This window comes from Camarhynchus parvulus, chromosome 2 (assembly GCF_901933205.1).
Source record: "Camarhynchus parvulus chromosome 2, STF_HiC, whole genome shotgun sequence".
Classification (NCBI taxonomy): Eukaryota; Metazoa; Chordata; class Aves; order Passeriformes; family Thraupidae; genus Camarhynchus; species Camarhynchus parvulus.
In genome coordinates this window covers 59,638,988-59,783,166 of record NC_044572.1, presented here as the reverse complement: position 1 = coordinate 59,783,166, position 144,179 = coordinate 59,638,988, and the positions used below count along the sequence as shown (strand labels likewise).

The 144,179-nt window shown below is 40.1% G+C and overlaps 5 protein-coding genes across 5 annotated transcripts; 3 read left to right on the top strand and 2 right to left on the bottom strand.

The window, feature by feature from the left end:
- Window positions 1-13,919: 13,919 nt before the first annotated feature.
- NRSN1 (neurensin 1) lies at window positions 13,920-22,370 on the top strand. Its single transcript, XM_030971226.1, has 3 exons — window positions 13,920-14,193; window positions 19,567-19,764; window positions 20,773-22,370. The coding sequence occupies exons 2-3, from the start codon at window positions 19,576-19,578 to the stop codon at window positions 21,169-21,171; spliced, it is 588 nt and encodes a 195-aa protein (XP_030827086.1). The 5' UTR covers window positions 13,920-14,193; window positions 19,567-19,575; the 3' UTR covers window positions 21,172-22,370.
- Window positions 22,371-38,348: 15,978 nt separating this feature from the next.
- Window positions 38,349-89,242, bottom strand: DCDC2 (doublecortin domain containing 2). The gene is made up of 11 exons (XM_030943349.1): window positions 88,950-89,242; window positions 84,602-84,653; window positions 76,643-76,660; window positions 72,019-72,095; window positions 71,768-71,899; window positions 67,095-67,238; window positions 66,231-66,285; window positions 64,673-64,868; window positions 51,070-51,170; window positions 39,723-40,061; window positions 38,349-38,456 (listed from the first exon to the last, which is right to left on the bottom strand). The coding sequence occupies exons 1-11, from the start codon at window positions 89,240-89,242 to the stop codon at window positions 38,349-38,351; spliced, it is 1,515 nt and encodes a 504-aa protein (XP_030799209.1).
- A 7,738-nt stretch (window positions 89,243-96,980) lies between these two features.
- On the top strand, window positions 96,981-109,538 carry MRS2 (magnesium transporter MRS2). Its single transcript, XM_030963915.1, has 11 exons — window positions 96,981-97,185; window positions 97,398-97,471; window positions 98,977-99,013; window positions 99,607-99,719; window positions 100,134-100,307; window positions 100,953-101,083; window positions 101,775-101,891; window positions 104,545-104,697; window positions 105,806-105,923; window positions 106,689-106,802; window positions 107,775-109,538. Exons 1-11 carry the CDS (start codon window positions 96,981-96,983, stop codon window positions 107,883-107,885), a joined length of 1,347 nt encoding a protein of 448 aa, XP_030819775.1. The 3' UTR covers window positions 107,886-109,538.
- A 738-nt stretch (window positions 109,539-110,276) lies between these two features.
- Window positions 110,277-131,960, bottom strand: GPLD1 (glycosylphosphatidylinositol specific phospholipase D1). The gene is made up of 25 exons (XM_030943095.1): window positions 131,864-131,960; window positions 128,966-129,021; window positions 128,386-128,464; window positions 125,725-125,822; window positions 124,804-124,914; window positions 124,497-124,545; window positions 123,959-124,013; window positions 123,190-123,297; window positions 122,479-122,506; window positions 122,259-122,398; window positions 121,259-121,324; window positions 120,898-121,018; window positions 120,251-120,390; window positions 119,069-119,255; window positions 118,014-118,124; window positions 116,945-117,019; window positions 116,330-116,486; window positions 114,611-114,752; window positions 113,964-114,063; window positions 113,765-113,858; window positions 113,005-113,181; window positions 112,541-112,701; window positions 112,255-112,281; window positions 112,113-112,163; window positions 110,277-110,971 (listed from the first exon to the last, which is right to left on the bottom strand). The coding sequence occupies exons 1-25, from the start codon at window positions 131,958-131,960 to the stop codon at window positions 110,894-110,896; spliced, it is 2,508 nt and encodes an 835-aa protein (XP_030798955.1). The 3' UTR covers window positions 110,277-110,893.
- A 1,717-nt stretch (window positions 131,961-133,677) lies between these two features.
- ALDH5A1 (aldehyde dehydrogenase 5 family member A1) lies at window positions 133,678-143,027 on the top strand. Its single transcript, XM_030943710.1, has 9 exons — window positions 133,678-133,856; window positions 134,788-134,958; window positions 135,091-135,207; window positions 135,641-135,784; window positions 136,652-136,795; window positions 137,490-137,648; window positions 139,002-139,171; window positions 139,924-139,982; window positions 140,135-143,027. The coding sequence occupies exons 1-9, from the start codon at window positions 133,809-133,811 to the stop codon at window positions 140,338-140,340; spliced, it is 1,218 nt and encodes a 405-aa protein (XP_030799570.1). The 5' UTR covers window positions 133,678-133,808; the 3' UTR covers window positions 140,341-143,027.
- The last annotated feature ends 1,152 nt before the right edge of the window (window positions 143,028-144,179 follow it).

The window sequence follows — 144,179 nt, the reverse complement described above, 5'->3', positions numbered from 1 at the left end:
TGTTCTAAAACCTTGGAAGGCCTCATACTCAGATTTCTCAGGAGTATCTTAAGCATTTAAATCCCATTATCATGTATGAGCTTTCACAGATCAGCAGCTCAGCATGTAATTCAGGGGATTTTCAAGCATGCCTTCCTCCCAATAGCTCCTGTGTGAGTTAGTCATGAAAAATAAATGTAGGACAGGACTAATTATAGAATAAAACCTGACAAAGGGGGTCTATGTAAAAGATTTTCTTTTGAATAATAATTTTAAGAACAACTATATTTAACTGTATAGCTGAATTCAGTTTAAAAAATAGTCCCTATTACTCAAGACAAACTCTTGCTGTGCAGTTATGTGCTGTTCTCGGCAGTCTTAGCAGGCAGCTGATTTTCCCCATTTTTGTAACAGTCTTGAAATCTTATGTCCCGACTTCAGTCACTGCTTTAAACAGAGAACAATTCCTCCACATTTCTCTTGAAGGACATATTTAGGCTTTAGTTTTACTACTTCTGAATTTCCAGCACACTCACTCTGGATATTTCCAGGATAATCATAAGAATTCAGCAGTACCCCAATATTGCCAAGAGGAATATTATCTTGTGCATAACTCTACTGTGCAGATGCTTTGGAATGGCATCTTCCCAGTGAAAGAGCATCATACTGATTAGATAGGGCTTTGTCTGTGTTAGCTCTTTTCCAGGTCCTCTATTTCTATTTCCTGTTCAGTTTTATTCAACTTTAAAAATCAGGCCTCAAACACAGGCTTCACCTGTTCCCTGAAATGACACCCATCCTCTTATAATCTTTATGAGGTAGCTGCTAATGGTACCAGACCTGCATTGACTCACTCTTTGCCCACTCAAATATGAAAATATTCCAGTTTGAAGGAACTTGATTTGGCCTTTTGAAAAGCAGCCATTCTTGAAAAAGCACTGCTTAGAACAGAGCTATTCCATGGTAGATATTCCATTACAATCCCAAGGTGTGACTGCAGTCATACAAGTGCACTCAAGCCAGATACAACCCTGGTTATCCATCTCAGTTTCCCTGTTTTTGACAAGCCATCGTGTTCTTATCAAGGCTTACTGGCATCAGCTTCATGTCTTGGAGGTCCTAGTGACCATGGCTACACACTCCTCCTGATGTACAAACTCCATAATACTTAGCTCCCAGATTTTCCCACATATCTCCTGAACCATTGGAAATGGGAACTTCCACATTAGCCCAGGTGAGGTCTGTAGTCATGACTGAACAACACAAAACATAAGATGGGTACCAAGCCACAGGGTGAATATTCTTCTTATATATTCTTCTCTCACATCTAGGGGAGAAAAAAGTTAACACAACCCAGTATAGGTATTTTCAAAAGAAAACTACATTTCTTGCATATTATTTAAGATTAATAAATGGGTATGCCTGTACATGCATTAGCCAACATCAAAAATTCAAGTGCACAGAATCTAAGAGCAGACAGCAAAGACAGAGGAAAGCAATGAGAAACGCCCTGTTGTGACTTCACCACCTGAGGAAGGTGTTAATGCCTAACAAAAGACATTTCTGTGGTAAACTACTGAGCTCTTAAAATGCAATTATAACTTCACAGTGTCCTGGACCAGATAATTTACAATTTCAATACTTTCAGGACTCAGGCAGAATCTTGGTTTAATTAGGCAATTTATTTCTCAATTAGCAATGAATTTAACAAGCACAAGAGACAGAAGAAAATTCAAAAGTGTGGGTTTCTAAAAAGTGAGACAATTGAGGAGTACATAACATAGTAAGTTGTATTCAGGTCTATTAAGTCAGACCAGGATTCATTTGCAAGCATCTTAAGGAGGCAAAGGTCACCCCCTCTGTTTAACTGGTAAAGAAATCAAATATGCAAAGAGACAAACCATCCTCCTGCTTCACTTGGCCAACACTTCATCAAACAAAACAGTGTTGGAGCCTTTCAAGACTCCTTCCAATACACTCTAACCACAAGGGCTATATTCTCCAGCCACAGCTGATGGATAAGTTCCTCTAGGCTCAGGGCTCAGAGAAAGTCAAGTTCCTTCTGATTCAGACTGAAGATGTGGACATGAATATGGAAAATAGCAGAAGTGGGATGTCACTGAACAAAGGGCACTGGAGCATGAACTTGGAACTTCATTGCCATGCCCCCATAGCTATGTCTGTAAGAGTGATCCAGCAAGGGCACAGATATGAACACCTTCTCATGACACTACTTGTTGTCACACTGACCCCATTTTGAATCACCCAGAAAATATAAGGACATAGCCATTCACATGCAGCATGAATAGTGGGGAAAAATGGAGACAGACATCCATGCGGCCCTACAGACAAAAGCCAGGCCAAGCCAAGTTGCCCTCAAGACCACACAGTAAAGGACCTGGATCATTGTATTTACTGATAAACATGTTCCTGTGAATGAACAGGGTTGGAAGGGACATTATACTACCTTATAGAAGTGCTAGGAACTGCAGAGACAATTGCATCTGTTACTAAGAGATGACAAGTTCTATAAAAATTATAATGGTCTCCTTGGTCTAATAAAAACCTAACGTCCTTTTATTTTTGACATGGATGAGTCAGCAGATGGGAAAGGCAATTCCCAAATATAGTGCCTTGCACCAGAGGACACAGCAAGAAGAAAATTTGATCAAGGCTTTCTCCTTCAAAGAGATGACTTTGTTTGTGATGAGACATATCAGTTAAACAGCATTGCCCATCCCCAGCCCTTCCTTATGAGGTCCCTGGAGTGTTCCAACAGCGAGAGAAGCAGTATTTTGTTTGGTATGAGATGAGATAACTTCTACAAACATTCTGATGTGGTTAAGACTGCTTGGGGTACACAGCTGGAACAAGAACAAAGTGACCAAACAGGTAGCTGTCTGTATTGTCACACTCTACCTGTTTTTAGGGAAGTGTCTTACTAAAAGCATACTCTCAATCATTTCAAGCTTTCCCTAGCAAAGGCTTCCTGGGCAGGCATTCCAAACAGGATACTTAATGCAAACACACCACTCAACACCGACATCGTGTTCTGAAAATTTTGTTGAACTACAGGTCTTTTCTAACTTCCGGCAGTATTTTAGTTCTGTGAGATGTAACAATCCCATAGTAATCTAAGACAATCCCTGGCTGGCCATGTTTTTCTGAAGCAATACTCAAAGTCCAATCACCTTGAATCATAAGCCTCTCTGCAAGATGAAGGGTATTGCTATGCAATTCAAATTTCAGAGAATTTCTGGCTTTACGACCACAGGTCCCAGAAGATGAGATTCATCACAGTTCTACTAACTTCAAGCAGAGCTATATCAATTTACTCAAAAGAGGGGTATGATACAAATGAGTGCTTCTGGACTCCTCCTTGATGAAACAGACGTGAAAAAAAATTATGTTTTTAAGAGTTAGCCATGAAGATTTAGCCATGAAGAGTTAGCCATGAAGTATTAGGACATCATTGCATGGGTAACTTGTTGGGTATGCTTACACATTTCTCCTTAAAAGCACCAAGCTGAAAATACCTTCACTAACATTTGAGAGCAATTTTTGTGTAGTGAGTTATAGAATGTAGGCAGTTTCCTTTTTTGCAAGACGTCTACATGCCCAGGAAAAGGAATGCTCTTATGAATATAAAAATGTGATCACCAGACCCTGAAACGTGTCTTGCAGAACTGTTTTTTGAACATAAAAGTGAAACAAGTACACTCCAAATGATTTGAAGACTGCTGTGTCTCACTGGAATGCAGCAATAGGTTTGAATGGAAGTGTGGATTACCAAAACTGACTGCAACATTCAATGTCAGTGTTAAGCAGACTAAAATCAGATTTTAGGAACAGAATTTATTAAGCCTGTGTAATGCTGAACATAAATCATGCCATTTACTATAACTGTCACCTCAAATGACCTTGATAAACTTACCAGCCATTTTCCACTCCTAGTCATTGCCTGGACTAAGAAAATTAAAATCTTGAGTTATTTCCATGGATTTCAAAACGTTTTGAAACTTCAGCTTTGGACATTGTTTCTCATATCCGCAGAATAACATACACACATTTCTATAAAGCTGTACAGCTACTAACATGCAATGATATTTCACTACAGTATGCAATCAGGTACTTTAACAAATGGTAGATCAATTCAGGTCTCCAAATCTACGGGTATCAAACCACTTAGTCCTATTTCTATCACTGTCTCTATTAATTCCCAGCTCCATCTCAAAATATACCAGACACTGAGTATATTTGTATGCCAAATGATTTTACTACAAAAGGGTGGAATGTATTTCTGAAGGACATGTGCTAAGGTACCCAAAAATGTTGAAAAAATAAGATCTCATAGCTGCATCTTTTGCCAGCTTGTAATCCCAAGTCACTAAGTACATTATCTATGGCAATTTGATGAGTGAAGTATCTACTGTGATGTATGAACACATAGTTAGGAATAGATCTTCCTTCTCGGGAAGTACATTGATTCCCTCAGTGCCACCCACAGTTTGGGATGTTCTCAGATGCAAGAACAGTGGGTATGAGAACCCCTTCCCTCAAAGATGTGCCTCTAATAAATGAAGCAATCAAAACAGTCAGGCATCAATGTCAAGCACCTCAGATTCTTTTTTCCCCTCACTGCTTTAGAGCACAGCACCCAGTATCTCTTTCAAAACACCTTTAAGGCTTGTTAAGTAAGTATACAATCTAACAGGTAACATGTTCTGGGGACAGAAGACACCAGAAGAATATAAATATCTGGTCCAATTAAACAGAAACATAGCAAACTCCAACTTGGCTTAGCATTAACGGAACTCAGTAAAGGCGTTTCCTAATTTACCTCATGGTTACCAAGGTCAGGATCACAGAGAAACATGCAAAAATTTTAACAGAAGAATGCCCCCACTTACCAAAGCAGATACAAGTAAAAAAGAGCAAGTTCTTTGTTGACCTTCATATATCAATTTTTTCCTCATCAATAAGAGCACAGCATGAATATAATTAACATACAAGGGGAATAAGAGTCAAAACAAACAGGATCTCAAGAGAGGAAATCATAGCAGCAGCAGATGGAGGCAGCAGTAAACATTAAAGATGCTGGCAAGGCCCAGTTCTCTCTGGCATTTTTGAAAACTTTTTTTTTTGGAGTTGAGCATATGAACATAATGGTCAACTTACAATGAAGTAAAATTCTCTTGAGGGGGGACCATTGTCAAGTGAACAAACACAGTGCAGCAGTACTTTATAGCCAACTCACACAACCAGCAGATGAGCTTCCTTCCTTCCAGCATCCTCAGGGACTAAGCTTGCTCTTGTAAGTTATTTTCGTTTTGTTAGGCAACATGCAATTTAAGCCAAAGCTTGAGAAGTTAATACACACCAACGAACAGAAAGAGCTGCTACTAACAATCTCACACTAACTAGTTTGCAATCTACAGCCCTCCCTTTGACTTTACCATAAAAGAATTTGAGTTTCTCTTCCCTTTATAGGCCAGGCAAAACATGTGAGTGATCATAATTATAAAGCACTCCTGTAGCTGGGTTTAAATAGGATAATAGATTAAATACCTACTAACCAGAAGTCAAAGGGCTCAAGAGTATTCATCATGCATTCAGGAGCTCCTTGAGCCATGGTAACAGTACGTTTTAATTGGGTTTTCTGTTGAGACAATTCCTCTTTTGTGATTTATGAAGAAACAAACTAGTCTTATTTTGAAATGCTACTTCATTATGTAGCCTAAGATTATTTAAACAAACAAAAGAAAAAAAAAAACAACAAAAACCCAAAAATTAATCAAAAACACCTCCCCAACCACCAAAACCCTGCTGTGGTTAAGGGAAGGGTCTGAAGAAACTATCTAACATCTCTGCCAAGGGAAGTCTGGAATGCCTCCTCACTCCACTTATTCTCTGTGTAGCAATTCTAAATGCATTACAGTAAGGTCCCTCAGTACAACAGGTACTGGAGGCATTTGAAAGCGTCCCTGGCCTAAGGCTTGAAGCAGTCTGAGATTGAGGAGCGTTGCAATTCTATTCTTCCTCATAACTGAATTGGAATTGCATTTAGATGCCATTACTACAAAACTCAGGAAGGAAGTCCAATTTCTTGGCAAAACACTTTTATCATCCTCACCTACACAATTAAGGTTCAAAGCAAGGTTTTATTCCACACAGCCACCTAAGCTAAGGAAGCACTTTAGGTTGAGTCAGTGGTGAAATGTGAACTCTATTGACATTGTGGGGAATTTTGCCATTGACTCCAATGGAACTATACTGTTGCCCGAGAGGTAATAAGAGCTGTTACTGTCTCTTAAGATAACACTTAAAAGCATAAAAGTGTCTTCTTGTCTTCTGCATGATTCAGAAAATACAATAATAATACCATTTCAGACAGCTTCTGAATGAAGCCTGTTATTTCTTGTGGACTCGGGTATCTTCCAAAAAGACTGCCAATCTTGATTATGTAATTGGACAGAGAAGAATCTAGCAAACTCCTAGGCAAATTGCTAAAACAATTAGTTACAGTTAGAACCATGTTCCTCATTTCTAGCCTGCATTAGCACTGCATTAATTTTGAGCACCTTTATCACAATAAATTATTTTCTCTAAAATTACAGTTACTAACTACCAGAAATTGCCTCTACTACAACAGCCACAGTGTTGATTACAGCAATGAAAATGCTATAAATCAGCTGAAAAGTCTCCCCTGGAAAAGCCACAGTCTATTCAATGTAATTAAACAGGTTATGATCAAGACGCACCCTAACAACAGCAAAACTATTTAATCACTGGAATGAATAACCAGGAAAGTTATTAACCCCACTATAGCTGGAGAAAAAAGGGTTTGGGGGTTCCATTACAAAACACAAACATTTATTTTGGACTGGCACAAAATTAGAGGTTTTGTTTCATTTGAGACTAATAAATTTCTATTACCGTTTCTCTGTCTGACTTGGTCCATTTATTAAACAAAACCAAACCAAACTCTTTTTAATGGAAGAATCAAAGGATTAAGTTTCAAAATAGAAATATTTTGATATTTCAATTGTTATTTGAAATATTTGACTTAGAGAACTGCTTTAACAAAATGCTTTTTCCAAAATCTTTCTGCTCTCCTTCCATGTTTTCCTTTCTCCACTGAACCAAACAAAAAGATATTTCCTTTCTCCAACCTTCCAGAAACATTTTTTTCAGTGAATTTAAAATTTGTCAAAATAAAATTACATCCTCATTTATAGAACAGGCAAAAATCATTCCAAGAATTGGAAAACAGAAATATTGCCCTTGGTATGAGAGATGTTGAATAGCCAATTATAATGTATCTTTCAACCTTGAAATAAATAACCAAGGCAAAAAGAATTAGAGAACTTTCTTTGAATGCTGGGTATATTGATCTTGAATGGAAGATCCTATTTTTTTCACTTCTAGTTGTAGAGCATTCAAATTGCACTCAAAACCCCTAATAAGAAGGCATAGTTAGTCACCCAGTGAAACTTCCAGCCTTTGTCAGTACTCACCAAACCATGTCAGTGACATCATGATCATCTTACCATCAAGTAAAAAAAAATCAATGGGGATAATTCACTATAAAGTATGGATTGGTTTAAAAAAAAAAACTAAGAAAAATAAACAAACAATCTCCCAAACAAACAAACAAACCCAATAAAAACCATATTAATTTCCTCAGATTAAAAAAAGGCATTCAGATGTATTATTTAGATAACTACATCTCATTGATTTAAAAGGGCTTAGCTCTTCTAAATGAGATACCACTGCCTGAATAATTAGATCCCAATGCAGTTTTGAAGATTTGTCCCTTAATCTTCAATATTTTCAGCACAAAACACCAGAACGATCAGATGTCCTGAGCTATTAAACAAGGGAATAGAATGAAAAAGTGGCTTAATTCCCAGTTAAAAATTCATTCTTCAGAGAACCTAATATCATGTAGCACCAAGCAAGCAAACAGAAGAAAAGAGACAGTGAAACATATTTTGTTAGGTGTTACATGCTATTTCCTCATGAAGTCTGCACAAAACTGTTATGAGGTCAAAGATCCTGGACAGAAAAGGAGCTCTGCTGAACTACCTCTACCAACTGCAGAGCACCACACTCACAGTGAAACACGGTCACAGAAATCAAAAGGGTTTTAAAACTCTGCAGGCACAAGCAGAAGACTTGCTTCCACCAATCTGTCCTTGGTACATATTCACAAATGCAGCAATAAAAACATTGTCCCACACAGAAGTCTGAGAATGATGTCAAAAGGATGATATTGACACAGGAACCTTGCTGGTTTATACATCAAAGAGATTACACTTCTCACTCTCAGATGTGCATGAGAGTGGAACTTGTCTGCCTATGACTGTTGTCTGTTTACTTTTGAACATCATCAGTGAATTAAGGTGGACACTGTCACCACAGAACTTCGACTGTTTTTTAGTTCAGAAATAATACAGTTCTCTTGAATGGTCTCTTGATGGTACCTTGCAACCCCACCAATCCCATGCCCTCTAAAAGTGCATTGGGATCAAAGGCGGAATCAAATTTCTGTTGGACTGGCTACAACATTTTCCTTGTGTCTCTATTCAAACACCTTGGATAGATCTGAGATGCTTATTTTCTCATAAAATCTATAAATCACAGGAACAATCAGCGTATGCTCCCCTCCATAAATACACAGTTGGTTGCAAAAGCTGAGATGGCACTTATCCTTCTCACCGCTCTCTGGGAAGTAATTGTTTGGAGAGACTTTTATTGCTTAAATCTAGCAGTGTTTTCTGAAGAAGAAATATGGACTAAGAGACAGTCAGTGACAGCCTGGCAATTGATGCTCGGTGTAATGGCTAATTACATTACAAAAACACTGTGGCTGCACTGTTTCAGTGAACAAAAACAAAGAACTCCTTGAACCAGAGGATGCCTTTGCACAGAGGTCTTCACAGCACCCTCCAGACAACGTGGTTCCTGCCGGACAGCAGCCACTCTCAGACACTGCCAGTGCACATGGGCAACAGCACCAGTTCAGTGTTGTCCTTCCCATCTTTGCTCTTACAATCAAAATATGTCTTTTAAAACTGTGTTGGATTACACAATATTTGTGTACTATCTTCATTCTGCCCTGTTATTAAGATTTATATTACACATAATGGTGCAAAAGAGACCAACCCCAGAGTAGTTGCATTATAAACTTCAATGGCTCCTTTTTAAAAGCCAACCAGTTTATTAAAAGATGATAGGAAAAAATATAATGGCTTCTGGAACAGAAATCAGACAGACAAAATATTAAGACTCCAAGGCATTTTGAGAGCAGTTTTTAATGTCATCCTCATGACTCTCAGCATTCACAGCAGAGGTCAAGTTTTCAGTTCCTCCCATTTCCATGTGGGCACCAAAACACAGAAGAACTTGGTGCATATGAAGCAACTTCAGCAACCACACCTCTGGGAGCAGAATGCATAGGCATGTGAGAGTTCCCAAAAGACTTTTAGGTTCAAACATTTTTCACACTCACAGGCCCACAGGGATACAGAAGAGAGAGAAACTCATATGATGTGTCCTAACCCATTCAAACACAGTAACCCACAGAGGCAGCAGCCACAGCTCAACCTGCTGAGAAGCTCAGTCCCTGGCTGGCTGTGCCACTGGGAGCAGAGCACTCTGGAAAGTCTTCCCTTGGCAGGCGTGCTCTGCACTTGAACGTTACACCACACCTCCTCAGGAAGAAACTGAATTTCTTAGAATGACTGAACAGTTTCCCCTCCCCTGCCCATGACTTTGAATTCCTCTTCCCTTAAGAAACCAAATTCAAAAAATTAACCCAAGCTCCCAGGCACTGATCTTCATAAGCAGTGCATCTTAAAACAACATGGCTGCCTAGCAGTAGTAGTAGCTGCTGCTAAAATGAAAATACTCTCTGCTACACACATTTGCTGTCCAACACTTGACACTTCCAGTAAATGGTGGGTTTGATATTTTGCTGTTTCATTTGGGTCAAAATTAAGGCTTTTTGCCTCTAAACCACGTTGACACACTGCAATTGCGAAGCTTATTTGGAAAAAGCTAGGCCTAAGTGCATGAAAGTTTCTTACTGAACACTGGAAACACAAACATGATGAATGGAAGCAGTCTCTGAGTGAAGATGGGTCATTGAAATACTTCTAATTCCCACTGCCTGTTCCTCTCACTCAGCATCCCCTCACAGGCAAATGTGCACTGACTCATGTGAGGTCCCTGTCACATCTTCAATCACTTGTGAATGTGCATTTTGGATTACACAGCTCCTAAATATTTCTGGGGATTATGATATTCAGATTCACCAACGCCAACAGGAATGAAAAAGAGAACAAACAATTCCTAGCCCATATATTTTCAGTGTAAGATAGAAAAAAAAAGACACCTAGATTTATGATTTTGATTGTCAAGAAAGCATCTTCTGTATTTCTGGCTCAGGGGACAAGAACAAATCTATATCCAAAGATGGTGATGGCAGAATGTGACAAATTATGACAATTAATCATTTTTGCTAGCTAGAACACTTTGAACAAAGCACTGAGAAAGTAATGTCTGACAAACAAGTAGCCAGGCACTGATTTCTGGACAATAGCAAACCACCTCACATAAAACAGGAATGCAGCAGCTGGCAGCATGTCTTGGGTCTGAAAAAGCCACCTCTTTGATTCATAAACCATACTCTGCATCACAAGCTTTGAAAAATAAAATACTCTTTATAATATATCCTCCCAACTCTAGAACAGCACTACAGATTTGAACTGACCTTCACCTTTTTGCCCCATTCCTCCCCAGTATTTCTGGCCACTCAAGATCACCCTCTTAATGGCAGGACAGCTCCTTGAGGAGACTCCAAGCCAGAAGAAGGGCAGACAGGTATTAGTCATTAGTCCTGCTCCTTGTGGATCTGTGTCAACTGCAGGTTTTCCAGAAGTGGAAGCTTTATGGGCCTTGCTCTCCAGACGAAGGTGAGCCAGTCATTAGGAAGGTAAGGACAGGCAACTGCGTCAATAATGTCATTACAGCAGAACTATTCAGGCCACAACACATGAAGCAGAAGAACAGCTTTTGGAATCTTGCCATCACCATTAAGCAAATAGGAACAGACATCTGCAACTCAGTGAACTTGAGTCTCATATCAATTGCTGCATTTTGCTACAGGAGAAATGTATTTTACAGGAGCTGTAATTTCTCCAATTCAGCACAGGCTCTCAGAAGCTATCTAAACCGTGTTCATCAAACCAGCTGATAAAATCACTTCAACTTTCAGTAAAAGAGAAGCCTATAAATTCTATGGCAACCAACACCACCACCTACAGAAGTTCTTGACAGGATTTTTTCCTTGGCGTGCTCACTACTGTCCATTATAAACCTTTGAAACAGCAGATGGAAGATAAAGAAAGCACTAGACTTGGGTTTCCTTTCCACAGGGGGAAATAAACCATATATACAGCTTGAGGGAGAATATTGCACTTCCTCTCCATGTCCCTAGCAGCTGAAGCCCTCAGGATAAACATAGTCTAAATTTTTTGAAAGCTGGTAACTGAGGAAAGACCTGTATTTGGATATTCCTTCATATACCAGCACCTCAAACCCTGAGTCCCACCATGATCTACAGGTCCTGCTATTTTAAAACATCTTTGCATTGATGTTACCTGTTTCAAGGCTAAACAGGGCATTTACACCCTTCTGTTCAATGTTGCTCATAACCAAGCTCAGCTACACTTCAAGAACACCTCTGATTTCAGGCTGAGTTTAAAGTTTTCATAATGTGCTAAAAGTGCACTGAAATCAACCTATGATACCACCAATGGTGATCCCTTGGTAACCCCTTTAATGTTACTAATTTGGAGTTCACAGATCAACATTACTGCAAATGTTTCCATTGCCAAAACATTAATTTTTCTTGGTTAGCTGAGCATGTAACTTCTGTGTTAAAACTGGGCCAACACAGGTATTTCATGTTCTTTTTATTTGTTGCTTTTGTTAATAGGTAAGTCCGCAAAAGAAGCTTTGTAAACAGAGGAAGGACTCATCATGTATATTAATTGCTTTTTCTATAGAAGACATCCTTCCTGATCTGAGATAAAGCAGCATTCAGTTGTAACTGCGATACTACATGTAAATCTGGTGTTAGTTTAACAGGAAAATTAATCACAGAATCTCTTTTAAGACTGATAGCCCATCTGGCTTCTCATTTATCACCTCACTGTATTTTCCTGGTTTTTTTCACAAACAGTTGTCAGTTTATTACGTGCTAGCTGCTGTGGGCTGGGGTATGCTTATTATACTCACTGAACAGCACACTGCTGTGAAGTAGTTCTGCTAGGTCAGGGGAACACTTCTGGCATTACTCATTGCCTGAAACAAGAGAGGCGTAACAGTTTTTGGAAGGACAAGATGAAATGCGCTGAAACCAACATTTCTTCCTCCAAATCTAAACCCTAACTTGCTCTTTTTTTTAATAGCTATTTTTATGATTCCTAGTTCGCAGCTACCCAAACTCACTGTCGTCATGAAATGCTGGGCTTTTTCCAAAGAAGCTTCCAAAGAGGGCTATTAATGAAACCATTACTCTCACCTTGTTCTTTATATACTATAGTGATTAAGGCACCTTGGAAATACCTTGTTTTTCCTTTGGCTAATACTACCTGTTGCTTTAATGCACTTCTTCTGCATGCAACAACACTCTATTTCTGTGCATATTTTAGTGCACCATATGGATATGAGTGTTTAGAATTCCTGACCTTTGCGTTCTCATTATTTTTTCAGAGGAATTACATACTGCACTTCTGTGGGATTCGCTTTAGCATCTCCAGCTCTTGGTGCCTTGTCATGCTCTTTCCTCAGTAGCTTCCTTAGCCCCCAAACTTGCTTTCTTGCAATCTTTTCCCACTGAACAACCAACCTGTTGCTATCGGGGCAGATGCCAATGCCTAGCCCTCAGCCTCACTGTGTCTCCCTGAGGAGTCCCCCAGGGTCTCATTCTGAGCGATTCATTCCCCGACGTCGGAACTCAGGAAATTCCTCTGGCTGCCCTGGAGGGCTCAAGCCCCTGCCTGGGGGGCTCAGAGACCTTGGCACAGAGCCCAAGACCCCTGTGCCTTTGATTTAGCTCTTGGAAAAAAATAATTATCAACCTTATATGAAGAATTACAAGTCAAGAAAGTTTAAGTAGAATAATTGTTAGTTTGTCACGGGGTGAAAAATAGATTTTTGAGGTTTTTAGAATGGGGGCTCGAAATCCCAACATGGAAAAATTTGGGCGTGCCTTGTCCTTTTTCCTTCTTCTGCCTAGCCTCCATCTTCTGGGTGATGTTGGTACTTTTAGATTAGTTTAAAGTAGAAACTCACTGTCTAACATAAGTGATAGGTATTAGGAAGTTATTGTAAATAATGTACACGTAGTTTTTAGTATAAAAAGATAACACCACCCCAAAGATGGGCGCTGTGCCTCAACCCGACCTGCCAGACAAACCTCAGTGAGTCAGAGAAAGAATTTTCTACATAAGAAACAATAAACAAACTTGAGAACAAGAACAGAAGAGTTCTGACTCCTTCTTCGACTGCCGAGCTGGGAAAAGAGACATTCTAATGCATCTCAAAGTCATTCTGACCAGCAGAGATTCCAAGACTCCAACCACCAGATCTCAGCTCCTTGTCCTTCGCAGGACAATTTCTGTCACGTCTATCCCCTCGGCTGCACAGACAGCACAGCACGGGTTTTCTATGCGGACTGCAAGGACGAGGAGGTGTGGGGGGACCGATCAGAGGCCTCAGCGCCGACAACCACGGAGGGCACCGCCGTGACCTTGGCGTGCACCCGCGGGCCTGCCCGGCGCGGCCAGCGGGACCCCGAGCGCCCGGAGGTGGGGAGGGTCGGCAGCTGGGGAGGGTCGGCAGCTGGGGAGGGCCGGCAGCTGAGCAGGGCCGGCTCCCCCGGGCGGGGGCGGTGTGGCGAGGCGGGGGCGGCCTGGCGAGCCTGGCCCGGCGCAGCTTCGCGCCCGGCGGCGGCGGCGGCGGCGGCTCAGTGCGCAGGCACGGCGCGGGAGCGAGCGAGCGAGCGGCGCTCCGGGCCGTACATAATACGTGGTGTCTGGGGCTGGCGCGGTGCAGAGCGGAGATGGGGCCGGGCCGGGACAGCCGCAGCTAGCGCCGCCAGCGCGGGGGCTCGCCGGCCGAGGGCAGCGCCGGGAGGGACAGGTAACCGCGGGGCCGCCGCTCCGGCCCCTCGGAAAACTTGGGCTCGGCACTTCGGCGGGGGCTTCCGTGGCCGCCGGCGGGCTAACGGCGGGGGGACGGCGCGGAGCGTCCCGCGGAAGGCACCGGCCATCCCGGGCTTCGCCTCCCGGCTCGGGGGGACGCGGCTCTCCCCGGGCAGGCTGGTGCCGCCAGTGCCGGGGGTCAGGGAGGGCTTGGCCGGACAGGGATTTCCGCTGCCATCGGGGCACCGCTTGGCCGGGAGGGTCTCGGAGGCCGAGATCTCGTCCGCGTCCGGGCGCTGCGGAGTTCTTCCGCTCCGGCCGGGAAACGGGAGATGGAGAGAGAGCATCCCGCTCCGGCCCTTGGCGGCGGCCGAGCAGGCGGGGCCGCTCCCCCAGGAACACGGGAGAAGATGCTGCTCGCACCCCCCCGTGCAGGACCGGGGAGCAGAATGGGCTGCCCGAGGCAGCTGGGCATGCCGGCTATCCTCAGGGAAGCGGCAGCAGGTGCCCCTGGCAGCGCCGCAGCCCCGAGCCAGGGCAGGGCGCCGGGACGGGCGGAGCGCGGCTCGGCCCCGCCGCCGGCCCGGGAAGCGCCGGAGCTCACGAGGCATCAGAAAGGCCACCCCGGAGACTGCTGTCAAAGGCAGGCTGTACATGCCAGTGTTCCCCCTTGACAAAGAACGCTCTCTGTAGGTAAGGACTGGAAACGCGGCTCTTTAAACAGAAGGGTCAAAGTATCTAAATCTGAAGAACGGGGAGGGCGACTTCACCTGTGCCAACCATCATCGTTCGGTGGCAGTGTGGTGTCACAGAGCAATGACACATCCATATTTCCTTTTCTGCTGCTTTTTAAGTGACAATTCCTTACGTTTTAGTGTTTTTTTAAATGTGTTCGACCCTGGCACAATAAAGCAAAGTATTTGGAAAAATTTTTGGGTAATTTTTCGTGGAGCTTGCTCATTTTTTAATCTGTCTGTTCACCAATCCAATCACATCTCCCCAGATCAGCAGAGGATAGTAAAGCTCAAAGTAAACAGGACAGCTTTTGCCATGGAAACTAAAGTTGCTAGGGGATGGATTGCTACTACGCAGTGGTGTTCTCTGAAGCTGTGATCCTACATCCCACATTTTCCTGAGCACCTTGGGTTTAGGCACTGAAAAACTTAATGATTGAGCTGCTTCTTTCAGCCTGAATGTATGTTTTCAGATTGTGGATAACACAGATTTGGGCAACAGCGCCTCTCTTTTTTAGCAAAAGTTTCTCAACATTTCAGTGTTTAGTTTCTCAGCCCTGAAGGCAAGACATGCAAATACACATCAACACTCAAGAGATCATAGCTACTGCAGTATTTATTCATCCAGTGTAAGTTGGTGCTGTGACACACATTTCCTTCTTACTTGTGGAGAGCTGTTTTCTCTCTGACTGTTTGGTTCCTGTGCCCTATCTGTAGGTAGCAAGAACATCACATCTACATTGCAGCTGAGAAAAGAGACCATCTTAGCCCACATTACCAGGCTGCTTCTTATAGGGCTGGGGAGCTGCCTTTTCTCTTTAGGGGCAAGATATTTTTCAAAAGACAGATTATTTATAAGTGAAAGAGTCTGACCATGAAGACAATGCTCAGTAGAATTAAAATTATGCAGTGCTTGAAAATAATTAATGATTCCTACAGTCCTTTTTCTTTTTTTTCCCTTCCATTTTAAAAGGTCATACTATTTGATGGTATCACAACTCTTTCAAGCATAAGATCATTCTTTTGTTTTCTGTTTCACCTCCCAGCTCTTATTTATCATTTTGCTCAAATACTTGACCATAACCACCTATTAGCCTTTTACATTGTTAAAGAAAAAGAATCTAAGTGTCATGTAATCTGTGTGGTCCTTACAGGCAGTTTTTCATCAAGCTGTTAGAAACACTGCATCCTCCTTTTTCTCTCTTGACTAAACCTATAGACAGTGCAATGAGTGCAAGATCATGTTTATACAGTTCTCTGTCATGTCACATTTAGTTTTCTTAAATTTATCACAATAACTAAAGTTGCTGGTTCAGACTCAGCAAAGTGCTTCATCTCCCTTCTGAATGGTGCTGGTGGCAGCTGGAGTAATACAAGCAAGCTTTTGCAGGCCACATTTTCCAGTCATGTTAATTCTGGTTCTTCCCTGAGTTGACCTTATGGAGGCACTTAGACCTGGGGAAAATACCTCCCATTCTGCTCATTACATGGTGCTAAATTTGCTTACCTCAATGATTTAAGTTAGCCAGAAGTTAAGCATAATTTATTAAGAAGGTAGGGTTGATGTGATAATAAAGATCTAAGTAAGGACCCAAGAGAATGAGTTTCTGCAGCACTTTAGTGGACTTCTTTGTTCTATTTCTGATGTGTGAGATGGAATCTTTGCTTGACCAAAAGATGGGTTGGGCGGGGTTGGATTTAAAGTGTTCTTAACATTGAGGTATAGGCAGTGTGACCCTGCATGAGAGAGCTGGAGCAGCTGTGGTAAACTGCACTATTTTTTCCTCTTCTCCTTTCCCCTTGAGGTATGTTTATGAGGTGGGCAGAACCCAGGTTTATGAGAACTTCTCAGTGCTTGTGCTGTTAAAGATGGCAGCTAGCTCTTGGAAGAAATGGTGGCAGTGACTAAAGATGACTTCTTGTTCCCTTTGTTTGGGTAGGGAATAAAGAGTTTTCCTCAGGGAAACAAAAAGAGCCTCCAAAAGTAAAATAACTTGCAGCTTTTCCCCACAATAGTCCAGATTATATACTTATACATATCACAATTTTGTATTGTTTTTGTAGCTCAGAAAATGATAGTGTTCCAAACTTCATAGCATGATAAAAAGCATAACAAATTGTCCTGGTTTTGACTGGGATAGAGTTCACTTTTTTCTCAGTAGCTATTACAGTGCTGTGTTTGGGATTCAGTATGAGAACAGTGCTGATAACATACTGAAGTTTTGGTTGTTGCTTCATGCTTGCTCTAAATGAAGGACATTCTCAGTATCTCATGCTCTGCCAGTGAGGAGCTGCACACAAAGGTGGGAGGAAGAACAGCCAGGACAGCTGATGTGAGCTAGCCAAAGGGGTATTTCACACCATAGACCATCATGCGTAGTTACCAGGGAGTTACCAGGAAGCGGATGATGGCAGTTTGGGGACAAGGTTTGGCATTGGTCAAAGTGGTGAGCAGCTATATTGTGCATCATTTCTTTTTCTAGGGTTTTATCTCTCTTTTTTTTTTTAGTATTAATAGTATTGTATTTTACTTTGCATCAATTATTAAACTGTTCTTATCTCAGCCTACAAGCTTTGCTTTTGATTCTTCTTCCTATTCTACCATGGTGGAAGGGTAGATATGAGCATGTGGCTGCAAAGTGCTTAGCTGGGATTAAACCATGACACAAACAAATGTTTTTCATTATATTGACTGTAGTTTGAAACATCAGTGCTAGCTATGTACAACAGGACACAGGGTGGCCCCAGGGCCGGGCTCTCCCAGTTCACCTGGTGAGCAGCTGGTGCTGCCCAGTAGTTTCCTCTGTCTCGACGTCTTTCTCCACCATGCCTGTTTTTCCACCATTCCTTGGAAGGCCAGCACCTTCAGCACACTCTGATGGACACTGGTGCTGTACTATCAGCAGAGAGCAAGCCCATCCACAGACTTGGAGAGCACTTCTCTAATTTCCTAAAACTTGCAGGGAGTACAGGGGCAGTTAGGAGTTGAAAAAAGGGACTCCTGACAGTATCTGTGCTTGATGCTGCCCCTGTTGCTCTGTGAAGCTCTGTCACCAGCAGTGTTCCCTCTGGCCCTTGGCAGGTCTCCCAGCAGCACGTGGCTTGCCTTCTCCACTGGGTCATGACTTCTCTGAGAGCGTTGAATCCTCTGTCATAAAATCACTGGGTTGTATGAGAGATATTTGCAACTCTAAGATGTTGAGATCATGAAATGCCAAACTAAGTGCGTATTAGATATACAAAATAAATAAAACCCCAAGATAATGGTTCCTGTAAAGAAGAAAAAGCAAATCCCCCTCTATTCCTGAGCAAAGAACACAAACAGATTACCAGAGGCTGGAAGTTCAGTATTTATGCCAGCACTGATTTCTAGTAGAGCCAGCCAAAAGATTCAGTCAGACTGTTGTTATATACCCATCAATATTTGCTGGATTCCCCTGAATTTGAATGCTTGCATACTCAGGTATTTCATCCTTAGCAGGATCACTCATTCCCAAAGGCAAAGGTCTGTAGGGCTGCAAAACTGGGCGGTCCCAGCTGCCATGAGCATATAAAACCTCCCTCCCTCTAAATGAAATTGCTGCAGAAATCTGACATACTGCTTGAAGCTGATATAAATTGAGCCATGACTTTCAGGTGCAAGTTCTGATTAACGGTTCCCTTTGGACTAAAGCTTTTTGGACTTCTTTAAAGAGAATCCAATGAGCCTAAGTGACATTGAGCTATTGCTCAAGTTGTTTTTAGGGGCTAGTGTTATTTCAGTAAATTCAGTAGCATCACGCTTGCACAAGCAAGTTCAGGCCTTGGACTTGCATAGTTAAATATGGATTTTGTATGTTAGGAGAACTTACATAAAATAGAAAGATTAAGAAACTTTGTTGGTAGTTTTCATAGCAGGCAAAATTCTGATTTTATTAAAGTCAGCAGGAGCTTGGGCATCGACTTCTTCAAGAGAGCAATACTTGGCTGTAAGCTTAGTATTTCCATTTCAGTCTTACTGAGCAGATTGATGCTTTTAAGGCATTCCATTTTTAATTATTTTTAACTATTCCTATTTAAATACAATTTATATACTCTTTTAATCTAGCTAGGACTTATTTTACCTCTCGTTCTCATGGCTGTGAATGGTATACCAATGCTTAGTCCTGCACTTCAAGAGCTCAGAAAAACAACATTTTAATAATGGTTTTAAACAAGCCACTCTTATGCAGCAGTTTGGAAAGTTCATAGGGTGGCAAACTCCAGAGACTGACAGAGACAGTCTCTAGAGAGGCAACATGAGCCCTTGAGGGATGCTGGATTTTGTTACCTGGCATTTCCTGCTTTTTTCAGTCTCCATGGAAACACAGTAGCCCATTAGTGTGAAAGATGGGGAGTGAGCACCCCGTGTATGGGAGTGAGCGTTCCCTGCGGCACCTTTGGGCTGTGCTGTGCCAAGTCACTGAGCTCCCTGGGTTCAGTCAGGCTGAGTCACTGCATGCAGCTGTGCCCAGCTCATTTCTCGGTTTGGAAAAAAAATGAAGGAAAGCTCTCTCCTGGGCCCTTTTTTTTTCATCACATCTGGAGAGTTTGCAGCCATCTTTGGTCTTCCCACTACACTGATAATGATCTGCTTTGCATGGAACCTCTCGTTGCAGGTAGGAAGGATGAGCTCCTATGCTGACATCTGCGGGTCCAAGCACACGCAGGGCAGCACCGAGGGAGGGTACCAACGCTACGGAGTTCGGTCCTACCTGCACCAGTTTTATGAGGACTGCACAGCTTCAATTTGGGAGTATGAGGATGATTTTCAGATCCAGAGATCGCCGAGCAGGTGGAGCTCTGTATTCTGGAAGGTACTGCCTGTTGCTTTTTCCTGGAGAGACACTCCCATTTCAAGACTTTCCCTGTGTAACTACTCATATTAAATATTCATCCAGAATGGCCTTTTTTGTTGCTCAGTTTTGCCTGAGGTGGCCAAATAACTGTCTAAAAACAGAGCACTCTTACCAAATATGTCAGTTCTCTGGGATCTTTGGATCTTCTCTGTCCCACTGTCACTGAAACACCAAAGTCTTGCCTGGGAACCCCATATACATCTTGAAAGTGTAGTTTACCTCTGCTTTGCACCTATAGAAGTCCTTCTAGATTGTTGGGAACAGGACTGGTAGGTTAAGAGCAGAGTGTGGTGTAGGGATCAAGAAAACCAAAAGATCTCCATTAAGGTCAGGGAATTCAACAGAACTGGAGAAGTGCAGAGGTTGGGTGGGGCCTGTGAGAACATGCACACCCTACCCCACGATGATCCCTACCCCCAGGAACATTCTGGGTGAACCAAACTTTGTACTACACTTGAAATGTGCTGTAAACACTCTGTGATCTGTTCATATGGCAATAGCAACTTTCTTCTAATCCTTGAAAAGGAATTACATTAAGTAAAAGGAAGTGGTGGATATGACAGACTACCAGCAGTTGGTGCTAACCACCAGCTAAAGCTAAAGAAATAATCAGTTACATAGCACTGGAGTTAAACTCTGATCCTCCCTCTGATGGGGCCTTTCAACATGAAATGCTGTTTAAAGATAGTAATGCATATTCCATTGTTTCCAGAAATGTCAGTACTTAATTATATAAATATGAGTTGTAAAAAGAACATTTTTCCATATATTCTACTTCTACTAGGGGCTTATATATCCTGAAAGAAAAATACCCACTTTCTCCTAAGAAAGAGAGTATCTAACAGTATCTGCAAGACAGTGAAAGATAAATGCTTCCTGGGAGCACTTCCCAACTGAAAACTGGAAAGGGAAATGGAAAAACTGGAAATTAATTGGGGGTTTGTTTGTTTCTTGTTTGTTTTCCAGGTCGGACTCATCTCTGGGACGGCTTTTATGCTGATAGGTGTAGCTGTTCTTGTAGTGGGTTTTCTTGTGCCACCGAAAATAGAAGCCCTTGGGAAGGATGATTTTGTTGTTGTGGATACCCGTGCTGTTCAGTTCAATGGGTCCCTCGATATATGCAAGCTGGCAGGAGCAATCTTGTTCTGTGTTGGAGGGTCCACTGTGGCAGCGTGCCTGCTGATGTCTGCTTTTGCTAAAAGTTACTCCAAAGAAGAGAAGTACCTCCAGCAAAGATTTAAAGAGAGAATAGCTGATATAAAAGCCCATGCAAACCCAGTCACAAAAGCGCCAGCACCAGGAGAATCAAAGATACCTGTCACTTTGTCCAGAGTTCAAAATGTCCAGCCTTTATCTGAAACCTGACCCTTCCCCTGGGTTTTTTCTTCTCTTGTAGATGACTTTAAGTGGAATATATTAGCCCTTGTTGGCATCTGTGCTAGTCAAGTAAAACATTGAGTGCTCTGCTATATAAACATGCAGCTAATGGGGGAGCTGCTCTGGTAAAAATTTAAGATTGGGAAAAAGGAAATTATGTGATTAGACCTGTGACTAATATATTCAGTACATTTGAACCTTTTAATCTGTGTGGGTACAGTAAGTTCTTGCAACAATTATTAGGTGTTTAGCTTATCAGCTTGCATCCCTGGGAAACCTAAGGTGCACTTATTAAAGCTGTACCAGGAGCACTCTACATCCCACTATTTAAAGTTTAGATGAATTTGCTATTTTTTCAATTTCATTAATTTGTTTAATTTTTATGGGGTTTTGCCTTTAAAATACTGTTCAGTCTTACATTTTTCCACCTGGTTCTGCTGTCTGGGAAGCCAAGATCTGCCCTTGTAATTTGCACTTGTCATCCTGTCATATGCTACAGTCTGTATCAAAGTAATACTGCACAGGTAAAACATACGTGTCAGGGAGAGCCCTTAATTTGATCCTGGCACTTCCCAGCAATGTAACTTCCTGGGAAAGGCAAGTTATACTTGATCCTGAGTTACAACTAACCTGTGCTAAAGTGCCACTTCTGTCTTAGTCATTGCTGTGCTAGCAAAAACTACAAACAAAATAAAGTTAAGGAATTCCTGTGGGAGGAGGAACATGATACTTGTGTGTCTTTGCTTTGATATTGTTTCTTTCATTAGATTATTATGTTGAGGCTAATACAAAATGTTTTTGTTTTGTCTGGGTGAGAATGAATAAATGTGGTTTGACATGCCCAGGCCCTGTATTCTGTCAGTACATCAATGCCATGTTAGATGATCTGAACATAGTATCTAAAGACATTTTGAAATGCTGTTTATATTTTTATAGAGAATAGAAAAAGTTATGCTTAACCAGATGCATCTGTGTAAATGCTTACCTAAAGACTTGTCCTTTCATGGAAGACCCCTAATTATTTTCTCACCCGGGGCAATTATTTTACTGTCTTAATCTATGGATTTAAATTAAAGTGTATAAAGAAAGATGTGACATTTGTACTCTCTGACAATATGTGCCACCTTATAGTTCTGTCTATTTTTTGAATGGATTGAATAAAATTCTAGGCGTGAGCCACCCATGGATTTTGTGAAAAGCTTCTTTCTAGACAAAAAAATTTAAGAGCACTGCTTAGAGGAGAAATCAGCAGTTGAAACTCACTGGTCTCTTAATGCAGTCTGTTTTCATCTTAGAGTAGTGAGGAAGCCCCTCTGGTGCTGAATCAAAGAGATTCTGCCACAATAATGGCAGATACGTGATAAGAGCTGTGCTCTTTCCCTTGCTCATAAAACATTTTGTGGTCTGTGACACTCAGTTCAGGCTTACCACATCAATAAACCAGATGGTGTGTGTTTGGAAATTTCAGCTGAATCTGCAGTAATTATCATGGCCGACACTACCATGGGAAGTAAAATTTTCTTCTGCAAAGAAAGTTCCCATCTTGGCAACACAATTGCAGAGTTCAAGCATTAGCACTGAAAAGATGGACGGTCGAGAGCTCTTCACATGCACACATGGTCACAGAGAATGGAAGAAAGAAGGTGTAAAGTCATCTGGCAATTCACTGGCACCCATATATTAGAAATGCAAAAGCACATTGCACCCAGTACTTCAAAATAAGACTGTTATCTTAGGGGAGAAGTAGATGATGCAGTGCTAAAGAGGAAAACATTATAAGACTGGCAAAGCAAGCTGCATATTTATAAAGAAAGCCATCAAGCACAGGGGTGAGGGGTACTGATTACTCACAAGGCACATGGACAGGCTGTCACTGCTGCTGTTTGTATGGTATTCCAGGTAGAGAGGGTCCCCAGCGTTTCCTGTCCAAGTTGCAAGGACTGTTGTTTACTACCATTGACTTTCACTGCTGTCAGGCTATCAGTGTGTGGGCAGCAGAGTCAAGCTGTTCTGGCCTTTTCAACTGAGACTCTTTAATTGTGCATGGAGGAAATGTGACATTTTAAGTTTTACAGTGAAGTTCACAGAAGGAGATGAGAGTGAGGGCTCCTGTATCTGAGTCCCTTCTCTCCACTTGCATTTTGTTAACAGTGTACTGGAAGTTTGACTGAAAATCCAGCTGGAAAAGAAAGCAGAGGTTGAGGTAGTTCACCCAAACCAGCTATATGAGTGCACAGTTCTCTTTAAAAAAACACACTCCACCATACATGCAAGTGCCACAGAATTTTCATCCAGAGGACAAATGACCCAACGGGTAATTGATAGAGCGGATCCAAACATCAGGTGCTCAGTCACATTGCAGAGAACTGAACATGCTTTGACAGTACAAAAGCAGATGAGTCATGGCATGGCATTACCCAGGTGCTAGGAGAAAAGAAATGCCCTTGGATTTTATTGAAGCTTGCTGGGATAGGAAATGCACTTGGGATTTAACAGCAACAGCAAAGCTGATAATGCTGTCATGGCTAACGTTGCCACACACGTTTCATCTCATTAAACCCTTGTTTCGGTTGCTTGGAGCTTTTCTGGAACTGAGACCTCCAGAGGCTGCAATTCTTCACAGCAGAGAATCAGTGCCACACACAGCTTTTGTAGAAATATTGAGCAGAAATTGCTCTGTTACTCTTAAGAAACCACATACTGGAAAGATGAGCACACCTCAGGAACATTTTTAAGATCCATTTTCTTGTAATGTTTTATCACCTTCACCCTTTGGTGGAGGAACGGAAGCATTGGGAAAAGGCAGTGGAAATGTACTGTGTGCTGTTCTTATGGAAAATGCCTGTGATATGGCTCCAGATGGGGACCAGCAAGAGGCAGTCAGGCTCCCTGGGAAGTTTCTAGTGCGGTTGAGGGTAATCTGTCTCTGCATGTATCAATTTTCCTACCATGTAACTGCTTCACTTTTCCCATCCCCATTAAATTGCAGCACACACACAACTGTGGGACTGCCTGGGACTTCCCCTACAAGCACTGACTGCCATCAGCTTTCTAAGGACACATTAATGGTGATCCCAGTAAAAATGAAACGGCTTAAGCAGCCAAGCTCTTCTTTCGTCAACCCTGTGACCTCCCTGCTCCAGAGGCTACTTTCAGTTTCTTCATGATCACCTTATTTCTTGCCCCTCCTCTGGCCACATCTGGCTTGAAATTACAGTGCAATCCCTCCCAGCCCAACACCATTTTCTCTGCAACTGTAGTGAAAGAAATCACAATTTTCATCTGAGTGGTAATTACTGGCTTCATTTTGGATAATAGATGTTCTGAAGGTTAGCTCTGCTTCTCCAGCACACTGTACAGAAAAGGCTTCTGTTAGCATCTGTTCTGTCCTCCACTCTCCAGGATGTCTTGACCCCTTTATTTTCCTTTTTATCCTAGTGCATGGTGAATCACAGGCAAAAGAGAGATGGAAACATTCCTCCTCTTGAGCTGCCTGTAAGCAGATTTAATTCCCAGTTTCAGGTAGAGCCTCAGCCTGCCATTTCCAAGTATGAGACTTTTAATCATGCACAAGTACAAGCAAACAGCTCTTCATGAAAGCAGAAGCAGCAGAATGGGGAGGCTGCAGGGAGAGAGGTTGGGCAGAGTGGAGCAGCAGAACTTGCACACCAGGGAGGCCACTCACCCCTTGAGGACATGAAATGCAAAGGAGACAGCAAAAGACTACAAGTACCTTAGCTGGACGCACTTTCCCAGCAGCTTTCTAAAAGGGCTAAGAATGGAACAATTTTGGTAAAAGAAAGGAATTAGCACTTGGGATTATTCAGCAGTGACTGGTCATTACACAGCAGGCTGCCCTCTCAGCTCACTGCATGTCAGGGGTAGAGAGACAATAAAATACAAGCTGCATGAGCAGGCTGTAGAGGCACAGCCTCACCCCTTCCGTGTCCTACCCCTCACACAGCTGAAGGAAGCAACATCTCCACAGAGCATTACCCTGCACCAGTCATTTGGGGTTAATGCCCATGCACTCTTAGAGAAACAATGCTTGTGTTTTGCCAGTTCATCCCCATGGGACAGTTTGTCCCAGAGGAAAATAATTGTAAATGGGAAGACCCACCAAGTTTTCTCCTACTTCCAATACTGAGAGATGATATGTGATTCTTCTGGAGCCTTCTGGTCTCCGGGCAAGCAATCCATCCACCCCCTCATTTTTCTTCAGTTCTTATCTGGATGTGTGGCAGACCACACAGTGTGCATTTCCTGCATCAGTTCACTTGATGCACATTAAGCAGGCCAAAGCTCAGTTTTGCTGTCAGATAATTTACAGAGGTATTGGGATGAAAATAATCTCTGCATATTGACAGTAGGTGAGGCAAGACTTCTAACAGCCCTTCAGAGAAAAGAGCCAGCATCAAATGACCTCTTTTATTGCTTTTTTCTTAATTATTTAGAGCTGATTTTTGACGGCACTCATTTTTCTCCATAATTTTCCATTCATGGACTTCGGCAAGTATAGATGGGACATCAGTTTTAAACAATGCTAATAAGCCAGTCAATTTAACAATGTATGTTATGCTGCTCCAGCAATTTCAAAATACTTATGGCACTTATCACTTCAGGCCATTTCCTAGCTAAAGGCACCCTTCAGCCTGAGGCTAAAAGGATGTGTTGGTGTTGGTGTTGTTGTAGTCATCTGTCAATGAGTATCAGAAGAGACAGTCAGTGAATATTGAAAGCATAGAAAAACTTGCTGCAGGTCTAAAACCTGTGACCAGAAAAACATAAGTACAATGGCTAAAATCTTCGTGGAAGTAGACATTTTTAAAAAAAGTCAACTTTTGACAGCAATATTCTGTCCCCCAGGGCTAGAAAAGCATGAGAGCCCCGAGTGCAGGACAAGCATGAGGACCTTATTGTTGGACAAGTGCATTGTCTATAATGCGAGGACACATTTTTCCCTTTAGGATACTATGATAAGAAAAATTTCTTCAGGTAGCTTTTGCTCAGAATGGGTTCAGCTCTTGAATGACCCCTTGCAAAGGCACTTCTGAAACTGGAGCAAGTTTGTGCCCAGACAAAAATCCTCACTTCAAAGCCTGCTGAACAGAGCCACTATCTCCAAGAAGCACAAATTGGAGGGTGCCCCAGTATCCCTCACGTACAGGCTGACTGCGTTTCTGGCTCCCTGCTTTGTAAGGTCATAAATGAGTGGGTTCATTTGCACCTCCCCTTGCATATCAGAGGTGACTGAGAAAGCCCTGAGCAAGGCACAAATCAGAGCAGAAGCATTCACTAAGGACAGCCACAGAAGCCAGTGACAGCTTTTAACTCTGACCTGTAGCTGAGCTTTTAGAGCAGAGGCAGCTCCGGCGCTCTTCCATAAATCACCATAGCAGCCATGTGAACTCCCTTGTGCCCTGAGAGCCAAGGTCTAAGATTTCACCAGAGGGAGACTGTCGCAGCACGGCAGGGTGGTAGAAATGCTGCAACCTTCGTTGAGGCATCTCCTCCAGAAGCTGCTCAAAGAAAGGCCACGGGAACAGCCGTTTCAAGTCCATGCATATGCCACAAATAGCTCAGCAGAGGAAAGACAGGAAGGGTCTTTGCATTATATATTCCAGCAAGGGTTTAACTGCATTCACCACACCAAAGGGACCAGAGACAAAAGACCAGACCATGTGCTCTGCACGACCTAAGTGTGGGGTCAGTGACCAATGACCTGAGGGCACAGAGGTGGGTAAAGGGCAGCAACCTGTAGAGGGATGAGGGATGAACAATTGGGGTGGACAGTGTTACAGGTAGACAATGAGATGATTGGCTCTCACAATTACGGGACGACTATTGTGTGAGTATTAAGAAAAGCTTTAATGATGTATAGTTATGTTATTGTTATGTTATTGTAGTTTAGATTCCTCTGTTCTCCCCATAGTTCCCTTTTCCCTCCACTCTGTATTGCTGCCATCAGACAGCCTGGGTTGTCTAAGACAGGTAGAAAGAAGGCTGCACGTGTCCCTTACTGGGGACAGCTGGGAATGGAAAAGCTTGGTGCTTAGAGGGTGTGGCATGGCAACACCTGACCCCCAATCAAGAAAGCAGTCTCCATGGTTAAATGGCAAAGAAGAGCCGACTGACAGACATTGGGAGGGGCCAGGGCTGGCTGAGGCAACCCCCAGGGGTATAAAAGACTGAACATCCATCTTGAAGAGGAACCTGGTGAGGTGGTATCCATGAGGGTAGTTCCCAGTGCTGCAAATTTTTCTTTATGTAGTCCTTTTGTTGTATTTTTGTCAAGGTTTATTAAACCTTTCAAATTTTCAAAGTGAGTAGTTTTTTCTCACAGCAATGTCAGCTGGCCAATGGGGGAGGCAATCTAATGTAGATTGGCAGTAGTGCTGCAGAGCACCATGGGTTAACTTAGGTGGGGAAAACTCTATGATAGTCTTCCAAGGCAGGGCCCTGGGGATTTCCCTGAGGGAGAGAAGTCAGAGGATTGCACAGAGACATCACCATCTTATGCTAGGGGAGGAACAGAAAGAGCTTGGTCCCTTGCAGTGAACACCAGTTAAAGAGAGATGATTGCAGCACATGCAGCCAGCTTGTCTTTGGCTTAAAATCACAACAGAATGGGTGGCAAAGAGTTTGCTCTGACCTCCAGGTGATGATGTAACTGGAAAGTGATAAATTGAGTTTGTTGGTTTAAATGTGTCTTGTGTTTGACCACAGGTCTTACACGAGATGTAGACAGATCTTTACCCTGACACAGAGCATTGTCTGAGTCCTCTGCCCTTCCTCTGCCCCTCCAGCAGCAGTGGCTGCCCTCTGAGGAGTGCCTCAGCAAGCCTCTCAGAACTAAACTCCTTGCTCTTCAGGCACCACATGTGTTTAGCCAAAAATATGAAAATAAAACATTCTCCAGCTCACACAGAAGTTCACCTGCCTGAACCACTGGCATAAACCTTCAAGGCCCCAGCTCAAAAGCAACTCCAGACCTGACAGCAGATTGTTTTGTCTCTGCAGATGCATTCATGGCATCCGTGTTGAGATGGCTCTGGTCTTTAGTTGGCTGGTGTGTTGCCAAGTCTCCTCACACAGGCTGTGTGCGAGCAAGCCAGCAAGCAGGCATACACAGAGCAGGTCCCAAACCTCTCTCCAGGAGTAGTGCAGACCAGCCCATCAAGTCCTTATCTTTAAAACACCCAGCTGTGCATCACACAGATGTTGGTGTATGTGGTGTTACATTTAGTTAAATGGTATGCTCTGTCTCACCCCTCGAAAATGTACGGTTTATTCCAAGCCAGGGATCCTCCCCTGCGGTATCATGGATCTGTAATCCCATTGGCCCAAGCCTTATTCTGTGCCTGCTTTGAATCTCCCTGTTAAACTGTGCTAGGGAGAACAGAAGCTTTTCTCTTGGCCCCTTCTCTCCCTCGGCTCTCCCTCTGTCCCCCTCCCTCCTCCTTTCCCCTTCTCCCTCAGGAACCATGCTGCTCCCGAGGGTGGGACCCCCAATAAACCCTCATCTAATCAGCACCCTCAGAAGCCGTGTGGAGTCTCCGTGCCTGCCTGCTGCTACCAGGGAACACACAGCTTAGGGGGCCCCCCAGGGACCTCCTGGGGATCCCCCTCAAAGGGACTGGGGCAGTGTAGAAGAAACTCAAAGTGGACACCAAAGTATCTCCAGATCTGGTCTGTGGGGAGGCTGCTGGCCATGCTTCCTGTGCACATCAGGCCTGTACCGAGGCATGCTCACAGCAAAGTGCAGAGAACAGAGGTGTCAAGGACTGCAGCCTGCATCGCGTGGGGAAGGGAACTAATCCAGCGCTGGCTCACTGGCCCCCTGCTTGTATGCAGGGCTGAGCAGTTAAAAAAGCAAAGCTGCTGGGAGCACCACAGGAGCCCAATACCCACAGACATATGCTACTGACACTTGACCTCAACTTCTTTTGGTACAGGAGCCCTCATAAGGCAGTATTGGGTGTAACTTTTTCACCTGCTGGAAGCTTCCAGAGGAGTAGGCATTTGTCTGAGAGCAGTGGCAAACACCACGAGGTCAGTCAGCAAACCATGATCTGCATCCCACACGCACCAGCCAGGCCACTGCTGGGGCCTGCCCAGCCCCAGCAGCCACACTCAGGGGCCCTCGGCAGCACCAGGGCTCTCCCTGCTGTGGGACAGCAGTGGAACATCCAAGTGTAGAGAGGTGCTAGTGAGTGAAAAAAGTCTTAACACCAATATTAAATGTTATTATATATTAATATTAATCTTTAAGATTAACTGCCCACCCCGCCACCAAAACAAACAAAAAAAACAAACAAACAACCCACTCCTTTTATGCAAAAAACCCTCTGCTCTAGTTTCCCCACAGAAAATCCTACTTGGGAACGTTCTTCCAGGGAAAGGCTCTAGTCCCCATGAGCAAGCACGATGCTTCTACAACAGATGTGTGCCTCCCTTTGCACAAACTCAGGACCATCTGCAAGCATCAGATGTGCCTGAGGGTGAGGCCCCCAGCCAGAGGCACTCGAGAGGCTTAGCTACCTTATCTTCCTTGTCCTGGGATATACCACCTGCAGTCACGGGGTCAGGGTACTTTGAACTATGAACTCTTGGCTCATCTTGAGCTAGGCCTTGTGCTGCATGAAAAGGAGAAATAGTCTTTAACCGTGCCTCTTTCACTGCAGAAGGAGACTACTTTTAAATATTGGATGCAAATCCTAGTCCTTGTCTTACCAAAGTGTGAAAAATGCGTATTTTATGATTTGCTTTTCGCAAATATTAAAATGAATATTACATGTGTTATGTTAGAAAGCTATGATGTATTAATTTTCTTAAGTAGTGTGTTAAATATAGTTTTAGGTTATAACATAATGTTAAAATAGAAACTATGCTATGTAAGATACTTTTTCTAAAGAAAGGACTTCCACTGAGATAGCAGCCACAGGACACTGAAATTTTTCAGAGAAAGAGAATTTGTTGCTCCATTATCAGGAGAAACGATCTTCTTCCCGCCTCACTCAGGCAGGACAATGCCGTTAGGATTAAGAGGAAGAAGTTGACGATGACCAGACAGAATCCTGTGTTTTAATGGAATTTATGCATCATGTATGAGGTGTATGAATTATGCAACAGGCTATTGTTTTTAAGGGTTATTCCTCTGTTAACGTGTGTGCTTTTTGGAGCTTATTTTGCCCAGAAAGAGGTACCTGGACTGTCTGTAACTCTTTGTTTCTGTTGTCTCATATTGTCCTAATCCAAATTGTCCAAATTATTATTACTCTAATTATATTACTATTTTTATAACCATTTTATTACTATTAAACTTTTAAAATTTTCAAAACAAGTGATTGGCGTTTTTCACCAAGGTCATTTCTATTTGGTGCTAACTCTGTGGGGGTCAGTGGGAACAATAAGAGAATGACACAGGGTGTAAAGCTCAGGTTACTCTAAGGATGCCAGACTTGAATCAAGAATTTATAAGAGAGAATGTGGTACAGGCATTATTTTTAGTAGTATATTTTCTTACAACCAAACTGGAAGAAGCAAACGCAGCAGAGAAACAGAAGGATGAGGAGATTGTTTGTAGTGATGAAACCAAAACACATGGCAGCAGAGGAAGAAAGGGCAACATCTTTGTGAGGATACCAAGCTGAGTACCCAAAGTACAGTGGCAGTGTGAGTTGTTATCTCTGAAACCACCACTTCATCGCGGAGACAGGGGAGTGTGGTATTTTCTGGGTCCCCAGGGCAAAGGAGGAATTGATGAAATCTGACTCCATATTCTTAGAAGGCTAATTTATTATTTTATGTACTTATATTATATTAAAGAATGCTATACTAAAACTGTACTAAAGAATATAGAAAGGATACAGACAGAAGGCGTAACAAGATTTATAATGAAAAACTCATGACTTGCCAGGGCCTCAACACAGCTGGATGTGATTGGTCGTTAAGTTAAAACAATTCACATGAAACCAATCAAACAATGACCAGTTGGTAAGCAATCTCCAGACCACATTCCAAAGCAGCAAACACAGGAGAAGCAATCAGATAATTATTGTTTTCATTTCTCTTTGAGGCTTCTCAGCTTCCCAGGAGAAGAAATCCTGGTGAGGGGATTTTTCAGAAAATATGACAGTGACAGGGTAGTTTAAATCGCTCAAATCTCTAGTTAAATCAGAGTTAATCTAGTTAAATCCCAACGAATACAAGGAGAAAAGTCTATGTGTTACTGAAGTCTGAACACATTTTCTTCTCTCAAGTGTGGGAGAATTCACTCACCTATGTGTACACAAACCTGAAGTACCACCCACCCTCTAAGTATTCGGTAATAAAATAAGGATTTCCTCATATCTCAAGCGTTGATTTTGTTGAGCTCCTTGGTTCTACAACATTCAAGTGGTTCATCCACAAAACTACTTTAGCTGAAGGCTGGACTTCTTATTTTTCCCCCCCTGGGGTTGGCTGTTCACATCTTCTCAAGCAGGAGTCCCCAAAGACTCATACCACTTTACCTCTTCCCAGACACAGTTTCCAGCCACTGGGATACTCACAGTGTGGGAAAGTCCTGCTCAGCTAGAGAGGAAGGAGAAACTGGGAGTTAATTTCTTAATGATAAATATCTGTAAGAATAATCACATTTTAAAAAAATAATTTGCTTAAAAATAAATAGTATAATATTGGGGAGGAGGGGGGTGGTTTTAGCATTTGACAGAAATTCTCTTACCAGGTGTAGCATTTAAATTGGAATATGCATTTCTAGAAATGCTTTTTCATTTGACTGTGTTGAACAGCCTTGAAGAAGAAGGAAACATAAACAGTTTAATATTTAAAACCTTAAAATCTGAACGGGATTTTTTAGTTTCTGATAGAGATAGGATGAGAAAGAAGAAAACAAGAATAGCCCAAAACTAAGAATTGAAAGCAGTGCAGTGAGCTTTAAGAAATGTACTTTCCCTTAGATCCTTATAAAACCTTTTGGTTTAGTGTCTCAACACAGTATTCCACTATGGGGAAGAAGTCGTGTTACTCCAAATGGTGAGTACAAACTGCTCTTTTCTCCCAAGCCTCCCAAGGGGCCTTGATGGCCTGGAGAAAGGGGCTGGAACTGCCTGCAGCTAAACCAGGGCAAGAGCCAAGTACTGCACCCAGGTGTTCAAACTGGTTCTAACATAGAAGAGCCAAGAAAAAAAATGTCTCTGTGACTAAAATGGATTGAACCCAGAAAGGTTCAAAATATACCCCAAAACTTGATTAAAACCAAATGAAGTTAGATGTTGTGCCAACAAAGTTCATATATTTTATTTAATAGTAAAAGAGGCAAAGAGAAAGAAAAAGAAAGGAAGAGAAAAAGGGGGAGAGTGGGGATGACACAGGGAGAGAGTGACTTGGATTAGATAAAAACATATCACCCTCCCAAGGGTCCCAATGACATCTTGTTGCTCCCCTCCATCTGGTCTTTTTAGTGGTGAGGGTTCCCCACCTCCTGCTGCTGAAAGTATAGAATCCAATGGATTAATATACATTTGGGCCAGGTGGGAATGCCCATGTACCTGCCTTGCAGGCAGCCAGTTTGGCACTATCCCTTGCAACACAGTGGATCTGTAGCATCATGTTTCAGTGCTCCAGTGCAGGGTCTGGGGACTCCTTTGTGGGGGCTCATTTGACAGGCCACGACACCCCCTCTGCTGTCCTTCATGTGGATGTGGCTTTTCCTGGGGTGAAAGGGCCCCAGAGCTGAGGTCCTCTGCACAACAGAGGATGGGTGGGTGCTCATTGCCTCTGGCAGAGGCTCTTTTGCCACCCAAAACCTCTCCTTGCCCCCTCCTTTAGTGTAGGGGTCTGTTCGAGTCTGGCAGCTGATAGCCCTGGGGCTGTGTTCTCCACCTCGAGGGTGCTAAGCTTGATCCCTCTGTGAATGTATTCTTCTTTCCCCATCCTAGACCTGAGTCACCTTATCTCAGTCAATGAGCAGTGCAGGGCCTTAGTCAGGGTATGGTGGTTTTCTCTGCTGCTTTTATACACTTTTGCTACAATAGGCAAAAGTACTTCATGAAGATGTTTAAGCCATAAATTTAAACATTTCAGTCTCCAACACCAGGGAGGGACAAACCCTTGCAGCAATAGATGCTGGTGCACAGCCAGCTCTGAAGCAGCTGTGCAAACACCTGGGTCATAGAGGACCCCAGGAATAGCCCCAGTTTGAAGGTGTCAAAGTGCTCTTGGGGCAGAGGTGGCTGACAGAACCCTGGGCTGCAGTAGGCAAAGCTCTGGCAGCAGGTGGAGGGAGGTGACCTTTCCCCTCACCTGTGTCCAGCTCTGGGCTCCCTGTGCAAGACAGACACTGGCCACACTGGAGAGAAGTCCTGTGCCAGTGCCTTCCTCAGCTGCACGCCAGTGCTGATTGGAAGGTAGGTCTGTGGGAGCCAAGAGCCACCAGATCCAGTAGGAGGCACGGAGCAGTGCTGACAGGGAGGCCTGCACTCCATGATTTCCATACTCAGAGCCTGGCCAGGGAGCAGGCAGCCTGCCTGCAGGGAGGGGTGGGGGCACCTCCATGTCCTAGATCCTTGGTCTAGGCTGGTAGTGGGCCTGGCAGAGATGCAGAGGGCTGCCTTTCACCCTCCTCGGGCTGTGCCCCCAGAATGTGCGGCCAGCGGGGTGAGGGAGGGAGGAAAGGTTCTGCAGTGTCTCTGAAAGACTGGAGTGGGTGTGGAGCCACCAGGAACACCACCATATCCATGCTGACAGTGCTGGGAGGAAAAACCTGCCTTGCAGTGTAGCAATCTGAATCGTTGCTAGCATAGTCCAGCATAAGGAAGCAAAAAGGACCTTTGCATAATATCCACAGACGTTTAATTCAGCCATGTGGTGAGATGTTCAGGTCCCAGCCCCACACACATAGGGTCTGGCTTGCTCTCTGCAGGGGCCTTGGGGCTGACCCTGGTCTCAGGGCAGTACAAAGATGAGGGCAAATCAGGGAATAGGGAAGGTGTGGCTCAGGAGCATAGGAACAGACATAGGAACGGGGGAAGGAGCCAATGGGGTCTAATAGGGCTTTTTGAGGGAAGCTTCTTGTGTCTCCCTAGACCAGGGAATTTCCCCCCCCCCCAGGGTCTCCCCATTGCAGGGCAGAGGGTCCCAGCTCGACACACTCAAGCTGTGGATGCCAGATGGAGGCTCACCTGTGGCTTTCTAAGCACAGCCTGGTTCTTACAGGACAGTCCCAAGCAATGTCCTCTGACAGCCCCATCTGACAGTGCTGGGGGACTCCTCCACTCACCAGGTTAATACTAAAGACCTTTCAATGTTTTGGTGTCATGTGTTACACTCTAGACTTGTACTTTCTTTCTTGAATTTTCCAAATCCTGTCCACTTCCTTATGGCCCCCATAGCTTCCAGTAGCTCCCAGGCCAATATTTCCTTTTTACTTCAGTGTTTCAAGACTTCAGAGCTTGGTTCAGCAAAGCACTGAAGTGTACATACAACATAAGAAAATACATCACCCTTTTTATGAAGTTATTACTAGGTTTTGATATATATAAGATTATATAATCTTGTATAATTATAGAAAATTTCAGCTACAACCAATAATAATTTCCCATCACTAATGTTATAAGAAGATTAAACCATTAATATGCACATGAGTTGTGTGTGCAGTGTGTAAGCACACAGCAAATGCCTGCAGTTTCAGCACTCACACACATCTGTAAATTGATGGATACAAAGGTGCACACACAGAATAAACTACAGAGAGCAGGTGGCTCCACTGTCTATTGCCATGTCCACAGCACTTCTTTTAATCAAAACTTGGATTGAAGGCTGTCAACCATCCCGAACAAAACATCCTTGAGTATATCCCCATTCAATAATTTTGATTGCAACTACTTAGTAAACACACCTTTCCTGGAGATACTTCATTTGGTATTTACATTTATTATCTAACCATTGTTTTAACCTACATTTGGGGTAATCAATTAAAATAGCCCAGCAACAATCCTGTCCCTGTATTTTCAAGTGATCGGAATACTCACTCTTTTATTCTTCTGCACACAGGTTTATTTCACTGTACTTTAGATGAAACTGAGCAGGGATTATATTTTCCTTATTTTCACCCACTTTTTTTTACACAAACTAACTTTATTTTGGCTCTGACATGTCAAGGCACCACAGCATTAGTTAAAATTCAATGAAAACTGCAGTCCTATGGGATTTAAGCCTATGCTTTAATGCTTTGCTGAAATTAGGAATCTCTGCAGGGAGACACGTAGAAGTTTGGTAATCTTACCAGGAATTGCCAGTGAACAGATAAAACTCTTGTCATTTGCTGAGTATTGCCTGAACAGTGCACACATCCCAATAACCCAGGCCTAACCGGAGCTGTGACATTAAAAAACTCCCCGCGCAAGTTTAGCTGCACCAATAGTCTTACATTTGTAACTATGTATCAGCTACATTGTCAACATATTTTGTTTCACAGCTGCAATAGGAAAACTACCAAATCAGTTGTTTTTGGTTTTTTTTTAAAGTAAGTTTTAGTTATGGGAGAATCCTATCAGGTGCAAAATCACCAAATTTATAAAGTCAGTACCCCAAAGACAGATTTAACATCAAACAGGCCTTGATATGAGAGAAAACACAGGAATATCTGTACTAGTTCTCTTTAATAGCAAATTATTTTTAAAAATAAAAGCAAAACAAGAAAACAGTTCTTTAAAAAACTCTCAGAATTGTTGTACATAAGCTTAATACAACAACATTACAAAAACTTTACAAAATAATGTATATCTCAGGTGAAACTGAGATAAGCCATCACACACAGCAGATCATGACAGAGAAACTATTAGCAAGACCACCTGTATCTTTCTAGTTTAATTTCTACTAGAATTTTTTGTTAGGAATAAACTCATTTCCCTAAATAAAAGAACATGATACAAAATTCATGTTATCAGTGTTGCAAGGTGAATGATAAAATGGTCATATATCTATTTCCAAGCAGTCTGATTTGCTTTCCTGAAGAAATATATCCTGTCTTTTTTACAAGAGAACAGAGGGGGAAACATTTTCAAAGTTGAGTAACACTCACAGGAATTTCATGTTCCTATGAAGAAAAATGATAATATTACATTTCCCTAGAATTTAGTTTAATCCTTTAAATTTTTCGTATTTATATCTGTTAGTCTTTTATGCATGGAAAATACCGAACTTTTGGGGAAAGGAAAGAAATGACAGAAACTACTGGCACTCAGAAGCTATAAATAGAAACCAACAATAAAGGCACCTCTGTCATTTTACCTCACTATCACCCACAGTTATTTTATCCATTCTGTTTCAGGCTTCTGGTGGGGGGCAGGGGGGAAGAGTTGGTTGGTTTTTACATTTGCTTAACTATAAATGTCTTTTTAAATCCCAGAGAAATCAAATATATTTGAGCATAGGCGTAATTGCTATCACAAAAAAAAAAGAAGCATGCATACTTTGCTTAAGAGCTTGGCTAAATGAGGAGCTTATTTTGAACTGATCACAAATGCAATATTCCCTTCGATCTTTGTCAGACAGCTCAACAGAAGCTACAGGTTTCACAGACAGAAGGTTTCAGGGTTTCACAGACAATTCAGAGATGTGACAGGGCAAACTGTTCTAACCCTGTTCATACATTTTTTAACATGTCTTTTATACCTACATTGCCAAAGCACAGAAATATGCTGAAGGATCTCCACAAATTTCTATTACATTGGAAAAATATACTTAATAACTAGTAGAAGAAGGGAAGATGTTTGTTTGAGTTTCAGTTATGACAAGTGGCTCTTCACATTCCTTAAACAGTGCTTCAACTTCAATTTGTTCATAAATGTAATTCTTGTCTTAATGGCATGAAATCAACAAAAATGACATCAAGTTTCTTGTAGTAATAATTTACTAGCATTAATGATAAGGAAACCCACTATTTCTTTTGTATAATTAATAAAATTATGCTCAGGGCTGTATTTCCATGAACTACAAATTATTCCCATTACTAACAGAGAAATGATAAGAGCAATGGAATCAGTGTCATTAAGAGAATTAATACTGTGGATCAATGCCTTATTCACTAAAGCATATTAAGCCACAGCCTATCAGGAGACAGCTTGCTCAAAAGGACGATGGCGCACTTCCAACCATTAAGGCTATGCAAAGGGTTCATAAATGCAATAATTGTTCCTGACTTTTACAGAAAGCTGGGTGGGTTCATCCTGATGTCTCACATATTAAAATGGCTCCATCAACAGCAATGGTTTCATGGAAATTTCAGTTTCAGAAATTTCTGCATCCAAGCATGTGGCAAATTTTTTTAAATTTCATTAATAAATTAAGCTTATCTTTCACTGAATTACAAATCCATCCAAATTCAAAATTTTAAACTAATATACTATGTAGTCTTCCTTTGTTTTTTGTTCATGATGACAATAATTCACTATTAGTGAATCAGTGCAGGACAATCAACAAAATTTTCTGTTTTAAATGGAAACAAGCTGCAGTATTGCAAGCTGTCCACATGTATTCATAATGCTAAATAAGTGCTGTTTATGCATGCAAAACCTAATAATTCTAATTAATATACTGAAAATAGACTATTTAGTAACATTGAACTGGTCCCTCATTATAGTAAACCATTTTCTGTGAGCATATATCCATTAGGTGAGGAACATATTCTAGTTATATCCTTATGTTATACCTGGAAATTATACCTATCATGTGGAATTTTAGAGGAAAAACTATAGATATCCTAGTTAAAAGGTGAAAAATAGTTTCCTTTCATGAACAAATTGAAAAGAAGTTTTGACATTGAATCTGGGTGGGTCTCTTTTTATTTCCCTGGAACAGTGTAATTTTTGTGGTTGCTCTATTATTGCTATCTGATACCACAGAATAGTTCATTTATTTCTAATACTACTATAAAGTTCTCTTGTATTTTCACCCCTTAATCCTATCAGAAAATCTCACTCTGTAAAAATAATTCTATGTTCTTCTAGTAGATATAAATGCTTGTTTTTCATCAGTCCATAGAGCATCATCATCTCTCCACTCATTTCTCAACCCTCCTTCCTTAGCAATCACAAAAAATAACATGCTTTATATTTAAGGTGTTTTCCTTTTTCATTTTCTGCTCATGACATTTTTCTTCTTTATGCAACTGCTGCATAGTCATTGCTCTGGTCGTTCTTTTCACTTTCTTGTGGGCTGGTGATTGTCACCCTTGGACTTGTGGATGCTTTTTCAAGACCAGGATCAGCCTCAGGAAAAAGGACAGGCACTGTTACTGTCATCAGGTACCAAAGATTTCACTTCATTTCAATACAGCATTAAGCACCTCATATTAAAATTTCCACAAGGTATTCTTAATGTGAAAAACATGTTTTCCAAGAGTGACCATGTTAAAATTTTCATTTATTTTATACTTATATATCTTCCAAAGGAGAAAGCACTCACATTAGAGGTTCACCCCTACAGTTTTTTCTTCAAGCATCCAGTTACCCACATATGCATTTAAAGTGAATGCTCACTCACTTTCTCCCTTTCCATAAATAACTTCAGCTTATCTAAAACAAAAGTTTCAAATATATGAAGGACAGAATAAATTCAGAGCTCAAGAAAATGTCATGTTACTCAACTCTCTCAACTGAAAAATATTCTTGTGTGTCATACAGAAACAGAAGGAAGCCCAGTTGCAAAGTTCAAGAAACCACTCCCAGTGTCACAGGAAGCAGAGGAAGAAAGTCTTTTTCAGCAGCCTGTAGGCAGGGAATGTGCAGCAGTTTGCTCTGCTTCTGACACTCAGGAATCCCACTCTTCCCAGACCTGGATTCTCCCCATCAAACAAAACACTTTGTTTCCCACATTCTGTGAGCTGGTCAGTTCACCTGACAGTCAGGGGAGTTCTCCTTATTTATGTGGATTGCATCCCTCCATCTAAGCCAACAGCATGTTACCACGTATCCTAAATTAATAGGATATTTGCTATTAAACTGACTAAAGCCCCTTGCTTTGAAGGATGTTGTTCATATCCACTGTATTTTTCACTTTCTAAGAAAAAGAGATGAAACTTCCACAAAGCAATGGCAAAAGCTCTTTATGAAATGCAACTTTTGTGAAAGTCAATTCATCAAAATAATGAGGCACTGGTGTCATGAACACACGCTTCTGCTCTGTCCTAGAAAACAAAGTAGAGTAGAAATATATAATGATTCTGCTTTTCTGGAAACTGCAAGAATCTTTTTTCATTACTTTTTTTTTCAAAATTCAGCATACTAAGGAAAGTAGAAGATGCAGATTCATCAAATAGTGAGAAACATCTGCTCTCTCAGTCAGAGGGCATATAATGTAATTACTGATGTAACTGATCTGTACAGACGAAAAACAACTTTTCCACAAACCAAAGTTCTCATAAATGGTCTCAGGACTTTATCAGAAATTCACTACTTAGAGAGCAGATGAGAACCATAAGGCTGAGATGAATGAGGAACAATACCATAAGAAAGTTTGAAAGAATAAACACTCACCTGGTTCTGACTGCCAGAATCCTCTTTTATTTCTTCTTCAGGCTGAAGAACACCTTGGTAGTTCAAATGTTCCATTCCCTCACCATTTCCTTCATTGTTTTTGCCATTTAAATGGATAAGTTCCTTTTCCTCTGCTTGGTCAACATTCTCTGTTTCTCCTGCTTCATCTTCATAATTTTCATTTAATTTCTTTTCGTTTTTTTCCATGTCAATTCTTTCTTTAACAGTTTCCCCACTTTCTTCTCCATTCACTTCTGGATACTCTCCTTTATATGCCTCCTCTCCCCTGTCATCTTCCTCTTCTACATTTTCTTCTTCATCTACAGTTTCTGCTGGCCTCTGGTGAAAGGAAAAGCAGCAGCATTATGAGGCATTTTAAACCAGAATGCTCTGTGCAATTCTGAAACATGACAGACATCAAATTCACAATTACATCATTACTGAGGAGTAAGTATGCTAATTTGAGGTTTGTCTACATGGACAGAAAATTATGCTCCTCTACTTATACCCCATAATGCCATTTTATTCTTCATTTCCAAAATGTGTTGGTGAGATTTATTTTCACGGGTTAAACTCCATTAAATTTATTACATGGAGTTTAATCCATTTGACCACACTCAAAACAACTAGAATGAGCTAAATTTAATTTACACAGCAACAGCTTACTCTGTTCCATCTATTCCAGGTTCTCTGACTTTCTAGCATTTAGTACATACTTGTTAATAAAGTCCTGTCACAAGAAAATATCATGTATTACTAGCCTACAAACTGTTCCCCCAGAAGCATTTTACCTATGGACCAGGCCATGCCATGACTATCAGTCTTGTCTTCTTTGAATACACAGAAAAGTGGTTAGAGAGATGAGGTAGAGCTACCACTGGTCACTTCCAAGACATTACTCCCTTTCCAAAGATCCCTGTGTACAGTGCCTTGGTTAGGTTTTGCTGGACAATTGGCAGCAATTTTTTCCTACACAGAATTGGACCAGCAGCCAGAAGAAACAAGATCTTGCCTCACCTTGTAGAAGAGTTATCAGAAACTCACTATGGATAAAGCTGCTGGCAGCATCATCTCATGACAGCCTGGGAGATGGATGCACAAATTCTCTGGTCTTTGTCATTTGCCTTCCAGTTTCAGCTTTGAAGAGTCACCTGACTAGTCAGTCCACCAATGCTCCCACCTGCCAAAATTACTTACATACTTGAGCTGAGGTATGAATGAAAATAAAGTGAAAAAAATCCCACAGGAGTGACAAGATGTCTGCCTCCCACCCAGCCTCATCAGACTCTAAATCAAAAGCAAAACAAGCAATAGATTATATCTCCTAATCAAAACTGTTTGGAATTTTACTGTCTTCAGTAGCTCCTTTATGCAAGCAGCTATCTGCAACAGAGAAGTTGTCTTCTAAAAATTTCTTTTCCTCACTAATCATAACATTTCAAAAGAATTCTCTCATCACCTTCAATGTATTAATAAGAGCCAGTTCAGTAAGAGCAAGAATTTATGGATGCCTCTTGATGAAACATCTTGATTTTCCTTTGATATCTAAGTAGCAACATCAGACAACTTTATTATGCCAGTGTACAATGCCATATTGGCACAGTTGCAAAATGAACGAAGTTATTGTGCTGCATTAATTCACAGAATATGGAATTACCAGGAATACTACGTGGGTACACAAACAGGTAAATAGTGGCTCTGTACGTCATTTTTGAGGTACAGTCATTTCTATGTATTTTTTATTCAAGCCTTTCTGACTCACTTTCATCTAGTAACATCAAACTGGCCTTATTACCACTAAAATAAAACTTTAACAAGCCAAGTCTTTACAGAAACCTTCAAAGAAGGCACCATCCAAAGCAAACTTGATTCAACCTTCATAACTTGCAGCACATAAAAATGGCAAAGAATCTGTAGATCCATAAATTCTCAGAAGTTACCTGCTACTCTTAGACATGTTATCTACTAATTTTCTTTCATTCTGCTAAGGAAATTAGCAGCTCTGAATTCTGACCAGAAACAGGGGAGGGTGGGACAAATTACATGCACCAGGCACCACTAACTAAAAATGTGTTTGGTTTTACTTAATGACACCCGTTTGCCATGACATTACACACACTAAATGAAGAGAGGATGAGAAAAGTCAACACGTTCTTTTTCTGTTAACTGTTGTAGTCATCCAGGACATTACCATTCCAGCTTTTTGGTAGTGGGTACAAGCAGAAGTGAATGTATGCTCTTGCCTGCGTGGCTTTAGTATGGTGGCTTGTTCTGGACTGCAGAAGGAAGTGTGTAGGCTTCATGCCATGGTGTAAACGTATGCATCCCAATGCTTTAACTGGTTTCTCTGCTGTGGAAGCAGTCTTGGGCATGGAAGCACAATGGACATTTGAGGGACAGTGATTTCCTAAAGCGCTATGCTAGCTAGATTCATTTGACCTTATCTGTCTAAAATAGATGCGGATGCAAATTTTTGAAGAGTTAAATCTGAGCAACACAGAATATAAACACAGCATTTCTGTGCCCAGAAACTCACTGAAAGCTCACAGAGAATAGTACTGGCATGAAATAACATTCCAATTCCAACTAATTTAACTTGATCAATCAAGCTAAATTACAGGAAAAATAATAGTAGAAAACAAGATGAGTAGAACAACTCCCATCAGTGCAAGTATAATGTTTTCATAGTAACTGAAAATTTCAAGATAGCTGAGCATATTACTACAATGTCATTATTATTACAGACAAAAATAAAAAGCTGTGTTTTCAGCTAATAATTGGAAAGCAAAAGACATTCTTCATTTAATCTCCTTTCAAGCTACACTACATAAGAATGGACATTTCAAACAAGTTAAAAATCAACACTGATTCATTATTTTTCACAAGGTAATTGTGTAGTTATACAAGACTATTCATTACTTTTCACAGGGTAATCTGAAATGCAGTACAGTTCCCTCTGCATGCAGAGTCAAAGCTAGCCTTTCAAATGTGGATATGACCACTGACTGTGCATTTCAGACTGCACAGCAGATCTAAGACAGGACTGTAGGGAGGAAACTGAAGGCCAAAATCACCCACCAAATAGTACATTGCTCTTTATATTAAAAAAGTGTGACACTTTCTACTGAGATTTTATTGACCTACTCACTATGCATAAATTATCATTCTCTATTTTAAGTAAACTTTCTTCACTGAGAAAGAGGTATACTTAGAAAATTTTGGATTTTTCATATTTAGAGAAAGAGAATATTTATCTGCATATATACATGCAGGGGAGAAAACAGAAAGAGGGAGAAAACCAGAGGTCTTAATAGTGCAAAGCCTGTAAATGCTGTACATGCTTAACTTTACCTTCTTGAACAGTTTCAGTGATAGCAGTAATCCTGAAATACCGAACTAAAGCTTACATTAAAGTACTTGATGGGCCAGGGTGTAATTTAAAGTTCCCTGCAGTCATTGGGAACCTTTTCATTGAATTTGATGCAGTCCAGCCATACCTCCACCTATGACTGCACAAATTGCCTATTATATATGCACCAGAATTACCACAAACTGTGCTCCCTCAGTCAGAATAAACCAGGATGGGCATAGTGAAAGCAAAACAGGTGTGCTGAATGAGACCTACCTATCCTTGCAGAAATTATCAGACTCAAGTCAGCAACAACCTTGTATACTGATGAGGAAGCAGTGACATTTCCCATCTTAGTTTTTAGCTTTTCATCAGTTACCTTTTAAATAATCAAAATATTCTCAGTCAGAACTTCCTGTATGGAATGAATTAGATGGATAGCCAAGACAGATGTGGGACTGCTCTTCTTGTTTCTGAGAAGTCAAGAGTTCAGCCTTTGGCCATTGTGTTGGCTCACAGGAAGCTGTCCCTCACATCTGTGGTTCCTATAAAAGCTCAGGGCATCTCAAATCCAGAGAAACAGCTCTGGATATATCTCCAGGCCTGAGTGCCTCTAGCACTTCCATGTAACACAGTTATCATAAGGATATGGAGAGTTATAACAGAGAACAAAAGGCACATCAAAAATTTATGTTGGAAGCAACCAACCAGTTGTAGCCCAGTGTAACTGGACATGGATACTGTAATGAACTACAGAATAAATGTTCCTGCATTAGTTTAGTCCCATCTACACACCTCAAAAAACAACAGCAAAACTTGAACTTGGACTGGAGAAGAATTCCTATTCCGTAACGTTATTTTCACAATCAAGTGAGTTCTAGACCAGGAAGCTTCTCCAGTCACTGTGGTAGTTTATCCCCATTCCTCCTATAGCCAGAACTAATAATAAAAAGACTTGTAATTTTGCCTTTTGAATGGTTGAAAGAAAATAGGAAGTAACCTTCTTTTTTGCATTGCTGCCTTCATCTTTTAAGCAAAGGTGATGCTTTTGCAGTTTCATGCTTGAAAGCACATTACTTAAAACAACTAGTTTTGAAACCATACCTGTGTGAATGTGAGAAGAGTTCTTTTCTTGACATGGACTAGCAATAAAAAGATTCACTGACAAAAGACTTGTATATGTACATTGAAAAGTATATTCAACCAAAGGCATGCAGAAAAACTGAAGCAGTTCTCAGCTTCTTGCTGGAAATACAGACCCAGCTCACCTTCTGGAAACCTCCTGACTTAACTAACAGGTTGATGAGAAACAGAGCCAATTTCATTTTGCATTCAAGAACTGCTTGACAGTATTTTTAATCTCAGCAAAAACAGAGTGTTTAAAAAAGAAACATGTATTCTAATTACACTCATCATGCTATCATTCATTAAGAGGTACATTACCAAATGTCATCATCACTCAAAAGCAGCAAGTCAGGAAATCTTCAGACATTGAAGCATTTGGCTTCTTTTCCTTAGGGATGCTAATGCAAACCTCTCAGAAGGTTTGTACATGACTGATACTGAAAAGTGCAGTATGAAAAAATCATTTAAGGCAGAAATTATTTTGTACCATTAATATAAAACATAATTTTGCATTATTGAAGTAGTTTGGAAATGTTTACTTGGCTAATGGTCACAGCAGACAAACAATGAGGTAGAGAACAAAAATCTTAATGGTCATGAAGAGCAGCATGAATACATCTCACAAATGCAGCAACAGGAACACTTAACTTCGATTGCACCAAAGCTCTCCAGAACAGAGCTCCCCTGCTCCTACTCAGGAATGTTTTGTAGCAGCACTGCATAGATTCCAACAGCGAAACATTTTGTTCCTGAACCAGAAAGTGTTGCTAAGTGACAGCAGCCCTCTTCTCTTCCACATCATTTACAAAACCCAGGCTCTTGAAAACAAGCAAATGAATAGTTAAGGTTCAACTGTCTTACACTTCCCACATAGTTCCTACATTTGCACAAAATGCACTGTTCCTGAAGGCAAAAAGTCTTTATCCCCACAACATTTAAACTCCAACTTTTTCATGAGATGGGTGCCATTATTTTTTTTTAAAAACACATACAGCACCTGAATCCACAGAGTCTAATTTTTCATAACGTCACAGCATCCAGAAGTCCAGCTAGGATGAATGGAAACTAAAGAACTTGAGGTGTAGAAAAAAAACAGCTGTTCAAACTCCCTTCATTGGTTTCATTGTCTACTAACTGGAAGCATACTTCATTCCTTACTCATAATGCAGCCATGACAGAGAAGCCAGCATCTTTAAACACTGCTCTCTGGGGCCCCCAGCATAAGAGGGACATAGACCTCTCCTCCTATAAAGACAAGCTCAGAGGGTTGTGGGGGTTCAGTCTGGAGAAGAGAAGGCTGCAGACACACCTCACAGCACCTTCCAGGGCCTGAAGGGGGCCTTTGTGAAATCTGGAGAGGATCTTTTTACTAGGGCATGTAGTGACAGGACCAAGGGGAATGACTTCAAACTGACAGAGGCCAGGGTTGTATTGGCTATTAGGAAGAAGTTCTTTACTGTGAGGGTGGTGACAAACTGGAACAGGTTGCCCAGAGAAGCTGTGGATGCCCCATCCTTGGAAGTGTTCCAGACCAGGATAATGAGGCCCTGAGCAACCAGGTCTAGTGAAAGGTGTCCCTCCCTGTGGTAGAGGGGCTGAAATGAGATGATTTTTAAGGTCCTTTTCAACCCAAACCATTCAAAGATTTTTATGATCTTATAATAAAATTAGAAAAATATTTTCTAATATGTTACTAAGTCAAAAATACTTTTTTCCATCTCCTTCAGTGACACTTAAGTTTATTTTTCCCCACAATATTTTGCATGCAAATTTTTCAATAAAATTTGCCTAAACTTCACTTCCTATAATATAGTATGATCTGCTGAGCATACCTGCAGATAATAAGAAAACTGTTAAACATTTTTAAAAATGTCCTACTGAGACTGCAAAAATACAAATTAAAGGAAGTAAGTTATGCAATTTGAGAAACTGCCTGCTCTAGGATTGCTGAAATGTTTGAAAACAGGGTTACACAGAGGAAACTTTTTTTCAAAGTGGCATCAAAACTAGTTTTACAAGAGATTTACACTCCCAGGCTTCACTGAGAAGAAGTGAAGGCCCTTCAACTGTTGATCACACTGGCCTCTAAAGACAATGTCAGGCATTGCTACTACAACTTCATAAATCACAGTTACCCAATGCAGATGACGCCTTGAGAAGGCGCTCTTGTACTGCCCAAGGTGTATCCATCAAGGCCTTTTAATAAATACCTACTTTGTTCTTTAGCTCTGTCTAGCCTCTGTTCTAGGTCAGCCTTCTCAAGGCACCACAGAAACCAAGGAAAGATCTCCCTTCTCATTCCGAACTGCAAGGAACCAATCAGAGTAAGTTTCCCTATCTCACACACACAAACAATAACACCATTAAGTGTAAATCAGTGGAGCTGAAAGAAGAACATGCAGTGGAAAATATTATCTGCTGGCTTGTCAGCACTCAAAATTCATAAGGCTTAAATTACAGCTGCATCATTTGTAGTGAAATTTGAGCATAAGAAGTTCTGCATGTGTTCTTTCTAAATGCCATTTTGAAATCCTTACTGATGTAGTGCAAAATGTTTCCTCGTGAAAAGTTGTAGCCTTTTTAATCAAAGAATGTCTCTTCAAGCAGTCAGCCTGTTGTAATGTTGAATCAACATAAACTTTAACATTTTGCCTTTGGCCATGGGGAAGATAAACATTTTATTCTGCTCACTGAGGTGAATCTTGGGTCTCTAAAGCAAAATGTGTACTCCATAATGAAAACTGCAAATGAAAGGTGAAAATTTTCTGCTACTGATGATATACTCCAGCTTCAGCTCACCTAGGAGAGATACACAATCTCACATCGCATCCAAGCCCAGGAAATGGGAAATAATGAGTGGAGCACTGCATTAATCAGTGGACATGTCTCTAAAATTGGAAAGCAAATGGATAATGAAAGAACCAAGAATGTGAACATCTACAGAAAAACTCCAAAACAGTGCCTGTTACATAAATTTATCACCAAGTAATTTTTACAAATAAACACAGAAGGAGAGAACCAGATGGGGATGATGAATCTGGAGGGGGAAAATAAGCCAAAGAACAAACCAAAACCCAAATGGAGTTTTTCTACATCACATCTTAATAGCCAGTATCATATACCCCATGGCAAAGCAGGCTGGCACAACAACATGCTTGAATTGCTTATGGGGTCATGCACTGGATAACTTCAGGTCTCATAACTCTCCTGCTTACTCCACCTCCCAAGGGCTCAGCATGAGAGAAGAACAACCGTGCTTATGGAAATGGATAAGCTGTTTCACACTGCAAGTGCAAACTTGCAGTGTTATTTCAGTATTATCACTAGAAACTGCTGCTTTTGTATTTTAGAACTTACAGAGAATGAAAGAAAGAGTAGGTTTTTCTGAAAGCTTTAAAAGTTAGAAATTTTTCCCTCGAAGTTACTTTGAATATATTTGCATTATTACCAACAAATTCAAAGTAACACACTTAATTACTATCTCGAATAAGAAACTACTATTGTTTTGCTGCCTCCCTGTCAAGAACCACCTTGTTCCCTTGCTATTTGCACAACTGATTTCATAGTCTGTCATCAGTCCCCATGAATGTTGACACAGTGATGCAAACAACCAACTTGGAGTAAGCCTGCATGTCAAAAGAAGAAACTAATAATTTTGTATTTGGGAGCTGAAGTCTTGGTAAAGAATATAGAACAGAAAGGTCTGGTTTGGTTTAAGGCAAAATATTCATTTTTTCTTCCTTGATGTTCAATTACAACTGTCAGCTAGTCTGGAGTAAAGCAAACCCTGTTCTTTTAATGTGTTTTCAGCTGGCAGACAGCATTTTACAGAACAGGACATAAGTGAGAGTCTAGCCAGTATAACACTAGGTTTAGTTAATGGCTAATCTGGCATTTGTTCAACTGTGTATTTCAAACAGCAAGACAGAGAAGGTGCATAAAAAGAAAAAAAAATATTAAGCTCTATCTTCACCACCTCATTTATGTGGCTGATGGAAATGATAGCCTATCAGAAGTGTCAGCATTCTAGTGAAAGCTGCCATGTAAATATTTATGCATTATGCAAGATAGTCAAGCCCTGGCTGGCTGTCCTTTCCTATATTTCTAGCAATAACATACACTGCAGTGCAGATAAGAAAAAGCTAAAAAGCTTTACATGACAGAATTTAAAACAATTTTAAATGGTCATTAATATGAACCAGAGCATGCAAAATGCTAAATGCTTCTAAGGTTAGAGTGACCTTAGTTATCTGGGAATAAAAAGTACTCAGTGATACTCAGAAGGCTTGGCTTCTTGTGAGATTGCCAAGGAAACTATACATGAAGTTTTAACATTATATATAAAGCATGGCTTGTTTTGCAGTAAATTTGATGCTTTGCTTGGCTTTTATGGAAACATGAAAATCAGATTATTTGTAGTTTGCATGCCTGATTTTTTTAATATTTTTTCCCCATCGAATACAACTGCTTGCAGTTCCTTGTCCAGACAGCAAAATCTGTTGGTAGAAAAATATTTCCATCTGAACATGATGAATGGACCTTGGTACATGAGCTTAGAGGTATTCAGCAAGTTCCTAGCATTGCAAGCTTGCCAGCACATCTGATGCTCACTGGCAGCTATGTGAACAGTTCCACTGCCAAACAGCCAAGTGGTAGTAGAGAGTTTTTCCCCTCCCTAGGAATGGTCACCACCTGGAGGCAAAGGCAAACTGAGGAGACACACAGGGCTACTGACTGTGCTGTAGGATCTCTGTGGAGAAGTAAGACAGCTGTTTCCAGGGTTGGATTTCATAAGAATTGCAGTCAGCCTAAAAACTAAGGCCTGACAACCCAATTTACACAGCCAAATGTTCTACACTACCCAGAGGAATTCTTTACACACCTCCAGAGGCCAACAAACAGGCTAATAATTTCTGAATTTGATTATTAGACTGTCAAGACCAGAGTAGGATGTGCTTCAGGATGTCATAAGAAACAAAGATTAAGACAACAGCTGGCATGTTCTTCCCCAATGTCAGTGCTATCAATATAACACAACACATCCTAATTATCACTACACCTCACCAGGACAACCACAATTAACAGAGCTGATGAGCCCTATGGTATTCATCATATAAGACTCTGAGGTTGGGGCAGGTATATGCTGTGAGAAGACACATCTGTAGCATTCCTTCTATCAGGGACCAAGACAGTCTTGTTCTTGTTGCCTCTATCACCTGATTCTTGTGTTTTCAAGAACAATGCCTACAAAATAGCTACAAAATTCCCATTGAAGTGAATAAATAATGAGAATGATCCTTCTTAGCAACAGGAGCTTAAGATAAAATCTGTATTTTTTTAGATGGTATAGTGTCAATCTTCAAAGTGGCAAATAAGTTCATACAACATCTATTTCCCCTCAGGTATTGTGTTTAAAAGCAGAACACAAGCTAAAGGCATATATGTCTAGCATTCTTTTACACAATACAAATAAATTTTAAAAATATCAGCCAACTAAATAGTAAGCACTATTTAGTAAGCAATTAAATAGTGTCATAAGCTCTAGCCCGTAAACTTTTTCGTTTGTCACTGTGCTAACATGACAAACATTCTCCTAAATATCTCTCCAAAATATCTTCTCCTAAATATCTCTCTTCTGCTGAGAAGGACTCAAAGCTGGACAAATACTCTAGATGCAACCTCAGAGATGGTGAGTCAAGAAAGATAATCAGTGACTTTGATGTGCTGGCTGTGCTTTTACTAGCCCAGCCTGCACAGTCCACCTCATCCGCACAGGGAGCACCACCAACTCAACTTGCCAACCACAGGAGCTGCATGGCCTTTCTGCAGCTCCTTTCTAGCCCACCTGTCTCCAGACTGCACTGAGAGTTAACTGCACTACAGGTGCCCAACTTTGTACCTCTCTTTCTTGTGGAACTTCATGAGGCTCAAGTCACCCTTATTCCCTCAAGCTGCTGAGATTGCTCTGAAAGACAGCCCTGTATTCACCTGATAACGACAGCTGGGCCTGAATAAGGCTGTGTCCCATGCCATAATCTGTGTGACCCATGAACATATTATAATGTCTCAGATCCAGTATCAAACCATGAGGACCACCATCTGTAAAGAGGTGCCAGTTAAATCCCAACCAGCTGATCTTTTAAATCTCAGCAAACCAGCTGGTTTTTCACCTTCATTTTAGCCCACAAATCCAGTCTCCACCCTCATTAAGGATATTTTCCTCCCCATACTTACCACACTTCTTCCAATTTCTCCTACAAATACAGAAGTCTACACTGAAAGCAAGATAAAGGACAATAACTGCTGTTACTGTTAGTTCAATTTACCTAGTCCTTGTATTATTTCAGTCCACAGGACTTAAAATCAAAGTACAAAAAGGGAGATATAATATTATATTTAGTTATCAAGACCTATTTATTGCATATAAATCTTAGAATTAAAAAATTGGCCAACGAAGCACCATGTTGCTCCAACAGAACAAAGTGCTGTCAGCTTTAAAAAAATCAGACAAATCTGCACCTGTTGTAGTCCAGGATTGGAGGAATACTGCTCTACCAGTATAAAGAGACTGCAATTCAGGTGAACTTATTTGGTAGGATGTAACAGTAGGGAGTCCTGATTCTCTAAGGCTCTGTAAGAGCTCTCAGAGCAGCTCTGAAGCTGATGAAAAGGTAACTGACATTTGACATATTAACACAGAAAGGGAGATTTGCTCAAGCTGCCATAAAAGAAGCAGTATTATTGAGCTTACAGTCATCCCCACAGAATTACACTACACACTTGAAAGAAATTGAGGAAAGAAAAGAGAAACAACACACAATCTGTAATCTCTAAAAAAAAAAAAAAAACATTTATTTAAAGCTTGATCACTACCTGGTCCAGTGGAACTTCCACAAGAGTATCTTCATCTTCTTGCACTTCAACTGCCCCCCACATTTCAGACCCCTCTTCTCTGGCTTTGTAAATGTCTTCACCTATAATGGGAAAGACAGAGTGGAAGGAAATGAAGTCCAATAGTGACACAGTGTGGCTCAGCTACTGAACTGCATATTCAATTTTGCTTCTGAGAACAGCTTTCTGAGCTGACCCATCATTCCCCATACAGTTCTTTCAAGTCTTCAGTCTCCCATTGCTGTCAATTGGTTTTTCTTTCCCTTTAACAACAAATACTTACATACTACACCACTTGGGGAAGGTGGGAGAAAAGGCAAAGGGAAAGGGAACTGAACAAAGTCCTGGATCTGAAGTTCCTTTGTCCAGAGTGAATCTGAACTAGGTACATTACAACAACAACAACATAATACTTCTGTTTCTACAGCCAATTAGAGTATCCTTTAGTAATGAGCCTTATAACATACATCTATCAAAAATTTCAGTCTCTGAATCAAAAACAAACATGCTGAATCAGATTAGGGTTAAAAGATTAAGAGAAACGGTTGTATTAGCTCTGCTCCTCAACTCTGGGCACATGCATGTGGAGCTGTGGCTGAAACTCCACACCCGCATTAAAAAGCACGTACTCCTGGAAAACAAGGATTAACAGTTACATTTTGCAGAGATTTTACACCATTTAGTTTAAGTAATTTCTTTTCCCTGAGTATAAGAAGTAACTAGGGGTCTTTGAAGTTTCCAGCACAAGTCTTATGATATCAGCTAATTAGGAAAGTGAATATAGGTACATACAGAAAATGATTTCCAAGTGATGCACGATCCTCTGTATTTTCCCCTGAACTGAAAACAGCCCAGAAATTAAAGGCATTAGTTACTCCAAATCATCTCACTCCACTGATCTAGGAAAGACGAAGATGTGTCCATATCTAATATAATATGTAACTACAGTAAGAAAGTATTTCCATTGTTTCTGGCTGCCTTCTAGTTCTTCATGAAAGAATCTGAACTTGCTAATATCAACTGACAATGCAAACTGATCTGCATTGCTGCTGCTAAATGAGCAGTTTTAGTGTAGCACAGAGCCACTTAGGTGGAAAAGTAATTAATAAAACCCCAAGACCTAGAGAAATCCAGAGTCTATCCACATAAAAAGTCAGCACTGACTACTCCAGTAGTTTTCCAGTTACTTTTTCATCACTATGAGAGCCAAGGGAAGGGTTTGCCCTGGGAACAAGTTCTGAGGCACCATACTGCTGCAAATGGCTGACCGGAGGGGAGATGCCAGATGGCCTTGGACAGTAGCCTGACAGCCACTGCCCAGAGGACCAGAAATGAAGGCCATTCTCCCAGAAATGAAGAGGCAGAAATGGGGGTTTCTATGGCACATCACAATGAAATTCCAAAGTGGTACTGCTGGGTGCATCTTAGGAGAAAGATTTCCTGATGGACAGAGCAGCTTGACTATCCAGGCATCAGTCCTGCTGGAACCTCCCCACCTTACCAAAAGATCCATACTACTACTCATCCTCTGAAAGTATCCCTGTTGGAAATACCAGAGGGGTCCTAGCATCATTGCTTGGACTCTTATCCTAAAAAATTCACACATGGTTTTCAAGACCTCATTTTTGTACTTCACATGAAAATAATAATTTTCTTTTTTAGTTTCCTTTTTCTTGGGATTTACTAAATACAATGCATGGATGTTCCATTGAAACCAACAAAGGACATTCAATACTTGATAGCAGTATGATAAATCTTGGACAATCTACCTGTATATATCTCGTTACTAATCCCCTTTGACACAAGACTTGTTTGGGTTTTTTGACAAAATCAGCAATAAAAACGTGGAGTGACTGAGAATAACAAAAAAATGCATCTGAACAGATGCTACTTGTACTTTTTCAAAGAATCAATGCACTTCACATTTCCCATTTTTCTGAGCTCTCTAAGAGACAGAATGTTCTGTTTCTCTTACCTGGTATTATCATCGCTGCCTCTCATCACAGGCACTTGAGTTATAGATTTCCAACATATTCTGAGAGGGAAATGTGATATGTTCCCTAAAAGCCACCATGAAGACTCTCCTATTTCAAGGCTTTCCCTTAAGTATGTAAGAAAATAACCTTGCCCTAGATTTCTTGGCCCACTGAACTACAGAAGGTCAACTCAGTGTCTGAAAGAACTGTATTTAGTATTACTATCTTTCCATTTAGGCTCTGTAATAACACCTTTGCCTTCAAGGTCCCCAAGTCTTTCAACCAAAATGGGGACTGTCTGGCCTCTAGAGGTAAAAAGGATTTGGGTGCAGGGGCAATTTTCATCAGGTTTCTACTCCAGGGCAAAAGGAGTAAAAGGGAGAGGAACATGTGTTAGCCCTGGAGCCAAATCCACTCAAGAGTCTCATTTTTAAAGCACCTCTTCTTAGAAGAGCAGATCAGGCTCAGGGCTATGCTGAACAACTCACGGAGACAGACTTACACAGTATTTTGAAAAAACTTACTCATGGAACCAGGAGGGAGCAGGAGAAAGGAAAGAAGACTCTAAGTTTCAGTAAGGAATCATATTTCTCATTTAAAAGAGAGTGCCCAAAAAGGTAGCAACAGCAGGATTTCAATAAGCAAAATCAAAAATCTCCACGGAATTTCCTCCAAGCACTTCCTAGCAGGTGTTTGCTCAGAAAGCTGGTCAGAAGTGAAAATATGTTAGTTGAAAAGAACTCTGCACAACACTGCAGCATCTCTCGGGGATACTACTGTTCATTGTCTTGCACAGAAAGCATTCTCAAGAGAAAGAGCACTCCTGTTCTTCCACAGACTGAAAATATTATTTAAGTAAAATAGAACATTTACAACAAAAGGGAAATTAATTATTTACCTCTGCACAAACGTAAGAGAATGGAGGACAGATGTCCAAAATATGTGTACAGTCAGAGAAGGAATTAAAACACTTAGGTCTGAAATGTGCCAAAAGAGATGAAGAAAAAAATGACACTAACTGAAAAATGGAGAAGTTGTAATACTTGAACAAAAAATTCCAAAGGAAATGGCAAGGACTGCAATTAGTCTTACATTAGGACACACACTGTCGTCTTTTGTTACAAAAAGTGAAAAGAAATACAAAAATTGCAAAATAATTTCAATAAAATTAATTTGAATAAATGGAGCATTATGAAAATAGCTTAAAATGTTAACATTATTAGCATTGCTACTCTACAGACAGAAGTATTTACACCTTCTGCATGTAAAGTTACAAATATCTGGAGGATGGAAGCTGTGTGAAAGGCCAACACATTTCTTGTTTGTTTGATTCTGTGTCAAGATCTTGTCAACAGGAGTTTGCAGGCCACATTAATCACAATTATCGGTGCTCTGAGTTACTTCCAAGGAAATGTTTTCAGTTGGGTAACTTTGCCTCATATTTTATAGATAATGCTTTTTGGTTTAGGAAAAAAAAGTATGAAAAAATCTTATTGATGCAATATTTCACATCTCTGTGTCTGAATCATTAGTGAGTTTCTTTACATGTCTCTAAGGGAGAAAAAACAAGAAAGTATTTTAGAAAATGCCATAAATTACATGAAAAACCATTTTTGCAAGTCTTCATCCTGTATTGTTATGGGCTTCTATTGCAATCTCTGTTGAAGCAGAAATATGTGGTGTACCCTGCTGAAAAGAAAAATTCCAGCATTTCCATTAAATGGGACATTTATGACTACTCCAAACGGTTAATACAAAATTGTAAATTAAACATGCTTCCTCTTTTATGAGTCAGTTCTGATTTTCTTGTGCCTCAAAGTACCTGAAAACTGACCACAGACAGGGCCATGGAAACACTGGGGCAGAAGAGCTCTGAAAGGGGGTAAGAAAGGAAGGTGTGTCTCCCCACAGCATTGCTGGTAAGTATAAACAGAGGATTTATTTCAGTTAGGTTCTCGGTTCTCCATGCCACAGCACGTGCAGCTTCTGTCAAGAAGCCAAGCAAAATATTACTGGAAGTTTTGTGATCTTCTGTGAGGATATTTTTCTATGGTATCCAGACAAAAAGAAGACACTGGAGTTTTTTAAGTTTTTCCAGTCACTGTGTGATCATAGACTACCTTGAGCCAAAAATCAGCACTATTTTTTATACCCTAAACAGAGAGAGTCAGGTAACCAAAATATCTCCTGTTATTTCTGATTATCTTAAAGCAGGATCATGTTCAGCAATTTAGGTAAAAAGGGGTAAGAAGAATCTGCAGAAGGGCAAAGAACAGATCATTCAAAAGGAGCAGCCAGGTGGAGAGAGAATATGCACAGGCTGGAGGATAGAGACACTGAGGGGAGATGAAGGCACAGTGATGTTAGAAAAAATATGTGGAATGAGGAACTGTATAAGATTAAATAGAAAGATCAGGAAATACTAGTGAGAAGAAAGGAAGCAATGGGGTCCAATGCACTGGCTGGAAGGCAGAAAAATGGCTTTTAGGGAGTAGAAGAGTGGAAGCTTGAAAGAATGAATGGGGAAAAAAACCCAAGTCAGCAGGTATCCAAGCCAATTTAAGCTTCCTAAAAGAATCTTCCTTCAGGAAAGCCTGCAAAGAGGAATGCTGGATTACTACCTACCAGCAATTGAATATCTATGTTCCAATGTTACCACACACATAGAAGTGCAGCAAAAAAAAAAAAAAAAACAAAAAAAAAAAAAAAAAAAAAAAAAACAAAACAAAACCAGCAATGAAAAAATGCTGCTTGTTTTCAGGCAAGTATTTTTTGTTCATATTTATTTTTTCAACAAGCAATACTTATTAAGACTCTGGAGAGTGGAAAGAGTTCTTATAGGATTTTTTAGTTTCACACTAAAGAGATGAAAAAAACCTGCAACCATAAGTGCTTTCCTATGGAGTATCTTCAAGAGTTGTGCTCTCTCCCACTTCTTCTCCAGCTCCATAATCCCACAGAGAGAAAGAGTGATGAAATCTCAGGAGGATTCAGATGGCTTAAAGCTCGGAATTCCTTGAAGTCTTGTCAGGATTACCAGGAAAGGGAACATTTGGAGCCTGGTAACAGCCCTGCCAAGGAAAGGTAACTACTGCTTCAAAAAAGCCATGGACCAACTCAACCTGCCCCAAGTAAACTGAAATGATAGCTGGAAATGATGTTGAAACACTGGCACCTACTTTATGGCCAACCTCTACAGCTAGGAACAAGGAAACCACACAAACAGTAAGAACAAGAGAAATTTCCAGCTGAAAAAGGCAGTGAAATTACAGGAGCAGGATGTTACCACTACACTTAGTCTTTGGTAATCAGGTCCAGAGGCTATGGGTGAGACAAAAGGCACTGTGGGTCAGGTTTGGATGAGAACCTTGGAAAGGATAATGACTGGTAAACAGGGGGTGAGGTTTCGGATTTTGTACTTGCCCACGGTCTATCTCAAAGCAAGCAGCTCAGTACTCAGCTGCTTTCACCAAAGATAGAAGGTGCTACTGCATTCCTGCAGAGCTTTTCAGCTCTTTGTTGCAAATGGACTGATCAAACCAATTCATTAAATTTAAGACAATTTTAAGACTTCCTAATGACTTGCACAATGACTCTTAAAAGTCAAACATCTTCATTTTGAGAGTTACCTACTCTGTCCTGGCCCTTACCCATGCCAGCTCCTGCTGGCCTTGCAGCCCTAGGAATTCATTTGTGTGAAAGGGATTCTGCTGCCCATTCAGGAGAATTTTCCAGCTATTTTCTAGATTTTTACTTCCTAATCTCCTGATAGGTACAGAACAGGTAAGTTACCAGCAAGAGCAAATTTATAAATGCCCAAAAGATTTCGACTAGCAACATTTCACTGGTCACATTTTAGTAGTTGTCTCAACACAGAAGTGTTCAGTGTATTGTGCATTCAGTTCAGCATGTAGAGAAAGAAACCACAAATTGGTGCATGTATGACCGTCAAGACTTGGCTAAAATGGAAAGATCATTTTCTGTTTGATGCCATTCAGTATTTCAGCTGGAATTGTTTTTCTACGCTTTGATAAACAAGGTTATATGACTTTATTAAATACCAATTAAATTATATCTTAAACTAGCTGATAAGAAATCTGTACTTTTAAAATAACTAAGCACAGGAATAAGCTCCTTTCCTAAACATCATTAACTATGAAACATTTATTGCAGCAAAAATTACAAAATTATAGAGATATTAATGCATTTCAAATTTTAAACTGATTTAAGTTTAGTAGTAGAAATTTTAAAAGTCATTGTAATCATAATCTGCCCTGAATATTTTGTGGAAATCTGAGGCATTTACTAGGTACAAGCCCTATAGGTAAGGAAGGAAGTTAATGTGACTATAAAAAAAATTAATGTGACTTACAACAGAGGCTGCATCATAAAAGCAGTAAGTAAAATTAAAACCAAAATGTAAAAAATAAAAAAGTGCCTCATAAAATTGAATAGTTTGCTGTGAAGTAAAGGAGGACATCTGTTTATGCCTGCAGACAACATAATTTTATATTCTTGTTTTGTGTATGTTTTGGGGTTTATTTAATTTAAAAGCATCTCTGTTGAACAAGACCCATTTCCAACAAAGAGCCATTGCCTTCATGACAGTTCTGTATGTGTGTTCATGCCTGTGACTCCTGTCATCAAAATGCAATGGAATTGAAAAGAACCTGCTAGCAATATACATATGAAACTGTTGAGAATATTAAAAAGTACATATTTTTCTTCCCTTGATACTACTGCAGCCTCAAGTTTTTAAGTAATTGCTTCCTCTCTTTTGAAAATTTTAAATCTGTAATATAATTTTATGCTATTAGAGCATGCTGACATCTGATTACCTCAGCAGAAACTGCAAAAGGTGGTTCTAGAGGTTGCCTTGTATGCAGCACTCTCCCTTACTGATAGGAAATATGGTAATGCTGGAGCAAAGGAAAAGCTGCCATAGCTCAGTCATCTTTATACATCAACAGCTACAAAAATAAAGGACTGACTGTCATAATACAAAAGTTTTTTCTTCCCTCTCCCTGTTTTGGCCCTTCATCCCACTTACTCTCCATGTTTCAAAGCATCCAATTTATTAATTGATTTAAATTATAGATCATTAAGGAAGGCCATTTGCATTTTTAAATTAAGAAACCAGTTCTCATTCAGCCACATTTTTTTAAATTCTGTGCCTGTTCCATAACTTGGCCTTCTCTTGAGTACAGTTGTGTGCCAGGGGCTAAACTGTCACTAAACAATTGCAAAAGCCCTGAAATGTCTGCCCTGGCCCTATCATTCCAAACTTTTACACCCTCCTGCTAGAAATTAAGTAGCATGCTTTCCTGCTGATAAGTATGTATTATCCTATTTAACATTTTGTGAAGTATTCACTTCCCTAAAAGCAAACCCAAAGAAACTCGTGTGTTTGAATAAAGTGGCTGCAAGGTTTATCATCATCTTAGCTCCACACTGGCATTAGAATGCTCTGGCTACAATGATCCAGCACTGTAACAGTACACACCTACAGCAAAAAGGGTTCTCATTTCTTCATACAGATTTGTCTCCTACTATGCAAGGAATAAGCCAGCAGGTCTTGTAAAATCTCTGCAAATGAGAAGCTCTCTCTTTCTTCAGCAGTCTTTTCCTCTTCTTTGACAATACCAGAATTATATGGTCTGTGTTTTAATGGCAGATAGGTTTTTAATCTTAAAAGTTGTCAGCAGGAAAATACAGACAACAGGTTCAGCTCACAATGCAGAATGGATATTCAGCAGCCCAGGTTTGTACTCTTTGGCAAGTTCATAATTTTACTGAAACCAATTCAGAGCAGGACAGCAATACCTGGGATTCTGTGCAGCTTTCCTTATAAATGAGGGTTGGCCTTACAGCATTTGAATGGAACAGGCTTTAAATGAGGGCTCTCCCCTTCAGAATTTTCTGCTACACTTCTGAATTTGCTTCTTTCCTGATCAACTTCCTACACATACTCTTTACAGGATGTGGCACAGACCAAAAAATTAATAGTTTGGGGTTTTTTGGTGGTTTGCTGTCTTTTTTTTTTCTTTTTTAAACCTCAAAACAAGCTGCTGATAATTAAATATACCTTTGGTGTCACTTTCATAAATCCAAATTCTGCTGAACCAGATGCACTGGTCTAAGCTCTAAACCTCACATTTCTAATTGCAATTACTGTTGCATACAATATATTCAGTGTTATTAAGTCTTCTATGAGTGCAGTGGAAGTCTGATCATAACATTAATGTTGTTCCTCATAGGTTACAAACACAAAGCATTAGCTCACAATCTACTCAATTTGCCCTGAGAAGTGGTGAATGTAAACCTTGCACAAAGAGCTTTCAACTCTAAGAAATTCTTTGATCATCTTGATTTAAGAGGATTATGACATGGATCAGTTGTAATATAAATGGCATGCTGGTGAAATTCTCAGTATACAAAAAAAATAAATTCAAAGTAAATACACAGCTAGCCCAACTAAACTCAGTTGGAAGATTAGGTTAAGACTTAAATACACTGTGTGCTTCAGAAGAAGTATTAAGACCCAGGAAACAATCACTTTCAAACAGTCTAGCACTCAAGAGAAGAATCCATGCAATACTAAATTGGCAGGGGAAAGGACAGCAAAGAATACAGGATACATTTGCTACTGTGAACATTTTCTTTTTATCTATTTCCATACACCCCAAAATATGTATGTGTAAACTCACTGTGCAGTTTATTGGTTTCAGATTAAAATTAACTAATCACTTATCAGTGACAGCCAAATGCAGCCAGCTAAAATGCCAAAAGTCTTTTTCACTGTCCATCAGGAAAAAAATAAAATTATAATAAAAATTAAATAAAATTCCCAAGATGGTGACAAATGCTCCCCTTACTCAATCCAAAGCCTTTGAGTTTGAAGGACTGTTTTGGAATAAAACTACAAAGCAAATTTAGAAACTGCAATGAGCCTTCAGAATAGAGAGTGGAGCTGTACTGATCAAAACAGTACTTGGGAGTCACCATTATCACTGTGTTCCTGGAGCTGCTTCTAGTTCTCCATGAAGAGTAAATCTCCATTTCAGAACAAGACTCCTCACTCTAAAATGAACCTGAAAATGTCATCATTCAAGGCAGCAAGGTAGCAATTGCATACCTACTCCATATATCCAATACTTCAGCACCTGGTCTAAACTAGATTTCTAATTTCACAGTCAGCTGAGAGAACAAACCAATCTGATTTACCAGCTTTTAAGGTATTTTCATCAGCAGCCCCATAGTCATGTAGCCACTGCAGGGGTCTGTCTCACCCTGAGACAAGGTGACAAACCAGGACAGAGCAAGGGACATTCTCTGCTGACAGGGAGACTTTCAGAGCACTAAAAGCACACACATTAGGAGAAGCTTGAACAGCCTGCATTCTGCCCTTTCAAGCTGCACTGGATGTTAGTGCAGCTCTTCAGTGTACGGAGAGGTACTAAAAACAACAGGTGAAGCAGTGCCCCAAAAAAGGGAATGTACCCTTTGCCTGTCCTTTGGATCCCAACATAATGTCCCAGCAGCATAAGTCCTTCAAAACCCAAAGGGAAGTATGACAGGTCCTCAGCAGACATGCAAACAAAGCATACAGGCACAGGGTAAGTACAACTATGCACACAGCATGTCTCGCTGCCCGAGGAAGCCATGCCCACTTATTTGTATTCTGAAACCCAGAGGCCCAATATCTTTAAACATTAACTTCAGTGAAGGGGTTTTTTTTGTTAAAAATGAAACAGCTCTTTGTTTTTCAACAAGATTTGTCCAGTTTGCCTGTTGGCTTTCTTTCCTTTTAACTAAATTAAAGATTCTTGTTCCACAGCTGTAGCACAGCATTCACACTAACTTGTAATGAATGCTTAAAATGAAAAAAAAAACCCAAACCAATATTCTTTGCTCTGTTGAATTCTCAACACACTTCCATAATTTTAATACTAAGCACACTACAGTTGTGCAGGCTATGCTTAAAGGCTGCATGGCAATAAAAAGAACAAATTATGAAACAAACTAAGCATCTGAGATAGTAAATAAAGGAAAGAAAAATTGTCTTTATAGTATCAAAATGACAAGGTAAAACAACAGTTAAAAAAATCCAAAGGAAAGCAAAAAACCTTGGGGGAAAAGATCAGAGCCGACATTAAAACTCACCAATCCAACAGCTGTTAGAAAAATCCAAAAATTAATAGTATCACCTGAGGATTGAAGTGAATTATTTGGGAAAACCCTGATGAAAATGCTGATGAGGGAGAATAAGTCACTGATGAAATGACTGGACCTCTAGGTGCTCATCTAAAAAAGAAGCGGTTCTAGAATTAACAATGATACCCATAATTAAGACTGAAGTGTTCAAAGGACCTCAAGGAGGTCAGAAAAAAACCATGGTCAGAACTACTCCCTGGGATGCCTTGCAAGTGGCAAACATACAGGAAAAATATGGATGAAAACCAGGGGAGTCAGAGACTGAGCATTTGTTGAGAGTAAGTCTCTCAGCAGCAAGTAGAATATTGCTGGATGGAAGTGAAGCTGATGGATACTGGGCTAGGACCTGAGCCTATCAATCAACCCCATTCAATAACCAGCAGGATTGCATATTGGGCAGGAGGAACAGAGGTTATGGAAAGAGCAGGACCAGCTTCCATACCCATATGGTGATCTCATGAAATATTCATCACTATTACATGGAAATGTATGGACATCTAAACGGATACATCCCAATCTCCATAGAAGTCGATCCTAGTGTGTTAAGACCTCTATTGAAAGAAGCCCTGATAATGTTAAAAATGTTTTCAGTAGGGTGACAAGACCAAATAGAGAAGACAAAGATGAGACAAAGAGAAGATGTAATGCATAGTGAAGTGTTACAAGATCCCCAAAGATGACCTTTCCTCTTGGGCAAGACTCTTTCATGACACAGTAAACCACGCTAGGGAAATAGGCTGGGAAACTCCATCCTGGAGAACAAAACTTGGGCCTTTGAGAGGGGCCCAAAAACTCAAGTGCAAAGACTTCCTGAGTGCCAGGTGAGGACTTTTAAACATACCTCGCCTGAGACAGAAGAAGGATCAAAACACCCCTGAAGCAAAATGAGCTGTGGAGGACAGTGGTAGCTTTAGGCACTCCCCATGCAGCTCTCAGGCAACAACCAGACAGCACTTAGTGAAAAGACTGCAAGGGGGACACGTGAAAAAAACAAAAGCTTTCACAGAAAAAACATACCTGCAACCATTTGAGAAGAGGAAAAGAGAAAGAAAAAACCTCACTAAGTGCTGAGAGAACCTTAGGCTTTATCACCTGGTGCATTATAGCCTATCAATTTACTTACCAGTAGGTCTGGAAAACATTCTTGGAAATACGTGATTGATAGAGGAGCTCAAATTTCACTAAATACCCCAATGGATGCTGAGAAATTAGACATAAGTTTTAAAAGAAATAGGATCCACGCACCAGAATTTAATGAACAAAGTAATTTATGTTGTACTGCCAAAATCTGTTTATGTTTACCTGTGGAAAGACAATGGACCTCACACACTCTTGCAGTCACAGAACAGGGAGAAAATTCTTTAGGATACAATATCTTTAAAGGAGAAGTTTGGCAACTGCCTGATGGGAATATTTGATCATTCAGGCCCACAAAATGTGGCCTGAAAAGAATGAGAAAATTTATTCAACATCAAATGGTCTTAAGCATGTACTGACAGGAATGAAATTGGTATCTGGACTGTTAGCTGTCACTAAAACAGGTATGCTAATGCCAAAGCTACTATTTCAGGGCTCTATAACTGCTTTTCCAGTCTTCCTGTTCCAGATTACACACAAAATCACGATGGATTACTCCTGACCAGCATGATGGTGCAGCAGTGGAACAGAAAGGAGGGTGTATCAAAGGAATTTTTCATATTATTATGAAATTATTAATCTTATTATCCCCAAGCAAACAGGATGGTGGAATGTGCTGATGGTTGGTTGAAAAGCTACTTTACACTTCATGCATCTGGATGGGATAAAAGGTTTCCCTCTGTATTATATGAGATAGATAAATGACAAGGACCATGGTGTAATGTGGATTTCTGCAATGCTGGATTTCTGTCAAGGGCAGTCTTTGACAATGAGGGTTGGCTGGGCAAGGGATACTCCCACAGCAGCACAGCTCACAGCTCCTACAACCTGCCTAGCCTGAGCTTCAGGTCACTCCATCTTGAGGTGTGACCGGAACAGAATGCACAAAAGACAACAGCTTTGTGGGAAGTGACCATTTGGAGTCATTGTAGGACCTTTTCTTTTATCCACTTCACTACAAGCTACCAAAGCTCTGATTACAGTGGAGCTCCCACACTCCACTGAGTGACTGAGTCAGAAGTGAGTGAAAAGTCTTTAATTGCTCAAGAGTTAGAATCATAGAATAATTAAGGTTGGAAAATACCTTTAAGATCATCAAGTCCAATTTTCAACCCAGTACCACTACCATTAAACCTTGTCCTCGAGTACCATATCCATACTTTTTTTGAATATTTCCAGCGATGGTGACTCCACCACTTCCCTGGACAGCAGGTTCAATTTTTTACAATCCTTTCTATGCCTCCCCTGGTGCAACTTGAGGCCATTTCCTTTTGTCCTGTTACTTCTTACCTCAGAGAAGAGATTGAACCACACCTGTCTACAACTGCCCATTCTCACTTTTACTAACAGGTCCTTATATATGGAGGTAAAATAGAGGATCACAGAGCTTCTCCAAAAATACACTTGAGCTCAAACTAGACAATCTGCCACCTTGAACAGCTTCTCCTAGTTACACAAGACTCACAAAGCATAGAAAAGCTGAAGTGAGAAGCGAACAGTCACTTCTTCAATAAACTTAGAGGCTTTCCATCCAATTCTGCCAGTAGGTGGAGCAGCAACAGCATTACATATAGAGACATAAATATTTCCCTATATATGTTCTATCAATCAAATATGGCTGTACGTACATACATATATAATTTTTTATATATTCTAGCTCTTTAAAGAAATGGGGGAAAGGGAATATCACACTATAAGATAACAGTTTCTCAAAGAGGATGCTTTTGCCTAAATTTGCAAACTGCTGCTACTGCTGTTACAGCACAGAGAAGGGCAAATTCTGAAAGGGCCTCCAGCAGCTCTGCTGCAGGACTAGTTAGCTACCAGCTAAATAGAGTTCTGTCTGTGTTCCTCCCCCAGGCTCTAGTTGTTTTTTTACACAGAGCCAGGCAGATAATCAGGGATTTTCAGGGACAGCAAGGGGTCCTTTGAGAACACCAGCTCCTTTTCTTCACGTTATTGCAGGACAGAAAAGTGGGAAAATGGTGAAAATATATTTATTTTCCTTTACCAAAAGCATAATGATAGAACCATATGAGCTTAACTTCCAAGCTATACTAAAAATCATACACTGCCTCTTGTGCTCTGTAAATGAAGCCAGGATTGCAGTGGCAATGCACAGGTGTGTTTCCTAAGCAGAAAGAACTTTGGCAATTCCAGTTTCCCAGAGTAAATGGACAATTCAATAACTATTCAAGCATGTTATTCTACTATTTCACTGGTCACTTTGCCACAACAGTGTTTATCTTAGTACTGACCATTATCCTGAAGGACTCCTGTGGAAGCTTTTACTGTCTGTTTTACTTTTGTAGAGTGGTTAGAAAAGTGTCGTCTGGACACAGAATTCTCTGAATTCTGGCTTTTTTTGTCTTTCCTTTTGGGCAGCTGAGGCGAGGAACTGTATTCTCCCTGGTCATGAGATCCAATTGTAGATTTAGACTGCCCATCATTTCCCTAAAAAGAGGAGGACATAATTATCAGTGGTGCAAATTAAAAACCTTATTTTTTTAAATTTCATTAAGGACTGGTATCAGGTGTTAAAGAACCGTAATAATTTACAATTAGTACATTTAAGTGATACCTTAAATTATCCAGATAAGTATAGCTATCTTGTGAACTTACAATATGATCTCACCAATTAAATTTTCAACAGCTTCCAGGAGAAAAATCACATTTTTATTATAAGAAAATAATGTTTCATTTAATGAAAAGAATGGCTAGATGAACCTGCATGCATATTATATGCAGCTATCTCTCACCTATATGTGTGAACAGCCTCAAGATATAACACGTTAATATGACTGGTTAATAAATCACTGTCTGTGTAAATGAGACCTGGGCATTATTCTGTGTCAAGAGAAGCTGGAGGAGAATGACAGCCTCACAGGGCAGTAACACATTCAGTGCATTGTGAACAGAAACTTGAATGTTTTATTGCTTACTTCTTTTTAGTGGCTCCAGAGACTTGTTTTGTTTTGTAAAGAGTGAATGGACATGATCAACTACCACAATTATAATGACAGACTGTGAGTGTGATTCCCTGCTGTCTTCTACAGCAAACTGCACTTGTCGAGAACTGGTGAAAACAGATACTTATATTCTGTTTTGGCACTAAAATTAAATCCACAGACGACTCTTCTGGTAGCAATGAGGGGTTAGGCTCTTCTCCCAGGCAACAAGCAACAAGACAAGAAGAAAGGGCATAAAGACATGCCAGGTTGGTTCAGGTTGGACATAAGGAAGAATTCCTTCACTGAAACAGTGATTAAGCATTAGAAGAGGTTGCCCAGAGAAGTGGTGGAGTCACCATTCCTGAAAGGGTTTAGGAAACAACCGGATGTGGCACTTGATGCTACAGTTTACTTGACATGGTGGTGATAGGTCAGAGATTGAACTCGATGACCTTGGGAGTCTTTTCCAACCTTAATGGTTCCCTGACTCATTTTGTACACATATAAATAGCTAAACAGGATACAAAGCAGTGAAGGATCAAGCTCTGGATGTAGTGGTTACATAGGTATATAATTTAAATAAGTAAATATATACACAAATGATCAGGTTTATAGGAAAGACCTCAACGCAGCAGCTAATCTTTGCTATGGAAGCTTTTATCAAAAACAAAGCAGCCCTTAGCACAACAATATTTTCTCAGATGTCTTCTGTCTAATTGACACTGCAAATAGCTACAGATTCATCAGGCTTTAATAAGCATGCCACCACGTGGTTGTGAATTTTCTCTTCAGATTTAATTAAGACCCAAAGGACAGGGATTTTCCATCTGTCAGAATTTAGCTGAATTAGAAATTTGATACTTACACTGCCTTTAGACTTTCGAGATCCCACAATTGGAGGTAGTACAGAGGTTTTGGAACTGCAGGAAAAAGCCATATATTAGAACTGTATACCCTGTCACTGGCACAAACACTATGTATCTATAATCAAGGCAGATAATTCCAAGATGGCTATGGCAACAGAGGTAATTGTTTTCTTCACTGTGTGTTTTCACTAAGCATCACTTGTTCTGTTTACTAGACTATGTTTAAATGCATAATCATTAACTTATTCAACAAGTGCATTACTCCACAATGCATACTTTATATACCAAAACCTTGCAGAGCAGTATTCAGCAAATTACTATGTGAATTCTCCTTACAATTTCCATTTCTTTCCTCTTATTTCAATGAAATGGTTCCAAATTCTCATGTTTTCCAAAGGTACAAAAAGCACAAGTTTCTCCTTACAGACACCCAGTTTAGGACTCCATTATGTGATTGTTCTAGCCTACAAAAAATTGACCCAAACATAAAACAATCTTAAGGGAGTATATATTTCACAAAACATTACTAACCAAGAGTAGACCTAAACTGCTGTAGCTGCACCTAATCTCATTCAGCTATATACATTTGTATCCCAAGGAAAAAAATAGGATTACTTTGACTTGGATTAAATTTTCTTGGATGCTAATTTTGTGATACATGATAAAGGGAATGCTTATGAGATGAACTGGTCTCCTGAATTTCCATTTCTGCTTTTGTTTTTTTTATCTCAGCTTTTTCAGAAGCTGACAGTGAGGTTTTGCATCCATACTAACCCATGCATCATTCTTGGAATAATAGTTTGGTACTTTACTATTGACACACACAAACACACAGGAGTGTATCACACACCTTTAGAACTTACCCCTGTGGCCTTTTCATTGTAGCTTTGGACAGCAGATCACCATATGGCAATTTCTTAAACTTTTCTCTACCCACTGCAACATAAATTTGCCCATTCTCCAAGTCTGACCCATTCTGAACAAGTTTTCCATCTAGAGTGTAGAGTCTGAAAAATATGAAAATGCTTATTATAGTAAACCTTAACATTCAGTTAGGTGCCTTAAGAGCACTGAAAGCTATGTTAATCTAAACTCGCTAAATATATGTTGAATTTCCAGATATGAAACCCAATAAAGTACAGTGGACACCATACAATGATCAGCAACTACATTTTTTTAAAAAACCCAACCAAGTAAAAAAAACAAAACCCAAAAAACCCAGAACAAACCAACCACCAAGGAAAACAGCAAAATAACTACTTAAATCACAGCTTATATAAGACTAACAAAGTATGAAGTACTATAATAGATTAAATACTCACATAATTCCTGGAAATAAATAAATTTCTTTATATTTCTAAGTTCTTCAATACCTTTTCCCTGTTACTTTGGAAGGAATCTATTCCATGAGTTCCTGACCTCCTCACCTACCAAGTTCCACAACAGATTTCTATCTGTGCTCAGGGAACTATGAAGTAACCTGGGAAGAACAGGGAATTCATGACTGAAAGCCCTGTCCACCTAACACAGACCATGCCAATAACATTGCATTTATACTGTTGCACTGTGTAGATCAGAAGGTTGGAACCTGACAGGAACAACAGGAAATACAGTACTCTGTTAAAACAAGAAGCCATGCATCTTGGGCACATACCAATAATGACTATGTCTATTACACCAGGTGGATTTTTACCATAATGACTTCTTTTTGAGAAGAAAGAAATGTATCAGGGACTGGTGGGGGGAAATTACTTCCTTGTCAAGTTAGTGATTTTATTTTAGCATGGTCAAAACAGTATGTAAGGAGGAACATTCAATAATAAATTAGCTCTTTCCTACAAAGCATGGTTCAAAACTCAACAATATTTATATTTAATTTAAAAGTCAACGGTAACAACTTTCATTAAAGTCTTAAATGCAGGAATGTTGAATGGCTATCTTAACTGCCTTTCTAGAAGCCTTCTAGCTATACTAGAGATACACTATGTAAGAATTTATAGTCATAAATTTCAACACAATGCAAGGAGATGTAAAAACATATACACAACCATACTATGAACATTTGGGGAAGAATATCAGGAGGCTACCTTGAATACACCCTTGACTTATAATGTGCAAAAATTTTCAGTTTAATAGAGAAAGAACTTCTAAAATTGATACATGTGGTGGCATAACCTTGAATAAACACAGAAGAAAATAATGTACTTTACTGAACCAGGAATCATAGAATATCGGAGGTTGAACAAGATGTCTGGGGACCACCTAGTCCAATCATGCCTTGCAGAGCAAGAGCAGCTAGAGGAGGTTGTTCAGGACTGCCTCTAGGTATGTTTTGAACACCTGCAAGGATGGAGACTCCAGTGCCTCTCTAGGAAACATGTTCCAATGTATGATGACCATTACTTTCATTTCGTGCCCATTGCCTCTTGTCCTATCACTGCACACCCCTGAGAAGAGCCTGGCTCTGTGTTCTTCGCTCATTCCCACCAGGTATATACACACATTTAAAAGATCCCCCTGAACCTTCTCTTCTGCAGGCTGCAGACTCCCAGCTCTCCTCACACTACAAGTATCTTCAAGCCCTTCCACTCCATGGCCCTTTGCTGCTCTTGTTCCTGCATGTCCATGTCTTTCTTGTATTACCCTCATGAAAGTACCCTAATTTTTTGTGTGTCTCCTGCCACATGGGAACACGTTTCTAAGTGCAAAGACTGAAAATTTTAAAGGTGAAATTACAGCTGTTTTAAAACTAGATCACATTGCTGCTTCCTTGAGAAGAGGTATGCTAACTCTGGAACACCTCATTTGTATTACTCATATTTATTTCATAGCGCAAACATTCTACAGGCATGCCAGCAATTCAAAGAGCAATTTATGTTTCACTACCAAAGAGTCAACATCAGTTACACACAAACAATGAAAATAAAACAAGCTATCAGAAAATCAGCAGGAAGCCTATTTTTGAATTAATCTTGCTGTGTTCTGCTAGATTGCACTTCACTTTGGGAACTCGGAGGAAAAACCAGCAAATCAATGTACCACAGCTTAAGAATGGTTTATATATTGGTATGGGGCTGCAGATATAGAGGGGTACATACAAAATAATGGTGTTGTTTTGTTCCTGATCTTTCATTTTGCTTGTGCTTTAATGTTATATTTAAAGTGCACAAGTTGTTTGTTTAATATAACTCAAAAAAATGTTACAGATTATCTGGCAATCTCTAATTGCATTTTTCACCCTGAAAATTATAATCACCATAGCAAAATCAAACATAATCAGTCTCTGAAGATGAAAGTGAAATAAAAAATGCATTTTTTAAAAATGGATCTTCAAACAAATAACTAACTACATGGACTTAACAAGCACATACAAGTTCTGTGACACAAATTTCTGAAGCTACTTTTTTACAATTTCTGAATTTTGAAGCCACAATTTTCACCCACCCACTTTGCCACAACCATTCACAGACCAGATGGGCTCTCTCTGGCTTGTATTATGTAACAAAAATGTCCTTGTGGTCACTTCTTCTGAGGATGACCTAAGTTTGCTTTGTGAGATGTCAGTGGACTTCCACTTTCCCTCCTGAATCCAAGCTAAAAAGTGACAGCCAAAAGAAAGCAAGCATACAGGCTGAGAAAGGGAGACAGCAAAGACACAATTTCTGGGATAATACCCCCAAATTCCCAGCTGTGATGCACATCAGATTGCTGCACCCCATCCCCATCAACAAGCTGGCAAGCAGAAAAGCTGCTTTCCAATCATCTCCCCTCTCATATTTCATGCTTGCATCTCTATTCTGATCAAGGTGATCAATAATTTCTTTTTTAAAAAGCCCCATGTGAAACTGTGAGACTTGGTAGCTTTTTAAGTCTTTTAATAACATGGAAAAGAAAAAATCTGCCCTGTACATAATGCAGGTTCCTGTAAGTCCACTTATGCTTCTTTAATGAGAAATTACATCTTCCCAGCGTCAGTGGTCTTACCAGATCTCCCCGAATGCTAACATAGTTTCAGTAAACCCCAGCAAGTAACACATAACTTACTAGAGAACTATCACTTTACTAATGGATTTAATATGTATTTCTAATATTTTAAAGAAAAGAAAATGAAAACTGAGTCAATAGAAAACCAGCAAGGGGAAAACATTAAATAATTTAAAATGTCATGTACATTATCTTATTTTTGAAGGATTAAAGCTGAGCACTGGAAGGGAATGTCTCAAAAGGAATCTTAGTTATATATTGAATGCTTTCATGTACAACATTCAGTTTCACCAGAATGACACCAAGTAATGAGAATAAAATGTGAAAGATTTTTAAATGGCTAAACAGCCTGAGAGCAGGAAGAATTGGTATGTTGTAAATGTCTTTTCTCACTTTGTTCACTTCTGAATTACACTAGTGGAGAAACAGACCCAGAAAGCTTCAACACATGCAAGTTTACTGCAAGTGAAAATCCTAAGCAGCTAGCTAATAGGAGCAAAGAAGTTCAGGGCCGAGAGAAAAAACTTGATGACAGCTAATTTTCAACAGCATTACCTTAACCTTCTTTCACCCTTATCAAACAGGAAAGCAAGCAGAAGAACTAAAAGAACTACCTTATCTGCACTGTTTTGAAAAAGATTTTGCAAGCTTAGCATCAGACATTGCATAGGCTGTGAAGAATGATTTTCCACAAAAGGCCCTTTCCCACCTGATGAAGAGATTTCTGTAATGTGCTCTGCATGGGGCCACACTGGAATGTCAGTAATTTGCTTGCACACCTTGAGAGCACACTTCAACTGCAATGTTACTCACTGACATCACATCTATCATTTTGCTCTAAAACTTATAAAAACTACCAAATGCCATTTTAGGTAACTTATTTTACATTGTAAAAGCCTTAAGGGACTGAAACCTACCTATCCAAGAGGTCACCTCCTATTCCTTGGATACCTCAACAACTCAGACCAGCTGAGATACTGGAACTGGCAAACCCCAACAACAACTTTGGCCTTGGTTTTTATTAAGAGGCTGAGGGCTGAATATGAAGCACATCCTAGTCTTGCCCCAGGTATGCAGACCCCAGAGAATCTATAATATTCGCCTTGAAATTGTTTACCCCAATGAATTTAAAGAAATACCAAAATTAAAAAGTAACACATATCACATGTATCTCACATTCCAAATATCTTCACCAACTTTACCATGCTCATTTATTTCATTATGACATGCAACTTATTTATTAGTACTAACTGTGTTGCATTATTATTGTATTATTACAGGCCTGCTAATTAAATAAATTAATAAATATTAATTTTAAAATAACAGTTCAAGCAAATTGCAGTTACCCTTTTTTTAAAATAGGAGTAGAAATGAAATGTGAAGGTTACTAAGAGTCAACGTATTTCCACTTTGTGGCCTTCTGATGTATTTTAATTTTCTTACAGTGAAACTTCCCATAAAATAGGAAGGATTCATTAGATGTACCTATGGAGTTTTAGAAACATATCTAGGCATATAAAATGCATCTCGAAAATATTTTACTTCCTAATACCTGTGAACAGCTCCACTTCTGAGGGTAACTTTTCCTGTCACCATTTCAAGAATATGGTCCCAGTGATTCAGTGTTTTCCTGGGAATGAGGAGGCGCACTGCAGGGCTAATAAGGTCTCCATTAGCAATCAGGCTGAAATAAAGCAAAGTAAAATAACTTGGAGGAGCATTTTAAACAAAGCTCACCTGAAGTGAACACAGTACCACCACCACCACTGAAATGGCAACCCACTAAGTGAAAATTCTACTTACAAAATAGTGTAGGGCTCCTGGAGAGGCTTTCGAAACCGCGCTGACACGGTGATCCTACTGTGAGTAACTGGCTTGACCTGCAAGAACAAAAGAAGAATTGGAAGTTACACAGTCCTCACAGTCAGAAAAAGTTTACCCTGACTACCATCAGCAAGTGGGACAGCATGTCTTTAAAGCATTCACCTTATTCCATTACAGCTTCACCTTGTACACAGCACACATAATTCCTGCTGCAGGTTTATGTGTATGCTGAGTAACAGCCACAGCACAGCACACCACAGTGCACCATGGCACAACACGTGGTTGGCTCTGAGGAGACAGAATTGTATGCACATCTCTGGTTGTTCTACAGACCCAAAGAAACATACATACAGACCCAAATGCTGTTCTTGCTGTCTTAGTCTTTATTGCTTATAACCATGGTGCAGGCAATATAACTATCTCCTCTTTTTAACAATAAATTATATTGCTAGATCCCTCTGCTATTACAATAACTACCTTTGGTCTTGTACAGGCCTTTAATCCAAATCCATCAGTAATTTATAAAGGTTCCTGAATAATTTGCTCATTTTAGAGCAATGACTCAAAAGTGAGGTGAACTGCAGATTTTTAGCCTTCAGAATAATACATAGGCTACTCAATTCCCAGAATTATTCCCTATACTCTTTTGAATGGACACTGCATTGAGATCAACATTGATGTTGTTATTCTGAACAGAAAGTTAAAAAAAAAGAAAAGGATAAACCCAAACTCCAAAATCATTAGGAAGATTTCTTTTTAATTCTTCATCATTAGCAAATCAAAGTAAGGTGTTAAATCCAAACAAACATTCAAAAGTTATAGTACATGCATTTACAAGTTCACTACATTTCTAAAAAAAATACCATAGAAGCTTAAAGGATTAAATAGCTGGTGTGCAGAGAGACATGCTTTCAAAGAGATGTACAAAGTTTATTTAAACTGGCAATTTTCCAGTCACCATGTAAAGCAGTCTAATGACACAGTATGTTGCAGTTTTATCACACTCTGTGCTAACTTAACCAGTGCTTCTCATTTAATTTGTGGGAAATGGTCTGAACTCCAGGGCTTTTAGTCTTTGCTTGGATTTTCCCACAAACTCATTTAGTAATGACTAGAATGCTTTCCAGTTCTTTCTTGGGCATACACTGAAAAGAAAGGTGCTCAACCTAGTAGATATTCCCAATGGGCTAAAGATTATTATTAAAATAATGAAATCTGACTTCTCACATGGGTCAAAGAATGTCACACAGCAAATTCTGCACCAAGCACATAAATTCTGGAGATGAGATAGCAAATTTAGGAGAAAAGGAAGCAACAAAACAAAAACAATAATGGCACTCCTTAGTGTACAATCATTTCAAGTAAAATACAGCAACAGGTAAATCTGTTGAACAAAATCTGTTTTCAATGTCTGCTGAAAAAGAAACATATTTATTCTGAATTCAACTCACTTCAACTTTTTGCGTTTTTTAAAGGCCCTTGTGAGCTGTGTAGCCCTCAAACATTTGTGTTTTGAGAGACTCAGAGGACATAAAAGCCCACAGTGGTTATGGATGCAGAAAGGCAGAATCAACCTTTGCACAGCTCCATAGACTAAAAAGACTAAACAGGAACAATCAGCCCCAGAAGGGCATGGTGATATGAAGGTCAGTGCAAAGGGATATTTTGGCCAGAAACATCTACAAGAGGAGAGACAGCAAGGAAGATAAGCAGACTCCTGGCATGGCTGGGGACCTTCCCTTTAAGCAAGCAATTCACAAGCCATTTGCATTTACTCAGACCTATTCTGTAGATGCATGTTTGTTTTGGCCTCATACAAAGAGAAATTTTGTACTAGCCTGTACATGCACTAATGCCTAAGGTAATTGCAGTTCACAGTCTTGCTGTCACTTCCAGTGTGATCTGAATAAGGTGAAAGATTCACACCTACTACTACAGGCTTGGAAAGAGAGTAAGAGGTTGCTATCATATACCTCATTAGGGGAGGTAAAGACATTTCTTGAGAACTGCAGAGTAACTTAGGAGTTCAGCCATTCATGCAGAAACATTAGAAGCATATTCTTCAGAGCATAACTGTTCATTTATGTCACCAAAATTCGAAATGAAAATTTACTGGAAAAAAATTAAAATAAACCTTAAGCTGCAACATCTGAAAACATTTCTGTTGTTGCTGTCAGCCATTAAAGGGTTATTTTCTCAGTGTAAGCAATCTAATAAAGAGCTTCAGCTTTTTTTGGGGAGAAAAAAGTAACTTTCTAAAGGTTATGCTACTGGAGGATAAGACAATACTGATTTACTTCCATAGCATCAGGCTCTAATGTTTAGGCTCCAAACACAAAATGGGAGTTACTAAACCTTGGATGCCCTTACACCTTTCTTTGTAGCTGGTAGGTTGCCAGGATAATCCCCTATAAAATATCCAATACATAAACAGTAAAATTATAAATCACTTTTTCTAAAAGTTGATTCCACATCCATTCCTGATGCTCATTTATGCTGCTCAAGCTCTCCCACAGTCTCTCCAAACAGTCCATCAAATTAAGTTCTTTGATGCAGTCTGCAACATTCAGGTTCCAATGTTCCACGCTTCACTAGAGAGCATTCACTAAGCATAAAGAAGCCCTTTAGGATAGGCCTAGGTGTGTCCTATTACTTGGTTGCTCCTGCAGGCTGATGAAACCATTAACTTTGGTGTAGGCTCCTCAGAAGGCATCAAGTCATTGCACATAGCCCAGTCACCAGACCCTGGAGAAAACAATAACCTTACAGATGCTATGAGCCCATTTATTATTTGAAGGATTGTATTTCTGCCCCTAATAGATACTGAAGCATCAACTTGGAAGTTTGTCTTTTGAGTTGCTCTCTGAAGATCATTAGTATTTCTGGCAGCCTTCTGCCCCTTACAAGTTTAGGCTTGTTATTAAACAAGCAAAGTGCAGGGGATTATAACATGGGACCAGCTTGGGCCAAGACTAAATATTTGTCTGTTCTACCTAAGCATGGCCTAAATTGGGACAAAATATAAACTTGCATTGTTTATCTAAGCCTGTTTAAATCAATGTACCTTCTGTATTAAAAAAAAAATCAAGATAATATGTTAGTGCAATACATGTGATAAGGTGAAACTACAAAAATCAGTGCAAGGAAGCATGCTTTGAACGCATATTTTATAAAGATCACATTACACTGTGATTAAAAAAGAAAAAAAAAAGGTAAGAAAAAAACCACCACTTCCTATACTATACACGTTTCTTTTCATTAATCTGACTGTTCTGTTTGTAGAGTTTAGGATAACTTCTGTCTGATCAATGTTAAACTATTTATGGTCACGAAAAGCAAGGCACCTAACTTCAAAACAGAAAAGTGTACATTAATAAAAGACCAAGTGCTCAGCCACAGTAAATCAATTTATTTCCTTTGAGGTATGTGGAGTTCCACAAAACCATGCCAGTGGAAGACCTGGTCCAGGGGTTAATTAAAGAATACATAGTTCTGCTCCTATTATGTTTGTAGGAGGCACCACATTGTTGCAGTGTCTGGAATATCCTGACCCCTCTGGCACTGCAGAGTTACATATTAACAACAAAGTGGTCCTGGGTGAAAGTTTGTGCTTACATTAAGAGACCAGCATCACTAGCCCCCTAACCCCTTCATTTTCTTCTCATTTCACCAGCCACATTCTCTGATGATGTACATCAGCACTTTCCCATTTACGTCAGCAACTGCAAGCAGATTTACATTATTCAGTGGTCTGACCCCATTATGATTTTATCTTTAAATTTTGTACATTTTCAGTTTGTTTGAAAAGACCCATTTAAGGGCAGCTTCCATTTCCAACTGACAAACATTGCCAACAATTCATAATTTGTGATAAGATACTTATCTGAGGTATTACACGACAACACGCAGCAGCACAAAGTGTCCAGGGGAGGAAGGAGGAACTCAGAAAACTTTATGTAAGCTGGAAGCAATCAATCCAATGACAATTTGCAAGGCAACAAGAGTTACACAGTTGGAAATACACCATGGGATCACAGACGCTCAAAACCACTATAATTTTTATTTTTCTATTCTTTAAATAAAAGGTATTTCATACAGAGCTTCTTACAGCAGAATGGATTTTCCTTACTTAAGAGAGGAGTTACCATCTGTGAAATGACTTTGCAAAGCACCTTGCAAAGTCTGGGAAAAACAAAACAGCTAAACTCAGCAAAGGTTAGGCTCTAGGAATGGGAATCACTCTGCAGTGTTTGAGAACTCTGTAAACACTTGAATCTCAGAACACTTTCTACAAAGTCTCTGGGGAGTCCAGCTTTCCTCTTCGGTCATAACACACTGGGGTTGAACTTGTGATTAGCTCTGAGTGTCTCCTAACAGCCTTTTGTAAATACAAACACACAGCACATCAGCATCCAACTGAAGCAAGGTAATAAAATCCATGCCCTCACAGCTCTTTGTTTTAAACAACATCCTATATATTTTTCACTTATATGCTAAACATAGCTATTTTCTAAATATTTACAAAATTTAACAAATACAAACACAACACGTAAGAAAAACATACAACACATTGCTTGTAGGTACATTGCATGTAGGTACTTACATCTTCCAGTGTTGACTGCTGGAAAAAAAACCAAAAACAAAGCTAAATGATCAGCAGCCAAACCACTACCTCAGGCATACTATCATATTTTTATAGGAAAACCATTTTGAATAAGTCTGTGCATATCCACAAGTACAGTTGCATATAATATGTGTATATGCATAAATAAATACACACTTTAATACAATTTTCATTTAAAAAATTATTTTATGTTTATGTTCAGCTCACTACATGAAAACAAATTACAACAGTAAGTTTTCTAAAGCCATTACAGCACAGGAAAGATCTGTTTCATAGAAACATTACTTTTTTTTTAACAGGCGTTTTTATACACGACAAAAGATGCAGAGTCAAACTCATTAAATAACTAAAACTATGTCACTCCTTTTTAGAACACTATGAATAGGTTTGCTCATGCCATCTTTCTAACTCCAAGAAGTGTTACATTGGGAAAGAATGTCACACATATGGCATTAAATGGAAATCATCATTGAGAATGGCTATTCATGTAAGGACTCTGAGCAAGGCACACATTGGTTTGAAGTATACAGATAAAAATTAATGGTTTTCACTTCTTTCTTCAGACACATGCTAACCAGTAAAAGATAATAAACATTAATCTCTAACATGAAGATGTATCAAAATTAAGTTTATTTGTTTTGGTTGGTGTGAACCTATTTGCTGATCCCCACACATAAGGTTTTTGCTTCTATGAATGCCGCACTATACCTCTCAACACTTATAAAAATGTAGACTGCAAAGTGGGACAGACTCTGAAAACTACCCAATCTCCTCTTGGCTACTTGGGACTTGCAAGAGGCACATGACACTTCACAGAGTCAACCCTTGTATATAAGAAAAGTATGCAGTTAATGAATTAGTATTTTAACTGGCCTCTGAACACACCAATCTACATATTCAGTCTCTAAAAAGGTGATTTTTATGCACTTGAGGATAGGTTCAAATAGAAATGTGCTGTTCTTATCTTTACTTTTCCTTTCAGCGGTCATTAAATAATTAGACATATGCTAAATACAGGGATCTGGCAGCAGTTTCACAGTGCTACCATGAATACATACACCAGTTACTCACAGCTAAGAAATGGTATTACTAACTGATTTATTTACTTTCCTTACCAGAAATGTCCCCCCATCAAAGGGGGCCATTAAACAGCTGCATGATTTGCAGGACAACATGTATTTACAAAGCCACACTGGACAGCAACAAAGCAAGAGTCAAAAAATGTAATGTGTCTGAGCCAGATGCTCTGTGCTCCTTTGATTTGTGCAGGCTTAAAAGCTGGCCTTTCTTATTGCTACCAGTGTAGTCCTGGGTGCTATGAACATCTCACTCATAACTCACGTCACTTTATAACTAACCTTTCAAAGCTTTCAATGTTTCAACACAGTGTCACATTCCAAATTTATCAGCTCATGCAATGAGCCATGGCCTTGCCAGTTTGTTACAATGGCCTGTTTGTTAATCAATGTGCCCAGGAAAATTGAGAACAAATATTTACATCTCCCTGAGGTAGAACTGGGGTCAAAAGAACCAAAACCCCACTGATACACACCATCACCACCCTGTGATGCAAAAGAAAGGAATGTTAAAGGTTCAGTGATCAAAACCAAACAAGAACAATACGTTTTCTAAAGCTATTACAGCACAGGAAACATGTTATCTTTTTCATAGAAACATGACTTTTTTTTAATTGACATTTTTTACACATTGACTCGAGTTTCAGAGTCAAACTCACTGAGGTTTTTGGCTAGTACAAAACCATTTCAGTCATCCTATGCAGTAGCTAATCTGGATAATCCACACTTGCCTGGCTACTTTGCACTGCTAGATGGTGCTCGGGACAGTACAAACCAGCCTTGAGCCAGAAGCTACAAACCTTTCTACTGGTATGGATATAAAGCAACACTCAAACTGCTACTAACTGAGCAATAGGCCACAAGACCACAGCTGCACACAAACTTCTCAGCACGCATAAAACATGGATGAGCTGGAAATGAGCTATTCCACAGCAGACAGTTGTGTAGTGACTAAGGGAGCCTTCTAGACTCTATCAAAGCTCCTACAAAATTCCCAGACTGTTTAAAACCAACCCATTCACCTCCAAGGAAAATTGCCCTCCTTTTCAGCCACAGTAAGTGAAATGGAGTTTATATTCTCTGTACATCTCACCTCAGATATTTAAGCTCTGGGGAAAAAAAAAATCAGTCTGGATCTGCCATGACTTTGGGACATTGGACCAGTGGCCAAGTATTCAGTGGGGATAAGTCAAACAATGGCATGGCCTTATCTGCCCAGAACACAGCCTATGCAATGCTCCAAAATAGATCACATCTGTGTTCCCTCTGGATCCCAAGAACAGCTCCCATTTCTTCTCTGAGCTGCATGATGCTGTACCCACACTGCTTACAACACACACAATGATGGCATCAATAACAGTTTATTCAAGCAAAATAGATTCTGATATTAATTTGTGTCACTGACATGATAGTGATGATTCTGGCTGGTCTTGCCCCTCACATTTTGTGTCTTTTTCCCAAATTCCTTAGACTAATTAAATCAAAAGGAAGTCTCATCAGAAGGACCTGAAGCTAGGAACAGTCAAACAGCTGAAGAACAAAACAAAACCCCCCAAAAAACTTTTGTTTTTTCTTCACCATTTTTAATCAAAGGTGAAAGCTGTTAATGTTTCAAGTAAGTCAATTTAATATACAGCAACAAATTATTAATGAGACTAACACATGCCTCATTAAAAGCTTCAGTATTGGCACCTCTTCCCTTGCTCCTGGCCTCCTTACAGGCCAGGAAGACTGGCTACTCAACTGAACAAGGCAGGTCTTAATCATGGAAGAGAATAACTTTCAAGTTTCAGGTCAAACTCAATACAGACCATGGAATTCTCCAGTAGCATGAACCAAAGTCTTTCTGCTGCTCAAAAATTCAATAAATCCATTTGTAAGCAAGCTGCTAGGCAAAATACTTGAAACTGCACAGTTCAGGTAATACAGAAGTATATAAAGAGAAGTTTTATACATCCATAGTTCAAATAAGGAAAAAAAAAGGCACAGCTTTTCTTCTAACTGGATGTCTGGGCAGTTCTTCTCTAATTCCTCCTGGTATTAGGCTGTGAACACTCAGGAAGGGTATTTGTTTTGTATGTCTTGTTGTGCTAATTATGTTACCAGGATACTAAACACCAAACAATGGCATATCACATTTAACTATTAAAGATGTTGCCCAAGAAATTAAAGATATCACATTTTTTAATCTTCACATTTTAATAGTCTTATTCTTTAAAATATGCTTACAGCAGAATTACTATTTAATTTAGCATGAGAAAATAAAAAAATTCTTGCCTAGTCTGTGATGCCAGCAGTAGAAGAAATCAAATAGGTCAAATATGGAGTAGCAAGAGGGTTTACAGAATTCACAGAATCACTAGGTTGGAAGCGACCTTAGAGATCATCAAGTCCAACCCATGCCCTAACACCTCAACTAAACCATGGCACCAAGTGCCACATCCAGTCTGTTTTTAAACACATCCAGAGATGGTGACTCCATCACTTCCCTGGGCAGACCACTCCAGAATTTTATCATTCTTTCCATAAAAATCTTTTGCCTAATATCCAACCTATAACCTATAGTTTTGCATTCTGGCAAAGGAATATGAAGTGAACCTTTATACATGACTTGTTACCAGCCAAACAGTATTTTGTGTTTAGCAATTTTGGGTAGCACAAATAATGTTTAAGTTTTTTTAATCCTTATGAAAGAATCTGGAAAGAATATCTGATGTAGTTATATTGTTTTGACATCAAAAAGCTGTAATTTGCACAGCCTGGAATAATTTCTAGTATCTATTTAGTCCCTTTTACAAAACTATCTTTTGTACAGAGAAAATATCCATGAGCCATTTCTAACTGACAGTTAGATGTTAAAGTGAATCAAGAGCCCAATAATTGAAAAATGACAATATTTTCCTTATGATTAAACGTGTATGTTGCCAAACATGATAAACAGTAGTTTTAAAATAAAAGATAATTATAACTACTGTGATTTTTCATGAGAAGGTACTTGAAAATGAATGACTCACGTCAAGTTAGATACAAGGTATATCCAGCATGAATATACCAAAATAATTTGTGAAACCAAGACAACATCATAGACTTCCAAAATGTATTTTTTGCAGATAAGTGCAATCATACTGCAGCTAAGAGATGAGTGGTGACTTTGTCAAGCAACAAAGGATGAGGAAAAACAATTACCATAAATGATACTAGAATAATTTAATTCTGAAACATGGAGGAACAGAGAGAAATGCAGGATTTGCAAGTCTTCAAAATAATTTTATAGCATCATCTTAAATGCTTTTGGGGAAAATTTTACTGCTAAGTTCATATCTACCAAGTCTCAAGCATTGTATTTTCTACCTCACACTCCCCTGTCATGGTGCTTGTCTCTTCTGTCAGCACTGGACAACGGGGACCAGGACCTGTCCCAGGACCTCAGCAAGAACACAGTGGCCAGCTGACCTACACTGAGATTTGCCAATTAGCTATGCCTGGTCCACAAGACGCCCCAGCAGCTGCTGAGTGATGGGCTGTACCTAGAGACCACCGATAGAAGACATTCTGCCAGTCACATTTTCACCCTGCAGTCACACTTCATCACAGTCACAAACACGTTCTGTGAAGCTCCCTAGAAAGCAAAAGAACCTTACTCCATGTCCTAGCCCATGTCTGTGTCTTCCCAAATGTGACCAATGTGAGAACTGACAGGCACTGGATCAGAAAAAGAAATTTAAAATTACAAAAATGTTTAGACATTCACTCGAATCCTTGTGATTAGTAAATGTTTTCACTGGGAGAGATGTTCTGGAGGTGTATACAGATACAAATATGCAGATCATACATGTAGGATAGCTTTGAGGAATCTTTACTAATCCTCTGAAGAATCATTCATAAAAACATTGATTATTCCATTCAACAAATACTCCTATAAATGTGACCACACCTAAACCAAATGATAAAACAAGAAGTTGCAATCAAAAAGGAGTTATGGAACAATAAAAAAGTTTAGGTGAAACAGCAAAAAAGTGAAAAACTGGGAAAATGTGACATAGTTGTGTCAGAGTTACCCACACAATCACCTTGTCCTAGAAGTCCAGGAGAAAAAGTGAAGTGCAGACAAAAAAATGTGACATTCTCACTACCTAAGATCAATGAAGGGCAAATGTATCAACAGTAGAGTAGCTTACTGCAGGTCTACTATGCCTTCTGATAACAGATGCTGCTTCATACAGACAGTATAACCTTCCTTTTTTCTCTCAGCTGCGAGAGACTGGATCTTCAATATCAAAATACTTCGGCTTTTCTTGGGTACCTGTAATTCTTTGCTGTTACACTATCGCAGGGTAAAGTTCATTTACTACAGTGTGTTCAAAGAGTTGATCTTAAGAAGCCAAAGAAGAAAGGAGACTCCAGCTGAACATATTTTTATGAAGCAAAGAGGGTTTAAAATAAATAGTTGCCTACAGGATTTGCAAATACCAAAGCTCAGTTGATTCTTCTTCAGTTTTCCCAGCACCAATGGCAAGTAAAATTCATCTTTTTGAGTGCAGAGGGAGAGACCATTTAGATCAAACAGTGCCTGAGAAATATAAATGTTCAGATTTCCCCATTATAATTGGAAAATAACATTCAGTACCTTTTAAAAACAATTAAACTTATAATAAACAACTGGTAACTCTGTTGGTCTGTATTTTCCCAAGAGATCAATTGTTAGATTCCTCAAGCACATCATTTAACGTGCATTTGGACTTGCACATCAGCTTTGGTACAAAAGCAATCTCTCTTGAAAAACAAGAAGCTCAGCTGCCAAAAGAAGTGATGGATGGAAACACACCTGAGAAAGAGTTTGCAACAAAGCTTTAGCTTGGGTCAGGATGAAATCTTTTTACTATTTTGCCTACCAGTAACACAACCATTAAAATTTTGAGATTTTTTATAACAGCATGATGGCTCTGCCAGAGGATTTACACCATACCTTGAACATAATTTTTTCGTCGTTTGTTTGAACACATTTTCTAATTATTTGCTTTAGTGTGTTGCTTGAGAACATTAAAGTGCTCCCAAAAGCAGATGTCGAGCATTTGGCAGTTTAACTAACACAAAAGAAAACACACAGCTGCATACACAGTGTACAGCTGCTGCATAAAGTTTTCTTCGTTTTGACTTCCTGAACACTAACCAAAATCAGATATCTGTAATTGTTTTAGTGGAAAAAATGCCAAATTACATGTGCTTGATGCAATCAGATTTTATACCTTTGTACTTAAGCATGATAGGAATAATGCTACCTCTCTTGGTCCTACAACAAATCTAGGGTTTTGATTTCTAAGTGAACATTTGAAAAAAAAAGTAACTTGGGACTTTGCTGCCTCATATCATTTTAACAAAAACTAATTTAGGCATTAAAACTTCTGTTACTAGTCCCTTGAAAGTTCACTCCCAAGATTAAATTATTAGGGCATAAAGACAACTGTGTTATTCATAAACCCAGATAAAAATCTGTAGACTACCAATATGTTTCATCTCATTTTTATGACTCCTCTCCCCAAATACATCAATCATGTTTAAGTTAAATTCAGCACAGGGATTTAAGCTCTCCACAGGGAGACAGTGGAGATTGCAACCATAAGTCAAATATGAAGAAGAAAGCTGAGATAATGGAGGGTTTATACTGGATTTCTTCAAAGCCCCAAGACATGGCTGAAAGTGTTAAGATAATAAACAATGAGCACTGATTCCAGACAAAATAATAAAAGCCCCTTTTATCAAACCTGCAGCTGTAAGTAAAAAAAAACTCACAACTTCACAACTACTTCTACAACCGCATGGACTTTCTGTTATATCAAAAATCTTCTAAGGATTTGCAGCAAAATAATCAGCCTTAAAACCAGCTTTTAAAAAGCAAAGCTGTAGCTGTACTGATAACTATCCGACTAAGAATAAATTTACAAGGTAGCTGTAGCAGCAGCATATCAAACCTTCAACTTAAATTTGATCTTCCTGTTCAGTGAGCCCATTCAAAAGAAATACAGATGACAAGTTATGCTAAATTTAAAAAGTGTTGTATTACATAGCTTCTGAATAAGAAGTATCTGAGTATGACACTAAAGGTCATTAGAGCAATTCTGAGGATATTCTAGAGTCCTACTGTCTGAAGATACCTGCTATACAAACCATGAATTGCTGAAAATGTGGCCCAAGAGCACAAGGCAAAAGAATTTGACAAACAAGTAGGCTGATGCTTCTTGTGAGGCAGAAGCTGGAACTCAAATATTTGTTGGGAGTCACTGCTACCTCCATACACAATAAAACAGTAAAAATAATGCAGAGCCATGCATCTCACACAAATCCTCACGATGCTTTTTGAAGCTCGCAGTTATCTCCTCCAACTACAGCATAAGCGCTATTGAAGATAAACAACTAAGCTTGGTAAATTATGGACTAGAACTAGTTAAAAGTTTACACTGGCATTTTTCAAACAAAAATGTCTCTTCTTCAGAGGAAATATCAAGTTTTGAAGAAAATTTGCTGGTCCAAAACTCTCAAAATTTTCACTTGTACCATTTTTTTCTGCAAGTACAAATCTCCCTTAGGTTTATGACCAGATTCAAGGAAGACAATGGGAGATCTTTTTTCGTACTGAGTTTTTAACTGGATGTGGCAATTTAGAAAGCTGAGCAGAAGACAGTCAATATATCATGCTCAGAGCAAGCAGAATAAAAAGCACTGAAGAAATATGTGCAGAAAGGTAGATAACTGTATTATTATAAAATGAAATAAAATAAATGTATATTAAAAAATCAGGCTTAAATGCAGGCATGTCACTAACATAAACTTCAGGTTTATTTCTTCAATATTTCAGCCATCCTACCTCATTATTGACTTCAACAGGTTTTTTCTTTGTTTCTCCAATGTCCAAATAGCTGTGGAAAGAAAACAGGTTTAATTATTTACAGGATCATCTAACTTACACAATACCAATATTCTACACTTTTTTTCACACATGAAGGTTTTAAAACTTGTTATGCTTAAAAATAACAGAAAAACTAAGTAATTATTAATATTAACTAACGCTTAATATAAATCTTCAGGCTAGCCCTCTGGGCTAATATAAAAGACAGCGGGAGAACCAACCACCTACCTTCAAGTCACTGGTGATTAGAACAGATCATCAATAACCCCCTTGTCAGAAAGAAGATCATATCCAGCTGTGAGGTGGATCAATAGTTCTCAGCACAATATCACCTTACCAGAGTTTTCAAAGTCATCATCTTGCCTCTTAGTCTCTCACAGTAAGTCTCTGATAGATTGAAGGCTTGCCTGCACACCCGAGTTTAATTCAGGGTGTCAGCTAAAGTTTAAAAGGATCTATACCATTTTGGTTTCAATAGAATGTGGACACATCTGAACACTTGTTTCTTGTGGCTGAATGAACCAATAATAGCTTCATAATTATTTTATGGATAAAATACATGCCTCAACTGGACAAGCAAACAAAACAAATCTATTTGGACAATATTTTGTTATCCTTGTGATGTTCCCTGATCTCATTTCCAGTAGGAAGGTGCTTTACCAGGAGTTTCAGACTAGAAGACCTTATTTGAGAAGTCAGGTATACCTAAAGCCAAGAACCAGCGCAAACTCACCATAAAACCTCAGCTCTCACAACACCTGCAGCCCTTCAGTAATATCATTCTCTGTAGTTAATGACTGGGATCAGATTCATTTGCCAGAAGAAACTTTCCTACTTGGCTGAAGTTAAGAATTCATGGGATTTGAATGAAGATGCAAAAGCAGGAAAGAGGAGTAAAAAATAAAGAAAAAACATCATCCTTTCTTTGAAGGATCAGCAATCATTTATCAGTGTACACAGAATGGTCACAGGGATTTCAAGGCCTCGTTGTAAGGGGACAGTAAGACACAGCAAAGCTGCCAGGCCATGCTTGAAAGTGCATGCCAATGCTTTGAAAAAGGTAAGTGTAGCAACATAGGACAACATTTTTTAAAGCCTCATGTTTAGAAACAAATAATAACAACTGTTCCAAGTTCTCAGTATGAAAAGGAACGAGTGCACTTTAGACCAAAAACAAGAAAACTTACAGCCTGCAAGACAGAAAAGAAATAAGTGTCTCAGGCAAAATGGCTCCAACAGCCTGTAACAATATTTGCTGACTGTGGTTCTCGTTTTCGAAGCACCTGTGAATTACTTCACCAAGAACTAAGAAAAGTGACAAAGCAAAGCAAATACATAGTAAAAGGCTTAAATTCACTGTGCAGAAGTCTAGGCATTCATTCATCAAATTTCAAGGACCTGCAAATCTGAAAATTCTAAATAAGAGCAAAGGTTGGGGTTTTTTTTTGATAATGACACAAAAAAAAACCCTCAGATCAAAAATTTTACAAATTTATTCTCACTTACTAAGAAAGCAGAAATGCTTCCAACCCATGGCTAGCCAAGCCAACGCTGAAACTACAGCACTGTTTAGAAAGACACAGCTGGAAAGAGGACAATCTACCATTGGTGAATGAGCACAGATACAAGTACATGGGCAAAGGGAGGAGGATGGAGGAGTAGCATGCTGAAAAAAAGCTAAAAATTGAAACCAGCCCTAGCATAGACAGTCTTCTTTCAGAGAGCTGAGAGCTGGGGAAGAACTCCACAGGGGTGCAGCCTATATGTGCAGTCTCACTCACCACTGCAACAACTCCAATATACCAACAACACACCTTACCACACATACAACAAAAATGGGTGTGTTAACTTAGGACACCTCTGAATGACAAAACAAGCTGGAAAACTTGTTATATGTTATAAAAATTACCAACATTGACTAAAAATTCCTCCACTGAAGAAAATTTCTACTTTTTTTTCTAACATCAGAATTTCTAAATACTGGTTCTTTTTTTTTTATATAAAAAAAATTATTCAGCAGTTTATCTAGAATATATGCCCTCAGAACTATCAACTTCAAAGTGTTAAGAGTCAGAGTTTGGCTCATATGCTAAAGATGAGAGCAGTTCAATCTTGAATTCACCTTGAACAGGAAAGAAAGAGATTCATTTCTCAGTGTAAGGCATCTGAGAAGAAACAAATGCACTGCTTGAAGCTGAACAATGACACTTTCAACTTCTGCTACTCCTTGGATACTTTCTCCATTACACCCCACAGCTCCCACACATCAGCGCCACAAGCCTCCATTTCAAAGTTCAGCCCTGCACAGTCTGTCATAGCAATTAATATGTCCAATAACAATCACTGGGGGAAAATAAAAATAAATAGATAATTTTATTTTTTTTAATCAAACTTCTTAATGCTATCAGACCGGATGCAGATCCCTTAAGGCAGATGCTTTGGTCTGTCACACTGTAACTGTTTACCTGTGACACATTACACAAACATACACATTTTTCTTTAATTCCTTCAGTTCCTTCCAGAAAACTGTTCCTTCCAATTAACCCTTCCTCTCCTCTGACTTTTCTGTCTAAGATGTCTCCCTAATTACCATTCTGTCTACAACCCAATTAAGAACAACTTCAACATTAAGCCCTTCAGCTTCTTTTTAATGTTCATAAAAGCACTGCCAACATTTCCAGCACTATGTAAGCAAATACCAGTAAATGAAAAACTCCAATTCTGAATACAAAAATGGAAGGGATCTCAAGCCATCCCATTTATCCTCTCTACAGCACAGAACTAGGACATATTATCAAGGGATATACAAAACAGCCTGTTTTTACCCAGTCCCTGAGGTTAGCTTTTCTTTCAGTATTATCTTTGTTGGCCTTAAATAACTAGGTACCTTGTTGCATATTTCAACCATAAAAGTCTGAAAAAGCATCACCATAAAACTCTGACCATATAGTGTGGCCTAACCAAAAGAAATACTTTTTCCCACACAATATAAATCCAGAGTGCCCAATTCTCTACAACATGCATGCTAATGCCAAACACGTACTTATTTGTAGCCTATCAGCACAAAACACATTTAGGGAGGTGTAAAATGATGTGCTGATAACAACAATTTTAAGCCACCCGCAGAATCACAGGATTTAATATGAAAAAGAAATGGTAGTCTCTCTTAGAGTTAAGCACTGCATTTGACATGGAAAAGAGTAAGTACTATTGGAAAAGGGCTTATATTTAGCCTGTCATACATCTTTCTCTCTGGCTTTCCTACTAAAGTGCAAGAAGCTTCCATAAATCTTTGGAAGCAGCCAGTGACAGAAATGGTAAGGGGTGATGAGGGAGATCTTGTTCATTACACAGAGAGTTTTGTCCTGAAACATAATGAGCCACTAATGAGCTCTCCTGAAAAATATAATGCCCTCAACTCTAAGGAACCAAGATGAGGAAGACACTGTAAAGGTGGTAGTTGATGATATGAATTCTCAAACATCTCTGGAAAGGGGATGTTAATTTTGAGATTAATTTCCATAAATTCCACTGTAGGAAAAATGCCCACAAAGACAAAGCAAAAGATAGCATGGTCAATTGAGACCATGACATTCATTGACAGAATTAAGAACAGTTACTGATCACATGCAGAGCCACTCTGGAAACATACCTAAAAGCCCAGACCTCCTTCACATTATTCTCCCAGTGACTCATTAGAAAACGGACAAACTAGCAGCTTAATTCTTAGTGTCCAAGCAGGAAAAAGAAAGTAAATGGTCCTCTTTTAAATAACAGGAGAAACATTAAAAGGCTATATATATGTATCCAAAATGAACAGAAGTGATGGAGACACAGATAGCTGGGTAGAATACTTTAGAATTTTAAAAAATAAACACGAAGGGAAGCATTGGGTATTGAATTCCCAAGCTCATCAACTTCGTGGCAGGACTGTCAACACTCTACCTTTTACTGCTTTCACCACGTTACCCCTGAGCACAATTATGGATACTGGCCCTTCAGCTAAGCACAGACATGACAACAACACACCATTCCCACATGTTCTTCGGGTTCAGGGGCTGTTTCTCCTTTTCTACCGTCATGTCAAGGAGTTGTCACTGTGTGACTCACGGTACGCATACCCTTTCTGGGGCTCACCTCTAAAGCTCTTTTACTTTTGCCCTGGGTCACAGCTTCTAAGTTCTCTTTCCTCAATGACTAATAAATAAAAGGGACAGGGTGAGGGGTCCTCTGAAGCACTGCCACCGTGCCAAACCCCAAATGCTGATACTCATTTCTGTATAAATCTTACATTTCAGCCACTCACTTGAGCTTCTTGAAGGCCTCCCTGCCACCAGCCACGTACTGCTCCCCGCTCTGGAGCTCGTCCAGCTGCCGGACACGATGCCCACCCCGGGGGGTATAGATGTTTCGCACTGCTCCAAAGGGCGCCTGCACCCCGCCCGTCACCTCTTTCAGGAACACATCAAAGTTGGACACTTTCTTCTCGTGGATGACAATGCGGCGCCCCGGGAAGAAAGGGTCCCCGTTGCGATACACCAGCACGCTCTTCACGCTCGGCTGCGAGAGCCACGACGCCTTTGTGCCAGGGCTGGCCATGCTGCTGGCCGTGCCTCCTGCGCAGCCCCAGCCGCCCGCACCTGTCTGCTCGGGAGAGCTCCTGCCGGGGAACCCCTGTGGCCCTGACGCCGCCCACGCCGGGCACACCTCCCGGGAGCGATCGCGGCCCGCCGGGGCCTGGCACGGCCCTGCCCAGCCTGTACATAGCGGCTCCTCCCCGGCAACCAGCGCGGTGCTCCGGGCGCCGCGGGCGCGGGGTGTGGGAAGCGCCAACCCAGGCGGAACACTCGGGCCGGCACAGCCGGGACACGGACTGCCGGGCACCGCAGCCTCGGGGGCCTTCATCCTCCGGCTCTGCCATGACGGGAAGCCCTGGTGCCCTGCTTTCCTCGGGAAACTTGACCCCGCGTGTGCTCGGCCTCCCCGCCGGGCAGCCAGGCGGGAGCCTGCCCGGCCTGGAGCCACCGCGGGAAGGAGGGAGAGGGGCGGCGTGCCTAGAGGAGGCAGAGGGGGCCGCGGGTACAGAGGGAACGGGATCTCCCGAGGGAGACAGGGAAATCCGCGCTCTGCCTCCTTCTGCCCGACCGCCGCCCGTTCCCACAAGGGCCGGGCCGGCGGCGGGGCTGCCCTGGCGGCGCAGCGCCCACACCGCGCTCTGGCACACCCTGGGGACGAGAAGCCGTAAAACCTGAGAGAAAGTAAAACAGAAGCGCCTTCAATTCAAATGTAATTCCTTTAATCACCTCTTTCCCCCGCCGATAGCCCCAAGTCTAAAAATGCACTCGACCTTCCTACCCGAATTTTTGTAGTGTGCAGTAATGATTGTCTTTTCAAATGGATTTTTAACACGCGGGATGGAAAGAATTTTCTTTCCTTTTATCTTAGCTGTCCTTTGATGGGAAAATTAGCCCCCTGCTGTGAGTTACAAAAGAGCGGTTAACCATTACAAAAAGAGCAATTTCAGGGTGAGGGCAGTCAAACATGCTACTGTTATTGGTTAACAACTAAAGTTCCCCACTGGCTGCTGGTCTCCTTCTGACTAATAACGGGGAGAACCAAGCATTTACCATCCTCGAAGTAATACTGTTTAACATTGAACTACTGTAACCTGGAAGGAAATTTTTGTTATTAAAGATATGCTTTTGAGTAAAAACCAAAAATGTTGATGACCCTCACACTGCTCTGCATTCAAGTAGTGATATGTCAACTATCTGCTATTTTATACCAGATTCTACCACATTTAGTGATCTTAGGTCTAATTTGTAGTCACATAACATCTTTGACATAGGAGTAAGACACTGAATATTTTATTGGTGCACCCATTTTGACACTTTTGATACTTCAAAATACTGTTGGTCTTTACCTATGGCCACTCTAGTTGCAATCACTTTATGGATTGCAAAAAAATATCCCTTAAATGGTACCAGAGCACTGCTAGCCTTAAAACAGCCTAAAATTGATGGGCAAAATCTTTGTTTTCCATCTCACCTAAGTACAACCACTGACCAAAAGCTAAGAAAAGGCTAGACACCTCAGTCCATAATAGCAATGCCTTGAACCATGACAATTTGTTCCTCCTAGCTTTTCCAAGGTCTGACCTTTTATTCCCATTATTGTTTCACCTTGTAAACAATCTCCTCTCACATTCTCAACAGCAAGGAGTCAAGCTGCTGAACCCAATGACATGAGTAAATAAATGCAGAGACACATAATCTCTTTATGATGGAGAAACATCAGACCTGTCATCTTACATGAGGTTGGTGCATGACATAAAGTCTGTCAGGTCCCGTGTCAGGATCCCCTGAGGTCACACAAGGAACATAACATACCATAATGCTGGGGGATGTGATGAGAGCAGAGCCATGACATAGTGTAACATCAAACAGGGGCACTTTTTCTGCACCAGAATGTCATGAGTCTTCTGCTATTTCAGAACCAGGAAAAGATTTTGCAGCTTGTTGCAGAGCCTTGCCAGCTATGCTCAGTGACAGCAAAACATAAAGTTATGAAGAAAGAAATGTCCTAGTGCTGAAGAAAAGACCAACAAAATGGACATAATGGAAAAGAATGAAGTTTCTAAACACAGAATAAAATTCAGCTTAGTCTATTACACACAGTGCTGAGAAACACACTTAATAACTCTGTGCAGCTTATCAGAAAATCAGACTAAGCAAAAGCAGCTACTTTATTCCCAGCTGTAAGTCTGGAGTAGCCAGACTGTCTGGACTGGCAGTTTAAAGCACATAAATACCAAGTGGTTCAGCTCATATGCACACACTAGAGGTAAAATACCGATGCAGTTGCAAATTTTAAAGCCCATGTTGTAGCAAATACATTTGCTTGTTCAATTGCCAGATCGAAAACTCCTTAGAATACCATGGTCAAGTATTTTTGCTTTAAAAAATACCTTAGACAATCACAGTTTAAGCCACAGCTTTTGACTAACAGGTCCTGTCCAACAGTATTCTTGAGGCAGCCAAGATGCTGAAGGATTACATAGGGAAAAGGCTTTAGCAAACCCTTAGAGGCACAAAAGGAAATGGTTCTCCATGGAAAAACAAATTCCAGTGGGTTACCTTAAGTAAGGACAAGGTTGAAAGATACCTTCCATGTGGTCTTGGTATAGAGTAATGAAAGTGAAGTCATCCTTCTTAAGCAAAGAATTCTCTGTGCGTTGCTGTAGCTACCTTTGATCAAGGAACCTGATATTATCAGTTGGGTATTCCTGATTCATTCATGTGAGAGCAATTACTGTAAACATGAGTGGGTTTTTTTGGCAATTTTTCTATGGGGTCTTTTCTATCTCTCTCTTCTTGTGTAGCACCCATCATCCACTAAACACTTATGTACTGTCTGGTAGCACTTGTAGGGTTTTTTGTTAATCTGGCTTTTTGTTTGTTGTTTGTTTTTCTGGTTTTCAGGTTTTTTTCTCAATGTGAATAAAATTGCACATTTCTTTTAGGAGAAGAAACAGGTCATAGGTACAGGCACATATTTGTATTATAAAAAATGATTGACCAAATGGAGAAGTTATACACTGAGAATTGTCTGTAGACCAAGATGCCTTTTTACCATAATTTTACCAAAAAGTTTTCTGAGCTTTTCTTCAGCAGAGATTTATAAGGGCCCCTTGATGATACCTGTGTTTTCCTTCTCTTTCTGTGTGTTTTTCCTTGTGTTTCCTTGGTGTTTCCTTGGTGTTTCTTTGCACAAAGCCAGGCTGCAATCAGAGCAGTCCCCTGTCTGCGCTGACATTCAGCTGGCAGTGCAACTAGTTGCTCGTGTCATTCAAGCTCACAAATAGCTTCTGGTTTGGATGGCAGTTTCATGACTAAGCAAGCCTGTGCTGGAGCTATCCTTTCTTTTTAGCTGAATGAAGAACAGCCATCATGCCTGTCCTTGTCAGTGAGTCTTGGGATCTCTAGCTGGTCAGAGTGACCCCGAGATACTTACATGTCTCTTTTCCCAGCCCAGTGCTCGAAGAAGGAGTCAGAGCTCTTCAGTTCTCGGTCTCAAGGTTGTTTATCGTATCTTATCTATAAAATTCTTTCTCCTGACCTGCCGAGGACTGCTCAGCGAGACAGAGGCACTCTGCCTGCCTCAGAGACAATGTTATCTTTTTATACTAAAAACTATGTATACAATATTTACAATTACTTTCCAATACCTATTACCTATGTTAGACAGTGAGCTTCCCCTCTAAACCAATCTAAAAGTGCCAACTTCACAGCAGAAGATGGAAGCCAAGAAGAAGAATGAGAAAGGCTGGACATGCCCAGATTCCTCCATCTTGCTCCCTGAACCCCCATTCTAAAAACCCCAAGAAATCTATTTTTCACTCCGTGATAAATTCACTATCATTCTGCTTAAACTTTTGTGGCTTGTAATTCTTCATATAAGGTTGGTAATTGTTTTTTCCAAGGGCTAAATCAAAGGCACAGAGGTCTTGGGCTCTGTGCCAAGGTCTCTGAGTGCCCCAGGCAGGGGCTTGAGCCCTCCAGGTCAGCCAGAGGAATTTCTTGGGTTCTGACAAGTGAACCTCTTCAACAAACAGCAGATGAGCTTGGCCCACTATTTCTTTGATGAGATTCAGCAAACAGCTCCCGAAGGTCAGCACTGCAGGACAGATACCTGACAGTGGAATCAACAAGCAGGTCGTTGATATTTAGAGCAACAATAAATAGATCTCCAGTTATCTTTTGCCAGCAGCAGTGTAAAGTCAGACGTTGTGTGTGTGCTTTATGACTTGTCCCTGGCTGCCAGTGCACACTGATGTGCTGCCTTCACCTTTGAAGACAGAGTGACACTTGCTTATTGTCTGCCCTTCCAGACAGTCGCAGTGGTGGCTGATAATGTAGCTGTGATGAGACACAATGCCAGTGCTTACCTGTACTTTGGCCTCTTGGATCGTACAGTGCAGAGTTTGTATTGGTACAGATTCAGTGAGAAGTTACATCATCTTATTTCCAACACTTCTGTTGTCTTAGCAGACAGAAAAACAGACAAGCAAAGGAAAACAAATAGATCAACCCAGCAGCTTTTCCCTTTTTATTGAAGAGTGTGAAATGTCAGCTGTGTAAGACGTACTGCACATTAATTAAATGTAAATTTCTGGCAGATATCCTTTAGATGCTTCCCTAGTTTCTGCATTCCAACATGCAGAGCCAACATAAGCTGCCATTAATTTTCAGCAATAGTGTGCACTGTTTTCCTGCCTTCCTGAGGTATTTTCTGTGCTGTCTGCTATTTACAAATATTAAGTATCTTTGACATCCTAGAGATTAAATTAGCGTTGCACATACTGCCACCTGCTGAGATTAACCAAAACTAGAGCTAAAATATTCCATTTAGAGTAGATTTCAGCTTTTTCAAGTATGAATAGGGACAACATTTGCAGACAGGTGTGGTTACCCTTTAACTGAAAACATCTGATGGCTTCAGTCTACATATACATGCTGTCCATAACTATTGAGGAACTTTTTCATTGAATTACTTCCTTGTGAGGTCAGTCACCTTTAAGCAAGGTGTGCGGAAACCATCCTTCAGATTCTGTGCATGTCAATCCACTTGGAACAAAGGTTCATCTATGTATGTTAATGTATGTACACACGAACATACAGATGCACAGGTCATATGCAGGAAAGAAAAGGAGTTGTTGTAAATATAGCGTTGTTATAAATATTCTGATAATTTATTTAATCATATAAAATATTTAATTATAAATACAAGTAGAAAAAAGCAAAGTATAAGGTATAGCAATGTTAGGAGTGCTGTGTTTAAAATATGCAACCATAGAAACTTCACTAAGAAGTCACTGGATTTCTTATGTTTTGTTCAAGAAACTATGGAGACCATCATGCACACCAGTTACGCTGCTCGGAAACCGCATACACTTCCCATCTTGATGTCAAGGATTCTTTTCAGGAGAGCTCAGCAGAGATGATCAATGATTGTCTTAAAGTAGGAATATTTATGAAGTTATACAACTAGCAAAACCAATTGTTGTAAAGGTTAAATTTAAGAGCGGATGTATTATGCATAGTACATAAAACAACTTATGTAATGATGACTTGGCAAAAAAGTATATAAAATGGATGAATTTTGTTTATTAAGTAGAACACGTTTGAAGGAGTAATCCTGTGTGTTCCCAGCACCAAAAAAAAGAAGTGTCTGCTTATTCACATCAAATTGGTGTTGGGTAAGTTTCTTTTGTCCTGTTTGGTGACACCCTTGTTTACAAAACTCTGACCTGGTGTTTAGATTTGTGCCTTCCTCTTGGAGCAGCCACGCTGCACGGATCATTTCATTAATTGCTTCCTTTTTTACTTCCCTGCCGAGGATTAATGAGTACTCTAAGTACATTCTGATAACGCATTCTGCTCCAGGGTTTGGATGCAAGCTTTCCCTCCAGGCCAATTTACACACTTCAGCAGGACTAGCCAAAGGACCCCTACTACCTGCATTGCACTTTTGCACATGAAAGCTGCAGTTTCAAATGAGTATACAACAGTGGAAGCTGGTGTGCTGCTAATGAAACTTTCACATCTCAACCACCCAGGTTGTCTCTGTCTTAGATACAGAAGTAGGGCAAGGAAATTTGATTCCAAGACATTTGCTGGGGATAAAACTGTATTTCACTTGGAAAAAACCCCCGTATTTTAGAAGATCATCCGGAAGTGGCCGAATGCAGCAGGGAAAATCCCAGCTACAATAAGGTGTGCCCACACAGTGAGGTGTTATGAGCACTGCTGGAGCTGGGATTTTAAGAACACTTATGTCTTTGGGAACAGTTATCCGTTTAATTGGCTTTTCAACTCGGACCTACCTCATTAGAGGAGCTCACATGAGCTTTATGGGGTGCTTGGGGTTTTTTTTCCCATTCTCACAAATCTTCATGTACAGTGGGATTGAACACAGCTTGGGTGAGGTGGTGAGAAGGATCATGGCTCTGTGCATATACGTGTGAAAAATGCCAATCACTTGGTTTTAAAATTTTAGAAGTTTAATAGTAATAAAATGGTTATAAAAATAGTAATACAATTAGAGTAATAATAATTTGCACAATTTGAAGTAGGACAATATGAGACAATAGAAACAGAGTTACGGACGTCTGTAGCAGTCTCTATGGACATAAGCAAGGCTCCTTGGAGGATTTGAATCAGCATTTTTACTTCCTGACTTCCTAACCCCCACCCTAGAGCATATCCCTGTAACCCTATAGGTTAGGACTTCATTGGTCCAAATCTCAATCCTCCTAAATCCTATAAAAGGTGCACATTTTAGCCCACTCGTCGGAACGAGTGCAGACCGGACTCTTCGCATCAATAAAGACATCTCTTCGGAACCTCCGTCGCCTCTTCTCCTCTCTCTCGTCCGCTGTGCCTCTCGCCCTGGGCTGACCCTGCCAAGCAGGCAAGCTGAAATCCTGAGCTGAATATCACTAGAGCTGACAATCACCTATGCTTGCTGGCAATAGCCCTGCGGCCACGCCTGAGCTACGCCGGGTCCTCGGGCGTTTTGTTCTCAAGGGGAACAGGGCTCCTGAGGCAACACAGAGGCATTATTAATAGACGTCCGGGTACCTTTTTCTGGGCAGCACAAGCCCGAAAAAGGACCCCCGTTAACAGGGGATTAACCCTTAAAACAATAGCCTGTTGCATATTCATACACCTCATACATGATGCATAAATTCCATTCAAACACAGGATTCTGTCTGGTCATCGTCAACTTCTTCCTCTTAATCCTAACGGCATCGTCCTGCCTGAGTGAGGCGGGAAGAAGATCGTTTCTCCTGATAATGGAGCAATAAATTCTCTTTCTCTGAAAAATTTAGATGTCCTGTGACTGCTATCTCAGTGCGAGTCCTTTCTTTAAAAAAATATCTTACATAGCATAGTTTCTATTTTAACATTTTGTTATAACCTAAAACTATATTTACCACACTATTTAAGAAAATTAATACAGCATTACTTTCTAATACAACACATATAATATTCATTTTAATATTTGCGAAAAGCCAATCATAAAATACGCATTTTTCATATACACAACAATGGCTACGAACTTCTAGGGCGCCACTGGCTTATCTCAGAGCGTTCAGAAATACAGAAGCGGGTCGGAAGCACCCACCACCCCATCCGGCGAGACCCCGCTCCTCGCAGGCCGCGCCGGGGCTGCCATCACGGCCCGGGCTCCTCCTCCCCGTCGCGGCCCGGGCTCCTCCCTCGCCGCGGCTGCGCGCCGGAGCGGTGCCGGGCCTAGGGGCCTAGCGGGGTCGATGCTGCGCGGGGCCGCGCTGCTCCCCCGCGCCCTGGGCGGCGGCGGCGGCGGCTGCTGCTGCTGCGCGGCCCGCGGCTGGGCGGGCGCGGCGGGCGGCGGCTCCCGCCCGCGGGCCGCCCTGGGGCTGCCGCCGGGCCGCGCCTGGAACCGGCGCGCGGCCGTGGCGGCCGTGCCGCCGGGCGCCCGCGGGCTGCGCTGGGCCGGTGAGTGTCCTGTCGGGCCCCGGGACATGGGGGCGGGGGCAGCTGCGCTGCGGGCGGCCGGGCCGGGCGGGTCGGGTTCGGGTTGGGGTTCGTCGGGGCCTTGTCGTGAGCGGCGCTTCCTGACGTGTGTGCCGGAACCTGGGAGCGGGGCACCGCGCGGCTCAGTGCCAAGGGCGGTATGCTGGAAGTAGAGCTGTGTTCTCTCCCCGCAGGTAAATTTTACCAACATGCCCCCACTGAGAGCTCCCAAGCCACCCTAGCCAGCGTGTCTCCTGTTTTTGCCGTGGTAAGTACCTGCAGGCATTTCCACCAGCGAGGGCAGCCGGTGCAAGATGATGGTGCTTTCCCCCTCTGGTTTGGTTGGTTGTTTTGTAATCTTAAGGCATTATAAAAACAAGTGGATTTGTGTCTTGGAGAACATCCCTAAGTTCTAAATTGTTGCTTTGAGCTACTCTGATTTGAGGACCAGTTGGAGTACATAGTGTTGATGAAAATGCTTTTCTAAGGCCCAGCATCTGCTGGAAGTTCTCTGGCTCTAATTGTGAAACCAAGTTAACTCTTGGAAGTGTTGCAGTCAGAACTTTCTTCTTAAGTTTATCAGGGCTTGCTACTACCTTATTAGTCCTGTGTCTTGGTATAGCTGCAATTCTAAGCAAACATAGAATTTGGTGGAAAACAAGCTCTCTCTATGCTGTCTTTTTAAAGGGACTAAAGGCTGTTTACAAGCTGCCTAGTTTGCACATTATGGTTTTCTTTTAAATATATATATTGTGAAAAATCCCATTATTAGTGCCAGTGAAGGAAGATGTGGTCCCCTTGTTTATAACAAAAAGCAGTCATTCTGCTTTTCAACAAGGTGCTATGTAACCTCCTTGCAGCCCTACTGGAATGAATGCTTAGGTAGGCTTAATTCACTGAAAGACAGTTTAAAAGTCAGTAATGTTGGATTAAGCTACACTGTTTATGAGGAAAAACATTAAACTTCATTATTAATCCAGAATGGCATTCTTTCCAAGAAAATAATTTTACTAGGAAATACGAGCATTAAGTGAATAATATGAATGACAGATGCTAAGACAAGAGGTATTTAGTTGCAGGCTACAAGCTAAATAGTATGTCTTTGCAATACTTGATGTGAGCGCAAAACCTAACCATACAGTCTGTGGTAATCTTTACTTTTTAAGTTTTATTTTTAAATTTTTCAGAGTGTTATAGAGCAAATAGCTGAATTTTCAATCCCAGGTGTAAGATGCCTCTTCTCTGTGACATCCAGTGATAGGATGCATGGGAATAGCTCAAAGCTGTGCCAGGGGAGGTTTAGACTAGACATTAGGAAGCAATTCTTTACCAAGAGAGCAGTCAAACTCTGAAACAGGCTTCCTGGAGAGGTGGTCAATATCCCAAGCTGTCAGCATTTGAGGCATTTGGACAGCATCCTTAATATCAGGCTTTAACTTCTGGTTAGCCCTGAACTGGTCAAGCAGCTGAACTCTGATCATTGTAGGTCTCTGCCAACAGAAGTAGTCTGTTCTAAGTCTGATCCTCTGTAAATCACCTTAGCAAGGTTTGTGTAGGAACATGGACATGCAGATGATACTGGTCACAAACACAGTGAAACGTGGTCAATTCATGCAATTATTTTGCTTAATTGTGAATAGAGAGCATAAAAGTTGCTTTCTCTTCATAATGTGTTTTTCATTTGGATTTTAGGGAAGTGCAAATACTTTTAGAAATTGATTTCTTGTTTTATAGTGGTTCTGTGAAACAAATTTTTTTTTTCCATTCCTCCAGATGAAGTTTGACAAAGAGGGAAATACTACCTATTTTGGTAAGTTTTGATTGTAGTTCTGTTTGGGTTTGTTTGAGCTTTTTCCTTGTCCAGAACAGAAAAGCCCAATTGAAATCTACTTGGTTAAAAAAATTATGTTTTAGATATTTCACTGTGTTTATGTTTGAGATGTTGCAGCATTTCTTCTGTTTTCCTGCCTTCCATTGGGCCTTCATAGCATCTCTATTGTTACAGTTTTTGTACATTAAGTAATATTTTGAAAATAATATATTACCATCTCTCACAGGGAGGTAATTTTTGCTTTGCCTTTTTTTTTTCTGGCCACCATGCTACTTTTCCTGCCTTGTCTGTCCGTGTAGGATTATATGTGCTTTCTTGAAGGAGTCACTTGTTTCTGATGTGAAATTAATTGTCGTGGCCAACTTTTTCGCTTATATCTAGAATTTTTCCAATCAAAATACAGTCTTTTAAATGTTGTAGAAAATAACTTGGATTGAGACGTCAATAGGAGGAGAACCTTTAAGAATAGCTGGGTTGTTTTGTTGTGGGACTTGGTAACACACTAGGATGTCATTTTGGAACATATGTGCTTGTCCTCTAAATGTCTTCATCTAAAAATATTTTCGTGATAGAAAAGAAGAAAACAGAATTGTACCAGGAGTTGGGTCTTCAAGCTCGAGATCTAAGATTTCAACATGTGATGAGCATTGCAACCAGGAACAACAGGATCATTATGAGAATGGAGGTAATGGTTTCCCTATAGCTGAGTGTAAAGCCTGTCTCATCCTTGCACTTTGATTTTCTTGCACAGCCAGAAAATAGCAGCTTTCTGTGACGTGCAGTCCTGCAGTAAATGTGTCTTTGGAGCTCTGCCTAGCAATCAGCTGTACACATTAGTGACCATTTTCCTTGTTGAACCCTGGAGAAACATTACTAACATTGTCGCAGAGGTAAAGGCTGGTGCAGAGCCTCATCTCAATCAGCACAGTGCTGTGTCTGAGCCTGTTTGCAATTAGCATGAGATTTTGTTATATTCCTACCTGAAATGACATTTGAAGATTGGTTTTATCAAAGCCCAAATCATCAAATGTGCTACAGTGTTATGAGAAATCTTCAGTGAGTTTTTTTTCAGACTCCTTACATGTACTGTCTTTTTCAGTTCTTGAAGGCTGTCATAACACCAGAGTTTCTTCTGATACTAGATTATCGTAATTTAAGTCTGGAACACTGGCTCCTGAATGAACTAGCATCTCAGCTGGCTGGGGAAGGTCAACTAGTCACATATTCCCTGCCCTTTGAATTCCGAGCCATAGAAGCAATTCTGCAGTACTGGGTGAGCTATCTCATTTTTTAAAAATGTTTGACTTTTTAAAAAAGTATGACTTTAGTCTTGTGTTAATATTTACATGTATATATTTTTAAATGTATTCTGCATTTTCACTTTCTCTTTTTTGTTTTGACCCCTTAGTTCTTACCATTTTGTGTGTAAGTGTGTTTTCCTTCCCTTTCCAATAAATTGCTATTTGGATATGATGGCTTCACCATCGTTTGGAAAATTAAAAAACAAGTCAGAATTCCTTTCTAGAGACATGTTGTAGCTGGAATGAAAATCACACAAATGTGCTGAGGTTTTGGCCTCTTAAGCAGGAGTTAGATGAGATTTCTAGCTATCATTAGAAATCTGTGCTTGCTAATTCTAATATAACATTTATAGACATTAGTGTTTTAGCTTTATTAGCCTTACTGGTGTGGTTGTCACTGGGTTTCAGTTCACTTTCTATGAGTTACTGTATTGTGCTTTGTACTGTGGCTTCGTGTTTATGGGGTAACCATATAGGAAGTATTTCCCAGGCATTGGAAAGCAGGTTGTATTAAATACCTATTACTGTGAATTCTGTGTTGAGAGACAGGAGTCAGTTGCCCAAATCATTCTAAATGAATTATTTTAATTCTTATGAAGGATCATGTTGTTATCTAGATCAGCAAACTGCAGGGAAGACTTAACACTTTGCAGCCTCAGATCCTTGAGACACTGGAAGCCCTAGTGGATCCCAAGCTTTTATCTGTGGATAGGAGTAAACTACACATTCTTCTGCAAAATGGCAAGAGGTAACTAAGAATAAGCTGTGAAGACACTAGAAGATGACCATAGAAAATGGCATGCATTAAAGTGCTAGAAAAATGGTATCTGATAATAATTTCCTGAATTACTGTAATGCTGGATTGTGCATCTTATTTGGAAATGTAAAAGTCAGTATATGAATTACCTGTGATACGGTAGGAAAGGGAAAGAAATTCTGAAGAGTCAGAAATAGTGTCATGCTTCTTAAATAGCATCTGACAAAACAAAATAATACCTAACAGAATGAAACTGTGTGAAAATGTAAACCTTAAAAAACCTTCCCTTTAATGTAAACCTTTGTAAATCTGTGTACATCTGTGCTTTGAGGTTACTTGTACAATGCTACCCTTCATGTATTGGCCTCTCTCATATGATAGTGCAAACATGTGCTTGCTATGTGCTGAAAGAGTGCTTGTTTTTTTTGGTTTACAAATACAACCAGAAACACATCTGGATGCCCTTTAGTGTGTGTCTGTACCTCACTGGTCCCCAGACAGATCACTGCCACAGCTATGTGTGTGGCTTGTAGAGCATGTTTTGAAGGAGCTCTTACAACCCTGCAAGGAAGTCTTCCCTGGCCACTCCGTCTGGCGAGGGTGCTGGCTGGCAAACTCGTGTAGAGATTACCTTACTGGTGCCACTGGGTATTATTTGACCTTTTGCCTGTTCTTCTTTCAGCTTGTCAGAACTGGAAACAGATGTTAAAGTTTTCAAAGAAACGATTCTGGAGATCTTAGATGAAGAAGAAGTAATAGAAGAACTCTGTCTGTCAAAATGGACTGATCCACAAGTGTTGTATGTATAGTTTGAAACCATATACATTTTTTTAACAGTGGATTTTGTTTGAGGAAAACTTGAACACTAAACTGGATGTTTACTGCTAAAAGCCAGAAGGAAAAAGTCTTTCTAATTTTTTTTTCTACCCTAATGCTTGCTACTTCAGAAACCATTGTAGTCGCCATTTTGGAGAGGAACTCCATTGTTACACAGTTACAAATAGTTCTTGACGTAACAGGCTGGATCATTTAGTATGTGATGGGATGGGAGCATGATGGCAGAAAAAGCAAATGTTATTTTTCGATATAAATCAACACATTCTGGGAGCATTTTCTTCGGTTTCACCAAAACATGGCAGGTTTTAAAGCTTGCCTTGAATAGGTCAGACTCCACACTTCCTTTACTAGAAGTGTTCTGAACACCTTGCTCCTAGCTTTTTGCTCACCAGCAGAACCTGAAAGAAAGAGGCCTTGGTGCAACCTTGGGCACCTGAAGGACAGCATTCCAGAAGATGTATGTGCAGAAACAATCCTATTGCACTCTGGGGTTCTGGTGAAGGACAGCACACAGCAACAGCAGCACTGGTCACTTTAATAAAAACTAAAAACCAGAAAGATAATGTATACAATTTCCACATATGTTTTGGGCTGAATTGTATTTAAATCTCAGGCACAGAGATGTGTTTTATATATAAGCAGACAACAGAAGTTACCTTCCAGAGTACTTTGTGAAGTTGCTGAATGACACTTTTGCCTGACTGCAGTGCCTATACGTTGTAATCCTGTTCATATGGTGTGTGGATTTGAAGTCTTGCCCTGCAGAGCTTAATCTAAATGTGCAGCAGAAACTCAGTGTTCCAGAAGTGGGACATGGTTTGCATTTCTAAGGCATCTTCTGGAACAGTATCAGAAGTAGCTCTAAATTCTAGCTGCTCCTGAGTCAGCAGCTGGTCTTTTTCCGGTTTTGCTCACAGCCTTCCTTTAGATTTAATACAGTCTGCTGGCAGATTTTGCCTTATCTTAGTGTGTAGGGGATCTAGGAAAGATCCCAATGGCACCTTATGCTTGTGTCAAGAGAAACACACAAGCATCCCTTCTTTCAGACACCAGTGCACAAGGGTAGGAGAGGTAGTAGGGGGTTGGGTGAAGAGCTGCAGGATGCACAAGGCCCACCAGGAAACACAAGCCACGACAACACATTTGGAGGCACATTGGCCACGTGTGAACAGCTCTTTTTGGATATAGGATTGATACAACTGATAGGTGGTATTTGGTGAACTCAAATTTGAGTTCATTCTGAAAGGATGTGGAAGAGGCCAGTTAGGCAGTAGGTGCTGTCGGAGATCTTCTGCAGCAGAATGGTGAACTTAGCTCAGAGAGATGAGGCAGACCTCTTAACTTTGTGTGAAGGAAGGCCAGAATGTGGAACAGTCAGGAGACAGATGGAGACTAGTTAATGAAAGCACATCCAGTGGCAGTTATTTTCATGTCTTTGTGGCTGTCTTTATTTAGTATATCCCCAGAGAAACTGATGTAAATGTAAAGATGCTCATCAAGTATGACCTTGAGCTGAATCTGTAATACTGCAGATAGTGCTCTAAGACTTTCAAGTCTGCAGCTCCTCTCATCTCCATGCAGTGAAAACCTCAAAGTTTGGAGGGCTTTCAAATCAGGTTGGCTAACTCAGTTTCTGCCCCAGAAAGAGAAAAACTAGGTGCTCTGTTAAAGGTCCTCAGGGAGCTTATATGAGTTGATTTGTAAGTCATACCACTTATTTTCATGGAAAACCATTTAAGAGATGTTCCTTGAGCAGTCAGTAATGCCAGGAGGAGATTCATTAAAAACTTCAGACTCTCTCGAGAAATGGTCATACCACAAAACAAAAAAATATGAACAATCTTCCTGGCTTTGCTGCTTAGTTTCCAAGCTCTTGTGGACCTCAGATGTCTCAGTTTCATGTAAACAATGCCAGAATCATGTATTTCAGAGGAAGGCTGCTGCTCCAGCAGTAGCACTCTGAAGTAAGATAAAAGTTTTTCAAAAGTCACTTAAGAGTGGAGCATCTTTCATGAAGATGGTCATTCCTTGGCTGCTTCAGGACTGAAGAATGCTTTGCAGCAATTGCTGTGGGCAGCTCAAATGCGATTCTACTAAACCATTTTAATATAACCTAAACCATCTCCATCACTGTGTAATTGTTTGTGTATTGGCTTTGTGTTGTTTTATTGTCGGGAGTTTTTGACTGCACTGGTACCAGCTCTCACCACTTGAGGGCATCAAAAAGTTAATCTGTCAAAATAGTTAGCATTTTATATTAACTTAATAATATACAACATTTTTATAACTTTTTAACTTTTTAATATCCAAAAAAAATAAAATTTGTGGTGGTGTACATACTTTGAGCACATCAAATGTTAACTTCACTATTTAAAATAATTGAATTCCTCTGCTGAGGTGCTGATAAATGTAGAAGTATTTATTTTATTTTATGCTGTTGGAACTGATGGGAGTTCCTCACCAAAAAGTTGGATTTTGTGGTGTAGTGTCTAACAGCATTCTTGTTCCCCACAATTCTTATGTGCCTTAACAGACCAGTAATACACTTCTATACAATATGAATGTATATACATATATGTACATATAACCAGGAAAATATAAATTGTTGCTCGCAGTGAGGAGAGTACATCTGGGATTGACCATGCAGAGGAAATGGAGCTGCTGTTGGAGAATTATTACAGACAAGCAGAAGATCTTTTAAATGAAGCTCGTGAACTCAGAGTACTGATTGACGACTCAGAAAGCATCATCTTTATCAACCTGGACAGGTTAGCTACCATCTGTTAGATTACCAAAATCTGGAATTTAGACTTTCTTGGCCTAGACTTTCTCAAATTTTACTACAAGGAAAGTTGGAGAATTCTGTCTTAGTGAGGGTTGAATGGACTTGTAGTCACAGCAGCTGTATTGCACTTTTCTAGTCGTGAACTGCACAAAGCAAAGGAAGAAGATAGCCTAATTAGTGTGTGTAATTAGTATGTAACTATGTAGCTAGGCAGCAATCTTGCCTAGTGGCAAAACCCACCTTCTCCTAGACTCTTCAGGGGAGCTAGCCAATACAGGAAATATCTGCAAATTGAGAAGCATATTAAAATTCTATTCAGAAAAGATTACTAACCAGAGTCTGGCTAGGCTACTCAGGTTTCCAGGACAAGTTAATTATTACTCTGTAGAGTGATACAAAAATTAATAACTTGGGAGCAAGTTTCTCTTTCTCTTTGAATGCTACATTTTTCACTTTTAGTCAGATTTCTTACTGAAAAAGCGTTGTAGCTTGCATTTGCATGAATGTGCCACTCTGAGGTCAGTGTTTAATATTCTTTCTCCTCTGCACTGAGGAGTTATCTGTAGAAGCACTTTGTGGATGCTGTATCAGGAAACCACAAAAACCTTCTTGTGGAAGACTTGAATATGAAATTCACCCAAAAGGACTGAAGTTTGTAGTCCCGCAGCATTTAGCAACTCCATTTTTAGTAAAATGTATTAATTTGCAAGGTAACAAAAAATTTTTGTCCATTGTGAATACAGATATAGAAATTGCAGCCAGATGGTGGTAAGAGGTTACAAATTTCAGCAGAAATTTACTATTTCTCTGTATATACATACACCTCTGAGAAGTGAGCAATACTGGAAAGCCTGATGATGGTTAAGCAGAACCTGCTGCCTTTAAAGGTGTCCAGATGTAGCAATGTCAAAATAATAGTCTCTTTGTACTGTTGTTTCATGATCTTTGCAACTGAGTTACATAATTTCAGCATTCCTCTCTTTCAGACTTCCTCTCTTTCACTGTTTTTAGTGCATTTTATATGGAATTTAAGTATTTAGGCAGCAAATAAATTTTTGGGTTCCCCTTACAGATGTTTCTCCCTTCTTTAGCCACCGTAATGTGATGATGAGGCTGAACTTGCAGCTGACCATGGGGACTTTCTCTGTCTCTCTCTTTGGACTCATAGGAGTTGCATTTGGTATGAACTTGGAGTCATCCCTTGAAGAGGTAAGGAACAAGTCCTGCGTTTATCATAAAATGTGTGTCCTGCTCTTACAGCTTATTTCATATTTGGTACAACTTCATTCTTTCCATGGACAAAGCTCCAGGGATTCATGTGTTCATACAGTCACTTCTTTTGTAAGCAAATTACTGCATGGCAAACTGCACAGTATTGTATTGCAGCCTTTTTTCTGTGTCATGTCCATGGAAAAGAAGTGGGAATACAAATTTTTGGGTGTATAAGTAGTTGATTATAAAGTAGTATTAAAGTTTTGTTAATGATCATCTATTCTGACAAGAGCAGCTTTGTCTTCCAGATACAAGGGTATCTGTCAAGCAGCCAGGGCATTTCCAGCACATCAGAGGAAGTACTTTACTGTCAGTAATTGTTTATACCTAAACTGGGGAGGAAGGAGTACCATCTGGGGGGTACAACTTTAAAACTGCACATGCCACCTTTAAAACAAACAAACAAAGCAAAGACTTCTTCCTTTTTCAAATCAGTTAAATATAAGGATTAAGTTTTCAAACTTCCAATGAAGGAAGGAAAACTGCAAGGAACAGTAACAGAATACAGTACAGTGATCCTAAATAAAATGCTTTGCTGTGAAACAGCCCTTTTTCCAAGGAAGGGTTTGACTGTTGATGGTGGAGAGTTTACTGCTTCCTCTTATAAAGGAAGAAAACACTGGTGGGGAGTGAGAGATTATCTTTGGGTAATCCCTTTTTTGAGAGATAATTGGATGACTAATGGGAGTGTTCTGTTGGTAGGACCCCAGGATATTTTGGTTGGTGACAGGGATTATGTTTCTGGGAAGTGGTCTGATCTGGCGGCGCTTACTTTCCTTCCTTGGGCGGCACCTGGATCCTCCGCTACCTCCTCACGTACGTATGGCTGGCTGGGGCTTCTGCCTCACACTCTGCTTGTACAGTCCATTCCTAAGGCAGAAAATAAGATGGCTTAGATGGATAGGCTACAAAGCATGGCAAAATTCAGCTCAGGGTCTGCTCCATGACAGAGAAGGTGCTCCCTAGCTGGACTGAAGGAGATGGGGAGCTCCAGCACTGGGCAGAAGTGAAGCTGCAGGCTGTTCCATGAGAAGTGCTGTATTTACTTTCACCTGGAAGCCCAAGGAGAGCTGGGGCTAATGATAGAAGCAGTCCTCGTCCTCCTACCCACATACTAACTCTGGATCCATAGTCCTTGACTTGTAAAAGAGTAAGTGGAGCTAAAAGGATGATGAGGATGAGCACTAGCTGTAACATCTCTCTGGAGAATGATGCTGTGGTTGTCATGTCCTCACTCTCAGTCTGAAGTTTGTAATAGTTTCTTACATATGCACCAGTTATCTTTGTCATTGAGGGTACCGAGTTGTAGGAAGATTTCCAAAGAGACCATGCTCTGATCAGCATGTATGGTCATTTTCCCTATTGACTGCACTTTCCAGGACTTGTGGAACTGTGTTGTCTACCTCATCTCTGCACTGTAATATTTATAGCAGACATGTCAGTAAAGTCAAAAGTTAAGTTGCTACAAGTGACAAAGGGAGGCTCAGATAAACTCCCCTTCTTCCCTCTCCTCTTTTGCTACTAAGAATCAGCTGGCAGTAGTTGTGGATTGTTGACTATGGCTACAATTTACTAGAATATCCTGAAGTGTAGTTCAAAACAAAGTCCAGCTCATACTGACTGACTTGGAGAAAGATATTGGGAGCTATTAGGGAGGGAGAAGCCAAAGACACTGTTCTGAAAATAAGGGGAGCAAAATCAGGGTTCAAGCATCTGTGGAGCCTTACTTCCTTCTGCCACATATAGAGCAGTTTCTCATGTAATCAGGCTGTTTTGTTTCTTGCCTAGGTTCCTGCAGCTTTGAAAAAATCCCAACCAGCAGCTGGAAGAGTGGACATAAAGACCAGTCTTAAAGGAGAAACATTTGGGCTGAGCAGAAGCACATTAACAAACCAGTAGGAACAGCAGGAACAAAGAGACTTTCGTTGTTACAGGGTGGACTTCGGACTCTTTCCTTGTATTTGTTCTTCCTTATTGAAAACTGCAAGAATTTCTAAACTTGCTAATTTAATATATATTTTGTGCCAAAAACCTACAATGACATTTTTAATGCTCACGCACATAAGGAGAGAAACATGAGGGCAAATAGCAAAATGCTTTCTATAGTAGTTTCACCTCCACCCCATGTATGTGCCTTTAGTTTTCTGTACCACATACATGTACTTACTTTTTGGGCATTCTCATTTGTAGTGTTTCTGTCAAATGGTGCTTTGCTTTATGGCCTTTCATACAGAGAACAGAATTCTTGGCTTAAAGAAGGAAGCAGTCAGGATTGATCAATAATTCTGGTTCTGAACTGCAGATTTAGGAATCTGACTTCAAAGAAAAATCCACCCCAAGAGTGACTTCTTGAATGGATTTTTAAGGCCCTATTTAATTGCAGAGAACAGGTTTTCCAAAGCAAAAAACATACCTGTATCTCTCGTGAAGCATGACTTCTAGATTGGTGGCAGTGAGAAAAAAAGGAGCAATAAAAGGCTTTGAAATTTAGCTGCTAATCTTGTATATTCCTTAACAATTAATTTAGGCTCCAAACAGCAGTTCTAGGAACAGGGCAAACGGGCCTATGGATAATGCCCACTTGCATTTTCCATCTGACACTGTTTCAACACACATTGATACAGCTGCAGTTTACACCTCCTTGTGTTGCCATAATTCAAATTCTGGTAAAAATCATCAGCTGGGTTGTTGGTTTTTCTTAAGGTGGGCTGTGCTTTTCTCTCCAAGACAAAGCATGGACTAGCCTGCATCACAGTAAGTAGCCAGGTTAGTTAAAGGTTTGGAAGCCTGTTGTCCTGTGATGGGCTGAAGGAAGGAGTAGAAGCCTTATGGCAACTATTTCTGTTGTTCTTAGGGCTTCTCTTTAAGGGTGTAGTTCTCCACTGGTTTCTCTCAGGTTGTAGAGGGAGCATGAAATGTGTCTAAATCACGTCACACTGTCCATTTCTTCTTTGGGATTTTTTAATCTATCTGTAACACAGTGAGCAGCTCCATGTAAATCATTGTACTAGCAGGGTTGAAAAGACAGTAGCTGTAGCTGTGAACATTCTTCTCAGGACTAATGAGTTAAAGATGGAAATAAAAAGGTTCGTAAGTTAAAGCTGTCCAGGCCTGTGATTCTGGTTTGGTTAAAGTCAGTTCTATGTGTTACTTTCCAACAGTTCTTCTCTACATGACTTTAAGTACAGATACTAATGGCATGAGAAGGTGAGAAGGATAATGATCTTGTAATGCTTTTGAGTTTTTTAGCTGAGTTTTTTGCAGCCTTTAAGCTTAGCAGGTAAAGTAGTAAAAAATCACCCAACTGAGCAGTCCAGTGGAAAAAAACAATTACTCACATACCTTGGCTGATAAACCCCAGGAATCTCAGTGTGTGAAGGGAGATAGATGCTGATATTTTCAAATGAGCTGTAGTTTCTTTAGGCCAGAACTGATATTGGTGCAGCTGTTAGGGAAGCTTTCTCATAAACTTTTTTGCAGGGAGGCTTCTGTGAACTCCTTTTGACTCTTTACCTGTACGTAACTGACTCAAAGCACAATAAAAACATGGAGCAAAAGATGTCTTCTACAAGACTGCTTTTTATCTTGTAGAAGACATAGGCAAATGTTTAAAGTTTTTCTTACAATTCAAGTAACCAAAATGCCGTCAAGTGCAATAAAATTATGTGGAGGTCATACACAGAAGAAAGCCAGTGGAGAGTGTATGCTCAGAATGGAATTGCTACAGAACCTACTGGTTTTGTCAATTTTGATTTCAAGAGAAAATGTTTATTCTGCCCTTAAAAGGACACTGCTTGTTTTGCCTCATACCACAGTTAACAGATTTGTAACATAAGTACTGCAATCCCAGTTGTAGCCTGTTACTTCTTGCACGAGGTTCAGATTTAACTTCTTTTTTAAAGTGTTCTGCTATTTGGACAAGTCCTCAAAATAGATACCAGAATGCATTGTAAATCAAGCTAATGTTCATCTTGCCTTTTTTGATTTGTTTAGAACAACATCCTTGAGAGAGAATTCTAGGAAGGTAAGTTGAGGTGTTTAATTTTGGAGTATGACCTTTAGAATTCTGTGCAATTTTATTTAAAATAAAAATAATGCCTTGCCTTTGTGAAGGAGGCAAGAGAGAGAAAACACACATATGTGTCTATAGACTAGTATTGGTAATAATAGTATCAACACATTCTGCTGCTCAAGTTGTTTAATAGATAATTGATGCACGCTGTTAAATCTGCATCATACAAAATTAGTGTTAATTAGTTAAAGACAATACTGTTAACAATAAAAGCCATTAACAACTCTATGTTACCATGGTCATGGAATTTTACACAAAAGCAGAAAGGATGTCAAGAATAATCAGCCAAATTGCATTTCCTCAAAATTTATCAGTCTTGCTTGTTCTTTTTTTCCTGGGAGATCTGAGCTGCACTTACACCCTCAATGCACGCCTCAAGACTTGAGAGAGAGAAGAGAGAGACAGTCCTGTTGATCAGCACCCACATTTGTCAGTCTTAAAGCTGCCCCTGCTCCATGCTTATTATTTTGTCAGTAACTTTCCATAACTTAGAATCCTTATCACAGTATGTAAGAATTGTAAATGCTGTGCTGCAATTTCCCAGTTTTGTCAAGAAGATACTCAAATCTGGCCAGTAAAGGTGTCCACTGAACATTCCTTACACAGCCAAATACTACTACCAAAAATGCATCTCCTTGCTCATTTCAACCTCTAAAAGGTTTTCAGACCAACTTGCTTGTTCTAGATAAGCGATGCTGCTGCCCATCACAATTCAGCAAAAGCTTGCTGACACGGTATGTTGGTTTGTGTGGGCTCAGGAAAGTAGCACAAATCCTACAGAGGTTCTTCACTAGAAGACCAGGTGTGCCCTGATCTTTAAGGCTACTGCAAACTTCTACAGTGAGTAGACAAAAAGCCTTCCACCAAGTCGAGCTTTCGCAGAACTTCTCTCTGCTGCCACTACAACTTCTTTCTGCAGGGATAAAGAGCAAAGGTTAGCAACGTGCAACTGCAGGTGCATGGCTGCCTTAAGCTTCCCTTGTGGATTTTGACCATCTCATTAGTGTCATATAGAAATGTGATGGGAAATGAGAGAGCAGCCCACCTCATCGGAGTAGCAGTTAAGAAGATAGTTTGGCAAAACAGACTATTTCATTTGGGGAACTGGAGCAAGCTGGAACCAAATGAAATGAGTCTCTTGCCCATATAAACTGCTTCTCAGGGCTAAGATCAATAGGGATGAAGGGGGAGTGTGGACTAGATGGTGCTATAGCAACAGAAAGCAACTGCTTGGAGAATGGCCTCACTTGCATTTAGCGGTGCATGTGTTTCAGGTGTTGGATTATGCACCCTAATCTAGTTGAGAAGAATTTCCAGGTGTTTCTCCATTGCATGTTTAAACACAAGAAGTCAAATACTGTTTATTGAAGACCTCCTCAGCCTGATACTGAGGCTTCCTCTGTACTCACACAGAGAACCCCAGTCCTCATGGAGGTGATGTTAGAGTGAGCAGAACATTGGAACTCAGCCAAACAAGCACTAAGCTGAAAAAAAGGCTCCTCAGTGCATCATACAAATGTAGCATTTGGTGTTTGGTAAAAAAATGGGTATCTGAGAGAAGCAAAGAGAAACAGGTACACAAACACACCCTAAACCAGTCAGGTAGGAACTGGACCCCTGTGCTTAGAAACACATGACATGAACAGCGTTCACTGCAGGTGACAGCCAGGACAGCAAGCCTGTAAAGACTAAATCAGAGGGATGGTTTTGGGTGCCTGGTTTGCTCCACAGCTGAGCATCCACTTTGCATACAGGTTGGCATGAAGCCGGGAGGCACCTATGCTGCATTTCCCATGGAACCTTTCAGCGTACTCCTAAGCAGTTTAGAATTCAGCTGCTTTAAAGTGATTCAGATTTTTTAATTTAGGTGCCAAAATTGTAGCAACTCCATAGCTCATCAATCTATAAAATGTGTTTAATTATTGGTTCAGAGAGTAACTATGTAAAGAACTTAAGACTTGAAAATGTGTAAGATACATGTGAGGTGTTAGCTAGTATATGCAAGTGAGGTAGAAGGATGATGTGAAACAACCAACCACAGTAATTTTTCTCACCTTTCTTTCTGATTTCACAGTGGTAACGGAACTCCCAAATCTTGATCGTTCCTGTAAAATAACATTGCTTGTTATAATGCTGCTAAGTTTTTTAAGTAGGATGTTTTAGTTTCTCTCAGTAATTTGTTTTCTGCTTACTTACCTCAGGAGAAATCAGGACATACTGTGCCTAAAGAAGAAGAAAAAAAGAGGAAATAAAAAGTCAGTGGAAGAGAGTAAGAGACCAGTATAATAACTCTGGTTCCTAAACAGCTAAGTAATTTAAGAACAAACAGGAGGAGCCTGAGAGCTTTGCACAGGTTGAGAAACCTGAGAAAACCTTTTGTTTTCTGGAACAAAGGCAGAATACACTTGGTATTTGTACTGGATGCAATTAATTAGTTGTCATTTTAAACTTATGTCCAGAATTCATTTGCATGTATTCTTACCCAGTTCTCAGGACAAGGAGATGTCCATGATGTGCAGTGGCCTGTCACATTCCCTGAGGATGCCTGTATGCCATTGAAAATATACACACGGCCAGCAGCCCCACCAGCCAGGATTGAGGTGACACCATTAGTTCGCAGTGGGGATGACACAATCATTTCATCTGCGCATATTACAAAGAGGATATAACACAGCAGAAGTGAATTAATAGTAGACCAAAACACAGGAGAACTGGCATTTACATGCTTCTAGATGCCAAAATTCCTATTAACAATGGCAACTAAAATGTTTCCATTTCTGATTGAGTTGCTTGGGATTTTAGAGAGGTCTACCTGTAAGGCACAATGGAATACTAGTACAGTTCAATTGAGCTGTGTTTAGCACTTGTATGAATATGTAGGTGACCAATTTTCCTGTTGCCAGTAGTCAAACACTTCACTTCTGGTCTAGACTCATCAAGCTTTACCTAGCCCATCGCTATCCAGATCACTTAGGTATACATCTCCTCCGAAACGAGAAAACCTCCTGTCCCCACTGAATGTGCTGAGCAGAGAAGGCTTGGTGCTGTTTGACAGGTCATATACCAGAGCCAATCCAGCTTGATGCAGCACTGAGGATATAAATAAAATCCTAGACAGGCTGTCTGGAAAAAAAACCCACCAAAAAACAGATGTTGAGCATCAGACATAGGAACTCAGGTTTAATACTTAAAATTATAGGTAATACTGGCATTACAAAAAATAGACAAAATTAATATAATCTATCAAATGACATCAACAATTATATGGGATTAAAATTAATTAGCATAGGGAAAAAAAATCTTTTAGTCATAGCACGAGGGAAGAAATGCATTCAAGTTAGACTTCTGCAGTTTGACATCCTCAATTCCTTGCTGTCTACTGCCACAGTGAGGACAAAATACTGTGATGTTTCAATTCCAATAAATATGCAGTCTACTAGAAAATCACTGTTACATAAATAATGCAAAGTGGTAATGCTGTGAAGCCCATTTTAAGGAAAAAGAAGACCCACTGAAGTTGAGGCACAGTAAAGAGGACTCTACATATAAGGCATATAGAGGTGATTACAGTGGTTTCTTTTTTTTTTTTTTTTATAATTACATGGAAATTTAAAGGTCCCTTTTCCCTTAAACATTTTATCTTGACTCAAGTCATGCAGAAACAAACATCCTAAAGCAGAAATGGTCTCCAATTTTCAGGACATACCTGCAGTAGGTGCACCCACCACCAAAACCTTCCTTGTGTTCCCAGCCACAGACAGCACACCGCTGGCCAGAGACAAACCCATTCTGCCCATCTCCTGTTAGATTTTTAAAACACTATGTAATTTCTACAGAAAGTCGCTTCACTTCAAATTATTCACAAATATTCACAAATTATTCCCATACTAAAGAAGCAGCCCTACCTTGTCTCCAGTTATCTCAAACCAGCGCTCTGTACTTGGTGGGTTATACCCATACACCTTCCCAACACTCTGTCTGACATCCGGCAAGAGGGGACTGCAGCTTCAATTACAAGGCAAAATCAATTTGTATCTAACAACATATTATTGTACATATTCTCCCCTTTTACTTTGGAATAATAATGCCTGACAAATTCTAGAAATCTACTTTAGTAATTCCCATACTTGTTCTAACTAATTACACAATACTTAGGGCATAGACTTGGTCTGTCTATTCACTTTTTAATCATCCAATACATCTTCATGTTTAATTTGCTTTTAAAAATGCTATCTCAAAGTAAGAGCTATCCATATGGTTATATAAGGCATATTTACCCATTAGCATTTTTGTGACCCCTCTCCTCCCTCAGGGAAACCCAGGAAATTCTTAGGTGTCTTTAAATAACAAAGACCTGCTCTAGAGAGGGTCTAAAATCCTTGTCTTCTTAAAGTAGGGTGAAGACATAAAACTATAAATTTAATAAAAACATTCTAAGCAGAACAAAAATGAAAGTTCCTAAAAATGCTGGAAGTCTAATCTATTGCAAATCTTAAACCTTGCAGAAGTAGAGCAAAGTGGAGAAGACAGCAAGCTGTCACATGCAACACACCTAGAACAAGTCTTCCATGTAGGGCTACCAATCAGCAGTAATGTCATGTTCTCCAGCTGGCAGCTGGCAAGTGAAAATCCAAACCAAGCATAGTTTTCTTCCCCCTGCACCATCCAGTTGGCATCCTGTACTGGGAGAAGTCCTGAGAGACCAGAAAAAAATATGAGTTAAATCTTGGTGTGCTCTGGCACTGAAAAACCTATTTGCAATCCTCCACTGATTCATCCTATGACAACAAGTTTCTCTGTGCAAAGTTACACTGTTCATGACATGGCATCAGTAGTTGTTGACTTTGCTTGCTCACCATGCAGCTCTACTGGCTGGTGAAAGCTTTCCTTTGACACAGCCTGTTTCTCAGTCCTTCCAATAGCCTCAAGCCTGCCCTGAACTACTTACTGTTTATGAGAACTTGTAATTCTTCAAGGGTGCTGGGTGGGAGAGCTTCAGACCATTCTGGTTATAATTTAAATAAGTATTTCTGTGCTTTAGTTTTACAAAAATGTCAGTTAGCAGTTTTTTGAAACCCATGTTCTTGTGGTTTCTAATTTTACATTAATTAGAACAAGCTGCAAAAATCATCACCTGTCTTCATTAACTGTATTCACTTGTAGCATTCCTCTTTAGCCACATGAAGGAACATACAGAATGATAAATATTCATTTGTTGAGGTTCATTTGCAATTTTCCAAGAAAGAGCAGTGAGCCTATCCTGGACTCACAATAGATGGTTGAAACCATTGCTTTAGTAAAGTTCCCAACACTGTTTCCCACAAGTGTTCTTGCATCCAAGCTGGGACATTGCAGTCCAGACGGACAGAAAACCAGATGGGGAAAACCTGGTAGAGATTATCGCTCTGACAAGAGCAGAGAACCATGTGTTCTCTGAATGCCTGCAACAAGTGGAATGCCTTCAGGGATTAATTTTTTGACTCATCCTGTTGGTTACTTTATTATAAGATATTTAGACAATGCAACAAGATGCCCTTTTTTGAAGCTGGCAGATAACAGGAGATTGCAGGGGGGTGGTCTCATTCAGAGACACCCAGGCAGGCGGGAGTAACAGGCTGACAGCAACCTCACAAAATTCAGTCAGGACAAATGCAAAGCCTGACCCTAGGAAAGGAGATGCCCTTGCACTGATACAGCTGGGGACACACTGGCTGAGGAGCCGCTGTGTGGAAAAGGCCCTGGAGATCCTGGTGGGCAGAGAGTTGAGTGTGAGGCTCTGATAGCAGACAGCCAACAGTGTCTCAGACTATGCAAGCAGGAGCATGGCAAAGAGACTGAGAGAAGTGATTGCTCCCTAGATCACACCTCTAATATGTCCTTCCATAACAGGAAAGATGTTGACAAACTGGAACAAGTTTAATAGGGGTGTTCCATGCTTTCTGTGCCTGTAAGGTCACTATGCATGGTGGGAGGACAATAGACAATGAACATAAACTGAAACAAGAGAGGTTCATACTGGTTCATAGTTTTTTTTCCCTATGAGGACTGCCAAAAAGTAGAACAACTGCCCAGAGTGTCTCTGCAATTTCTACCACTGGAGGTTTTAAGATGCAGTTGGACAAAGCCTGGAGCAATTTGGTCTGGCTTCACAGCTTGAGTAGGAGGGACACCCTCTGAGATCACTTCAAACCTGAATTATGCCATGAGTAATAAGGAACAGATAACCAGTCACACAAACTATGGAAAGGTTAATTTACTCAACAAATATTACCTTGGTGACTCCTGTTGAAATGAGAGTAAAATGCAACCACAAATCCTCTCTGCTTCCCACCACCGGGTGCATATGGAGAGCCCACAACCAGATCAGCATTTCCATTCCCATCAACATCAGCTGCCAGGAGGGACCAACCAAGATTACAGTAGGAATACTGCAATAAACAGTTAGTTTAAGCCTGAAATAGAACTGAAACCATCAATTCTGTAGCAAAATAGAGCAACTTAATTCTAAGGACCTAAATTTGCTTTTGACCAAATTACCCTCCCACTCCCTGGCTTCAGTTTTGTTTTCTGAGGTTTTTTGTTTGGTTTGGGTCAGGGTTTTTTGGTGGCTTTTTGTGGTTTTGAGAGCTAATGCATCTTTCTAGTCATCCTGCTGCCTTCCTGCACTGGGGTATAAATGTCTTTTCCAAATACAACCAATTCAACCAAGCACCTGCTTGCTCCATCCCCATCAGTCTAAATTTCCTTGCAATGATAAGTTGAATTTTAACATTCTAGTTTTAAGCCCATAAGTTCTTTTCCCCTTTATATCACCTCCTGCCTGTGTAGCCCTGTGTTAGCCTGGCTAACAGGGTAGTATAAACAGGACGTTACATTATCAATATACCTGACAAGTTATGGTAACGTTTGGCTGAGGTGCCAAGCCTCTTCCCTCCATTCCAAAGTAGACATACACAGCACCCTGAACAGCAAAAAAAAAGAAAATAAGGCATGAGAGCACCTGCATGTCACTATCAAGTATGAAATGCAAGGTCAATCACAAGGAGTGGAACAGTTCTGCAAGGGCTATTCACACAACTTCATTTTCCCTCTCAGAGCTTTCCCATAATACCTTCTTTCCCACTCCAAACCTAAGAATATCCATGGGTAATGGGTACTGCTGTAACCAAGCAACAAAGCAGAGAAGTACATGTTCATCATACTGTGTGTAAAGAACAAGGGCAGTACAGCGTAATTATACTCATAATACACATGTTCAGATGGCTCAAATTTTGACAATTATTATTTAATGCAATGGTACAACAGATGCACACAATTTTCCAAGTAGTGAGTGTAAATAAAAGCAACTTAAATTCTTATTTAGACAGCTAAGTTAGTATCTAAAATTCTGAAGAGTTTTAAGCTTAATGGATATAGTCTAAATCAAAACATTTTGCCTCTCAGTTTGCATGGCCTAAAAATATTCAGGGACCATTACATGGGCTTATCTCATAAGCTGCAAGTCATTAAGCCTCTGCAACTTGATTATTTGGCAAGTGTGTCTGTGTTTGTATCACATTTTAGATATCATTTGTTGGCTTTGTGAAAGCATATGACAAAATTCATTGACCCATGAGGTCCATTCCAGACTCTCTGTTCCTAAACAAAAAGGGTATATTTGTATTTCATTAATGGCTCCTTACATTTCCAGCATGTGAGTGCTGCAAAATTGCAATCTGGTTTAGATTTCTAATGTGCAAAAAGGCCACTGAAAGAGAACTACAGGTAGGTGTCATTGCTGTAGTCAAAGTACCCACAAAGGTTATAAACTTCTGTTTAAATTACAATGTCACCTTGAGCAACAACAGAAATTCTCTTTTCCATTTCAGTGTTTAAAAATTATGTATAAATAAAAAATTCCGTTTGGAGAATTAAAAAAAAAAAACCAAAAAACCAAACCCATGTTTGTAGCTTACTTTGTAAGTAAGAAACTGAGATCCCACAGAAGGTGCACCAATTGCCAGATCTGGCACTCCATCCTCATTGAAGTCCAGGACTGCCAAGGCAGAACCAAATCTTCCTGAAGGCTAAAAGAAAAGAGATTGCTCTCATGTTTTCCAGTCAAAACCATGAAAACCAAATGTACATTTGCACAGGGAATAACTGGCAACAGATGACAAAAGTCTATCCCGACAATTCTTTTTCTTCTAAGTAATAACCCCCATGACAACACATTTAATTCAAAGTCAACTGTGTTAAAATTAAGGACAACTGAATATAATATGGTGCTGCTTTGCTATTTCCTCTCCTGAATCCAGTGCACCATTGACCTCAAGTTTATGGTCTTTCCTGTTGACAGCATTATGACTGGGAACCACTAAAACACACTATAAGAAGACAGAAGCTGTTACTCCACAGTTTATAACCACAGAAACAAATTAAAAGGAAATGTATCTCATTTCTCCAAATTATCTTCTTCATGAACAAAGGTATTTTCTACAGAGGATCATATTTAACACCCAAAAGGGTCATTTGCTCTTACTCCCTGGTTACAAACCAGCCACCATCATGTCTAAGAGTTTTCTCTCTTTTTTTTTTTACAGACAAAATTATTTGGGGAGAAGTTATCAATTAATGAAGAAATGCAGACTCAAAGGAATTAAAACATATAAAATTAATAATTTTAGATTAAAAAGAAAAACACAATATTTTCTTAAATGCAGGCACCAGAATTAGCTATACTGTGACTTACAGAGACACAACCAGAATTTTATTTAAGGGCCCTTTATGGTCAATGCTCACTTACCTGGTACAGTAATGGAAGTGAACCTACAGAGCACCATCACTTAAAATGTTCCTGGGACTTTAATAATGATTATTTTTCTTGCAAAGCATATGACATCATATGACATCAGGAGGAGTGTTTCAGGAATAAAATTCACACACATTAATGATACTATTGCTCATTCAAAATTCACCAATTTTCAGGCAAAAAACAATTAAGTGACAAATTTTTGCCTTGACCCCTTACCTGATGACCCTGTAGTACTTGGTCAGCTTTCCCATCCAGATCCATGTCCTCTGGTGGCAAACCTGACTGGTTGCCATAGACTACATACACCCTTCCTATCTGAACATGGCCCATGGTGCTGTACCCTGGTGCTCCAGCCACCAGATCTTCATATCCATCCTGGTTTAGGTCAGCTGAGACCAGTGCCCTGTACAGCAAAGGAGTATACAAAATCAGCATTAGTTTCCAGACTACCACAACATTCAGATAAACCAACTACCCATAATTCAGATAAACCATGACTTGTGTTTCCCCATATTGTTTTGTAAAGATCTATACAGCATTTAAAATATTATATATTTATTTGTCTTTTCTTGAATTAAGTAAAACCAGAAGAATCATCTTCCATCAGGAGGTGCTTTAGGCACCTGAGAGCAATCAGAGCAAGAAGCATTAAAAAGGGCTGTTTGTGTATGACAAAGAATACAAAAAAAAAAGAAAAAAAATTAAATATCCTTTAAACTGAACATCTGCTTTAATCAATGACTTAACAGGAGATAAGCAAAAGGATCCCAGGTCTCAGTAACATGCTGGAATTTAGAGAGGGACCATGGAAAGAACTAATTACTGTTAATTTAGCCAGTGTGAAGTAAACTCAAGAATTAAATCCAAATTTCGAGACTGTATAAGGGAAGTTAAATAAGCAGCAATGTAAATTTGTTTTATTACTCTTCCTTCTTGCAGGTCAAGGTAGAACCTCATTGGCAAGGAGAGAGAATATGCCTCTCTCTGTCCTGAATCTATCTTTGGACTATCTATCTTCCCTACTAGTCTAGAGTATTTCCAAGAGGTCTTGCTAGACATCATCAGTCATTAACTCATGACAGGTGATTAATTTTGCACAAACATCATTCAACAACCAAAAAAGGGTAGCAACAATTTTTTACTGTTCAGAACTAGAGACAATGGTAGTTCTAATGTTGGTTCCTTCCATTCTGAGCTTGATCAACATCTGAAAGAAAAATCTTATACGTTAACTTGCTGTTCTGGTCATACAATATAAGACATTCCCTCAGATTTGTACCACCAATTAATTTGCACTGTCACCTTAGAAGAGTATCCAAAGGATCAACAATAATACTTCGGTAGATATTCAAACTTATCAGAAATTAAGAGGAAAGTGGAATGAAAAAAATTACCAACCATCCAAGCCTAGCATAGGGTGAAGTCAGAAAATATGAAGCTGCTGGCTTGGAGATGTGCTTAGAAGATTTCTGATGTGTAGCTCCTAATGCTCTCCAGACATTGGTTTTAAAAGCATGGTTTATCAAGCGGAGGGATTTCTGAAATAAAAATAATAAAGGGACACAACAGTGGTTAAAGCTCCAGGGGCTGAAAGTCTAAAATGTTTTGGGACACCTCAAAAATCAAGTCACCAACAATGGAATTCACTACATGGATTTAAGAGGAGTCTGATTCAGATCATAAGCACCATTTTAGAAAGACAAAAATCTGTAGCTTTAAAGGGAGCACTACTAATCATTCACTGCTATGCTTTGCTAGGAGTTCTTGAACCAAAAAAGCCCTGTGTCTGTAAAATGTAAATACTAAATATATATTTTGTCTTTTTTTGTATTGCAGGATGTGTTCTAACTTCACTATACAATGAGCAAAGTTTAAAAATTGAGTATTTATGATGTACATATATACATTAACAATGGTACTGGAATGTCCATGAAGTCAAAGACCATCCAGAGACCCTGCTCCTTCATGCAGCATTTCAGACAGAAACAGAAACAATATTATATAGAGATGACTTTTACCTGACATATCTGTTACTTCTCACTTACTGTTGCCCAAGGCTGTATGTCAAATTGAACTCCTCTCTCTGTATAGTTTATATTCTTCTCAAGTGTTTCTGAAAGCAAAGAAGTTGTATTCTTGTGATGTTCCTGTTTTGATTGTTTGTTTCTGCTAAAATAAAGAAGGCAGTGATAAGAATTAATAGAACTGAAATGAAGACTTGAGGTAAAAGCTGCTCTTAGATTCTGCACAGTTCCTTTATACAAAACTTAGTTATTCATGCTAAGAGTATCTCAAATTCATACACAAAAAGATCACCCAAAATATTTCTAATTTTCAGTAGCTCACTCTCCACATTAGCAGAAGACTCTCATCACTGAAGCTTTAAACCATCAGAGCTATACTCACATGTGGCTGTCCTTGCGCTCCTTTGTGCAGTTTATGAACAGAGGGTTCTCAGGCAGGTAGCAGTCACTAAAGAAAAATACAGAGAATACACTTTCAAGATTTTACCACAATGGAAATGAAACAAAAAATACAACTTTAATACTTACTGATTCCTCTGTCAGAAGTCATCAGTTTTCTCAAGAAAATCAAAATCAGAGCATCATCATAACCCTTAGAAACCCCATGATGTTTATTTGATGACCTTGATTAGATTCTGTATGAATACCATGTCTTTATAGAGCTCTTGAAGGAAACTTATTGCAACATGCATGCATATGAATCTAAAGCACTTTTAATCAAAGTGTTACAAAAAACATAACAGATTGCATCATTCTGTATTTCAAGCATAATTTCCCAAAATAGCAACAGTGGTATTTTCTATATAAATGGATGAATTAATTGCCATTGTTGGTCTTCTAAAGAAGAAACGTTGTATTTGTTATAGAGCTGTTCAACGTTAAACTTCTATAACAATATGAAACTGTGAGTAGAAGCCTGAGCCTAAAGACTAGAATATATACTCCTAGTCTTTCTAATCCTATTTGCCTTCAGAGTCTGAAGGTAATATCTGACCTCTCCTCTAAAGGGACATCTTTGCTGAGTGATGGCAGCAGCCAAAAGGTGCAGACTCAGATTGCCAGTCCAGCTAGGGCATGGCTACGCAATATTTAAGCAAACCCTTGAGTATGTCTTAAAGAATGCCCCAGATTTTCCCTGGTAAGTATCACCTGGACATTCCAGATGCATGTTAGGGCAAAGGAGCATGAACACATAAAAATACAAGTGCAAGGCCTGCGTAATCCTGTGCACCCAGGTAAAAGGCAGACATGGAAATCCCCTTGTCCAAGTGAGGATCTAAAGCTCAGCACCTATTCTAGGAAAGATCCTGCCTTAAGAAGAACAGTTAAATGGGTGTCAGCACTTGACTACTGCATTTCATAGTTAAGGACACACACTATACCTGGTTCCATTCTCTAGCATATGGCTCGTCAGCTCAAAAATGTTGTTGGTCCAGAATGCCATGTCATCCACTCCCCCAAGGAAATATTCGTGGAACTTGTCCACCAGAAATGGAGATTTACTAGCAAATGTTGGAAAAAGCTAAGGGACAGGCAACATACTCAGTAAGATGGATCACATCATCTCCATGCTCATTTTTATAAAGAAAACAGAAAACCAACCTTGCCAACAAGAAGCCTTTCTCCATGCCTGAAAAAAAATCAGAAATAAAACTTGCTTAATTTAATATTTAATAGTTTAAATAGTTATTTTCAAAAGTCCTATATGGTAAATACTATGGAAGTCATTACATTTCCATGTTAATTGTTAATATATTTTTAAAGTTGTAATGTAAAACAATATAAACTTTATTGCCCTTAATTTTGCAGGATTCACAGTTTTTGTAGATGTTGTGCGACTATTGGTAATTAACTGAAACACAGGATACAGCTAAGCTGTTCAGGATATTCAAAAGCAGACACTACCAGATATCCAAAGTCTTTTATGAATTATTCTTGGACTTGAAGGGATCTACATAAAGTGTAGATCTAGGGACTCCTTCAGTGCATGATAATTATACTGCTAACTCACCACAGTACAATGGTACTTGAAGACACAGCTGCTCTCAAATAAATAGGCATAAATACGTTAAATGCATAAATGCATTAAATAGCCAAGATTCACCATCTGTGGTGTAGTAATTTACCAGTCATTATGTAGTCCAAATTTGAATCTTAGTCATTAAAAAAAATTCAGATGTTCTGTGATTTTGGGGTCTAGGAGAGAGTCTTTGTTGCTTATGACATCAATGCATAAGGTGTTTCAAATATGATTATCATATTTCTCCTACATATGTTTCACTTACAAAACTCAGGCAGAGATATTCAACTTACAGTTCAAAAAACAGCAAATAAGTACATTCAGCAATTGTGCTTTCAGATATGATCTCTTTTCCATAAAATTCCTTATAGATAGCAGCTAAGTCTTTGACAGGTACATACCTGAAAACAGAAATAATGTATTACAACAATAGGTGGTCCACATCACCTGATAAAATATTGCAGTTCTTGTAATAACAACAGCCTATAAAATATTCCAAATTTCAAAAGACTACATAAAGTCATGAAGATCTACAAATACCAGGATTGCACATGCAACTGTGAGAAAAAAAATACTGGATATCTAAGTCTTGTGCTCATTTTTAGGTTTTTAAAACTGACTTCAATATCCTCAACTTCCCAAAGTTTAAATATATCTCACTGAGATTGTCACTTAACTGAGTTATTTAACTAGCTGCTAGGACATTCCAGCAAAAGCTTTTCACTAGTTATTTTACATATAACTACTTATAACTTAAGATAAAAAGTTAACATAGATAAGTTAAGATAATATAATTTAATCTTTTTTGCTGTGTTCCTATACACAAAACTCTCTTCTGTCCTTCCAGTTTTAATGTCAGGGAACAGTAAATATGCATATAAGGAATACCGAACACATAACATTTAAAAGAGTTGCAAGGGGTTTTTTTGAAAGAAAAATAAAGGAAAGTATTTTCTAAAAACAGATTAATACAGAATTATGTGATATTATATGTAATTTTATTAAATATGATTATACAATAACCCCCATTAAAGATGAGAGAAGGCTATCTCATTATCTTACCAACTTGATGCCAGGTAACTGAAGTCCAGCTCAGACTGACTCACTACATCTCCTCCTAAGGATGAAAGAATGAAAAAAACCCTACACAGCTCAACAAAAAAAACCTGTTAGGTATCTGTAATGGGTAACAGCGTGCATGAAACTATGTATGGCTCTTCTATATAAGTTTATATGGCAGATCTTCCAGCTATATAGTTAGAATACACAAATAGTTCACTTGAAAGTATGCTGGACATTTTATACCTCTGGAGAATAATGTACAATTTAAAATCACAGTAGTGACTCCATCCATGTCTTAGCATCCTTTGGTCTGCATTTTGGCTTTAATCCAAATGTCCATATGCCTTATCACATCTCCTGAAACCTGAGGACAGGTACAGCAGGGCTTTGCAAGCCATGGGGGAGGGCAAGAATACAGTGTCCATATGCCATCCTTAACTCCTGCATTGCACAGGACAAGAGCCAGAATCAACCACCATGGTTTTGAAGAGGACTTATTCCAATACAAGGATCTATGGTTGGCAAACAGAAACATTACCAAAATCTCCAACACTGTGAGCTTCTGAGTATGACCCACGAAAATCAATCTGGAGAAAGAGAAAAACAAGAGAACTGCCTGGTTCTTTTCATATGAGCATAAACAAACCCTCCAAGCAACATTACTGGTTACAGGTCCCAAAACTGACCAACTTCACTCTTATGAAGTTTGTGACATTGTGTTTCTCCAAAAATCTTCCTGAAACAGGGCTCCAGCTCTTCTCTTTCCTCCCCACCACAGTCCCAAAGAAAAGCTATCCATTCCAATAAATGCAGTTGTATGAATAAATAAAATAATACAGGCTTACTTCTCCCATGGTCTTTAGAAATCCTTGGTCGATGCCCAGGCTATGCCAGCTAACATCTGCCACCATATGTGAAGCAATTCCAAACAGGAAAGCCACCAGCTTCTCTGTAGCCTACACAACAACAATCCATTTGTCCATCATTTTACTCCTGTCTTTAAGAAAATGTTAGTATTTTCTGTATATGCATTAAACGAGGATACAGGTAAGAAGCTCTTATAGTCCAAGAGTTTATCAAGACAAAGCGCTGACTACTCATTGCTTGATGCTGTGGTCAACTTTTGTAACTTGAGAAGCTTTAAGCAGTTTATACAGTCCAAGGCCATAGAATTAACATGGCTGATGTGAGGGTAATTTCCATACTTCAAGTTAAATGTGTACCAAACTGTTTTTCTGGACCAAGGATAAACACTTCCACTTCCAAGGACTGAACTCCCTCTGCCACCATGGTTGTTGTGTAGGCAGACAGAGGAGAGAAATACATTCCCCTGCAAGCTCACTTTTGACAAATTATTTTTCATTTCCTCCTACATAGCTTACAGACCATTAACAAGAGCAAATCCAGACTAAGTTCAAGATTTCACAAGTAAGAAATCTAGAACATGTCTGGTTTTCAAATGGCAAACCCTGAACCAGATCTCACAGGAATGCAAGACCACCAATTATATTTAAAAGTTTGGACCTATGAAATGTACGCACCAGACCACAGTGAAAATAACTGACAGACTTTATATATAGAAACGGAAAGGTTTTTGTATGGTAAAGATTAAAACAGGATTTGAAGTGTTACTATATAAGGAGAGACTTTAATATAAAAATGTTGGGTTTTTCTACACCTCACAAATTATGAAATTACAACTAGTGAAGGTGAAGAAAATAATTGAAAACAAAGTCAATCAAGCAAAAATTAATCAGTTTTCTTACTTCTTCCCAAGGCTGAGGATAATTCCTTCTGATGTAGTCAATACTTGCTTTGAGAAATGGTGACCAGTGAGTGTCTTCAGACACATCATGGAACATTCCTATTGCAATGAAATTATATCAGTATTTGTTTTATTCTTCGGGGAAAAATTAAATAGAAAAAAAGAAAAATATTTTTCTCCATTAAAAACCCCACAGACTTTTGTTTAATTTTATGTCAGACAGATGATACACTTTGCACTCCAGCTCATGAAAAGAGCCAAAAGAGACTTACTTTTATCTGATTTATACTAACAAAACAGATACTAGATTTACCTTCTATGATTTTGGTTTGAAGCATCTGCAAATTTTGTGCCTGCTCCTTTTCTCTGAGCCTGTGAGTAGGTACGTACAATGAAAAGCTGCCTCCCAAGCAGAGAGGATAAAGAGAGCTGACAGAGAACCCGCTAACTAAATTCATGCATCCACTTGTATGGCAGAAAAGCTGTAGGGAATGGCAGACAACTCAAAATGTCATGTTTTCTGGCAGGTATCAGTTTTCACAGGGCAGAGGCAGGCTGTGTCATCATTATCACCACAATAATTTTCAACAGAAAGGCAAACTAGCCAAGATGCAGTCAGTGTAGGAGGGGAAAAAAGGAGGAAAGCAGGAAAAAATAGGTTTCATTTAGAAGAATCATTTACTACTCTCACCTGAACTTAGGCAGAAAGATTGTGTAGGATCTAACAGTGACCTTGCCTAAAAATTTCTGTGTACCCACATAAAGCTAAGTGCAAAGGGATGTTGGCATAAAGAGATCAAGCAGCACACTATGTTAAACTCTCTAAGGGGGAAGAAGGTAGGTGGGAGATTGTTCAGACCATCACTACTCTTGGAGGAAGAGTGCGTGTTTATTGACACAGCAATGTGAACCTGCACAGTGTTAGGGTAGATTAAACACTGAGAGAGCAGACCCTGGGGGGCAATTCACTTACCTTTTGGCCTCATGACATTTTACAGTGCAGCTAAACTAGATAAAAGAAGGATGGTTCTTGCTTAGCAAAATCAGAGTAGCCTTCTACATCTAAGCTTGTCTCCTGCCCAAAGAGGCAGTCTGGATGGCTTTGCTCTTGATCTTGTCACACAGTTAAAACAGCTCAGGCCTGAAGAGGTATCTGCTTCTTCCATATTGACTAAGGAAACTGCTGACAAGTGGTCCAACTCTAACAAGGCAAGACAGACTCCAAGGTTAGTGAAGGAATGAAGATTGGATACTGCAGATAGAGAAGCTCTGACCTGGTCTAAGACAGGTCAAAATGGTTAGAAGGGAAAGATGAGGTAGATATACATAAGCAAGCTGAAGTAGGAACTGAAAAAAAATCCCAGGAGAATATCAGTCATGAAAACAAGGAAAGCAAGACTGAAGTTTGGGACAAGAAGTTGGCAGAGCCAGGCAGAAAACTGAGATGAGTGACCCAATGAGTGACAGAAGACAAAACCAGTATTAAATGCCAGGACAGAGCGGTGATTTGGATGTGAACTGAGCACATCAGGATATGAAGCAGCCTGTAGTTGGCATAATCAACAGGCAGCATCAACAACCTCTGTCTGAGAAAAAGAGAACTTCGGGTGCAACTGTGTGATTTGGCTCTAAACCAAACAAAGATCCTAACTACCCCTCAAATTTCATGGAATTTGCATGGCTCACTAAAATAAGCTACTTTCAATACTTTAAACTTCCACTAATATCTCAACAATATTGAAGCTAGTAAGGCCAGATACCCTCACACAAAGTACTTACCACTGCCCTGTCTGTGGTATCTGCCTAAACACCCTAATAGCTTGTACCTGGAGGATAGGCTCTTTATCCTATTTGCTAACTTCTCACTATCCAGATTTACCCTTTCAGTAGCAAATATCCTACAGCAAGGCCTAGCTGGCTCTTTTACATCTCTAATGTTGCTGAAGAAGCTGCTTATGATCAAGAGCTGACCCTTCAGAGCTGAAAAATCAGAGGACCACTTGCAAGTCAAGACACACTTTTCACAGCTATTGCAAGAGGGTGCTAATTTTGTACTGCAGTCTTTCAATCTTCAAGCAGCAAAATTAAGACTGACATTAATTTCCAACAAGAAGAGTAAAAGGCAAAAGACTGCACTCTGGGAAAAAAAAAAAAGGCTTTAAACCGGGATGTTATTAACACTTGCCCACCCACCCCCAGCAAGTCCTACACTACTTTCTTGCTGTGGGATTTTTAGATTGTCCTATCCTCTTTTTGACTGATCTGATAGAAACAAGTAATTTTTAACACAGAAATAGCTTTAGGCCCTCCCTGAGATTTATAAAAAAATATAATTTTGTCCTCTCTGTACTTAGTAATCTGATCTAATTTGGTCAAACAGCATCCTTCTATCGAATTGTCCTACCCATTAAATAATTAAATTTACCCAAGAGTTACTTTCTAAAACATTTTCAAATGTGTTATTCATTATAAATTTCTACAAAAAGGCTCTAACAAAAACGGCGGATAGTTTTTGGAGGAAAGCATTTTTGGCCACACTTCATTTCTTACAATTATTTTCAATTTTCAATTCTTACAACAATTTTCAACTCACTAAATTCTGTAAGATTTCCACATAAAAAATGTAATTGTTATAACATTGAACTTATAAAGCTTCTCTTACCACGTTTGCAGATTGGAGGATAAAAGGCATCAGGATAAATGCTTCCAGCTTGAAAAGCATCTTGGTGATTTAGTAATAACTGGTGAAAGGATGGGGTGGGGGGAGAGGAATCAGAATGATATTGTACAGCACAAAACCACATTTTATTGCCAACATCAAAGATACATTCTAAATAGCCAGCAAAATACAACTACTATCTTGGTAAAATACACCATGTAGTGCACAAAACCTTGCTGTCATTTGCTGTCCTTAGGTTTATTACATCTGCTTTCCCAAAGTCCTCTACTGGTTCTTCTTATACAACTGCTCACATAGAATATGACTAAAGAAGATAGGAAAACATGCAAAAAAACACACAAAGTGTATATATATACACACACTGGTATAATTGCTATATTTATAATTGCTGCATTAATATTCAGAAACAGGCAAATAATTTTGAATAAAAAAAGATTAAAAATACAGTCTAGGCACAATATTGATGCATACATTACTGAGAATAATAAAGAAAGGCAAGAAGACAGAAAGAAAAGCATTCAGAAGAAAGGTGTACAAAATTAAGGAATAATGTGCTTCCTACCTTTCTATAATTAACACTCCCTTCATGCTTAGTGAAAAATTCCAGAGCTCTATGTGCTGAAAAACAATATATTGAAGTGTTGATTCACAGGCACTGTGTCCAGGCCCACGTTTTGGTAGAAGCAGTAGCAGAACCAGAAAACACTACATTTTCATACCTAAGCCAAGCACCAAGTGCATGAAACACCATTTCTCACAGAGCTGTGAGAAGGTGTGTTTTCTCACCTAGGGAGTTAATAAGGAAGTGCTTTTTCTGTGGCACATCCTCAGTCTTTCTCTAATCCCTAGCTGCCAAGTTGACCAACCAAGCTGATCACAGGGAAATTAACTTCCCATGTCCAGAAATGAGCTACAGCAGTGAACTGACAGGACCACACACAGCACATGTTAAGCGTGGACCATAAAGTTTTAAGCTTTATGCCCTTAACAGTGAAAAAGGTATGTTGGGAATCAATGTGGGTGTTTAACAGTTTGATTAATTTTTAACATGCATGGAAAGTAACAAAAATCTAAAGGTAAATAAGGAAGGTAAATAACACTACCTATTCACTGAATTGGCAGATATTCTTACTGCCAAAATCTTTATTTAGCTGGCATAACAAGTGAATGAAACAAAATTACATCCTTTTCATTAATGAGGTCTCCTAATTAATATTAGATCCCAAGAATAATCTATCAACACTATTCTAAAAATACCCAACATATCCTCTAAAGCTATTTTCAAAGATTTAATTTGTTCCTTACCGAATAAATCACATCACAAAAAAGCCCCAAAAAACCAAACAACAAAACAAACAAACAAAAAACTCCCCCTACCAAATCCAAAACAATCCATTACTATTCTGGAATAAGATCTAGACAAAACTGTGGGAGTTTGAATGATCTTTCACTTTGAATTTTACCCAATAATCTAAATCATCCTTATACAAGTAAGATACCTTAAAGACCAGACTTGCACCAGAAGAGAAACAGCAACAAAATAGTAAGTAATACTCTAAAATTTTAAGGCTCAGAAACTTCTACATACATCTCTGATTCCAGTGTGGGAGAGCCTCAGTTTGACAGTTTGCTTTTTCTGCCTCACACCTCCTCTGCACTTCTCTCACTACTCAAGTGGGCCCAGGTTCTACAACTCCACGTTCACAAGGAATTTTATGCCAGATCCCCACAGTCCCACAGAGCCTCACAAGTCTGACAGGAACCCCCAGGGCAAAGAGCTTCCCCACTGGGACCTGCCTCCAGGCACAGCCATGCAAGTAGGACACAGCACAGCTCTGCCAAGCACACTGAACACCATCAACATTCTGAACAGGCAGAGCTTTTCACCATTTTAAAAGTACATTCAAAACTCTGTCCAGGATTTCTTTGGTGCTGGCTTTGAGTAAGAGGAATTCCTTTCTATGGTTTGTTGTTTGGTTTGTGGAGTTTTTTGTATTTTTGGTTTTGTTTTGGTTTTTTGTTTGTTTGCTTGCTTTTTTTTTGTTTTCCTGGAGTACTCAGTGTTTGAATTTTGGAAATATTTTCATCTTATCATCATAGACTTTTATGTGCACAACAGTAAGAGCACTCATTTTAGCAGCATCAGAGCTGATCACAGTTTAATGTAATTTTCCGACACACGGACAAAACCTGTTGTAAACTATAACCCAATAGTTCAGTGTACGCACAGCTCCTCAGGCAACCAAGATCTTTACATTATATAAACACAAGTTTTCTGCAAAATGCTCCCTTGATTAGAAAAAGAAAAAAAATACTGCTTTAGGACAGATCTGTAAGCTTCTCTTTGCAGATTTTTTTTTCAAACACACTCTATTTTGGCAAATCTGTTATTTCAAGTCCTCAGAAGGTTGTACTCGGTAATTAGAGCCCTGAGCTTGCAGAGTGGTGTGCACTTGCCTAACCTCGGGCAGCGTGGCTTCTCCTACAGATTATTATGGGTTTCTTGACACATTGTTAAGAAAAGCAAATTGTTCCAGGATGCTGACCACGGCTACAACACTCAGTAAGGGAACACACTCCAGTCTCAAACATCATGAATAATCGCAGTCTTTAAATTGTTTAAAGTTGCACGTATTGTATTCAGTACCTAAACTCTGAGAAAATTACCTGAATAAAGGCAACATCCTACATTTTACCAGCTGTTTGAGCAATGGATTTAGAAACAAAACCAGAAGAACAAACAACATAAACTGTCAATTATTATGAGTAACTCAGAATAACCTCACACTGCTCGTGTTTGTGCTCGCAAAACTGCGGAAGAAACCAGATTTTAAAAATAGCACAGGCAAACAAGAAATCCAAAACAGAAATATTCCTCCATTTTGATGTTCACTCAGTTCTCGCCTTCATTCTCTAAAAATCTAGGCTGTTCTGGCTACAGAGAGCAACCTATCAGAAAGAGACACAGAACAAAATTTTTATGCTGTTAGTTACAGACAGAAACATATTACAGAATTTTATCTACTTGTGCAGGTATGGCATAATTAATACAAAGTGATTAAAAACAGAGTTACCACAAATAACTTGTGTTATTCTTTAATTTAAATATAACAATCTCACAAATTGCCTAAAGCGTTCCTTTTCTTTCTCCAAACCAAACTCTGTCTGTGTAGGACTCACAGACAAAAACATTCCAGTTACATAATGCCTGTGTCTTAGGAGACGGCAAAATACGCAACCCAAGTCAACTCAAGCATTTTACTTACAAAACCAGTAAAAATTTCAGACTCAGAAAATCAAACTGCTCATTTATCCGATCTGTTATTCACATTTTTAAAATTATGTAGACTGTTTGTTACTTTAACATTATTGCCTCCCTCTGCTTTCCAGCTGAATCTGAATTTACTTCTCTTCACAAGAAATTCAAAACACAAGAAAATCCATTTTAAACATGTCTTACCTATTTCAACATGTGTTGAAATTCCACACGGGATACATCTCTGACAGAAATGGTAGAGTATAACCAGCGAGATAGACCAAATCTTCAGACCAACCATGATGCTGGCTCCAACTGTGGTTTTCAGAAGCCTGGAGCAGTAGCACTGTGACCTTTGAAATGTAGGTTACGGAGCATGCTTTTTCTTTCACACATATTGCTGACACAGCAAGCAAACAACTGCCAAATTTGAAAGGCTATTTTATACCAATGCTTTCTTTTACTGCAAATAAAGTGATTTCTATAAAGAAATAAATAAACTGTGGCTATTCTCCCCACTTGAACTCTGTAATATCTCTGGGATTAGCAGCAGTGTAATCTGTACATCACTGCACAGCAGCAGTGAGATTTTTGTCAAATCCAACAGCATGGCAAAGAGTATCCTCTCAGAGTTTGTCCAGCTCATGCTGTGCTAGCCTAACAACAACTACATCCCATTTCACAAAAGAAATTAAAGCCAACTGCCAAAGCAGTGTTAATAGAAAAACACTAGCTCCTGAGTTGCAGGTGATACAAATTCATAACCTTTGGCGAGCTGACAGGATATTGCGCACTTAAGTCTGGGTCTTATGGTCCGTATTGGAAGCCCAGCTGATATGTGGGAGACCCAAGGAAGTATTCCTGCCAAGTATACCGCTATGAAGTTCTGGCTGCAGAGGCTAGACACCCCGCGCTTCACAGCCACCCTTCATGCATGTGCCACAGCCACAGCGATCCCCAGCGACATGGCAGCACTGGGCAGGGGCTTTGTGTGGCCCTTGTGCCACAGACTGACCAGCTGCCACGGGACCCAGTGCCCACAGGCTCCCAGGGCCAGCGCTCCTGCAGTTAAGCACAAGTTAGCCTGAGGAGACCGAGAACCCTGAGACCTTATCACAATCTGCAACTTCCTCACGAAGGGAAGAGGAGGGGCAGACACTGATCTCTGCGGCGATCAGTGGCAGGACCCGAGGGAATGGCAAGAAGCTGTGTCAGTGGTGGTTTGGGTTTGCAATTAGGGGAAGGTTCTTCACCCAGAGGGTGCTTTGGCACTGGAACAGGCTCCCCAAGGAAGCGGTCAGACCACCAAGCCTGACAGAGTTCAAGAAGCATTCGGACAACGCCCTCAGGCACATGGTGTGACACCTGGCGTGTGCTGTGCAGGGCCAGGAGTTGGACTTTGACGATCCCTGAGCGTTCCTTCCAACACAGGATGCTCTGTGACTCTAGGCCTCTCCTCTCCCTACGAGGCTCTCGATGGGGCGCGGGACACGAGGCTCCGGGAAGCAGAAGCCCCTCCTGCCCCCAGCTTCCCCGGCTACGCTCCCACCCCTGCCGGGGCAGACCGGGTGCCCCTCGCCGGGTGCCACAGCCGCCGCTTCTGGCCCAGCCCCTCGGCAGCTCCTCCTCCGGGGCGGCGCGGGCGGGCCGTGCCGGGGCTGCCGCTTGTGGCCGAGTGCGGCCATGGCTTCCATGCTGCCGCGGGGCGCCGCCGCCGCCCGCCTCCGCCTCCTGCTGCGCCCCGCGGCGCTGGCCCCGGGGCCGGTGCGGGCCGCCAGTCAGGCCCTGTCCGCCGCCCTGGTGCGCCGGGGCGGCCTGGTGGGCGGCCGATGGGTGGAGACGGCCGCCGTTTTCCCCGTGCAGGACCCGGCCAGCGGCGAGGAGCTGGGCCGGGTGTCCGACTGCGGGGCGGCCGAGGCGCGGGCGGCTGTGCGGGCCGCGCACGAAGCCGGCGCCGCCTGGGGCCGCCTCCCCGCCAAGGTGAGCGGCCGCGGGAGGTGGCGGCGAGGGGGCCCCGGGGCAGTCCGGTCCGGTCCGGTCGGGTCTCCCGGGGCCTCGCTTCCCCGTCCTTGCGTGTGGCGGCCACGGCAGCCTTGTCTCTCCCTCCTCCCAGGAGAGGAGTGCGCGCCTCCGCAGATGGTACGAGCTGATGATGGAGAACAAGGAGGAGCTGGCGCGGATCATCACAGCCGAGAGCGTGAGTGGGGCGGCGGGGGTGGGCACGGGCACTGCCCCGTGCTGGCACTCGTGCTGGGAAAACAACACAGGCAGGCGAACAGGGATACCAAGTAAAAGTGACAGCCGTCAAGGCTCTCCCTGCGTGCTTCACCAGTTTGCCATCACGTCCTTTTTAATAACTTTCGGCATATTGTGTACTCACATTGCTTTGCTAGGTCGGTGGGTGACATTTCAAACATTCCTCCTCCAGACATATATAAAGTGCGTTGGTTTGATAACGGTAGTACCTAATCAGAGGAAACCAGACCCGTGATGTGCTTCTTGGCATGCAAAAGCGTACATCCACCTAAACCATTGTCCCCGTGGCAGAAATGTTTGTGACTGGGAAAAATCATGCAAGTCTCCAAGTTGGATTCATAGAGTCTGTATCACTGAGTAGTCTGGGAGCTCACAAACTGGTGTCCTTTTGGACAAAACCTTGCTGGAAGGTACTTCAGCAGCTCCTCTGTTGTGTCACAGTTGCTAATGGTCATGCAGTCCACTGGATCAGACCTGGGGGTGGTCCAAAACAATATTCCCAAAACAAATAACCCTGGAATAAACTTGTAACTGTTTTGCCGTGATTTGTGCCTTTCTTCATAGTGGTAATAGCAGCTAACTTGGAGTTTGTAAATAAATGCATGCTACATTTGCTGTTTCTCTTACTTGTCCTGGGCAGGTATGAATCCAGGCACAGCATACAAATTATTGACTATACAATGGTGGTATATTGAATCCACACAACTATTGCTGCTGCAATCATACAATCCTTGCTGGAGATCACAGTGCATGTCAGAGGGAGGGGATCCTAAAGTACTCTGAATAGAAGAGAAACTCCAAAATTTCTTGAATATGTTTGTATTGCTTCTGTTTGCTGCTTACAATGTATCTTCAATCTGATTTAATCAAAGGGGAAGCCTCTGAAAGAAGCACAAGGTGAAATCACATATTCAGCCTCATTTCTGGAGTGGTTTGCGGAGGAGGCTCGACGGATTTATGGCGATGTTATTCCAGCATCTGCAAAAGACAGAAGAGTCCTGGTGCTGAAGCAGCCAGTAGGAGTGGCAGCCATTATAACCCCAGTAAGCATAGCTGAACTCTTCTGAGTCACATGAAGGTTTTCAGCTCGGCCCCCAGTTCAAAATGACTTACTTCTGCAAAAACAGGAGGCAAAATTTTCCCAACTTTGACTGTACTATTTTCTCTCTTCCTAGTGGAACTTTCCCAGCGCTATGATTACCCGGAAGGTTGGTGCAGCTCTGGCTGCTGGCTGTACAGTCGTGGTGAAGCCTGCAGAGGACACACCTTTATCAGCATTAGCTCTTGGGGAGGTGAGCTTTCAGTACTAAGCTTTACCTCAACAATGGACTGATACTGTAAACAGGGAATCAGATGGGCCTGGAAGGTAGCTCTGGCCAGCTTCATGTATGAAGAAAGGACAAACTGACTTGATGCAGGTATTTTAGTTTATTGAGAATCTTTGCAAATTGCCTCTAACATGGTTTAGAGCCTCAAAGCGGATCAGGCCATTTTGATACTCAAAATATCCTTATATCTTTAATTTAGTTCTTTTGAACACAGACAGCTTAAACCGGAGCAAAGGTGCTCTCTCAAGCACCTCTGGCACCTGTTCCTGGTTGTGCTGAGTCCTTTTGGCTTCCATTGACTTACAGACTTCTCTTCAAAACAGTGAACACTCATTAAGTGACTGTTCCTCTTACAAAATGCACTAATTATGCAAATTCTGTTTTTCTTTTGTTGCAGCTTGCAAACCAGGCTGGAATCCCAGCAGGAGTGTACAATGTTGTCCCTTGTTCCAGACAACAGGCAGCAGCTGTAGGGGAAGTTTTATGCACTGATCCATTGGTATCCAAAATATCTTTTACTGGCTCTACAACAACAGGAAAGGTACATACGTGGACAGAATATCCTTGAAGATTATTACTGTGGTTATACTAGAAAGGTAGGGGGAAAGTGTGTGCCTTTATACAGAGCCTTCTTTTCTGGCTACTGGACACAGATTGTCCAAATAATTGTGTACCTCTTGAGATACTGCTTATATGATTTAGCATCAGTACTTCACAGAAGAATGCCTGTCTGTAATTCCTGATAATTGCCCTTTATTAAACCATAATGTGGACAGTCCTGTACACGATGTTCTTGGTTTATATTGTAAGGTGGTAACATGCTAATAAGAGCACTGAAACTGAGTTTCAAAGGTGCCATTCAAGAATGGCTTCAGCAGTTGAGAGGAAATATTACAGGAGTGAGGCCCTGGAATCTCTGCTATCAACTGTAGTCAATAAGCAATCTGGTCAGCATCTCTAATTGAATCACTAAAACTGCAGAGTGTGGCTACAAAATGACAGTTCTCTAGGATGGCTGTATGCAGAATGAAGCAAAAGTCTGGTATCAAGGCAAATCATAATACCAAATTCTGTCAGATCTTGGAAAACTTTCGTAAGAGTAGTCAAGATTTTATTAACAAAAAAAAATAGAACAAACAAACAAAAAGTTGACAATATTAGTGTATAAAAGCTTAACCTGACCTGAAGTTGATCAAAATCTTTCTCTCCATTAGTCCTTGGCCAGAATTTCATCTTTAAGGATTTTAATGGATGAAAGTTGCTTTTGTCACAGGAGATGGTCTAACATTGTAGAGAAGATGCAGATTATTTCCTTGCCAGAGTTAATTTTTTACTCCCTTGCATCCATGATTCCACTGTTCACATCTGTTAGAGGTACAGATGTGTATGTCTCTTCTGTTGCCTGCAGATCTTGCTGAAACATGCAGCTGGCACTGTGAAGAGAGTTTCCATGGAGCTTGGAGGACATGCTCCTTTTATTGTGTTTGACAGCGCCAATGTGGACCGGGCTGTTGCAGGAGCCCTTGCTTCTAAGTATAGAAACTCAGGACAGGTGAGAATCTTTGTCCTTGTTTCTAGACAGTGAAGAGCTGTACATAAAGTTTAAGTTGTAAATAAGCTATTTTATGTAAAAGGAGAGCACAGAACACTTCATTGTGAAGAGAAAGGTGCTGCACTCACAAATGGTTCTGGGCACTAAAGCCAGTTACCAGCAAGTCTAAATAGCAACACTGAAATCCCATATATTTTTGTCAGAGCAAAGGGGTAGCACAAATAAATAGACCATTGAGAGCACTTATAAACAACTTTCAGGAAGAAAGCAAACTCAAACTCAGATAAGAAAGGAGTTAGAAAAAAGACCCCTGACCACTAAGTGTGGTTTGAGTTTTTGTTGCTCAGTCAAGTGTTCTGCAGTCTAATTAGAAGGTATTTCATGCAGCTTCTGGACCTTGTTTGATCCATGTATCTGAGTCCACAAAACTCACAAAACATTTCCCCAGTGTAAGCAACTTAGCAGTGTGACATATTTCACACACCCACTTACAGCTTGTTGAAGTTGTATTTCTAAAGTGAAATGGGAGGTGAAAGAAATGGCATAGCTGGGTAACAGTTTAGGATGAGGGAGGAGAGGCAGGGGACATCAGTGTAGTAACCTGATTCTGTGGTATGAAGGCCAGAAAGAATTCATAGATGGATTAAATACAACATAAACTAATGGGGTTTTATCTTATCTTGTTTGTTTTCAGACTTGTGTTTGCACAAACCGTTTCCTGGTGCAAAAGGGAATTCATGATGAATTTGTGGAAAAGTTTGCTAAAGCTATAGACAAAGAACTACATGTTGGAAATGGATTTGATGCAAAAACTACCCAAGGACCGCTAATCAATGAAAAAGCAGTGGAGAAGGTATAAGTAAACATTTCATTTTTAACATTCTGATTTTCTTTTTATGATCCATAAAATAATTTTACATTTATGTTTCACCTTTTTTCCCTTGTTTTATTAGAGCATATTCACAGTGTGGCTGGAAGTGTGTTCTGTCCCCCAAGTCCATGTGTACATACAGGCAAGCAGATGTGGACAGTCATCCCTCTATTTCCTTTAAGGAAAGAGACCTCCTTTGGGAGAAACTCCTTTAAGGGAGAGGCCTCCTTTAGGAGAAACTGATTCCTGCTGATTACTCCCTAGCTGTTTTCAAGTCCATTCACTGAAATTGGATACACTGTGAGAGCTGTACAGGGATCCTGCAGTTCTGAAGCACTGTGATTGACAATTTCCTTTGAGGAACAGTGTTTCTTTTTGGCAAAATCTAGGCAGAATAATTTCTTGTTGTTAAAAATACCAGAATTCTGGATGTTGTAATCATTTGAAACATTATGTGCATAGTTTGGGTCTTCTGTTTTGGGTGACCTGCAACTCCAGGAATATTTATTTTTTAAAAAATCCTAAAAAGTCACATACTTTATATTTCACTCTTCCTAATATAAAGATTATTGAGTCAAGTGGCCCATACTTTGTAAGATATTACGGCTCAGTTGCATGCAGGCTTGGTTTGAATCCATCACACATGAATGCTGCCAGATTCTCTTTATAAAAGTGTGGGAAAATATGCAGTTATTTGGGAAACAAAGGATATAGTCCTTGAATTTCTTTCCTTCATGTCTTCTTTTCGTGCATCACAAAATTGTAGTATATGTATCGGGTACAACTATATATACAAATAAACAAACACTGTATATAGTCACTTTTTGTAATTGCTGTAATTTCAAAGGACAGTATTCTAGGTGGGGATTGCTACTTTAGTTTTCTTATTACTTTGTTGTCTTTAGATTAATTGTAAATATAGGGGATAGGTAGAATAATAGATGTAGGAAAATGTTCTCTCCAGTTCCATCTTGAGAGTTGTTTCTCTTTCCATGGCAGTCATACAGTTCATTTCCATAGTGCTTGATCACTGGTAGAATATTCAGTTTTTAGTCCTGCAAAGGCTTTTGCTCACATTAGGTGTAGGCTTTTAATGGCTACAGAAAAGTGGGCTGGGGGAGCATGTTCATAATTTATCCCTCTGAAATTATGTCAAACTGAGAGAAACAAGAATTGAAGAGAAATTAGATAATATTGCAAATGATTCTCTGCAAGGTGTAAGCCTTTCTTCAAAATTTTCTCTTAAATACTGTGAGAGTATTATTTCTTCAGTGGGAAATGTATTATTGCTCATTCTTAAATGCTGACTTTTAACTTTTGTTATGCATGCCTCAGGTAGAGAAACACATTAAGGATGCAGTTTCTCAAGGAGCATCTATTGTGACTGGAGGGAAACGACACAGCTTGGGCAAGAATTTCTTTGAGCCAACATTACTTACTAATGTTACAACAAAAATGCTTTGCACCCAAGAGGAGACATTTGGCCCTTTAGCACCAGTTATCAGGTAAGAGTACTAATTCCACAGATTAAAATAAATAATTAAAAAAACAACGAAGGATTATTTTGAATAAACAAAATTTGGAAGACAAAAAAGTATTTTTGTGTGATCATACAAATCTTGTAAAAAGACTGGCGTACACACATGAAAACATACTTTGGATATGTGGCTTGTTTGTTTCTTTTTCTTGACCTGATCTTAGCGTCTCTGCAACTTTTTGAAAATTAAAGTATCTCAATCGTTAAGCAAGGCTAGATAGCAGCAAAACCTTCATTGGCTTCATGATCTGTGGTATGAAATAGGAGACAGGACTTTTGAGTTTGTCATGTGATTTGCTAGTCCTAAGCTTTTCTGACAAGAGGATGAGTTGGAGCTGTCTGTTCTCCTTAAAGCTTTCCCTGCCTTTGTGCAGAGCAATTGGATGTGATTGAAGAACATACAGTTATCTCTTAGATTTGAGAGTACTGTGTAGTTGGGGAAATAGGTAGGCTAACCCATGTGAATTAAATGTCTTGGTACCATCCAGCTACCTCAGGGGGATAAAGGCAATCTTAACTACTTTACTGCAGTTTAAATTCAGAGAAGAGGTAGACACTTCAGTGTTTCAAAATGAAAGTTAAATTAGCTTTTTAATTTACACTTCTGGGAAAAATAAATTGACATTTTAATTCCTGATAAGACTGCTTCTTGTCAGTAAGTCAGCAAGATAGCCGGTGAACTGCAGGCCTCATTTTTATTTTTTCTCTTTGTATTGACAGATTTGAGACTGAAGCAGAAGCTGTTGCTATAGCAAATGCAACTAATGTGGGCTTAGCAGGTACGCTTCTCTGTCAGATAAATGTATTTCTGCAGTTTTGTGAGCTTTAATGCTGTGGGGTGATGATTTTGAATGTCATTAAGTTTCTTTTTCAGTCTTCTGCAATTGTTCTTACTGATTTTCACTCCTGTATCTCCGTGTCTGCACGACAGGATATTTCTACTCCCAAGATCCAGCTCAGATCTGGAGAGTTGCAGAACAGCTGGAAGTTGGAATGGTTGGTGTTAATGAAGGCATAATCTCCTCAGCAGAGTGTCCTTTTGGTGGGGTAAAGGAGTCTGGCTTAGGACGAGAAGGCTCAAAATACGGCATCGATGAATACTTAGAACTAAAATATGTCTGCTTTGGAGGATTATAAAAGCCTTCAAACAGCACAATCCCCACAACTTGGGAAAGAGTGCTGTTGTTTTTATAAGCTTCTTGAGTCAGAAATATGTATGAATGCAACCTCTACCTTCGTTATAACTAATCAGCCCTGTCCGGTGTGTGTGTATAGAGTATTCTGTGCTGCCAAATGTTTTTACACAGTCTTAGTTTATACATCCAGTTTTTCAGCAATGTGATCACAATGTCCATTATTTTTAGTAAAGAGTGGGGATGTACATTTATTGTTCTTGGATTATCCCTGTGTAACGGGGAGAACTTTGAGACTTTTGCGTAATGAAAACAGATTGTGACCTATAGCAAGGGAAACTAGACCACCATTTTTTACTACCTTTAGTATTTCAGTATTTCAGTGTGGATAAGGGAGGCTTTGGGATGGCAATCTCCCTTTAGAATTTTGTGTAAATATTCACACTTTCTAGTGTGGTTATGTGACCTTCTTTAGAAGCAAGTGTGTGGGTTTTTTTTTTTTTTTTTTTTTTTTTTGTTTTGTTTTTTTGTGTTTTTTTTTGGGGGGGGGTTTGTTTTGTTGGTTTTTTTGGGTTTTTGTTTTTGGTTTTTTTAATTGTGGGAGAAATCTGCTGCTTACAAAATCTGCTGCTTACAAAAGGTGAGGAATTGTTTTGAGCTATATCTTGCTATCCACATAGGCTAACAGACAGCTTTTTCAGTACTGTTAATGCTGACTGCAAGGCTGCTTTAGGTTTTTGAGCAAAGAGGTGTACTTGGGCCTTAACAGCTTGCATGTCTAGGATGAAATATAGTCCTTGTTTGATGCCTGTTAGCCCCAGCAGTCCTGGGAACAGGACAGTCCAGGACAAAGAATTGCTGGCTTAGTGAGAAGCAGGAGGAAGGTAAGATACTCACAGGAACAACTTGCAGAATTATAAGGGGAGACTATAAGGGCAGTGTGACGAAAGCACAAGTAGTGACATGATAAACTCCCTCTCTTCCATAAAAAGACCATGACTCTCCTTGAGTAGAAGTACAGTCCCTGATGTAAATATTGCTCAGTGTCTAAAGGAACATAACTCACCCCCTTCAAAGAACAGGAGCAGATACCCATCCCTGTGGGCTTTGTGTCTTGAATTGGATTTGTGGTTACACAGGTGAAAGTCCATTAGGGAGGAAGGTTTAAAAACCTTTGAACATGGCTCATTTTTGACCTAATAAACATTGAAATAGTGGTGGTTAGAGGTGAGGCTTTGACCTTTGGCTTGACCTCACTGTTCTGTCATCTTCAAAAGATGATGTAAGGCTTCCTCAATATGAAATAAACAATGTTGTTAAAAACATTTTAATGGCAGTCAAACAAAGCACTTTAAATGTACAATGTTAATTTGGTGAATAAATCAGCACGGCAGAAGTTAAGTAGAATAAATTTTGTTTCTTGTGTTCATTATTAAAAAAATAAAAGAAGGCAACAGAATTCTTTTTCCTATAAAGTAATGAATGTACCCTTTGAAATGAAATATTTTAAAATATTTTATCCCATCAGGCAAAGAGGTATCAGGTAATACAAGACTTGGAGAGAGGGAGAGTGAGCTGGAACAGAGTTTCACAGGGTTTTTGTTTAAAGCGCACACGAAGTAGCATTGACTGCTACTCCTTATTTTTAAATATTTTTTATGGTTGTATTTTTGTAGCAGTTGAGACCAGGTGGGTCTGGAGCACATTATCTGTCAGTACTGTGTGCATCATGCCAACTGAAGGGCAGTTAAAGGATATTTACTGCCTCTCCAGTAATTCCCAATGCACCAAATCCATGTATTTGTGGTAGTGAGGACTTCAGTACTGTTATCTGTGCTTGTCAAAAACATAAAAAGGATGGCCTCTTTCTACACTAGTTGCAAGAAACTTTCCTATACCCAGTTTCTAAGATAACATTGTTGAGCACACACAGGCTGCCTGAATTTGGGGAATACAGGAGAAAGCTGTTTGCCAGCCTTGGCTACTGATGTGTTTAGTATTAATTGGAAAAAACAACAGGGTAAAAGAAGGTCATGCCTAGGTTCCAAGCTTCCACAACACAGTGATGCAGACATAGTTACAGGTATTGTACACAGGTAGAATATCTGCCACTGAAATTCAATTGTATCTGCCTGTGAACTGTATAGGGTCAAAATTAAAATCATCTTACTTACAGCTGTATGACTGTAGTATTTAGTGTGAGTGTACTTCTTGGGACAGTGCAGTTGGAGGATAAATTATTTAACCCTTGCTCTCTTCACTACAAGTTACCGATGATGCATTGGTACATTTAAAATCTTAATGTCTTTTTAATGTGCTTTTCTGATAATAGCACTTCTCATGAGTGTTTACTTTTTTTTTTGCAAATAATACCTTTTACAATGCCTGATAATAAGCACAAACTATAATTAAAGATAATGTTTGTAAGAAACTTAAGAGATACTCTTGTCTAGATTGGATTGTGGTTGGATTCCAGCATAATATCCTCGTGTCAGTAAAGTCTACATCAGTTAAGCACAGAATAATCAAAGTTATCTTCATAGCATAAGCTGGGATTCTTCAACAAAAGACTTACTTGAATTCTCACACCTCAGTTGTGTTGATTGCACTTGTGATAGTTTAGCAATTCCTGGATATTAAAACTGTGATTAAAAAAATGTTTTCAGTTAATAAATAACTTCTGTGAAAGCATCAGATTTTGTGGTTTATTACGTTATTCAGTGCTGAATTGACAAATTGACAGCAGCCACATTAAGTTCAGTCTCTCAGATTTGCAGAGATTTTCTTCTGACAGCTTTATCACCAGAAAAGACACCACTTCTTTGCATCCACATGTTCATATAAGGTAAGATTTCTATACCCCCAATTACAGTCCCTTGAATCTAAATCAGATAGATGAGACTACTTGGGCACAGTAATATGCCATCAGTCATTTTGTATTGCCAGTCTTTTATGCTGAGTCAAACACTTTTATCACAAAAAAGATCAGAGTGTCTACCCTGCTTTTGTAATGGGATTACTTGCATAATTCTTTATTTCATTCATTAAGATTTAAATTATAGTTTTGGCAGCTCTTTTACTTCTGTTTATTTAATACAGTCTTGAAGCCTGAGAAACTGTTTAAATTTCCAGCTTGACAAAATCATGGCCAAGTTCTAGTTTATTTTCCTAAGTTACTCTTTAAACAGCTGTTTCACAAACATACACACACACCCCCATTGCCTGACTTCTCTGTGTAAAAAGCTTTCAAGAAACTATGTGTACCTGTTCTACTAGATATTAACAACTTAGCTATCTTAAAGATTTAAGTATGGTGTTCAGAAGCTCTAAATTACATTTTAGCACTTGTTTAAAGGGTTTCTAGGTCAAAACTTCCTGCTTAGGTCCTTCCAAGAAGAACCATGAGAAGTTGGTGGTTTAGTCACTTCATCAGTGAGTGCCAAAGCTGCTTAGCACAACTGGCTGAAGTTGTGTTGGAATCATGCCCATTATCTTCTGCTGCACCCCTTACTCACAGGGATGGGGCAAGGCTACTGCTATTACCAAATGTTCAGTGCCATAGCAAAGGGGCAGATTCCATCCTTCAACAAAGGACGCATGTATCTTATCAGCTCATTCAGCTGCCAGGATTCCCTTGCAGTCCAGTGGCAATGTTTTGTGCCATCCAGACTGAGGCACTGTGTATCCAAACAGACTTAAAAAGTTGCTTTCATGCTGTGTGATTTTTTCCTTACAGAAAGACACTTGTATCTCATAGCACCCTTTATTATCACTATTCTGCACAAACTTAATACACAGTGATGGAAGGATTTTTCTTTTCCAGTTCAGAAACAAGGAGCATAA

Excerpts from the sequence above, each read along its gene's own strand:
- ALDH5A1 (XM_030943710.1), top strand. The coding sequence starts at position 133,809 with ATGATGGAGAACAAGGAGGAGCTGGCGCGGATCATCACAGCCGAGAGC. Across the intron at positions 136,796-137,489 it reads AGTATAGAAACTCAGGACAG|ACTTGTGTTTGCACAAACCG; the intron begins GTGAGAATCTTT and ends GTTTGTTTTCAG. Across the intron at positions 137,649-139,001 it reads ATGAAAAAGCAGTGGAGAAG|GTAGAGAAACACATTAAGGA; the intron begins GTATAAGTAAAC and ends TGCATGCCTCAG.
- DCDC2 (XM_030943349.1), bottom strand. The coding sequence starts at position 89,242 with ATGGCCAGCCCTGGCACAAAGGCGTCGTGGCTCTCGCAGCCGAGCGTG. Across the intron at positions 71,900-72,018 it reads CAGGAGCCCTACACTATTTT|CCTGATTGCTAATGGAGACC; the intron begins GTAAGTAGAATT and ends GCTTTATTTCAG. Across the intron at positions 51,171-64,672 it reads AGGAGTCCTTCAGGATAATG|GTGAAGACATTTACAAAGCC; the intron begins GTCAGTACTAAG and ends TTCCCATTATAG.
- GPLD1 (XM_030943095.1), bottom strand. The coding sequence starts at position 131,960 with ATGGTTGGTCTGAAGATTTGGTCTATCTCGCTGGTTATACTCTACCAT. Across the intron at positions 114,064-114,610 it reads ACATGGAAGACTTGTTCTAG|CTGCAGTCCCCTCTTGCCGG; the intron begins GTGTGTTGCATG and ends TTGTAATTGAAG. Across the intron at positions 112,702-113,004 it reads TCTGGATAGCGATGGGCTAG|ATGAAATGATTGTGTCATCC; the intron begins GTAAAGCTTGAT and ends TAATATGCGCAG.
- NRSN1 (XM_030971226.1), top strand. The coding sequence starts at position 19,576 with ATGAGCTCCTATGCTGACATCTGCGGGTCCAAGCACACGCAGGGCAGC. Across the intron at positions 19,765-20,772 it reads GGAGCTCTGTATTCTGGAAG|GTCGGACTCATCTCTGGGAC; the intron begins GTACTGCCTGTT and ends TTTGTTTTCCAG.
- MRS2 (XM_030963915.1), top strand. The coding sequence starts at position 96,981 with ATGCTGCGCGGGGCCGCGCTGCTCCCCCGCGCCCTGGGCGGCGGCGGC. Across the intron at positions 105,924-106,688 it reads TGGAGTCATCCCTTGAAGAG|GACCCCAGGATATTTTGGTT; the intron begins GTAAGGAACAAG and ends TTCTGTTGGTAG. Across the intron at positions 106,803-107,774 it reads ATCCTCCGCTACCTCCTCAC|GTTCCTGCAGCTTTGAAAAA; the intron begins GTACGTATGGCT and ends TTTCTTGCCTAG.